The sequence below is a fragment of the Ictidomys tridecemlineatus genome, chromosome 1 (genome assembly GCF_052094955.1).
Source record: "Ictidomys tridecemlineatus isolate mIctTri1 chromosome 1, mIctTri1.hap1, whole genome shotgun sequence".
In the NCBI taxonomy this organism is placed as follows: Eukaryota; Metazoa; Chordata; class Mammalia; order Rodentia; family Sciuridae; genus Ictidomys; species Ictidomys tridecemlineatus.
In genome coordinates this window covers 127,723,630-127,867,808 of record NC_135477.1, presented here as the reverse complement: position 1 = coordinate 127,867,808, position 144,179 = coordinate 127,723,630, and the positions used below count along the sequence as shown (strand labels likewise).

Below are 144,179 nucleotides of genomic sequence, written 5' to 3'. Positions count from 1 at the left end.
GAAGAGGAGTTCTTAAAAGAGATATTTATACATCTATGCTCATGGCAACATTATTCACAGTAGCTAAAATATAGGAGCAAACCAAGTCTTTGAATAGGGAAGTGGATGAATAAAATATCACACACACACACACACACACACACACACACTTACACACAAATAAGTGTATATTATTCAGCTTTAAATAGAAGGAAATTCTGACATTTGCTACAACATGGATGAATTTTAAGGACATTCATACTAAGTGAAATAAGTCAGTCATAAAAAGACAAACACTGTATGATTCCAATTTTAAAGGTCCTTAAAACAATCAGAATCATATGGACAGAAAGCAGAATTGTGGTTTGAAGGGCCTGGAAGAAGGGATAATGCAGGATATTGTTTAATGGGCATAGAATTTCAATAGGGGAAGATGGAAGAGTTCTAGAGATGGATGTTAGCAATGGTTGCATGTAATATGAATGCACTCAGCACCACTGAACTGAGCTGTACACTTAAAAGTGGTTAAGGTGATGAATTTTGTGTTGCACCTATTTGACCATAACTTAAAAAAATACATCCACTCTGGAAAGTAGAGGAGTGTTCAAAAGAACATGGCACGGTGAGGCATGCCTGGTAAGTCCAGTGACTTGGAAGGTTGAAGAAAGAGAATCACAAGTTTGAAACCAGCCTCAACAACTTAGTGAGACCATGTCTCATATTAAAAAAAAAAAAATGGTGGCGGGTAGAGGGGAATTGGGGATAAGCCTCAATGGTAAAGCACTCCTGAGTCTAATCTCTAGACAAAAAAAGAAAGAAAGAAAGAAAGAAAGAAAGAAAGAAAGAAAGAAAGAAAGAAAGAAAGAAAGAAAGAAAGAAAGAAAGAAAGAAAGAAAGAAAGAAAGGTAAAAAGGAACATGGCTGAATTTCATTTCTGTGATCATTTATATCTCTTTTTTTAGAAGTTTCATAAATTTTGCAGAGACATTGATTCTGAATTGCTACCATATTATGTTCTGATTGATTTAGATTTAGTGCTTTGTCTACAATGATATTGTAATTATCTTGAAGGTAAAGCACGAGTTTATCTTATACATCTTTTAAATTCTTTTATGGATTTACATGGTCATGAACATTTTAAAAATAAAAATATCCAAATTTTTATATATATTCATCTGTTAATGTTATTGATTTTCTTATGTGAACTACCTTCTAATTTCATTTGCCTTTCTTTGTTGAATTTTTAAAGTGATTTCTATAGATTTCTTTGGCTTTCCTTCCCCTATGTTTTCAAAGCAATTTGAACAGGTTTGAACACATTTCTTATAACATTGTATTATCTATGCCTTCAAACATCTCTCCATTTAGCAAATCCGATACAAAAACACACACACAAAATATAGTTTAATACAATGTGATAACATTCTTGAAGATGTATTTTTTTCAAGAGGCTATAAGCACATAAATCTTTATTCAGTTAATGATTTTGCCAAGATGGTCTCATGAGAGAAGACCCCACTGGGGGAAAAGATACAATTGCATAAGTGAGTCTTGAAAGATATGTGAGTTCTGCTTCAAAATACGGTAGTTTGTAAGTAAGGGTGGTAATGAGTGACGTTGAAGAATAGGAGGACAAATGTGCAGAGATAAACTAAGCTCGAACCCACAAGAATAGAATAGATGGGTGAAGGATGTTCAGTATATGAACGTCGAATAGCTTAGTAGAGGGAGTATAAGATGCCTGGTAGAGATCATTGAAAAGAGGACTAAATGTAGGCCAGTACCAAATAGGTCCTGGAATACCATAAATATACAGTGTGGGCAGTGGTCCAAGGTGAAGTCAGAGCCAGCTCCAAATCAAAACAGTACTAAAACTTCTTGCCAGCATTCTGACTTTTTCTACCATCCTAAATGTGAACATTTATTCAGCCTTTGGAAAATGTGATGAAGATAGGCAGGGGTCAATTGCACATAGGTAACAATGGAAAAATGGGAAATAGTTTCAGGCCAACTAAATGTTTGGCTTTGCCTATTCCCTTTGAAGCATAATTATAACCATCAGAAGAAGCCTCTTAAATATTTGCTAAGACACTGCAATATGAGGAGGGGAAAGTCTTTCAAAATCACCATGAAGCAGCACTGCCCAGGTCAGGTGACTTTGTTCAAGCAAGTCATTCTTAGGTTTGCTTTAACCTTTGTAAGCAAGAGCACACACAAGAATTTTTGTTTCTAAGTTCAAAAATCCAATTATTTTTGCTATACAAATTATCTCTCAAGCCAATCAGCTCTGGAAGGGAAAAATCAGAGGAAGTACTGGTCTATTGCTTAAGAAGGGCTTTTTCGATAACAAAGGCAAAGAGCTTTTGTTTGGATTCGGAGTTCTCTGATCTGGTACCCTTCGGTAAAAACTTCATCTCCCAATTTCACTTCCAAAGAACAGAGGCTCAAATCAATAGAATCTTAAATAATGACAGTTTTTATCTTTCTGTAGTTCTGCCCATTAATAACTCCCTTGTTAAAAATATTTTGCTACTTTTACCTGTCAGAACCCGATTTACCTCTCCTAATCTAAAATGTGTAGTGTAGTTACCCAAGGGGTGAAAATCAATTTTTCTTCTGACTTAAAACTCATTTTACCTTTTATGGTATGTAGCATGAGGCATATTATAAGCATGTATCTTACTTATTGTAAGTTACTTACTATTTTAAAATACTCAGTAGCAGATTTCACATATGCCAGTATCCTTTACAATAGCTAAAATATGAGTAGTAGTTAAATCATAGTAACTGTGTAAGGTGGAATGATCAATGCTTGTTTATTTTTTTTTCCGAAGCTAGTTTTATTTATCTAGCTCTGTTGCACATAGGAGGCGATATGTATGGCTTGGTCTTGTTGTCTGAGAAATCCTGTTGAATCCTGAATTCAACAGCACAGTTTAGTAACTCCCTTATCTTCATAGCTAAATGCAATAAATTTTTGACTTTTTACAAATTACTTCTTTTAGAGTAATGTTCACTGATACAATAACCCCTTTTAAAAATAATGTGCAAAGAAGTCTACTTCTCAATTGTGTGAAGTTCAGATGGTCCTCCCTGATTCTTAGGTAGCTTTCCTCCAAGCAATAATGGAGACCCAGGACTCTTGGTTCTGGCTCTTATATCTTAAATACAGATTTGTCACACTCATTTACATTGAGGTATAGAAAGAGAAAAAAACATTGATATATTTATCAACTTGGCTTAAAAATGAAATACTTATCTACTCATAGTTGCTGAGAATTAGGCATAGTCACACCATATCAAAAAAAGCAGAGAACCGCATTCCCTTGTTAGGTTTCCATTTCTAGCACTAATTCTATTATAGTAGGCAGTGTGCCTTTTGTAGACAACTGGGCCCTTTGGCCACTGAAAAACTATTCACATCTACCTATGCACACTGAGTACAGACTTTGCTCCTCAACGCAGAAAATTAAAGTCTTATCCAGTCACTGTGATACCAAAAGTTTAGGATTTCCGAAAGTAGCTCTCTGTGGACCTATATCCCATACTCCTTGTATAATAGTGTACAAACAATATAATTGCAAGCTCCCATTCCAAAGAGAAGAGCAGTGAGATTATACATGGATGTCCAGAGTGCAGAGTACCTATAAGCCTGTTTCATAGGGACTAACAAAGGCCCTGACTTGATGGTGGGACATACTCTGTGATGTACCAATTCTACTATCTGAAACAGTGCTCTTATCAATTGTTTTTTGTAGCTTCTCCCTCTGTCTTTTGCTCTTACTTGTCTGTCTTCTATCATGGGTCAATTTGAAATGGAATCTGTGAGACATGTTTATTATTTTTGAGACTGTACTACTTTCTAAGCCTACTTCTTTGAAGTCAAACCAAGAAACTTTAAATTACTTAGGGCAATAGAATCTTTTAGCTGGGTTCAAGGTTTCTCTCACACTACAAATCTCTCAAAATTTAGAATGTTTCTGAACTATTTCCTCTTACTTATTTCCATCCACCAGTAATTATGTTCAAACCTTTTTTGAGTCACAATTCTGAAGCCTTCCTTATATTTCTTTTTCCATCTTCTTCCTCTATGTTCAAAATTATTTTTTTCTTTTAAATAAAATTAATTTCAACTAAAAAGCATGAAAATGTGATGATTAATGGAGTAATGTGATATTTCAATATATGTAATTTATGGTGCAAAATCAAGTTAAGCATGTCTGTCTCCTCAAACATTTGTTATTTCCTTATGGTGAAAACTTTCAATATACTTTCTTATAGCTTTTTAAAATGTGCAGTCATTAATGCTATATGTAGTCATCCCAGTGTATAATACAATGATGGAAATCCTTGCTTCTATCAAACTGTAATTTAGTACCCACTGGTCCACATTTCCGTTCCTTCCTCCCCCTCCTCTCCCCAGCTTATGGTAATCATGGTTCTATGCTAGGAAAACAGCACATTTTTAGATTCCACAACCCCAGTGAAACCTCAACAATAACATGGCTGTTGTTTTATGCCAGATTTAATATCGGTTTGTAAGGCAGCATTAATAAGCAGACCTAAACCTGACTCTGTTTCTGTTTGGTAATCACACAAATCTAGAACATGCAGCCTTGTCTTTGGGACTATGTACTAGTCAGAGCTGGAATTGCCTTGAAAAACCATTAGCAGAAGCCTGACTGTCCCAGGAGGCTGTTGGTGAGGGCTAGGGTAAAAACAAGGAAAATGTTACTGGAATCGGAGGAAATGAGATTTTTATTTATTTATTTATTTTAGGTATGAAAATTTTAACAAGACTGAGGTCCAAAAGAACATGGAAAGTAGAGAAGTTGTATCTAATGAACTGATGGATCTTAAGGAGGGGATTTCTAGCTTAAATGTTGAAAATAAGAATTGATTTCATTATAGTGTACAAAACAGAAAGGTAAAGAAGAAATTATTTAATTTTGAAGTAGAATCTAGTGGAAATATAAAGGATCTAGCATTTTCTGGGCTTGAAAACACATTGTGACTCATTCTCAGTCTCTTGCAGCAACTAGACTCAGGACAAAAATAAAAGGCTGGGTGCTGCCAGTCAATCACCTGGAGGGAGAGACAAAGCCAAAAGGAACCCTTTTAAGTCTAGACAGACATTGGATCAATTCTACAGGCCCTTTGCAGTAGACAGTAGTCTCACTTAAAATCATACAGTTTTGTCTCATAAAGTCCCTCTGTGAACAATACTTTTCAATGTCATTGTCACACAGAAACCATACAAAGACCAAAGGTCAAGAAGCTTTTATCTTGGAAGGATTTGAGTTATGCTTTTTGTCTAATAAATTGTGATATGAAATGATATGTAAAAACCCACAATAAGTTTGAAGAAGTAAAACATGCCAAGATTAAATAGGACAGATAATGAAAGATGAAAAGTACAAGCTTCGTGTGATTTGACACAGGACACACAAAACAACGCTATGTGGGGAGCAGGCTAAGAACACTACTCAGCTGTAAACACAGATCGCTCTTTATGGGAAAGATGACTCAGAGGGAAAAAACAAGAAATCAGAGGGCAGATTCAAAACATCAGAGAATCACTCCTGGGCAGCAGTACTGGCCTTCATGAAAGAACTGACAGTTTGTACCTGGTCTTTGAAGATTTACGATGAAGGAAGTGCTTGGTCAAATTTTATTTAGAAGGAATTATTGTGGCTGTAAATGTACTGTTGAATGCTAATGTTGAATGCTTAATGCATATGGAAAGAATAGACGCAAGGATGATAATTAAAAGTTGTAATAATTCCAGAGGGATAAGGCACTAAGGAATTAACAGTGGAGCTGATGGAAAGTGATTAGCTTTGGGGTATAGGTGTGAGAGAAAGAGTAGAGTCAAAAATGACTATAAGATTTTTAGTTTAGCAAGTAGAAAAATTGAAGTTTCCATTTCATGAGTTGGGAAGAAATTAGAAAATATTTTGTGGGAGAGAGAATGTTTGAAACAGAACAGGTTAGAGATTTTGATTAGACATTCAACAAAAAAATGCTGAATGGGCCACTAGATTAGATATGATTAGATATGAATCTAAATTTCAAGGAAGAGATAGAGATTGAAGATAAACAATTGAATAGAGGATGAGAAGACTAAGAGAATATGGATAGGTAAAATCTAGAATAAGTCCAAAGGCTGAAGAAATGCTGCAGCACTTCAACATCTAGAGGTCAGGATGATGAAGAGGAACACACAAAGAGACTGAGAAGAAACATGTGGGAGGAAGGTATCTTGGAAGTCAAGTATGAGGGAGCAGGTGATATTTTAGGAAGGAGAGAATAATTAGTTGTATTAAATGAAGTTGGTTGGTAAAATGAGTGGAGGATTAAGATTTGATCATTGGTGGGCTGGGGTTGTAGCTCAGTGGTTGAGCGCTTGGGTTTGATCCTCAGCACCACATAATATAAATAAATAAATAAAACAATGATATTGTTTCCATCTACAACTAAAAAATGTAAAAAAAAAAAAAAAAGAATTGATCATTGGCTTTAGCACCATAGAGTTATCTCTGTTCTTGATAGTAAGTTTTGATGTAGTCATGGGTTGGAAACTGATTTGAGTGGAACTTAGGCAAAAATAAGAAATAGAAGAAAATGCATTTGAGTGGAACTTAGGCAAAAATAAGAAATAGAAGAAAATGTATACATTACTGTTTAGAAGAGTTTTGGTCTAATGATAAAAAGCTAATAAAGAAAGAATTGAAAGGAGACAGAATGCCATGACCAGCACAGCTGTTAATTCAGAAACCAGATGAGGGATGATGGGGGATGAAGACAAGACAAACAGACACACATAGAGAGTAAAAGATGGGGCCAGGCAGGTAGCCAAGTCCTAGTGAGGCTTAACTGACCCAGAGGTAGCTCAGCACATTTATTATGTAGATTTCATCAAAAGATTATTTTTGGGAATTTCAGCAAAGCCGGCAATGTAAAGGACACAGGACTGGTGAGACATTATGGTCATCTTATTTTGCTCAGAATCATTTCTCTCTGGGTGCTGGTGTCCGAACTCAAGGCCTCGACTTTTAGACAGAGCCTTCTCAGGCTGGCATCACCAGAGCTGGCATCACCAGAGAAACTGGGCATCTTGACCTGCACCTTTGCGTGGACAGCTTCCAGAGCAAACATAACCACAAGAAAAGTCAGAGGCGGTGACACCTCGGATCCAAAACTGAATTTCTTTGATATCTGCTGAATTTGTGTCTAATATCCCCATCAGGGAATTAATTCACTGATTAGGTTAACTTCCTAACGCAACATTTTACCTTTAAACTTTATTACATTGTTTCACATATGAGTTTTGAAGGACACCTCTTATCTAAACCATAACAGGTAGTATGAAAAATTTAAAGATATCAATTCTTCTGATTCATGAACATATGATATATTTCCTTTTTTGGGGAGTTCAGGATTTTTTTTCATAGCAGAGATATTTCATTTTATTGGTGACAGATATTCCTAAGTATATTATTTTTTGATGTTTTAATAAACAGAATTTTTAAATTTCCTTTTTGGAGAGGTCATTATTTTGTGAAAAGAAATACAACTGGTTTTTTTTTTTTTGTATCTTGATTTTGTATCCTGTAATCTTATTGAATTCATTTGTTATTTCTAAGTTTTTGTGTGTGTGTGTTTGTGTAGTCTTTGGAACTCTCTACATATGAGATCATGCCAGTGCAAATGGATATGAATATAATTGCTGATTTGTACATCTTTGTATTTCTTTTTCTTCTCTGATTGCTTTTGCTAGTATGTCCAGGACAATGTTGAACAGCTAAGACAAGAATGGTCATCTTTGCCTTATACTAGATTTTAGAGAGTTGGCTTTTACTTTTTTCCATTTGATTATGATTTTATCTTTGTGTTTTTCATAAATAGCCTTTATTATGTTGAGAAATTTTCCTTCTATACTTAAACTGTTGAGAGCTTTTACCAAAAAAAGGGTATTGAAAATTGTCACATGCTTTTTCTGTATCAATTGATATGGTCATTGCTATGGTCTGAGTTTGATCAATATAGATTATAAATTATAGGTTATAAAATATTAATAAGTAGGATAATAGAATTATGTGATAAGTATTACAGAATAAATAAAGTTAAGCTAATCTAGCTATAAGTTAAAAGAAGTAAACATGGAACTGTAAGACATAAGATTTAAGTTGTTAGACATAAGATATAGAACAGTGTAAGGTGGTAAGTATAAGCCCATAGGATCATACAGTTACAGATAAATAATAAGTTAATGAAATAATAGTTAATTACAAGGTATAGCTATAGGAAAGTCTAAGTAAATATAGCCATAGTGACTCCATTTTTGTGACTCCTGTGTGAAACTGTTATATAAGCTGTTTCTAGGATGTTAAAAAATCATTTTTCTGTACTTCATATGCCCACAAATGTGCTCAAACCCAGGATGTGATTGTCTGTTTTTGCCCTGCTAACTGCTTTCTCAGCCCTTGTATCTGCTTGCTTTCCTGCACCTACGTTTTCAAGTATGTGGTTTTTCCCCTTATAAACCCCATAGAACTCAGACCTGGTGCTGTTCCTGGCAGAGACAGTTTGGGTCCTGCAGTCACCAATTGGCTAAATAAAGACTCTCCAATTTGAACAAAATTTGGACTGAGAGTGTTTTCCCAATGATCAGCCCACATCAGTCATGTGGTTTTTATTTTTATTTATATATATCACACAAATTGACTTGAGTATGTTAAAATTTCACATGCCACAGATAAAGACAACTTAGTCATGATGTATAGTCTTTTGGATATATTGTGTAATTCCGTTTGCTAATATCTACTGAGGGTTTTGGCATCAGTGTTCATCAGAGATACTGGCGTATCACTTTATTTTCTTGTGATGAATTTGTCTGGCTTTGATGTCAAGGTGTTGGTTGCCTTGTATAAATTGTTTGGAAGTATTCCCTTTAGTTCTATTGCGGGGGGTATTTTAGAAGGATTGGTACATATTCATTTTTAAATACCAGGTAGAATTCAACTGCGAAGCCATCTGGTCTGGGCCTTTTCCTTTTGGGAAGGTTTTTCATTAATACTTGTGTCTCTATATTTGTTATTGGTCTGTTGAAACTTTCTGCTTCTTCCTTACACAATCTTGATAGGTTGCATTTTTCTAGGAATTTGTATTTGAGATTTTTTTTAAATAAGTAGATTTTAGGTGTTCTGACACGAACAAAAAAATGAGTAACTATGAGGTTTAGTGGGTTTTTAATTTACTTGGCTTACTATTTTTGAACTTCTTGCTACCATATCACCCAGTAACCCTTCTTCAGAGGAAATGAAATCACCACCTCTTAATGTTCAGCACCATTGCCATAGTCATTGTAGTATTATTCACAATAGTTAATATATGGAAACAATCTATATGTTCATCAATGTATGAATGGATAAAGAAACTGTGGTATGCCTATACAATGGAATATTATTCAGCTCTAAAAAGAATGGGATCTTGACATTCACTTTAACATATGAGCCTGGAGGACATTTATGCTACATTTAATAAGCCAGACACAGAAAGAAAATATTACATGCTCTCACATATAGAATCTTAAAAAAAACATTCAAATATGAAGAGAGAGAGAGAACAAATAGTGGTTACCAGAGGAAGGGTTGAGGAAGGAAATAAGGAAATCCAAGTTTTATCATAAATGTTGAATTTGAACAAGATTTTTTGTAGCTACTGAAACATTAGTTTTTCTGTTTCATGGTGACTTATACAGACAGGTTATCAAAAACTAAAATGGCAAGAGGTTCAGGAAGCTGAAGCAGGAGGATCATGAGTTCAAAGCTACCTTCAGCAACTCAGCAAGGCCCTAAGCAACTCAGTGAGACTCTGTCTCTAAATAAAATACTTTAAAAAAGGGCAGGGGATGTGGCTTAGTGGTTAAGCACCCTTGGGTTCAATTATATATACACACTCACACACTGAAATGGTCTTGGATACTTGGGGTGAATTCAATTTGGATTGAATTCAATTTGGGACTGATGTATTATCCCTTCTCACATATTGTTAATTTAAATTGCTAATGTTTGTGGAAATATATGTATTTTCTTACAGTATCTTTGTGTTTTTTTCACTTTTTAAAAAATTTGTATTTAAAATTTTATTTTATTACATATGACAGCAGAATGAATTACAATTTATATTACACATATAGAGCACAATTTTTTTTTATCTCTGGTTGAAATTTAGGGCAAAGGGGAGGGAGGGGAAGAGGGGGGCATGGGGGTAAGAAAGTGGTGGAATGGGATGGACATCACTGCCCTAAGTAGATGTATGAAGACCCGAATGGAGTGACTCCACGTTGTGTACAACTGGAGTATCTTCGGTTTTGATACCTGCATAATTCTGTCTTCATAAAATGAGTTAGGAAGGGATCCTTTTGATTCTATTTTGTGGAAGGCAGGGTATAGATTTGTATTTTGTCTTCATTAAATGCTTAATAAATTTATCTTTGATCCATATACATTAGGAGTTTTCTTTGTTGGGAAGATTTTTGACTACAAATTCCATGTATTTAATATAGAAATACATGTTTACTTCTTCTTGAGTGAGTTTGATAATTCACTGGTGACTTTCAATGAATTGGCCTATTTCATCTAAATTCTCAAATTCATGTGCAGGAAATGAGTTTGTCATGTCTTTTTCTCTAATTGATGTCTATGGAGTTCCTATATCATTCCTAACATTAGTTATTTTTGCTTCTTGCACTTTTTCAGCAATAATTTTCAAAGAAATGTTTTTGGCTTCATTGACTAGTTTTTTTCTCTTTTCTATGCTATTGAATTACATGCTATCTTCCTTCTACTTCCTTCAGGTTGCATTAACATTTCTGCTTCTTTTTTATTATGGTAAAAGTTAGATTCTGGGTGTATATTCATTTTACCATGAAATGCCAAAAATTTCCCTCTAAGTGCTATTTCAGATGTAACACACCTATTTTATATGTTGCTTTTGCAACTCATTCTATTAAATGTCTTGAAGATTCCTCTATTAATACATAATAACCTATGTATTATTTAGAAGTATGTTGTTTAATTTCCAAATTGTTGGGGGATATTACGAATATTTTTCATCTTCTAGTTTAATTTTCTCTTAAGAAACATATATTGTGTGATTTCTATCTTTTAAAATTTTTCCCGAAATTTTGTTGAGGTTATGATTTAGAAATAAAGATTGCTCATGTGAGGTATCGATACATGGAGATGATGTGAAAAGATTACCACAATCAGCTTATACATCACTTCAGCTAGTTATAATTTCATGTGTGAATGTGTGTGGGGGTAAGAAGACTTGAAAATACTCTTGGAAAATTTCAAGTATGTAATACATTAGCATTAATGGTAGTCAACATACTTTTCATTTTGTGTTCACAATTTAACTTATAAATAAATAGTTGTATTTTTTGGCCATCTCCCTTTTCCCTCACCCCCAAGCCCTTGTAACTCCGATTTTACTTTGTTTCTGAGTTTAACATGTTTTAGATCCCATATGTAAGTGAGATCATGTGGTATATGTGTTTCTGTGCCTGTCTTATTTCACTTAGCATAATGTCCTCCAGCAGGTTCATTGATGTACTTGGAAATGGCAAGATTTCCTTCTTTTTTAATGCTGAGTAACATCTATTGCTGGGTGAAATATTCTATAAATGTCAATCATAATAATATGTTTGTGTTGTTCAGTTTTGTATTTACTTAGTGATTGCCTGTCTACTTTTTTCTGTAAATTTTTGACAGAGAAATGATGGAATATCCAACTATATTTGTGAATTTGTTTATACTTTCTTAGAGTCTATAAATTCTATAAATTTCTGCTTAATATATTTTGATCTATCATTATATGAATACACATTTAGGATTTTTATTGCGTTAAAAATGTTTATATTGGTTCCCTTGCTGTTATATAATTTCCTGTTTATACCTGGTAATACTTCTTCCTTCAACCTGTGCTTTGTCTATTTTACTGTCCATTTCATACTTATCTTAAATGTCAGTAATGTTAAGGAAGGAAGAAATTAACTAAAAAATAATTTTCCTCCTTTTTGTTGTTTTGTGTTTGTTTGTTTTCTGTGATGCTATGTATTGAACCCAGGGCTTCACATCTGCCAGGCAAGCGTTCTACCACTGAGCTATAACCCAGACCTACATTTCCAGTTTTTAAGCAGAAGGTAGATAAAATATGCAGGGTTCATGACAACCTGATTTAGCCAACAAACATATTTTAATTTAATATTAATGGCACAGAGAGTGCTTAGGGACCTGAGAGATGACGATCATGTCTAAGCCCCCAGTCTGCTGGCAGTACATACTAGTTAGGTGAATAAAACTATTTTGAAAATTCCAGCTTTCCCCACATGAATCAGAAATACATGAATCATGAAACACAACACATTCTTTCTTGAGTAAGCCACTGTGGGGTATGTGTTAGTCCACAACATTAATCAAACATATAACCAAAGCCAGGCGGCAAAGTCAAATTGAATCATAGAATTGCCTTCTTCAAAAACCAAAAATGAGCCAGTCGTTCCTATTAGTATCAAGAAAGTGCATAGGGACCAAGTTATGAAGTGAACTGAAAGTCTCCAGATAAGGAAATGAAAGGAACAATCTCACATGTCAAAATTTAGCTCCTAATCCATAGCTTACTTCAGAAGTATAACTGGAAAACTTAAGAATTTCTGCATTTTTTAAACCAATAAGACTGTAATTATTTTTAAGACTAGAAAGGGGCCATTATTTTTACTTTCTTTTTATGCTACCAGAAGAAGCATATGGATATGTGAATAAGATAATAACAAAACATGCCATGAAATGAAGGTTGGAAGAAGTGATTGAAAAATTAGAATTAGTCATCTCTGATGGAAACTTAGACTCTGACCATCTACATCAAAACAAGGTAGCAAATGATTTAAGAATGGGCTGGGGATGTGGCTCAAGCGGTAGCGCGCTCACCTGGCGTGCATGTGGCCTGGGTTCGATCCTCAGCACCACATACAAACAAAGATGTTATGTCTGCTGATAACTGAAAAATAAATATTAAAAAATCCCCCCTCTCTCACTCTTTCTTTAAAAAAATGAATTAAGAAATTTTTTTCCTATGTGTCTATTATATATGGCCACCCATGTCAATTTAAAAAGCAGAGAGCAAGGGGCTGGGGTTGTAGCGCAGCAGTAGGGCCCAGGCCTAGCATGTGCAATGCCCTGGGTTGGATACTCAGCACCACATAAAAATAAATAAATAAAATAAAGGCATTATATCCAACTGCACCTAAAATATAAAGATTTAAAAATAAAAAAAAAGAGAGCAAGCAAAGCTTCATTTTTCTGAACAAAGACCATACTGTTTAAACCTGAAATGACTTCATACCACTGAAAAAAAGGTAGAAAAAAAATAAGACCTTAATTTACAGTCAAGATAGGAAGGCAACAAATATATGCTAGTGTACAGATGATGAAGAAAAACTAATTCACACTATATCCAATCAAATAGAAGTTGTGGATAAAACAGCAAACATTAAGTATAAAATTAAATGGGAAGACTTGAAGGCAGGCTAGTCTATAATATTAATAATAATATAAAATTACATAATAATATTATATAAGAATTATATAATAGTGGCCAATCAACTATTGCGAGCAATACATCACACAAAGGAAACATGAAGAACACTATCTGACAGCAAATGTAATTCAACAAACAAAATATTTTTGTTTCACCCCAATATAAGAGGATCACATAAGACCAAACGCCAGATATTAAAATATGACTGAAATTCAAAGATTTCACATAACAAACTGAGTTCCCTCCCTCCCCAAAAGCACTATTGAATGAACAAATAATTTAGAAACATATTTTAAATTGCTGCTATGGCGAATAGCTTTACATTTTACAATCATTTAGGAAATGTCTAAGCTCCCAGTCTGCTGGCAGTACATACTACAGTTAGGTGAGTCAAGGATTTAATGGATATTTCTTTCTCTCCTTCCCTCCCTCTCTCCCTGTCTCCCTCTCTACCTGCCTCCCTCCCTTCATTCCTTCTCCACTTTCTTCCTCTTTCTCTCTTGCTTTTCATGGTTTGATGGTTTTCTGTGATGGTATATATTTAAAAATCCTTTTTTATATTTTTTAGAGAGTATAGATTTCTTATTGATCATCAGCTGTCAGAAAACACCTCATATTTATACCAGACTATTTTAAGCTGATTACAAATTAACTTCAATTGTTTACAAAATCTCTACACTTTTACACCATCTCAGTTTATAATTTCATTGCCAAATTTTACATCTTTTAAAAATTTACATTACTTGAAAATTATTACAGCCATAGTTGTTTTGAATATTTTTTCTTATAATCGCTATTCTTGAAATATAATTGATTTATATATCACTAGTACTCTATTAAAGTATTCTGAATTTAATGCATATTTACCTAGAACAGTGGGTCTCAGATTTTCAGATATTTTCATGTTACTCATTAATGTCCTCTTCTTTCAGCTTAAAGAACGGCCTTTAGCATTTCTTATATGCCAGATAGTGGGGATGAAATTCCTCAGCTTTTATTTTCTTGGGAAAGTTTTTATTTCTCCCTCATTTAGGAAGAACAGCTTTGTCAAATAAGGTTTTCTAGACTGGTAGTTTTTTGGTTTGTTTGTTTGTTTGTTTTTAGGACTTTGAACATATAATCCCAGCTCTCCAGGCCTACGGTGTTTCTGCTGAGATCCTCTGACAGACTTGAACTCCCTTTTAAATACTATTTTAAAAGCTCTTGCTGCTTTCACAACTTTATCTTTAATATTTGATAGCTTTATTATAAATTGTCTTGGTGAACTCTTTTGGGGTTGAATCTGAACTTATATGTGGATGTCCCATCTTTCTTCAGATAAAATATAAATATAATAAGGCATTTTCTATAGGAAGCAATCTATAGAAAAACCAGAAGACAGTTTACAGAATGACAGCAGCAATTCATAATCCATCAATAATTACTCTGAATGTAAATGGATGACATTCTTCAATCGAGAGATATAGAGTGGGTGAATGCATTAAAAAATGACAAACTATATTCTCTACACAAGAAACTAACTTTACTGGAAGGGACATACCTAGACTGAAAATGACGTGATGGAAAAATGTATTCCATTAAAATGAAAACTGAGAGCAGGGGAAGCTTTCCTTACATCAAACAAAGTAAACTTTAAGTCAAAAACTGTAAAGAGAGACAAGAAGGCCACTATATAATGACAAAAAGTTTCATTCACCAAAAGGGAAAAAAAAAAAAAATATATATATATATATATATATATATACACACACACACATGTGTGTGTGTGTGTGTGTGTGTGTGTGTGTATGCCGCAGTCTGGCTGGGCACAAAATAACCAAGCCACCACAAAAGCCTTGTAGATTCAAACAGCAACTCTTTATTCCGGAACTCTCACCAGCACTCTACACGCACGTTCTGGGAAAAATACACTCCCTCCACCAGGCTCTGTGTACCAATTCTCCCAGAACCCTGGAGAGAACTCCAAGGGAACTCAAGGAGCAAGGCCTGAGGCAGCAGGAACCGCCCTATTCCCAGCAGTATCCACCATAAACCTGGAGCCACTCTAATCCAGCAGGATCTACCCTAAACCTGGAGCCACCCTAATCCCTGAGCAGGGTCACCTTTCAACCAAAAATGCCATGCGTCATTCTTACTTGGCTATGGCTCTCAGCAGATATATCACTGACATAGAATCACCTAATATATAAAGTAGTTATTAACTGATATAAATGGAGAGATAGCTGCAATACAATGGGAATAGCGGGTTTTAATCCCTGCATTCAAGAATAAACAGATCACCTGGACATAAAATCAAAAAGGAAACCTTACATTTGAGGTATATTTTAGACTCAAAGGACCTTACACTCATATACAGAACATTCCATCTAACAGCAAAATTTTTTTCTCAAGTAAACAGATTTTTCACCATGACTGATCTTATATTAGGCTGCAAAACAAGTTTTAACAAAAATAAAAGGGTTGAAATCACATCTAGTATCTCTTCCAATCACAATGACATGAAACTAAAGCAATAGCAACTGAAGAAATCTTGGAAAAATTATGAATATGTGGAAGTTAACATCCTTCTGAATAACCAATAGGTCACTGAATAAATAAAAAAAAATTAAAAAGATATTCCAAGACTGAAATGGAAACACAACATATCAAAACTTATGTGATGCAACAAGAATAGTCTTCACAAAAGTTTAGCCTGGTGTGGTGGCATAGGCCTGTTGTCTCAATGATTCAGGAGCCTGAGGTAAGACTGCAAATTCAAGGCCAGGATCAGCAATTTAGTGAAACCCCGACTCAAAATAAAAAAGGCTAGGAATGTGACTCAGTGGTTAAGATTAAGTGCCCCTGGGATCAATCCCCAATAGCAAAGAAAAAAAAAGACAAGTTTATAGCAACAAATGTCTATATGAGAGAGAAAGAGAGAGACAGAGAGAGAGAGAGAGAGAGATCTCAAATAAATAAAAAAATCTACCATTGGGGCTGGGGATGTGGCTTAAGCGGTAGCACACTCATCTGGCATGCGCAGGGTGCTGGGTTCAATCCTCAGCACCACGTAAAAATAAAAAAAATAAAGATGTTGTGTCCACCAAAAACTAAAAAATAAATATTAAAAAAGTTCTCTCTCTCTCTCTCTCTCTCTCTCTCTCTCTCTCTCTCTCTCTCTCTCTTAAAAACAAAATCAACCATCAAACCTTGAGGAATTACACACATACACAAAAAGAACAAACTAAGCCCAAAGTTAGCAAAAGGAAAGAAACAAAAGAGATGTTTTAAAAATTAATAGGCAAAATTAACAAAACTAATTTGGTTTTTTAAAAATACGAACAAAATCAATAAACCCATAGATTGACTAATTAAGAAAAACTCAACTAGAAAAAAAAACAGAAATAAATGTGGAGACATTTTCACCATTACAAAATAAATACAAAAGATAAGAAGGTACTATAAACAATTATATTGGAACACATTTTGAATAACTATCTAATAGATAGATTCTTAGACATATGCAACTTATGAAAACTGAGTCATCAGGAAACAGAAAATCTTTTGGATGTGGTGGTGCAGACCCATAATCTCAGTTGCTCAGGAAGCTAAGGCAGGCGGATTGCAAGTTCAAAGCCAATCTCAGCAATTTAGCAAGGTCCTGGGCAACTTAGTGAGACCCTGTCTTTAAATACAAATTAAAAAAATGTTAAAAAAGGAGGCTGGGGATGCAGCTCAGGGGTTAAGTGCCCCTGGGTTTAATCTCAAGTACACACACACACACACACACACACACACACACACACACACACAGACACACACACACACACACACACACACACACAGACATAGAAAGCCTGAAAAGACAAATGATTTAGTCAGGGTCCTCCAAAGAAACAAATCAATGGGATGTATGTAGAGAGAGTGCTGAGAAATAATTTATTAGGGAAAGTGTCTGACTTTGTTTTCAAATCAGAGAAATCTCAAGATAGGCAGGTTGCCTGCAAGCTGAAGACCCAAAGCAGCCAGTAGCTGTCTAGTCTTAAGGTCCAAGTCTGAGGGTCCAAGTTCTAAAATCAGGGAAGCTGGTGGTGTAGTGCTTAGCTTGAGGTATAGGTTTGAGAGCTGCGAGACCAACAGTGTAAGTCCCAGAGTCCAAAAGCCAGAACTTGGAATTCTGATGTCTAACAGCAGGAGAAGTGTGCCTTGACTCTGGAAAACCGAGAGAGAGAGAGAGAGAGAGAGAGAGAGAGAGAGAGAGAGAGAGAGAGAGAGAGAGAGAGAGAGAGAGAGAGAGAGAGAGAGAGAGAGAAGAGAGAGAGAGAGAGAGAGAGATTGATTTATCCTCCCCTCTCTTATTCCATCAAAACCTCTAGTCAACTGGATGGTTCTTGCTCACATTAAAGATTTCGAATCTTCTCCATTCTTTTCACTGACCCACAGGCCCATCTCCTGTGGAAATATCCTTACAGTAACTCCTGGGGCAGCCCTATCATTTTATTCAAATCCCAAGTTGCCAGGAATTCCCTTTCAGCAAAGGCAGCATCAGTTCAGTACCTTCTGAATCACTGAAAATAATGAATTCCATGATTGAGAACATTACCAACTATCTGAGTATCTCTTAATTCAGTCAAGTTGACAACCCAATAAACACCACAACCAATAACTAGTAAGGAGATTGACTCAGTAAAAAAAGTAATCCTTCCAAGAATATCCCAGAACTGGACGACTTCATGGTTGAGGAGACATTATCACAGACATGATAGAAATTTAAGAGCTCATAAGAGGTTCTTATGAACACCTATATATCAACAGAGTGGAATGCTTAGAAGAAATGGATAAATATGTAGACAAAGGTAATCTACCAAATTGAATAATAAAAAATATAGGAAACCTGAATAGACTAATAATGAACAATAAGATTAAATCTGTAATAAAAAGGATCCTATCAAAGAAAAGTCCACAACCTGATGGGGTCATGGCTGAATTATAACAAAATTTTTAAAACTTCTACCATTCTTCTCGAACTATTCTGAAAAGTTGAAGAGAATGGAATTCTTCCAAACTCAGTACATCAGACTAGCATTACACAGATACTAAAACCAAACAAGGACACAAGAAGAGGGAGGAGAAGAAGGAAGAAAGAAGAAAGAAGAAAAGAAAATACAAGCCAGTATCTCTAATGAAGTTATATGCAAAAATCTTCAAAAATACTAGTAAACATATCCAAAAGCACATAAAAAAGTTTCAAGCTGTGATTGAATAGGGTCCCAGTGATGCAAGGATGGTTCACTATATGCAAATTAGTAAATGTGATTCCTCAAATTATCAGAATCAAGGACAAAACATAATTTTTTTTCAATAGATGCAGAAAAACATTTGATTAAAAATTCTCAGCAGATCAGGCCAGAAGGAATATACCTTAACACAATAAAGATCATATTTGGCCATCCCACAGCTAACATTGTAATCAATAGTGAAAAAATGGAAGATTCTCTTCTAAGATTGGGAACAAGGTAGAATTGAGTACCACTTCTATTCAACATAGTACTAGAAATTCAAACCAGAGGAATTGGACATAAAAAGGAAATAAAAGTCATTTTGATAGGAAAGGAAAAACTAAAATTGTTACTGTTTTCAAACAATGTGGTCTTATGTATAGAAAACCATAAAGACTACACCAAAAAAATTGTTGGAACTAATAAAATGAATTCAGTCATTTTTGGATATAAAATCAATTACAATTTTATACACTAATAGTGAACTATCTGAAAAACAAATCATGAGAAAAGTCTCATTTATGATAATTTCAAAAAATCAATAAAATAGGAATAAATTTAATGAAAATGTAAATGATTTCTACAAAACATTAAAGAAGGAAACTGATGAGGATATAGATATAAATGGGAAGATATCCTGTGTTCATGGATTGAAAGAATCAATATTAAAATGTACCTAGAACCAAAGCAATCTACAGATTCAATATAGTCATCATCAAAATATCAATGTCATTATTCAATGAAATAGAAAAAAAATCCTGAAATTTGTAAGGAACCACAGAATCCCGGAATAGGAAAAAAAAAATCCTACACAAGAAGAACAGAGTTGGAGGTACCACAGTTAAAAGATACACTACCAAACTGTAGTAACTGAAATTGCATGGTGTTTGCATTAAAACAGACACACAGACCAATGGAACAGAATAGAGAGTCTAGAAATAGCCCACATGGTAACAAGTGCATTTTTGACAAGTGAGCCAAGAACACAAAATGAGGAAATGTGGGGAGTCCTGGACTCTGGGAACATACAGAAGAATGAAATTAGACTCCTATTTCTCACCAATTTTAAAGAGTTACTTAGAGTTGATCCTCTGAATATATTCAACACTAATTATGAGATCCAAAAGTATGAGACTACTAGAAAAAAAAACAGGAGAAGTGATTCAGGACATCGGCATGGGCAAAGATCTGTTTAGAAACAATCTGAAAAATTCAAGTAATGAAAGAAAAAAACGAACAAACGGGATTACAGCAAACTAAAAAGTTTCTACACTACAAAGGTTATAATCAACAGAGTACAAACAAAACTACAGAAGAGAAGAAAATATTTGCAAATTATACATTATAACAAGGGGTTAAGACCCAGAATACCCAGAACATACAAAGTACTCAAGCAACTCAATAGCAAATAAAAAACAAAATTAAAACTCCACTTTACAATTTAACTTAAAGTCAGGTGTAGTGACTCAGGTCTGTGCTATCACCTATTCAGGAGGTGGCTTAGGGAGGAGTGTGAGTATGAATAATCTGAATATGAATAATCTCTTGAGCTTTCAAGCAACATAGTGAAAGCTTGTCTTTTTTTTTTTAAAAAAGTGTTAAATATCTGAATAGATATTTCTTAAAAGAAGACATACAAGTGGCCAAGATCTGTTGATCAGCATCATTAATCATAAGGGAATTCTTATACACTGCTGATGGGAATGTGAATTAGCATAGCCATATGGAAAGTAGTATGGAGTTACCTCACAAGGCTAAAGATAGAACTATCACACAATCCAAGAATCTCAATACTAGGTGTAAATCTAAAAGAAATGAAATCAACTTGTAAAAGAGGCACCTGAACTCCTATTTATTGCATCACTCTTCAAAATAGCCTAGTATGTGCTTAATCTAAGTATTCATCAGGAGTAGGGAGTAAGATGTCAGTTACCAAACACTGAAGTTTGGGGTGGGGTGTGGAGAGACATTAGTTGAAAATCACAAAACTTTAACTTAACAGGAATAATAAGTTTATGAGATCAATTGCATGGCAGTGTCATGATAGTTAATAATATTGTATTTAAGAATACATGAATTTCAAATGTTTCACTACAAAAAACTAAGCAAAATAATGAATATATCACCTGCTTGATTTAACCACTGATGTAACTATTCAACATTGTAAACAGATATTGGAACATCACCTTGTATCCCCAAGTGTATATATAATCCATGATTTGTCAAAAATAATATTAGTACAATAAGTAAATAAATTTAAAATGAAATAAAATTAACCATGTGTTGATTTGTCTTGTTGTTTGCTTATTATTTTTAATGACAAGAAAATTTTTGCCTGCTGACATAGGCCCATACCTAGGTCATTCCTAATTTTTATCTGAAAAATATGTGGAAAAAGTTTACTCTGTCTCTTCAAATTAACTTATTATCATTATCATTATTATTTGGTGGTAAAAAGGATCTAATTAGAAAACAAAAACCTTTATGGCATTAGAAGAGGAACGTTGAGTCTATTGGTTAGAAACATCCCGTTACTTAGAGGCAATTCCCAGCTCTCCCATCCAATGTCAGCCCCAAATAAGAGATAAACTTGTAGTATTTTAGGAGATTTTTACCTTCCTGGAAAGAAGGATGTCATCATGTTAAGGGAGGAGAAATCTGCAGCTCACAGAGTGTTAGCAGACTTCCCCAAACTACTTGGTTGGTGCAATGACAAGTTGGCAGAAGAGCTTGTCAGAGTGTTGTCTATTCCCCGGTGCTTTACTACCATCTTGTGGCGAAACGGGACTTGTTACAAGTACCACATGGGCTCTTTATGAGTGTCTGAAGCAGATCCAGAAAGTGTCTTATAAGTTATACTAAGATATTAATTTGTATTATAACTCATAAAGGATAAGGATTTTACTTCATTTTATTTTATTGGTTCTTTTTAGTTATACATGACAATAGAATATACCATAACATGATTATAAAAGCATGGAATATAATTTGTTCTACTCCAGTCCCCAATATTTTCCCTTCACCTTCCTTCCTCCCACCCTACTTACTTCCCTCTACTTTACTGTTCTTCTGACATTTACTTAAAGTTTTTTAAATTAGTATCTTGTGGATGCACATGATGGTGAGAGTCACTGTGGTATATTCAAATATGTATATAGGAAAGTTAGGTCAGATTCATTCCGCTGACTTTCCCTGTCTCTTCCCTCCTTCCTTACTTTCATTCCCTTTTGTGGACTCTTCTCATCTCACTTCTATCTATCTATCTATCTATCTATCTATCTATCTATCTATCTATCTATCTATTTGTATCAGGTTGGGGGAGAATAGTTACCACATTCAACCTTTGACTTATGGGACTGGCTTATTTCACTTACCACGATATTCTCCAGTTCCATCCATCTACCAGCAAATGCCTAAAGTCATTCTTCTTTATAGCTGAGTAATAATACTCCATTGTCCATTGTGTGCATACACGTGTGTATACTGCATTTTATTTATCCATTCATCTGTTGAAGGGCACCAAGTTTGGCTCCATAGCTTACTATTGTGAATTGAGCTTCTATAAACATTGATGTGGCTGTGTCCCTGTAGTATGATATACCGAGGAATGGGATAGTTGGGTCACATGGTGGTAGGAATGGTGGTTCCATTCCTAGTTTTTTGAGGAATCTCTATATTGCTTTCCAGAGTGATTGGACTAATTTGCAGTCCCACTAACAATATATGAGTGTACCTTTTCCCTCATATCCTTGCCAACATTAATTGTTACTGTATTCTTGATGATTGCCATCCTGACTGGAGTGAGATAAAATTTTGCAGTAGTTCTAATTTGCATTTCTCAATCAATAAAAGGGCTAAGGAACTAAACAGATACTTCTTAAGAATATAAGAATTTTTTTAACTCTTACTATCTTTTATTTGTTCTAATTAGTTATGCATGACAATGGAATGCATTTTGACACATAGTACATAAATGGAGTATAACCTCTCATTCTTCTGGTTGTACATAGAGTTGCATCAGTCATGTAATCATATATGCATATAGGTTAATAATGTCCAATTTGTTCTACTATAATTCCTACCCTAATACCCCCTTTCCCTCCCTTCACTCCCCTCTGTCTAATTCAGTGCTATACTGAGATTCTATCTCACTCCAGTCAGAATGCCAATTATCAAGAACACAAGCAGCAATAAATGTTGAGGAGGATGTGGGGGGAAAGATACACTCATACATTTCTAGTAGGACTGCAAATTGGTGCAACCACTCTGGAAATCAGTATAGAGATTCATCAGAAAACTTAGAATGGAACCACCGTTTGATCCAGTTATATCACTCCTTGTTATATATCCAAAGGATTTAAATAGCATACTACAGTGACACACCCACATTAATGTTTATAGCAGCACAATTCCAAATACCTAAGCTATGGAACCAACCTAGGTACCCATCAACAGATGAATGGATAAAGAAACTGTAGTATCTATACACAAGATAATATTACTCAGCCTTGAAGAAGAATCAACTCATGCATTTGCCAGTAAATGGATGGAACTAGAGAATATCATGCTAAGCGAAATAAGCCAATTCCCAAGAATCAAAAGCCAAATGTTCTCTCTGATATGCAGATGCTAACTCACAATGGGGACTGTGTAAGAATAGAGGATAAGGATTTTGACAGGCTATATTTAAATGATTATAGAATAGAGACAGGATTATGATTGGGAGTAGAGAATAGAGACAGAGATAATCATTAAGATGAATATCAAAATAACTTATTAAACATAATGACATGGGTTAAATAAATGTTATTTTAATTAACACTTAAGATGATGTAAGGCTAGGGTTATGGCTGGGTGGTAGAGCATTTGCTTAGCTTGGGTGAGGCACTGGGTTGGATCCTCAACACCACAAAGAAAAAAATAAACTAACTAACTAATTAATTAATTAATTAAAATTATTAAAAAAGATGATATAGATATGTAGAGGTTATATACTGAAATTGAATGTGAGTGAGAAAGGATTTAGACTAATAGCATTAACTTTTGTTACATCAAAGCACATGTAAGAGAACATTTAAAAGAAAATAAAAAGAAGTTATATCAGATTGATTTTAAATATTCCATGAGCCAATGACATCAAGAGGTCCAGAGTCAGAGGCTCTTAATGTGGCTGAGGTCTCAAGATGTGGATGCACGTGTTACCCAGGCAACAGGGTAATTAGTAACATGGGGTTACCAGCAGGGGATGTGGGATGGTACCAAGAAGACAGCAAGCAGAGAAACCTGTAAATGAGCAAAAACTAGAGGATCAAGAATACAGGGAATCAAAGAGAAGGATTTCAAATAAGGTCCTGAAGAGGAAAGCTACCATCTTCTTCCTGGACATCTGAAATGAGAGAGAAAGATGAAAAAACGAAGTGGTGACTATCAAAACTAACACAAAGGGAGAACTCCCTTTATGCATGCAGACATAGGAGATCTGTGGAGGTTATCTTAGTTGCACTAGAAGGAGGGAACCTTGCACTTGATACATGCTGATCCCCCTTTCCCTCTTCAGAAATGTCTACCACACAATGACAGAAAAATATTGTTATCAAAGACATTTTTTCCTCTTGTGTGTAGCATATTTAAATAAGTGCTTTATTATCCACCAAAAAGACTATGATTATTGCAAAAATATAGTCTTGTTCTTTGGAATTATTAGAAAAAAAATAGATTGTATTTTAGAGTAGAGTTTAGAAGATACCAGAGGAGAAGGAGAGTACAGTGTGGCATAATAAAATAAGGATGACTTCCCCTCTCAGACACTGTCGTGAAAGAGATACGTTTACCTAAAATAACAATAAAATATCACTAAATATGCGAAACAACAACATAAAACCATCAGACATTGAAGGACATTGATTCCTGAGCACTGAAATGACAATAAGTTCACTCTGTGGCTGGCCTTCACCTCTGCACTGTGGGAGACTCCAGGATAAGCCAAGAGGAACCTTGATGGAGCATCCGTGAGTTGATGATGCAAGGTTCAGAGGAGAGACCAGCGTGGCTAGTGTTTGCAAGACTTCAGCACAGGAGAACTGCACTGAAGGGTCAGATTACTATCAGTGCATGCATAAGAAAATTAACCAGAGTCAAGAAAGAATCACCAGAGAGGATTAGAGATAACAGAGCCCTACCTCATAAAAGGCTGGTGATAGTGCATCTTTGAGATGAAAACTTCGCTGGGTAACATTAATACAAAATTGTTTATTGCACAAAAAAATGACGTGTGAACATGCAAGTAGAGCAATAGCATTAGAAAACAAGCCTGCCTGGAGTTGTTGGTGTCCCTACACAGCCCAGGAGTTGGAGCTCTAGAAGTAGGTGAGCTATAGTCAGTAAATATCTCCTTTCCCCAGAGCTATTTCCTCCTCATATTTTCAAGAGAAAAGACCAAAAGTGATGAAAGGAAATTTTCTTTTCTCTGGAGCCTTGCATTGGTCATGTTTCCACAAAGGCTGACTGGAACCCTGTAGAGCATGGAGAAGCAGAATAGCTGCAGTTTCCCAGGCCTGAACAGAGAGCTGCTAAGAGGGAGAGTGCACATCAGTGCATAGTAGTCTGCTCAGAGGAAGCATAACCGAGAGAAAAATGTTTCTATCCTTCAGAGGTTAAAAGTGTCTAGAGAATTTAAGAAAAATGACCAACAAGACATTCATAAATTCCAACAACGTAGGCTTACTCCCGTGGAGGTGAGTGGCGCTGGTCAAGATGCTGTGTCTTATTGATCTGCATTGAACATGTATAAATGTCTCTGCATCCAGGCTGAATCTAAATGAGAGGAGACTTAATGAGGAATTTGCAGAAGCTGGACAACGGAATTGACCAAGCAGAGCACAGTGCTCCGTAAGTTTTATTGTGTCTTTTAAATGCCAAAGAAGTATAGAAGAACATTTTGTCACATTCCAGAGAAGACAACCCAGAGGCTTTACACAGATTACATCACTGTTCACAGGATTAGAGAGCTGATTAATCCCAATGGTTGTCTTTGACTTGTGGCTCAATTGTTCAATTTATTCTGCTTTTAAAATATGAGATGCAGATCTGAGATCCAAGTCAAATAAGACTTTCAGAAAAGTTTTATTTATTTATTTATTTGCAAATCTGGAGTTGGAACCCATGGCCTCCAGCATACAAGGAAAGCACTCCACCAAGGAACTAGAGAAAAGCTCAGAAAAGTTTATTAGGGAAAATATGGGAAACAGTTAATCAATGAGAGAAAAGGGCCCACAGATGGAACCTCGAGATACCCAAGATACCAGTTGCAAGCTCAGCAGGGGCAGCTGTCTGTCACCAAGAACAGAGATAACGCAGGGATAAGGTTGAAGAGGATTGTTGTGATGGACAGAGTGGTTACCATCTTCCTTATCAGACCCCATTCAGCACCTTCCATCATGGTAAACCTTTATTCTTCCATGAGATTTCCTAAGAGTTGCAATAAACATTCCATTAATAGACAGTCAAGGGGCTGGGGATGTGGCTCAAGCGGTAGCGCGCTCGCCTGGCATGCGTGCGGCCCGGGTTCGATCCTCAGCACCACATACCAATAAAGATGTTGTGTCCGCCGAGAACTAAAAAATAAATATTAAAAATTCTCTCTATCTCTCTCTCCTCTCTCACTCTCTCTCTTTAAAAAAAAAAATAGACGGTCAAAGCCACAAAAATACTTTAAAAAATTATCTAGCACCTTTATTTTGTATTCAAGAAATTAAAATCCCGAGTATAATTGGAATTGACTAAAGACAAAAGCCAAATTATTGGATTTCCTACCCAGTCATGTTTCCAGGATTCAAAGACGCCGCTGCTGTGAGTTAGTATGACATAAGCTATAGTATTTTTGAAAACAAGCTGTTAAATCAGGCCTGAGTTTTTGCTGTGTGAAGCATACCAGCCCTTACCTATTTGGTCAATATTCTCCTTCTTTGGTTGAATTATTCATGAGCAGAATGATCTGAGGTTTGCACATTCCTGTCATTGTCCCTGTATAAAATTACAAATCCATTGTTGGGATGAGGGCTCCTGTCTGTTGCCATAAGGAAAGTTTTTGCCCCTTCAAAATGCCCTGGCATCGAATCTGAAACCATTGTGATGTGAAATTTCAGAGTCTAGTCACAGACTTCATGTCATGTAAATGCAAAAGTCTAAATACTTGATCATACATGAAGGACCCAAATGTTGAAGTTGTCTCATCCTAGTTTAGAGTTTCAAACACATAGGAGGTGGAAGATATGGAAGAGAAGGTGAAACTATAATTTGTCTTAAAATCAAAGAATTTGGGAACTTGAAGGGATATTTCAGAATTTTAAGTAGAAATTGGTCAACTACCATATAGAAACAGAAACAGAAAGAACCCGAGGAACACTGCTCAATACAATGTGTGTGCTTTCTACTCCAGTAGGCTGTCTCGTAGCACATGTCCTTCTGAGTGGAGGCTGATGGCTATTTGCAGAAACCGGAGCAAACCGCTGGCTTCAACAGTGGAGTACTTGACAAGAAAGGTAGATGGCAATTGCTATGAATGAGCACAGCCATAGTTGTCTTTTTCCTGAGAAGTACTCACAAGCTCTCAAGACACAAGATGCAGGGATTTTCATAGGTTACGTACTTGTTGCCACAGATGGGTTGTTTTAAGTCAGGGCATGGATCAGGTCTTTGACTGAACCAACTCAAGTTCATTTTCTTATGAGGACATTTGATCTGAAATTGAGTTGAAAAGAATGATACATTGAGAGCCAAGCTCAGACAGGTGCACCACATTTGGACTTTCTTAGGAAAATCTAAGCGGTCTCATAACCGTATTCTGGTCTCAAAAAGAACTCTCACAGACTCCATTTACACAAGCAATAGAATGAGAACCTATGCATATCCGACTGAATAACCATGGGATACCCTTGTTAGGATCTCCTTGGTAACTGAGACCTGGTATGCTCTAATGGGTTGGCGAAGTGGATAAACATGAAGAAGGTATCTGGGACATTGATCTGCTCTCTCAGTGTCCCTTATACCCATACTACCAGACTAGGAAATATTCTTAGACATTTTCCTATGCCTCTCAGCCCAATGGTTAAAAAACACATTTCACTGGAAAAGTACATCTTAATTTAAAATATTTATTTTATCCAATTTTATCCACTGTCGGAACATTCAGTGCTATCTTCTATCACAAAGATTCTAAAATGTGACATCATTTAAAATAAGCTCCCTGATTTTGTAGGGAAACCTGAAAACAAAAGAAGAGGCATTCTCAATGGGGGATGGACCCCAGGTGTGGTGATTACTTGCAAGTTCTTCCCTGGACAGAGCCGGTGTCATTGAAAGCTTGGAGCTTGAAGATAGTGGTCTCAGGACTGTGGGTAACATGAGATTGGTATAGATAAAGCACCACATGTACAAGGTAGAGAGAGGATTGGACTGGGAATTCAGAGACAAAGGAGTAATGCTTGAGCTCAGAAGCTCCTCTTCCTCCTTTATCTAATACTATCATCATGGCGAGGCCACAACCATCACTAACTAATCCCTCTACTTCCTCTCTCTCCATTTTCTATAGTTTCAGTATCTAAATATTAGTTGAATATTTGTATTCCATCGGTTACAATTCTTTTATTATACTTCATTTTTCTTAAAAAAAAAACTAACTTTCTTATCAGAAGCTAAATCATCCCATAAGATCAAAATCCTCCCAACTCGTCCAACCTTCCTTATACCATCTTGCTTTTTGACATTTTAGGGTTTTTTTTTTTTCAGTTGTTCCTTGTCTTTTAGGTTGTTCTGACCACCTGACCAAGCATATTTTTGCTCTCAGACAAGTTGCAAACATAACTGGAGGCCAAGTTCAGAGGTCTTATTCTTTCACATGTTCCTCTATCCCTACTCCCACGTTGTTTTCTCTATTTACAACCTGCATAGCCATCATGTGAGCATCTAAAAGCACTTATTTAGGGACATTCACTCCAGATGCTCCCTCCACCAGACAGTGAGCTCCTTGAGAGCAGGAACCATGGTATTGCCCAAGTCTATGGGTCTTAAGAACCTGTCACCTGCCAATTGTCGACACTCCTAAACCTTCTCAGGCACTAGGGAGGATTTATTGGTGTACATATAAACAAACTCTGATTTTGTTCCCAGTTTGGATCACTCTACTTTGGGCACCTCTACCAGCAGTGTGCCTACCAGCCTCATATGAAGAGACCAAAAAAATAAAAAATAAAAAATAAATAAAAAAAAATAAAGTAGCTCAGCACAGAAAAAAAAAAAAGAATATCATTGATGATCTTGTTGCAGTAAAGTTTCAAATGACAATTCAAAAGAATAAAAAAAAAAACATCTCAGATTAGAATCTCAGTCCTGAGAAATCTAGTGGACAATTACCTTCATAATTCCATGTGGTGGCCACCATTGTCGAGGGCCTGAAACTAGAGAATACATGAAAATAGTTACAGAATCTAGTTCCTGGTAAATCACAGCTTACTCTGTTGGCAAAATAAAATAGTTCTGATGTATTAAAAAGGAAGCTTTCAATAATCAAAAACACTATGTCATTTATACATGTATTCATTCATTAAAATACTACTATCATAATCAGTGGTATTACATCAATGCATCCTTGCTCCCATAAAAGTTGCCAGCCCAAAACACCAAAGTTTTTTATTGTTTGTTTGTTTGTTTTTTAACTAACACTTATTAGCCTGTACTTGAGAGGATTCAGAGCAGGTAGCCAATAAAGTAAAGAAATAAGGTATGCTGGAATTCTGAGATCATTTGGCTGATTTTAGATATGTGAAAACCTGAGATCTTAGTTCTAGAGGCTAGATCTCTTTATGATTCCTCACCCTGACTTCATGATACCCTTGAAAATAACATTTTCAAAAGTTCTAGATTTTTGAGATGTGCTGTGGTCTAGGCATACTGCCAGTCACTTTTACATGGTACCTCACTAAATTACCCAAGCCTTCCTATCTCTGAGTTAGCCTTCAAAATTTGCATCTAATAGACAGGAAAACTAAGGTATCTAATCATTGATCTAGAGTCTTTTGGTGAACCCTTGCCCCTGTGTTTATGTGTGTGTGTGTGTGTATGTGTGTGTGTGTTTGTATATATGTGTATATGCATATGTTATACATATACATATTTCATATATAATACATATATTTATGTAAATGTCCAATTAAACAATTTTTTAATTTAAAATATTGTCTTTCAGATTACAATATCAAAGCACACAAATCAGCCTTACATTTCTGCCAGGATCAGCCAAATTACTCACTTAAAACTGATACAAAATATATCCAAATAAAGAACAAAAGAGACCAGAGTACTCAGAAAAATTTGGCCATTTTCCCTCTTGGCCTGTTCTTGGACAGATGCTCTGAGATATCTTTGTTACAATCACCTAAATGAAGATAATCAGAATATTACAGATATTGAAATAAACAGCCCTCTTCCGTTAGTCCATTATCTCTGCAGCACACTCCGTTTGGAAATCCTATTACCCCAAGAACAAATGCTTAGGAGAAGAGAAATCTTGAATAACCATCACAAGGACTAAAAAGTAGAGCTCAGAGACAGACCTGGGAATGTTCAGAAAACAGAAGGCACTCTGTGCACCATTGTATTATTTTAGTGTGGAAGTACTTCAGTACTTCATTACTTCCTTCAGTACTTTCCTTGAAAAGGAAACTCCTTTCCTGGAGTTTCACCCACATTCATTTTTTGAGAGAATACTAAAAATTGCGGCCACAACAGTCTTCAAGACAACAGTGCCTCCACAGAGGAAATAGGTCTGTATTTGTTCATGAAGCAGAGAATAGCTCTCTGGATCAAAACAAAGATCCCTGATATTGCAGGCCAGGTGGATTGTGCTGGGAATCTTCTCACTTGACCGCTAAACTTCTGGGACAGTCTAAGAAACTGTAGAGGAAGAGAAAACATTCGGTGCCATCTCACAGGGGCCCCATGTCTATTTTAATTTGGACACACAGAGGAAGAAGAAATTGAACAAATTTTCCCTCAGGAACAATCTCCTATAGCATTTTTGACTTGAGACAATTGGGATCCACAGGTTCTGGGGTCTGACCAAGACCACACTTAACTCTCTCTGTATTCCTAGTCCTGCAACATGACCTGGTTCTCCCTGTGTCCTTTCCACTTGTCCAAAATATTCTTTCCAAAACATTCTTTTCTTTGCATATGCTAAAATCTTCTACCACATCTGATTTTGCAGCTTTTTGTTTTTCTGGTACAAAAACTTTTACTTCTACACATTGCCCTGATTTAGCATCAATGGCCAATTATCTCTAAAATGTTTTATTCTCAGTTGACAATCATATTTCATTATTTCTAGGGTCCTGGGCCATGGGTTATTAATTGTAGAAACTTGATGATGGACACATTAATACATTTATTAATGTATTTTCTCTACTTCTGTATGCATTAAAGTTTTTCATAATAAATTTTTGTACTGCTTATGTAACAATGAGCAAAATCAAGTAAACGGTAGTAAAATTTCATTTATGAAGAGTGATTTTTCACCAAGCAAAAATTAAAACCTCTAAAACTGAAAACTGAAACTCTATAGAGTTGTCATTACTCTTGGAAGCAGCCACTGTGTTGGACTTTCTGTGGCTCCATTGGCCTGGAAGGCTTGAATCTCACATACAAATGCTATTCAATCTGACTTTACCAAACAGTTCTGAAGCTTAATCAAATGAAGCAATTGTACATAACAATTTATTATAAATAAGAGAAGGGGAAAGCCTGGTACACTGTACTATTTTAAGTAAAAGTTGCCCTATGTTTGGGGCATCTTGGTTTCCTAATGGCAAAACATGAGCTAAAGCCATGAGGAAGGTAGTTGAGGGGCAAGGAGAGGGCTGAATGGAACTCTCAGACCTGAACAGTACTTGCTATTGCACTTGGTGGTAATTTTTCCAAAGGGCTAAAAAATTGGAGAAAAGACAGAGGACACACATGAAGAAAGATCTTGTTTCTATGAATATTCACTCTACTGCTTAGCTGAGATTTGAGATTTTATCACAGTGAATTCTAAATACTGCTAAGTTCACTAGACACTGGAGACTTGTACCTCCTCAGGATGCTGCCAAACACAAATCTCTCTCTTTCAAATTGTGGCCAAAAAAAAAAAAAAAAAGAAGTGAGATTTTCCTTCTTAACACATTGTTCAGGGTACAGTACAGTACTATTAACTGTAAGTCCAACATTTTACACAAATCTGTAGAACTTTTTATTTTGAATGACTAAGACTCTCTACCCATCGAGCAACCCCTCCATCTTCCTGTCCTCATGGCTCCTGCCCCCATTCTCTATTCTGTTTCTATTAATTTGACTACTTTAGATTCCTCATACAGGTGGAAACATGCAGTGTTTGTCCATTTGTGTTTGGCATATTTCACTTAGTATAATGTCCTCAAGGAACATCCATGTTGTGATATGTGACATTTTCATAAGTGATATTCAATTACATGTATATATGTACCACATTTTCTTTATCATTCATCTGTGTACAGACAAATTAGGTAGTTTTCACTTTTTGACTATTGTGAATAATGATGAACTGAACATCACAGTGCAATTATCTCTTCAAGATCCTGATTCATTTCTTTTGAACACGTACCCAGGAGTGGGACTGCTGGATCATATCGTAGTTCCATTTTTAATTATTTCCTGTTTTATTTTTCTGTACTAGGGATTAAACCCAGGGGTACTTCATCTCTGAGCCACATCCCCAGATCTTTTTATTTTTTTATTTAGAGGCAGGGTCTTGTTAAGTTGCTTAGGGCCTCTCTAAGTTGCTGAGGCTAACTTTGAACTTGCAATCCTCCTGTCTCAGCCTCTCGAGTTGCTGGGATTACATGCATGCACCACTGTGTCTGATCTATTTTTAATTTTTTGAAGAATCTCTATTTTAGTTCCATTATGATTGCTTCATATTATATTCTCATGACCAGTACACAGGGTTCCAACTTCTACATGCTCTTGAAACTTGCCTTTTGTTTTTCAATAATATCTATATTATCAGGTTTGAAGTGATTCTTATGTCAGAAACCCAGCTAGCTGCTGTTACCTCTTTCTGAGTGCACAGAAATGACGTCTGGATGGAGAAGGAAGTGGAATTTTCTTTTGGACTCTTCAATATCTATGTAGGACCTAGCAATTATCCTTTGGAAACTCAAATTGTAAATAGTTCATTTTAAGGACCTTGACAACAGCACTTCTGACAACTTTGTCATTTAACACTCTTGGAGCAAAGTGGATGCAGAGATGAGAACTTCATAGTTGGAAACTTTATTATAGCCTTGCTAGATTTCTTTCATGTAATTCAAGGCATTAATTTTCTTTTCATCATTAATCCCATTGCTACATGCTGCAAGTGTATTTCCTTCTCCCACATATTCTGCATATATGGGATTGAACTATTCCACAAATGAACAGAAGTGCATATTTCTTTTTCTAATGAACAGTTTTCTAGAATTACTGAATATAATTTACATTCCTTCTTTTTTTCTGAAAACATAGACAATTCATTAAAAAAAAAAAACCATAAACCTGGGTCTGAGAGAGGCGCAAGGACAGGACTTCAAAATCCATTTACCTGTGTTTGTATTTCTTATTTAGACCCACTTGGATATGCAGAAAATTACATTCTCATCAGTGTCAATATCGTTGTGTATTATAAGATGTTGGAAATATCATCTCAGATTTTCTTCTATCTCTGTGAATCCAGTATTTTATTAACTGAAAATAAAGACATTTTTCCTGATCAAGATCTTTATCAAATATATATCATATATTTAGTTAACCAAAACCAATTAATTAGTTGAAAGTAAGGATAATATTAATTACAAAAGCACGCCTCACCACATATTTTTCTGGGCTTATGCTGCTTACTCTTTGCATTCTTCTTTAACTGCAATTTCCACTATTTTTTTTTATGAATGTAGGCTTCCTCAGCAGGGGAGGTGATTTTATTCTATAAATACATATTTCATGTAACTAGTTTGTTTCCAGAAATTCCAAATTTGTACCAGGAAGAGTATGTAGAATTGCTAAGTTCTTTGAAAAATAATACTCCTTCTTCTTCCTTGTAAGCTTTATGTTATTGACCAGAACCCAAACCATCAATCCTAAAACAACTCTTCTTTTAAAATCCTTACCTTAAATGTCTGAATGTACTCAACAACTTTTAAAGAGAAATTGATCTATACTTAATATTGTTCTATATCAGAGATATAGACAAGAACATTAAGCTCTCTCTTCTGGAGAAGTCTGATGAGAAAGATACTCATAAATAAGCAGCTACAAAATAGTGACAGCTGATAATTTGGGTATAAGAATAGGGTATTGTGGGAACCTAAAAATGCAGTAAATTATTCACATCCAAAAGGAGAAAAGATTATGGAAAGCTTCTAGAGTAAAAGCTTGTCTAGTAAAGAGGTAAAAAAAAAATAATTAGTCCAGAGTTTGGAGGGTGAACCTTGCAAGATGGAAGGAATAAAGGAAGGAAGAAGACCAGGGTGAATAGAGAAGATCTTCAGGCTGAGGATGTAGCTCAGCTGGAGAGCAATTGTGAAGCAAGGTGTTGGTTTTGGTCCACTGTGACAAACATACCCATACGCATGTGTGCACACACTTACGTGCACGTGTGTACACACACACCACACACACACACACACACAAATGGGTAGGAGATGATATATGGGAACATGTTCAAGAAAATTATTACACTGTGAAAGGGAGAAAGGCAACATAGGTTTGAAGTTTGAGGTGAACAGAGGCCTAGCGTGTCAGGAAGAGTTTGAAGTCCATCTTGGGAATTGCAGAAGCTACTTAAAGGTTTAAGCATATGGGGCACTTATCTATGAATCTTTCTCTGTTCATTCTTTATGACTGAAAAACATTTATAGTCATATATTATTTAGATAGCACTTTTCATTTCAATAGGGATCAATCAAAATGGATTTGTGTGCCAGGATGGTGTCCTGGAGGGAATAAAGCACTCTGTTTTGCTTCTTTTCTAGAAGTTTATGATATCATGCATCAACTAGTAAAGTCCACAGAGATGTTATTTGAGAACACATATAGAATCTAACTGGATAAGATATGAGAACTTCCTTGATCAGAGTCAAGAACATCACAAATCATAGTAGAAAAAGAATAGCATATTATTTGGCTTGGGCTACAATAACAGAATACTACATTTGGGTGGCTTAAACCACAGGAATTCACTTTCTTATACTTCAGGATGTTAAAAGTCCAAGATCAGGGAGACAGTAAATTCAGATTTTGGCAAGGGCTCTTCCTGACTTTTTTTTTTTTTAATCCACATGAGCTTTCCTCTGTGCACAAGCAGAGATTCCTGGTGTCTCTCACACTTTATTAGAAGGACAGTAATGCTGTCAGACTAGGGCCTCACTTTTTAAATTCATTTAGCCTGAATGTTATGGTTTAGATGTGAAGTGTCCCACAAAAGCTCATGTGTGAGACAATGTAAGGTCTGAAGGAGAACTGATTAGGTTGTGAAAGCCTTAAACTAATTAGTGAATTGATTTCTGATGGGATTAACCTAGTGGTAACTGGAGACAGGTGGTATGTGGCTGGAGGAGGTGGGGCGTTGGCGGAGTGGCTATGAGGTGTATATTTGTACCTGATTGTGGGGTCAGTCTCTGATTTCTGATCATCATGTGAGCTGCTTCCCTCTGCCACACTCTTCTACTATTATGCACTGTCTCACTTTGAGCCCGGAGGAATAGAGCCAGCCTTCTATAGATGCAGACCTCTGAAACCATCATGAGGCCTCAAGTAAACTGTTTCTCCTCTACAATTGTTCTGGTTGAGTTCTTAAGTCCCAAAAGATAAAAAGCTGACTAAAACACTGAATTACTTCCCTAATCTAATTACAGTCACATTGGGGGTTCCAGTTTCAACCTGTAAATTTTGAGGGAACACAGTTCAGTCCTTAATATAACACACCAGATTGGGGAACACAAACAAGACTTGCCCTGTGCTTCTCTCAGTTTTAACCATGTTAAGTATTTATAAATATCAAGTATTATTTTCTACTATCACTATCCTAGAATAAGAAAAGTTCTTAGTGTTTAAGGGAATGGAGAGGGGCAAAGAGAAGACAATTTACCAAAATAAAGGACAAGAAACAGATGTTTGTTCATTACTGAGTTGGTTTACACCCCAGAAACTAGAGCCCCACAGACCAAATTTAACTTGCCACTTTCTTTTGTAAATATAAGTTTTGCCAATATGCTTAGGAACAGGAGAGTTTAGGATTTGGGATATTTTTAGATTTAGGAATATTTTCATATATATATATATATATATACACACACACACACACATATGTATTGTGTATAATATATACACAAATATTCTCAAACATGTGAGATTTTTATGTCTATTATATATAAATGTATACATACATTTATATTCATATATATGCAAATATTCTCTATATATTATGTGTGTATATATATATATATATATATATATAGAGAGAGAGAGAGAGAGAGAGAGAGAGAGAGAAGGGAGAGCAGGGAAAGATAAATATCTTGGGGATAAGATTTAAGCCTAAATACTAAATTCATTTATGTTTCATATATAGCTTGTACACATAAGTCAAAGGCAATTTTATGTAATGTTTTGAATAATTTTGTACATAAAACAAAGTTTCATACTGTGGAATTTTCCACTTGTTGTATCATGTCAGTGCTTAAAACTTTTGGGATTTTGCAGCATTTAGGATTTCAGATTTTTGTATTAGCAATGCTCAATCTACATATTTTCATTAAAATAGAGTTGGATTTCTTTACATAATATAAATACACTTATTTGCATTTATGTATACAATATCAGCATTTGTTACTGCATCCTCTGGAGGGGAGGAATCTTCTGTTCTCACATGGTGAAAGACAGATGGTCAAGCAGGTCAAATGCTATAGAAAGACTCTTTCACAAGGGCTTTAATCCCATTCACAAATAAAGCCTTTATGAAGGCTCTATACTTGCTATGGTTGAGATATGGTGTCCCCCAAAAGCTGATCATCATGTGAGCAAGAAAGATTAGAGGAGAGATGATTAAGAGAACTTTAACCTAATGAATGCATTAATCCACTGATAGGGATCAACTGGGTGGTAACTGTAGGCAGGTAGGGAGGTGGGTCACTAGAAACATGCTTTGGAGGTTTATAATTTGTGCTTGGTGAGCAGAGCTCTTTTTGCTTCCTGATTGCCATATCCTGAACTGCGTTCCTCCACCATGCCCTTCTGCCATGATGTAACTCAAGAAGTAACTCCAAGCCCAGAGGAATGGAGTTGACTATCTATGGACTGACACCTTCTCTGAAACTGTTAGAAGTGAATAAACTTTTTCTCCTCTTAAAAATACAAAAGCATTGAATAGTTGTGACAGAGAATATATCTTCCATAAAAATCAAAATATTTTCTAACTGGCTCCTTACAGAAAAAGTTTGCCAGTCCATATTCTACATAGGTCCTCTCCTTGGGTGTTTCTGAAGCTTTGAGAGAGATAGGAAGACTCCAGGAGAGTTCATCATATGAGAAAATAAGGAGATTGAAAGAGATAGATCTCTGAAAAATCCATATTCTGAAAAAGAGTCTAAAGTATCAATTATCCTTTGTCATATACTAGAATTTAGAATTTTAGGGATGGTTTGTGAAGCTTTAGGGATATGGGTCTGCTTTTCATTTTCCTTCCAATCAGAATGTAACTCAAGAAGTAACTCCAAAAGTAGTTTCATTGACATTTCATGCAGCTAATTTTTGTTGTGATCATTTTGACATAGATGGCATTTTCATGTACCTCTAGTTTAGTGTATCTAAAAAGAAATCAACTTGAGGCCTCTTTCAAATCCAAAATAATGTGTTCAGCACATTCACACTCTTAACCTTGATCTTGAACCTCACCCTCCCTTCAATTTTATTTTCCTTTGTTCCCACCCTGTTCCTGATCTCTTCATCTCCACCTTGCTCCAGTCACCCTGTGGTCCCTGGAACTCTGCCCTCCCTGTGTCTCATTCTATTCCAGACCCCACTGACTCCACTCCATTCTGTCTCTCAGCCACATTCTTTTGTGGGGACCCAGGATGATTGCCCGGGGTTGGTTAATTCTTGAGGGCAGAATATTAACGTTTTGCACATATTACATAAGAAGAATGAGAGAAATGTAAAGGGTTTCTTGTTCAGATATCAATAACATATGAAATGACATGACAAAACATCAGCTCCTCATGAAGAGTTCCCAGATTTCCTAGATATGAACAGGAAGGGGATGCAGCCTCCTATGCCATAGAATCTTTAAACCAAATCTTGGAATTGTGAAAGAAAACAGTTCCAACATTGTGTTCTCATTTTTTCTGAAATAACCCCATATTTTTCATACTTGAAAAATGATTAATAGTCCATAGGGGAAAAAAAACCCAACACAGGGATTGATGGATTTTCATTCAGTTACAAAAGATAAAGATCACAAAATCCTGTTATAATTGGCCTAGTGGATGGAGGCTTCACTTTTTAAAAGAGCAAAGGAAAATACACAAAATTAACTCTTCAAATCCAAATAGGTTAGTAACACCAGGCACAGTTTGGAGGCTGAGAATGCCTTGGACCATGAAGGGTTCTCTCAAGTTTTCTTCCTCTGGAATGTGTTCAGCACCAGCCCAGAATCTTCAGGTGAACCAGACCCGGAGGTAGACCATGAAACAGATTCTGAGAATGAGTTTCAGCACAGAGGCAGGAGTCCACACATCATTTCATTCCACCAATACCTAATGCTTGGTTCCTCCTTTCCTCATTTCCCAGGCCTGTTAGCTTCAGCCCTTGGACTGTGGTTGGTCCAAATAGAGATGTACTTAACGTGTCAAATACACACCTATACCAAAGACTTTGCAAGTTAAAGAGTTTATGTTAGTTACATTAAGAGCTTTGGTATATGGGACTACATAAAATACATTATTTAAAATTAAATTTATTCATTTCTTTTGTAGTTCTAGAAAATTTGAAAGCATGGACATGGCTTTTACTGTTTTATTGGAGATTGCTACTCTGGGGACTTGCACATATGGGTAATCATTTCCTTAGTCTTTCCCAGATTATGGGTACAAAGCACCCATATATGGAATTGTCAAGAGGTAACATGGCTGGGTATGAGAAATTATTCATTAGTTCGCTAGTTCACTGGATGGCTTTACATAACTGAGAGATAGTTATGCTCTTCATGAAAATGCAGGAGCCAAATAGGAGAACTGGTTTTGTAGTAGGCAGCTTTATATACTGCTGGATGCATAGGGGTCCACACTATCTTCTCTCCTACCTAGGCACTCCTTCCCAACTATGACAGCAACTTGAACATAAAGAAAATGAGTAGTCTGTCTACCAGTGAGTTTATTAGCAAGACAAAAGGGTAGAGTTTATCCAGCTTCTGTAAAAAATAAAAAAAAAGGTTCCTTTTATCTTAGGCAGTGACAAAGGAATCCCCCAAAGGGTGTTCTGCGGAGTCTACTTTTATTAAACAGGCAGTTGGACAGACAACATTGTGATCAGGGCATTTTCAGAGCACAGACCAGGTGGGGATTTCTGTGTGCTCTAAGACCACAGTGTCTAGGAGGAAAGAGATGGAAAAAGACTGAAAATCAGTGGGTCCAGTCCCAACAGCTCTGCATTGTTTTCTATAGTAAATAAGAAGAACTCTGAAGCATTCTTTATATATACAGATGACGAAGGTAGGACGTTCAGAATTTAGGGCATATTTTTTCCCTCATTGCATCCACCAATCCTTGAATCATTTGTCCTGGAAGAGAAGATGGGAAGATCAGATGATAGAAGTCAAGTACAATGCAGAGAATTGAGGTGGACAATCAACTGTACTTTAATCAGAGATTCCTGTACTCTGCTAAGAATTAACAATTTACAGTTCTTTTCACATTTTATCCAGTGTTTTCCTGTGAATATTGTTTGAGCTCCTAGCATGTTTGAACTCCTGTTGAGGTAGATAATACAGAAATGAATATAGCTTAACTCTGCTCTTGATTACATGTGAACTTCGTGATGATAAAAAAGATAGGTGTCATTAACACCACTTCATAGATGAGGAAATTGGGCTTCAGATCTTAGTGGCTTACTAAATTCTCAGATTAGGTCACGTTGAATCCAATGCCTGTAATATTAATGCTCTTCTATTACAGTTTGTTTTGTACCTTTAGAATAGAATCAGCTATCCTCCTTTCCTGGCTTACCTGTTTTCAAACACTGTTGAACTCAAAATTAGTAGAGGATAGGCAACGCAGCAGAATACAACAGACACTAGTATGGCAATATGTAAATCAGCGGAAGTGTAACTGATGTGATTCTGCAATCTGTATACTGGGTAAAAATGGGAGTTCATAACCCACTTGAATCAAAGTGTGAAATATGATATATCAAGAACTATGTAATGTTTTGAACAATCAACAATAAAAATTAAAAAAATAAAAAATAAAACATTAATCAAAATTTAAAAAAAAATTTAAAAGGGGATGAAGGCCTAAGACTGTCCTTCTTGGTAACTGAAAGTCATCAGCTACTACCATCATGGCAAGAGCAGTTAAGTCATTCCAAACTTAACTATTTATTTCAGTACCTACACATCAGCTTAACAAGATTTCCTTTGGTTTGAAAGGGACAAGCTGTGGTCTTGTCAAATCTTTGATAATATGTTATAACATTGAGAATAGTTATTTATTCATCTCACAAAATTATATTTGTAATTTCCTTTATGTGGGAACTATTTGGGCCCAGCTGCCATAGATGGGTCATTGTCCAACATGATGACTACCATGGCTGTATATTCCCTGAGGTTGGAACCTATTGCCTGATATAGCAAATCTGCAATAAGATCTTCTTTACAGTGACTGTTTTTCAGAATCTCCTGATGACTAAGGAATCATGACAGGGAATGGATTATGAAATCAGAAGACACATACTTGACTCAAGATTTGCACTGAGTAACTTGGATAAATGGCAGAGTTTCTCCCAGGTTGGTTTTCTATAAGACGGGGAAGGTGACAATTCCTGCTCTAATCATAAGAATAGTATGAAGATGCAAAAGGGAAAATGTATTTGCAACTCTAAAGAGCTACATAAATCTTAGTAGTTTCTGTATAATAGAAAGCACAACTTAGATAGTAAGCAAATGTATGAGTTTCAGGATCCTCAACCTACTTTTTGAGACAGTTGCCACTGCCTGGCATCATTTCATTCTTGGGATGCCAGACTCTCTTGGAGGATCTTCCACCCAGCAGTAAAGCTCAGGCAATAGGTTCTAACCTATATCTAACCCAGAATATACCACCATAATAACCAGCAGTGCAATACTGAGTCATGCCCATCTGTACCACCTGTACCCAAGATCACTCTAAACCACACAGAGGGAGATGAAACTGCACTCACATCCAGGAAACCTTCTGGTACAGAAATTTGTTTCACCAAAGAAAAGTATAAAAATTTTCCTGTCATTAACAACACCAGCTGTGGAACTCTAGTGGAAAGGAAATACCCAGAAAGAAATTAAAGGAAACAACTCCCCTCCAAAGCCCTGGGTGCTGACCCCCTGGCAAGATTCTTCATTATTTGAAAAAATATATATATCTTATAAGTGTAACCTTAAGGCAAGTTCCTCCTGAAGTAGTTTTTGTCAAGTCACCCACACAGGATGCTTGTTACAGGGAGGTGTGGTCTATCTGGCTGGAATAAAGATTATTTCCACCTCTTCTTTCTAAGATATATGCAAAGAGGTATGTTTGTGAGGAAGGAGAACAGTATATTCTGTCAATAAAATATGATCAAGAATTTATATATGGAATAGATTAGAAAGTAACATAGGAACTAGCCTTGTCTTTTATGGATGTCTAAAGATCCAACATAGACAATTGCCTGTCAAGTTACATGAGAAAGAAATAGAGGTTTCCTGGTTCTTGGTCTACTCGACTCTGCCTTCCCACTGCTATTGTGAGACCAGAAATACCTGATCACACTCCTAGTATTCCCAATTTCCCACATCAAGGCAATAAGGACTCATTTAGTGTTGCTTTCAAATCTAGCAGAATATTTTTAATTCCATTATTGCTAAAGCTTTTTGTGGCAGTGGCATGAAGTCCATTGAAAAATAATAAAGTTGTTAAATAAAGTTTATTAAGATATTTTAATTTTGTTTGATGCAGATATTAAGTATAGTTACATTAAAATGTAATTAGTCAAGTTATTTATTTATTTACATTAACTAAGCACTATGCCAGGGTCTTTTTCTAAATTTATACTTGGGACTATCTCTAAATTTATACTCTGGTCCTAGGTATAATAATGACAGTGATCATCATAATAAAAGTTGTTATTTGTGTTTTAGATGCTGTTTCATGTGTTTTAAAGTCAGTGCTTAGTGATTATTTTCAATAGTTCATTGAGATCTTTGGCTTATCGTATTTATGTGATTCACCAAAGGTATCATGCATGAAAAACATTATAAACTTTCATTTGTGCCCATATTTATCTTCTAACTAAGTGTTTACTCTTATTTGAAATTTTTTTCCAGGTTATAAATCATTTTTCCTGGGGAAGAAACTTCTCAAATAAAATTACCAGGGAGACTATCAAAGACAGTTATATGTGTTAAAATATCCTTGCAGGGATTTAAATGAAATGGGTCAATGTTCAAGGCTTGGGAAAATTAAATGCAGTATAATATGAGAGGATATGAGCATTACATAGAAATGGCTGCAAACCAGCTCTGACCTTACTCCTATTCTCTGCTTCATCTTTTTCATGTGGATTATAGAGAATAAAAATTACCCTGCAAAATGTAATGTTAGATTGGAGACATTGATCATAAAAATCTATTAACAAGTCAAGTAATGAGTCTAAAATGTAAACTGGTATTATTATTCCTACATATTTCAATCATTACTTAACTATCTTCACAGTAAAAATATGACCAATTCTGGGGTCACCAGACCTAGTGTCACTTCTCTGGCCTGAGAAATTTCCATCACCCAGAGCAAGAGGACAGAGGCGGACCAGCTGCTTCTAACACCCTGAGCAGGAAGTCCTGGGTACTCACAGATGCCTGTGCGTCCACAGGGGTTTCTGGGATGCTGCTTTCCTCACACTTCCCTTCACTACGTATGTGTATATTCATTTGACGCATCCTAAAACAGAACAGAGGTAGATTCAAGAATCCTACATGATATATAAATAAAGATCAACGTTAAATAAAACTGAACATTAAAAGCTGGAGTTAGAAGGGCCTGGGATCAAAATGCAACCATTCTCCAGGGTTTATCCTCTAGGTTCAGTCTCTCTTGCTCCAGATATCCTCTAGCCCTGAACCTATACTGTCACATTTCATCCACTAATACTCATAGAATTTCAGAATGTTGGACATCATCTACTCCACAGGTCATGATTTTATAGATGGGAATATCAGATCCCAGAGAGAAGGCTGACTATATTAAATTTATGTAATATGACTTGGGGCCACGGAAAATATAACAAGACACCATCAAACAGTCTGTACCTCATCATTTGAAATAATCTTAAAGAGTAGGAATTACAGTGCCTATCACTCAAGAAATATTATGAATCAAACATGGACTTGTTTGCCTCTAGTGTTGGAAACTGGTTGTCTAACAAGAAAGGGCACTTTGTCTTTGAATAGAATTTATGTTAAAATTTCTCCCCTACAACTTCTCTAACATCATTGAAAAAAATTGGCCCCTCTTGTCTGGGATAACCTGAGTTTCTCTTCTCTATAATACATATTCCCAGATTCTTTTGCCAAACAATACATCCTGAGGCATGCTTTATTAATATTTTCATCATGTAAGTTTCTGACTCTAATCTCCCTTGAATAGAGGATCAATTTTTATGGGCCTATACAGTTAATACAAAGTTTGATAAAATTACATAGATGATTTAATTCCTGATACTTGTAATGAAAAGGAATTGGAGGATTTCTGGACTGGGTGTACAGTATACACAACAACTTATCTCCTAGATGATAATATTCACTGCTTAAACAAGGCTTATTAACTTTAAATTCTGTAAGGTTCATAAATGGTTTATAAGTCACCCATAAGTCCATAGATGTTATGCATACAAGTCTCTCATGTTACATCATTATTTTTCTATTCTTAAAAGCAGTAACTTTTTTATATTACCAAAGGAATCCTTGCTTCCACAAAGTTTTATTGAGCTACTGCTTTGGATATAACTGGAGTACAGTGAATAAATAATTAAAAAAAAACTATTTAGATCCAAATCAACAAGGCTAAGATGTTGTCTAATGTATTTCCTGGCTTTGTGACTTTTAATGAATTACCTGCACTCTCTAAACATCTCTGAACAAAGATGCCAATACCCCTCCATAGCAGGTTATAGGGACTCCTTGACTGAATGTGAAGGTATTCTATCTACCATACCTTACATACTTACATATAGTTCCTAGAACACATAAGCACTTATGTGCATAATTTATGTTTTTAAGTATGTGACCTGGGGATGTTTTTTTTTCTTTTATGAGTTATTTTATTCAAAATAGAATAAATGCCAATTCAGATATTTTCTAGGTTTGAAAATGAGGATATCAAGGAGTTTCTTCCTTATATCCTGGACCTTGTTTGCAGTGTTGAAAGAAGGCCTGAGTAGTAATTGAACTGCAGTGTAAGTCTAGGGTGGCGTGGGATGGAAAAGCCAAACTCCATCACCATAATTTCATTGAAAACTGGTCTACTGGAGCAAAGTTAAAACCAATAGTAAAAGCAATAAAATAGATTCCTTAAAATAAAAATATTTTCATATCTAATAGTTATTCTAAATAACCTGTGGAGTCAGCTGCTTAGAGAACTGTCTCCACTTTTTTAATGAAGATATCAAAGGAATGATGAGGCAATTTGGATTACATGGACAGTAATAAATTAGAATTAACCTAGACATCAGTATGCCATTTGCTCTGGGATTCTTTTTTTTTGGGGGGGGGGGTCTGGTAATTGAACCCAGGGGCATTTAACCACATTCCAGCCCTTTTATTTATTTATTTATATTTTGAGACAGGATCTCACTAAGCTTCTTTGGTCCTCCCTAAGTTGTTGAAGCTGGCCTTGAATTTGAGATCCTCCTGCCTCAGCCTCCTGAGCCACTGGGATTACAGGTGAGCATGACACCTGGCATGTTTTGTACTGTCTTTTGTATGGAACCACTTCCTTCAATAAGAAGATTCACAGAAGGTGGGAAGTCAGTGACTCTCTTACAGCCATAGGACTTGTTTAGACATCATAGGTGAGGCTGACTCTATACAGCAGTGGTTCTCCACATTTTCCTTAGCCATGTGCAGGACGAATGATGTCCATGCTCCCATGAGTATATGTGAGCTTATAGAGAAGCTCTGTAATGGCTGTAGCCAAACCCCTGTTTATGTTCTCTTCTACTCAGGAAAGAATATAACAATATACGTAAGCAGTTTTATCAAAGAAATAGCAGTGAATCCTTTCTATTACATATAAGAAAAATGTGGAATTTTGAATTTTTTAACTGTTATGACTAAAATATTCCCCAACAGGGCTGGAGATATAGCTCAGTTGCTTGCACAAGGCCCTGAGTTCTATTCCTCAGCACCACACACAAACACACACACACACACACACCAACATGATATGATATCAGTACACTAGGGTAGGTCAACACTATTGCTGGGCTGCTCTGGGAGTTTTGAGGTGCATCCTGCTTACTTACAGGTTTTCATGACAGAGCATACAAGGGTTGTTATATGTTTGTCCATCATCACCACAGACAGGCTGTAAATCCTTTGGGCAAAGAAAACCCATCCTTGGCAGCACTCGGTACTGTTTGCACATCTCGGAATCCTGAACAAACAAAGCATAAAGAAGACTTACTTAACAGCATTCAAAGAAAAGGACGGGTTTGGGAGCACATCCTAGTTTCCTTAATCACATCTGGGTAAATGATTAGGAACAGGACAGTGATACAAACTACATATTTATTTCACACCATATTAGACAGACTTAACCTCCTGGATTTGGCTTCTTTTAAGTATAAAAGATGACTTTCTAAACAAAGGAACCAAGGAGAATAAAACAATAAGAGCATAAATCCCATGAAGTACCAGGCATGGTAAGCTGTGCATGCCTAGGAAGAAAATTAAGATGTTAATCACACAAGAAATAACATCCACTTTTTAAAGGAAGGTGCTGTTAATGTACATCCTAGAAGGAAAAAAATTCATAGCTAAACACTAGTTAATTGCATGGGTTTTGAGACCTAGCTCTGCCACTAAGTAGAGAAGCAATTTATCTAGATTTTTTGAGCCTTAATTTACTCATCTGAATAACAATAATAGTAGCTCTTACATTATTGATTTTGGAATTATATCAAGTAATGTATTTGAATGCATGCGTAATACAGAGTCTATTGCATTCCAAAAGCTCAGTAAATGTTAGTTATCAGTACATTTTCCATGGTAATCATTGTATTTTCAACATAGAAGAAACATGTTTTTATAGTCTTTTGGAAGTATGAGTTGAACAATACTTAATGTGATAGCAAAAACAACAAAAATAATTTGATTATTCAGAAAAAAAATAAGACCAAAAAAAAAGAATTAAAGGAGGGTGAACAGATTTAAAAACAAATAGGATGACAGAAGACAAATTTGATGGTGATTATAAATGTTACAAGACAGAAATGTTAAGCAGGAAGAACATGAAGGTCCTACTATCATTTATAAGAAATATACTTTTTTATGAGGGAATTGGCAGGTTTAAAGTAGAAGAATGAGTCTTAAATCACTCATGACTGAAAGTCATGATACAATTTAGAAATGATTTAGAGTAAAGGACAGCAAAAATATAAACTATCCAGGGGCTGGGATTGTGGCTCAGCAATAGAGCGCTCCCCTAGCATGGGTGGGACCTGGGTTCGATCCTCAGCACCACATAAAAATAAAGGCATTGTGTTGTATCCATCTACACCTAAAAATAATAAATATTTAATATATATGTATATATATGTATATATATATATACTATCCAATCTTAGTAATTTAAGCAGTGGTTTGAGAGAAATTTAAAATTTATACAGATTGAAAAATAAGAAAGTTTTAAAATCAATTATGAAAATTACTATCTCAAGAATTCAGCAGATGATGGGCAAATTAAGTTCAAAGAAACCAGAAGGAAAAAAAAGGAGAAAGTTATGAAATAAAGAGAACAAAGCCAAAATCTAGCTTCTAGAAGAGATTAATAGATTGATTAATAGAGTGATATCTACCTGTGAAGTCAATGAAAAAAAGCAGAAAAATACACATCACCATTCTTAAAAATAAAAAGAGATATCAACTATAGATATTAAAAGGATAACATGGAAATATTGTGAATAACTATATGCCAATGAAATTGACAACTTAGAACAAATTAATAAATTTATTGGAAACTACACTCTGAAACAAACACAAAGAAGAAATTAAAAATGCAATGGTATTATAACAGTTGATACTCTAAGGGATTTGGGCAGCAACTACTTGTTCTTTTGTTTTGATAAATAATTCAAATATCTAAATAAGCTGCTTTAGACTGTAATGAGTTCCATATTAATATAAATATTCAGGGAGATTTCAGACAGGAACTTCTAGGAATCTTGGCAAATCTGGATTGAACTAGTTAAGTCCGTTGTATTTTCAGGTTACTGTAGCTGCAATGATTGGTATCAGGATAAGCCCCACAAAAGAAGCAAAAGACAGAAGCGACAAAGGCAGGATGCTTCTTTTCTTAGTACATTGACTCTGAACAAATTCTCTTGACTCCACTTTTAAAGTGGAGCCAGAATCCTCCACCTCTGAGGAGCTCTACCCTCCATGGTGGTAAAAGCCAGCATAACTTTTTCATGAATTACTGCAGTCTCTCATGGATTATCTGGCTTCTGCCCTTGCCTCCCTGTAATGTCTTTCCAGAATGATTTGCTGTGTGTTCTTGGCTATTAGGAAGGGACTGGGCTGTAGGAGGCAAATGAGTGTAAGCTGAGTGATATTAGAAAATTAAGGCATCTGACTACATATTTAACCACACATTGAGTTAGTCTCACCCACTTCTTAAAATTTCAGAATGTTCCCAATGCAATCAGGGCTAATAATCTCAAAGAGCAGAAAGATGCACTGATGAGTAATCCCAGAGATGTCACCAAGCATGAACTGCATCTAGTCCTCTAAGCAAAGCTCTCGGGGTACACCCAATCAGCCTCCCCAGACCCTGCTAGCAAATGGGAATTGTGCAAAAGGAGTAGCTGTAGTGAAAATGCAAGTGAATTAAATTCATGAATAGGTTTTCAAAATAGTCATTCTTACCAGAGAAGAATTGGGCGAACCTGGGCTGTTTTCCTCTTCGGAAGCTCTAATGTGGAATGACATTTTACGAAGTTTTACCCTTTCAAACATTTCTTCTTGACTGAGCAAGGGAACAAAATATTATTATTATTATTATTATTATTATTATTATTATTATTATTATTATTATTATCAGGGAGTTGGTGTAGAGCTCTTATCACTTCATAGATGTGTGACCTTAGACAAGTGGCCTAGAGTCTTTGAGTCTCAATTTCCTAGAATATAGAGAGTACAGTGTTGGTAGTTCCTACTTCAAAAAACATACTCTGTGAAAGTTAAATAAATATTGTTATTCTTATCTTAGTGTTTTTCATAACTATTTATTGTCACCATCATCAACTTGTACATTGGTCTCAAAATTTGTTTGATCATTAAAACAATTTTGAAACCCTTTCTAAAACACAAATTCTTTAGCTCTAGAAATTTTGATTTAATAAATTTTAAGTATAAAAATCTGCTTTTAAAAAGACTTCTCTGCTGAATCCAATAGAGTTGTAGAACAAAGATTTGGAATGATCACTTTTAACTATTATGCTGAAAGCAGGAGGAAAAAATGTAAGTGGCACAGCAAGTATCATAGTAAGAACTTACACCTGGGTTTCCTGTCAGCAAGTTCAACCACTCCTTCTACTCTTTCTACCAGGCTGGGTATTCTCACGTTAAGGGCAAGGATTCTAAAGACTTATTTTAAGGACTCCGTGGCTCCATGAGCACACACAGTTATTCAATGAACTGTTTCTAAAAATGCAGCTCCCCTGCTTCTACAGCCAAAGCAGAATCTTCTTACTCACAAGACAGCTCTGCACTTGTGGCACTTGTTTCTGTAGAACTTTCCATCATCGCCACGGACGGGGTCATGCTCTCGGGTACAGATGAGCTCTCCATTCCTCAAGTGTTTCCGAAACTCACTGCACTCATCCTGGAAGATGAGAGAGGGGGAGGTGAACAGGGCCTTTTCCTTTTTTTGCTAGGTGGTTTTAGGAAGCAAAGGTGGCTTTAGATAGTCCTCTGCTGGCTCTGGGCTCAGACTCACTGCTCTGATCCTGGCAACAGAAGCCAAGGTACTCCCAGACTGTCTAAACTTTGCATCCTCTGCTTCATTCTGAACCTCTCTGCACTGGTCCTGGAAATGTAGAGAAACATAAAACAATACTTGATACGCCCTCCTTCTTGTCCTTTCCCTTTCATCCACTGTTCCCCATTTCCACATTAGGTGTGCTGTTAGCTCCAGGAGAATCCCACCAGAATGCAACTCTATAAATGTGATTATCACTGTTAAAGGACTGAATGGAAGTTCTTCTTTGCAGTCTTGAAAAGCAAAATAGAAAAGGCAGCATGGTGTATGCACTATTGATTCGTTGATGCTGAGAAAATCATCTGGAGAAAACAGAAAAAAAGACATCAAGGAGAGAAACTAACCAGAAGACTTAAGATTAGTTTAACTTGCCTGTATTATTAAAACCAATGACTACAAACTACTGGAATCTTCATTTCTCCTAAAGCAGAAAGACTAAAGCAATAATTGGCACATGCTCTAGGAAAATTATCCACAAAATCAAGAAAAGCATCAGACCCCCAAAATCTCATTATTACCCAGAGTGATAACAGTGGCAAAATCAATGAACCTTTACACAAAATATTAGTATCTTTGTTATCCCAAGACTGCAAAAGAAGGCAAGATTTTAAAGGTGAAAGGTGGAAGAGTTATTTTGTTATCTTTTAAGAAACAACCTTTGCATCATTTGAAGGCTTGTTTGAAGGCTTGGAACTTGACTCTTTATCATTTTTTCTTTCACTGGCTTCTCGCTCACTGCAGAAGGAAAAAGAAAAATAGGATATATGTGTGTGTGTGTGTGTGTGTGTGTGTGTGTGTGTGTGTGTGTATTTTAAGGCTTGTTAATGAATTGTCGTTAGGCAATTCTTTTTGGGGGGGTACTGAAAATTGAATCTAAGGGCACTCAACCACTGAGCCATGTCACCCATTGTTTTTAATTTTTATTTTGAGACAGGGTCTCATTAAGTTGCTTAGTGTCTCACTGAGTTTCACAAACTGATCTCGAACTTGTGATCGTCCTGTCTCAGCCTCCCGAGTCACTAGGATTATAGGCATGCACCACCAGGATGGCTAATCTTGCCAATTCTAAACATTAGCAAATCTAACACTATTTTCTCAAACTGAAAAAAATGCCTAGTCTGTTCTGGGGGTTGGAGTTTTCATATCATATCTATGGCAATCAATGCTCTCAAGTTTCATTGTTTCTCTTATGATACTGTCATCAAGAATGACAGGATCCTAAAAGGCCATTACTTTATTTTCTCTTAATAGAATACATTTATCTACAGAGGTGTTTCCTTTCCCACTCTCATCTTTCCAGGTGTATTATATCTAAACTCTGCATTGAGATTGTTCTTTACATAGTGATAGTGATTTGAAGTTTAGAAACATTTTTTAAAAATGTTCTCACTTTGAATCCCCACAACAACTGTATTGGGTATTCGTTGTATTTCACTCACAGAGAGAAGAGACTGAGGCTCTGCAAAGTGAGCTGGCTTGTCCCAGATTACTTACTAAACCCCCTCTTGAAAGGCCATGGATTTTGTCATTAGACTGTAGCTATTTTCCTACCACAGGGACTTCACATAGGATTATGCTTCTTATCATTGAAATTAAAAAAAGAAAATCTTAGTGTTTTGGAAACTAACTGTTCTCTTCAGAATTGAATATCTATTTATCTTTAATGTGTTAAGCCAAGGGCTCTTAGGTTTTAAAGTAATAGGCATAATATAACAAATGCACAGAAAAATAAGCCTCTTCACTTACAAGACGCTCAGACACATGGCACACTTGTTGACATGCATCTTGCCATCTGGGCCTCGAACAGGGTTATTTTCTCTGGTGCAGACAAGCTTTCCATCTTTCTGCTTGCTCCGGAATTCATAACACAGATCCTGTCAACAGGAGGGGTGGAGGAGGAAAGATGATGTTACTGTAATAGGCTAATCTTTGAAGCCTGAAAACATGATTGGTTGGTTAGATATGAATTCGTAACACTTGAAGGGGGAAAAATAGAAAAAATGAGATTTCTGAGATGAAATGTGTTTTAAAGGTATTCTATCCAATCTCTGTCTAAATAGTTTGAATCCTGTCCACAGAATCTCTCCCAATAACTGTCTTACCCTAGTGGAATTTCACTACTGCTTGGAGAAAACATTCTATTTTTACATAGTCTCTTGAGATGCTGACCACTAAATCTGTTTCTGCAACTGTAGTCATTACTATATACATTAAAAAGTCTTATTCAACAGCCCTGGAATGAATGGAAAACACTCTTATGGCAAGATATACAAACATGTAAATGTTCAGCTTTGTTCCTCAATACAATTTTTAACCCCCCCCCCACATACACACTTTTGGGGTTTTTTTTAATCAAATTCGGACTGCATGTCAGGCATTTGTTACATGCTCTAATAGGTTTCCTGTTGTGGTCATAGAAATCCATAAGATAAATATTCATTATCCCCATTTTCAGATGAGAAAAATATGAATAAGCAATATTAAGTGGTTAACATCAAAGTTAGAGTTTTGAACAGGAATCTTATGACAACTAGGCTTTTCTTTTTACTGCTTTGCTTTTACATGCAAAATAAAAATCCTGTATACTTCTTAAAAAAATAAAAAATAGAGCTGAGTTTTTTTCCCTCCCAGTTTTAGAACCTAAGACCTGACACATAGTAGGCAAGTGCTCTACCACTGAACCACATCCAAGCTGATTTTTTTGTTGATTGAAAACAAGGACATCAAAAAGAAATCAATATAACCGAGTCCACAGAACCTGGCATTTTTTTAAAGCTTTGGAGATGTGTAGAAGTCACTTGAACTTCCTTTAACTTCAAAGAGGCAAAGTAGATATACGAAAACATCTTTAAAAATACTAAATGCCTAGAGATCATAGTGTTTCTTTTTTCTTTAAATTGTGATATTCATAAACAATTCCAGGACTTCTTTTGTTGTAGTTGTTGATGTTTTAATGTGCAGGGATCAAACCCAGCTTCACATATGCCATGCAAGCCCTCTACCACTGAGCCATGTCTCCCACCTTCCAGGCCTGCTGTAATCTGCTGCATGAAGGAAGGAAGGAAGGAAGGAAGGAAGGAAGGAAGGAACGAACGAACGAACGAACGAACGAACGAACGAACGAACGAAGAAACGAAGGAACGAAGGAACGAAGGAAGGAAACAGGCAGGAAAGATTTCTGGAATTTGAAATTGAATACCTGATAAATATATTAAATGTCTTACAACCATCATTTTTAGAAGTAACTAGAATCATATTCTTTTCTAGGTACCCAGAGTACCACAAACATTCTTCTTAGTACCCATCTGCCTGTAGTGCAACTCTTTCTTTAAGGGTTTAGTCCCTTCTGTTTAATATTTATGTGTAGTCACTGTCTCTTGAATTTTTTTCTGTTGTAAAATTTAAACAACCCACATCATACATATTAGGGATTTCTAAATATGGTAATTTTTACTTACAGTTGAACCAGAATTGCCTTTTGACACATACATGAAATCTCAATACTTTAAATACACACACACACACACACACACACACACACACACACACACACACACATAGTTATTTTTCGGTGTGAAATTTCCAAAATATTACAAACATGAATTGTTGACCAAAATTGACCAAAATTTTACATGAAATCCAGTTCAGATCATCTGAAGTTGTACAATAAATTGTATTCTCAAAGCCTTTCATCACTGAAATGCACAATAGATATTGCCCAGATATTTTAGAGGAACTATGATTACTATTAATGTTTCATTTTGTTTAGTCCAGTACAGTGAACTGATGAAAAGTTGCCTCACTACTTGGAAAACCTGCTTAGGAACATTTTACTATTTTGTTTTTCTATTTGGAATCTCTGGACAGATTAGAAGGATGGCCCTATGTAAAGTTCTATAGGGTGAACACTATTTATAAAGCCAAAATCAACTCTAGGAGGCACTGAAATGCCAGCTAAAGAATTTTATCTTCTCAAACTCTAAATTTTGATACTGGCTTTCTTATTCGTAATTTTTGGTACCTGTTTATTGGTTTGTTTTAAGACTTTAGAAGTGAAATTCACTGAATGTATGATCACAATAATTTGAGAACTGTCACTTGCCCTACAAATGTGTGCATCAGAGCTGATCCTGGGGCTCTGGAGAGCAGGCTGTTTCTTTGTAAGAAGGAGCCTCGTCTTTCACGCTTACTGGAATGACGGGGAAATTCTGCCCTCCACAAACACTCTTCAGATGAATTCATGAACAGCAAAGCAACCTAGTGTAGGCATTAGTGTGTCTAGCATGCATCACCTCCTTGTTGTTGTTCTTTTCCCCTGTATTTTTCTTTTCTTCATCTTCTTTCTTTTTTTTCTCAGCTGCTTCCTTTTCCCTGAAGGAAAGGAGGAAAAGAAACATTTCAACCAAAGTGAATAAACCCCTCATCAATGACAAGATCTGCTTCTAAAACAATTTCTCCTTTCTCATATTGTTGAGAAATTGCACTTTCCTGACTTGCAGACAAGACCCCTTTTTTGGTAGGTACTCACAGCCTCTCCTTACACATGGCACATTTATTGCCATGTGTCTTGCCATCAGGACCCCGGACGGGGTCGCTCTCTCGAGTGCAAATGAGTTGTCCATTTTTTAGTTGGCTTCTAAACTCATCACATACATCCTGAAAAGAAGGAAACATTATGTCAGAAGTGCTGTTTTCACATAGTATTGATCCGATTTGAAAATCAGATTGCATCCAAGAGCAAGGCAGTCAGTTAATCTTGCTTTGCTTGACACAATTATGGCCCATAAAAATGTCTGTGTCCCAATTTCTGGAACCTGCAAAAATACTGCTTTATATGTCAAGTGTGGGGGATTGTATTGAATATAGAATTAGATCTGGCATTTATGTTTGAAATGGGGAGGTTATCAGACTGGATCAAGTGAAAATACAAAGGTTTTTATCCATGAAAGAGGGAAGCAAGAAAGTCAGTGTCACAATGATAGAGCATAATAAAGACTTGACAGGCCCTGGCTCGCTTTGAAGACAAGCAGGTTCCCTCCAAAAGTTAATGAAGGCAAAGAATCAGAACTTTCTATGGAGTTTCCGCAAAGGAACACAACTTTACTGATGTGCTGGTTTCAGTGAGACCATTTAGAATTTCTAAAATCCAGAAATTTAAGATAATAAGTTTGTATTGTTATATGCTACTGTTTATAGTGATTTGTTATAATAGCAATTAAAAAAGAACTATACTTATTAAAACTCATTTTCTCTAAAATAAAGTTTAAAGGTTTTACAAGCTGCTGAGACAATTGAATACACTATGATTTATTAATTGTAATGATGAATAAATCATTAGACTGGAAGGTTCCCATTTGACATTAAATTGCCAAATTTGCAAATTGCCAATAATATTCTTGTTTTGACATTGGTTCCTGACCTTCAAAGGACAAGATGTTGGTTGACCATATTCACAACCCCTTTCTATGTCTATGAGGACTTAGAGAAAGACAGTTCTGTCAAAACCTAGTTAATGACTCACCTTTCCTGACTCTGATCCAGTCTCATTTGATCTGACGCCAGAATTCTTTTCTTTTTCCTCTACTTCTTTTTGCCTGAGAGAGAAAAGTGTCAAAAAGTGTCACCTTAGCAGCACGTACTCAGGGGTGGTGGTTTACATAGCCTGAACCTCCTCTAGAGCAACTCCCTCTGCCCCTCATAGAGGAGGACAGTCCACTGAGTTACTGACCTTAGAGCAATTGACCTTCATCACAAGGTACATCAACTTCCAATTACACAGTCTCCTATGTTTGTGTCCAGATTTATCTTCCTTTAAATTTCATTCTGTTGATCGTATTCTCAGAACAATACAGAGCTTGACACTCAATCTATTACTCCTTGGTGTTAGCCCTTTCCTCAGGTCCTTGGTCTTTCAGTATAAGCAATGGTTTCTACTGCTGCATCAACTCCCCATTCCACTTCCTTAACTTTGAAGTCAACCCATTAAATCATCAGTTCTCAAAGTGTGGAACCCAAAATAGAAACAAGAGTAATATGAAAAGCATCTGAGGATCACATTCTGTTTTATATCTTATCTTTCTCATTGTTATGGGTTAGATGTGAGGTGTCCCCCAAATGCTCATGTGTGAGACAATGCAAGAAGGCTTAGGGGTGAAATGATTGGGTTATAATCAGTGAGTTAACCCTCCCTCCGATAGGGATTAAGTGGGTGGTAACTGAAGGCAGGTAGGGTGTGGCTGGAGGGGTGGGTCCTCAGGGGCATGTCTTTGGGGTATATATTTTGTATCTGGTGAGTGGAGTCTCTCTGCTTCACAGCGGCCATGTCTGAAGCTACTTCTTTGAGTCACACTGTTGTACCCTGATGTTGAGCCTCACTTTGAGCCCCAAGGAGTGGAGTTGGCCCTCTATTGTTGAGCCCCCACAAAAGCCTCTTCTTCCTCTAATTGTTCTTGTCAGTTTTTCAGTCACAGCAGTGAAATAATTGACTAAAATACTCACAAATGATTTATGCCAGTGGTCTATAAGTTTTTACATGCATTAAGAATTACCTGAGAGATTGTTCAAATTTCTTTTCTTATTCAAAATTTTTTAATTTGTTTTAATTAGTTAGTTATATATAACAGTAGAATGCGTTTATGCACTTTGATATATCCCATACATAGATGGGATATAATTTCTCATTTTTCTGAGTGTACATGTTGCAGAATCATATTGGTCATGTAATCACTTATTATACACACAGTAATAATGTCTGTTTCATTCTACTATCTTTACTATCCCCACATCCCCTCAAGAAGGTTTAGAGGTGAAATTGGTGTTAGCCCTTTCCTCAGGTCTCCTCCCCTCCCCTCCCATTACTTCCCTGTACCTAATCTAAGATAATGCTATTCTCCCTAGTGCCCCCTGCCTTATTGTGAATTAGCATCTGTATATAAGAGAAAATATTTTGGCTTTGGTTTTCTGGGATTGGCATATTCACTTAGCATGATATTCTCCAACTCCAACCATTTACTGGCAAATTCCATAATTTTACTCTTCTTTAAAGCTGACTACTATTCCATTGAGTTTACATACCACATTTTCTTTATGTGTTCATCTATTGGGTGAGATGAAATCTTAGTTTAGTTTCGATTTCCATTTCTCTGATTGCTAGAGATGTTGAACACTTTTTCATATATTTGTTGCTCAGTTGTATTTCTCTTCTGTTGGTTCTATAGTCTAGCTATTGTGAATTGAGCTTCTAGAAACATTGATGTGGCTGCATTACTGTAGTGTGCTGATTTTAAGTCCTTTTGGTATAAACCAAGGAGTAGTATAGCTGGGTCAAATGGTGGTTCCATTCCCAATTTTCTGAGGAATCTCCATACTGTTTTCCATAGTGGTTGCTCCAATTTGCAGTCCCACTAGCAATTTATGAGTGTACCTTTTTCACCACATCCTTGCCAACATTTATTGTTGCCTGTAGTCTTGATGATTGCCATTCTTTTTGACAGGAGTGAGATAAAATCTTAAGAGTAGGTTGATTTGCATTTCTCTAATTGCTAGAAATGTTGAACACTTTTTCATATATTTGTTGATCAATTGTGAAGTGTCTGTTCAGTTTCTTAGCCCATTTATTGATTGAGTTATTTGGTTTTTTTGGTGTTAAGTTTTCTGAGTTCTTTATATATCCAAGAGATTAATGCTTTATCAGAGGTGCATGTGATAAAGATTTTCTCTCAATCAGTAGGCTTTCTCATCACATCATTAATTGTTTCCTTTGCTGAGAAGAAGCTTTTTAATTTGAATCCATTCCATTTATCGATTCTTGATTTTACTTCTTGTGCTTTAGGATAAGGAATTCAGATCCTTAGGCTGATGGGGTAAAGACTTGGGCCTATTTTTTTCTTCTATTAGGTGCAGGGTCTCTGTTCTAGTGCCTATGTCTTTGATCTACTTTGAGTTGATTTTTGTGCATGGTGAGAAATAGAGGTTTAATTTCATTTTGCTACATATGGAATTTCAGTTTTACCAGAACCATTTGTTGAATAGATTATCTTTTCTCCAGTGAATATTTTTAGTACCTGTTTCTAATATAAGATAACTATATTTATGTTGGTTTGTCTCTGTATCCTCTATTCTGTACCACTGGTCTACAACTCTATTTTGGTACCAATTCCATGCCATTTTTGTTACTATAGCTCTGCAGTATAGTATAAGATCTGGGATTGTGATGTCTCCTGTTTACTTTTCTTGCTTTGTATTGCTATAGCTATTCAGGGTCTCTTATTTTTCCAAATAAATATCATGATTCCTTTTTCTATTTCTATGAAGAATGTCATTGAGATTTTAATAGGAATTGCACTAAACCTTTTGGTATTATGACCATTTTGACAATATTAATTCTGCCAATCCAAGAGCATGGGAGATCTTCCAATTTTCTGAGGTTTTCTTCCATTTCTTTCTTGAATGTTCTGTAGTTTTCATTGTAGAAGTCTTTCACCTCCTTTATTAGATTGATTCCCAATTTTATTTATTTTTTTGAAGCTATTGTGAATGAAGTGTTTTCCTAATTTCTCTTTCAGTGGATTCATCACTGATATATAGGAATGCATTTGATTTATGGGTGTTGATTTTATGTCCTGTTACATTGATGAATTCATTTATTATTTCTAGAAGTTTTCTCATGGAATTTTTTTTGATCTTCTTGGTATTAAATCATGTCATCAGCAAATAGTGATAGTTTGAGTTCTTCTATTCCTGTTTGTATCCTTTTAATTTCTTTCTTTTGTCTAATTGCTCTAGGGAGAGTTTCAAGGACAGTGTTGAATAGAAGTGATAAAAGAGGACATCCTTGTCTTGTTCCATTTTTTAGAGAGAATGCTTTCAATTTTTCTCCATTTAGAATGATGCTGGCTTTAATTGGCATACATAGATTTTACAATGTTGATCATGTTCCTACTATCCCTAGTTTGTCTAGTGTTTTGAACACAAAGGTTTGCTGTATATTGTCAAATGCTTTTTCTGCATCTATTGAGATAATCATGTGATTCTTGTTTTTAAGTCTATTAATTACATTTATTGATTTCCCTATGCTGAACCAACCCTGCATCGTGGTGTACTACCTTTTAAATATGTGTTTGTATATGACTTGCTAAAATTTTATTGAGAATTTTTGTATCTTTGTTCATCATGGATATTAGTTTAAAGTTTCTTCCCTCGATGTGTCTTTGTCTGGGTTTGATATCAGGGTGATATTAACCTCATAGAAAGGGTTTGGAAATATTCTATATAATTCACAAATAAATTATGAATGGATAGTAGAAGAAATAAGGATGAAATAAAGAAATTCTTAGAGTGCATTCATTAAAAGAATAAAAAGTCAATAAATAAATTCCCTAACACTACATCTCAAAGCACTAGAAAAAGAAGAACAGGTCAACACCAAAAAACAGTAGAAGGCAGGAAATAATTAAAATCAGAGTTGAAATCAATGAAATAAAATACTCATGGACAGGTAGTCTTCAAGTAAACTAGACAAACTTCTTGCAATTATGAAACTATAATATAATATAGAAAATATAATGTAAAATAATATAGATAATAGACAAATAAACAAATAACTAAATAAGACAAGATGATAAAGATAATAAAGTAACAGAAAGGGAACACAGCTGCTGTTTTAATTATGGTATTCAGAAAGGCCTGAGAGTTTAGGGAGACCTGTAAAGTATGGACAAAGTAAACCATTTGGAAATCAGGAAGAAGAAACAATTGAAAAAATTGACAAAACAAAAAGCTGGTTCTTTGAAAAAAATAATTAAAATAAATAAACCCCTGGCCATGCTAACAACAAAAAAAATGAGAGAGAAAACTCAAATTATTAAAATATAAGATGGAGAAGGAAATATCACAACAGACATGTCTGAGATACAGAAGATAATTAGAAACTATTTTGAAAATTTATACTCTAATAGAAAATATCAAAGACACTGACAAATTTATAGATACATATGATCTACCAAAACCGAATGAGGAAATCATACATGATTTTAAAAGATCAATTTTAAGTAATGAAATAGAAAATGCCATCAAAAGCCTACCAATGAAGAAAAGCCCAGGACCAGATGGATTCTTAGCTGAGTTCTACAAGACTTTCAAGGAAGAATTAACACCAGTACTCCTCAAAGTATTCCATGAAATAGAAAAGGAGGGAACCTTCCAAACTCACTCTATGAGTTTGGAATATCACCCTATGCAAAATTTGATTCACTGACCATCTCAACAGTTTAATAAAACTGAATTGGAGTTCAGTAACTTAATTTTTAAAAAGCAAGTCTGGTGATTCTGGTGCAGTTAATCCAGGATCCAAACAATATAAAACTTTAATTTGTGTTATTTCTTGATCAGAATTTCACTTGGGTTTTCACACTAAACAAAGGATTTGTATAAATATAATTATATACCTATATATACACATAAATGATTTTAATAAATACATATTTATTTTAGGGAGTTACCTTTAAGTATACAGGAAATAGAGATGTGGCAATAAAATACACATTTAAGACTCACATTTAAAGTCATGAAATTTTAATCAAGTAAATTATTGGAAAAATTAGTGTTCCTATAATTGTTTGGCTTTAGTGGAATTTGAATTATAGTCATAGCTCTGCTCAAAAAAACCTCTAGTATCCTCTGAACACATATAGAATAAAATTCAACATCTTTCTCATGGCTCTAAATCACCTTCTATAATCTTTCAAAACTCATTTCCTGTATTTGTCTCCCTTCCTCAATAATCTTTGATGATAATCTTCATAACCTCCTTTTTGATCACATGGGCTTGCTAATTCTCACACACATGTATTCAGACCTTGCATTGTCTCTTGCTCTGTCAGAAACTTTCTTCTTCCTGATTTTCAAATGGTTTACTTTGTCCAAACCTCACAGGTCTCCCTGAACTCTCAGGCTTTTCTGAATACCATAATTAAAACAGCAACTATGTTCCCGTCTGTTGCTTTATTATCTTTATCATTTTGTCTTATATAGTTATTTGCTTATTTGTCTATTATCTATATTATTTTACATTATAGTTTCTATATTATATTATAGTTTCATAATTGCAAGAACTTTGTCTAATTCACTTGTAGAAAACCTGTCCATGTAGAGTGCCTGTCAAATGGTAGGCATTTAAAAGCCAATCATTGTAGGATGAGTGTCTTTAAAAGATTGTCAAAATAATTAATTTAAGTTTTCTCCTGTTAACTATTCCAGGTAAAGATCTTATAATAGCAGATTTTTATCTTAATAACCTTATTATTCATTTGACGATCTGTGGTTTTATACAAAATGTTCTTTTACAAAATATTTTGCTATTAAAGAATGAATGATACAGAAAGAAAGTAAAAAATGAAAAGAGCTATATCATTTAAATTTATCATATCTACAAAGTATGAGTCTTGGAAAAAGAGAACATGGTATTTATGTAAGAGACCATAATATTAGTGATTATTTATTACTGTAAATATTGTACCAAATATTTACTGAACATTAGGACAATACTACTCGTGACAATTCACATTAAATGGATGTCTATTTTGTGTCTGTTGTTGTGCTAAGAGGTTTACATGGCTCATCTCATTGAACTACAAAAATAAACACTACACAGCTACTGTGATTATTGTTGCCTCTTTGGACTTAAATTGTGAGTCATTGAAGCCTTTGGAAGTGATGTGACCTGTTCAAGAACATGGAACTAAAATACTCATCTAATGCTAACCCCTAACATCACCCCACTCTTGCTCCTACTGAAGATTTTAATAATGTAGAATAGATAGTAGGCTGTTATTCAGAAGAACTGGATTCTAGCTTGAGCCCTGATATTCACTCCTCATGAAACCCTGAATAAATCAATCTGTTTTTCTTAATAGTAGAGTGTAATATTTAAATAAGGTTTTCTCACATAGCCAATTGAACAATTTTTTTCAAGTAGAAAGGTGAAGAACATGTGTGTGTGTGTGTGTGTGTGTGTGTGTGTGTGTGTGTGTGTGTGTGTTAAGGGGGTACTAAATAATTGTTAAACACTTATCAATTAAATGCCATGATTAAGAATACTGTGGTAAGTTTGGGAACTGAAAACACTCTTCAAGGTCACCTACAAATACTTCTACTTACAGATGGGATTGATAGTAATTGTGTTACTTGCCCTAACTACGCAAAACAAGGGCCAAACTGGGTCATAAAGCATGCTAATTCAGTACCATGAACCAAGGTAAAAGAAAGAGCAATAAGTGTGCCATAAATACAACAGGAAATAAGCTCTCTTGAGTTATATGAATTGGCTATTCCAAGTGACCATCATGAAGTCCTCCTAGGGTTCAGGCATAATTGAAGAACAGCTCTATCAATAACAGCATTTGGAAGTCACACAGAATTATAATAAAAAACAATGTGGGCACCAGCCACTTGATTAGCTGCCCCCTAGGGTCCATATTTCTTAGGAAATGCAAGAGAAAGAGCTAATATTTTGGAAATGACAAAAATAATGATTTTCATGAAGGAAGCCAAAGAAAATTAGAAATAGTTATTAATTCAGGGAGAATACATGCCTATCATTTAGAAATGATTGTTGTAATAAGCACTCACAGTAGCTCTTTACACATGGCACATTTGTTGTTGTATGATTTCCCGTCAGCACCACGTACAGGATCACTCTCCCGAGTACAGCTGAGTTTTCCATTTTGCATATGATCCCGATACTCAGCACATGGATCCTAATAAGGGAAAAGAAAGCAGGCCTCCTGAATTGGTTAGACTATTGAATTATCATTAAATTTGTTATACAACCTGAGAAAAGTTCTTGCATATTTAAATTGCGTATGCAATTTAAAAGCATAGATCGAAGATGGGCAAACTATAGTCCATAGACAAAATATGTCCTGCTGCCTGCTCCTACATGTATAGTTTCATCAAAGCACATCATTGATCCTTTTTTAAGCCTTTATTTGTGGTTCCTTTCTAACAATAATGACAGAGTTGCAGAGTTACAACAGACACCATATCACCCACATGCCTAAAATATTTACTAACTGGCCTTTTACAGAAAATGCTGGGGGTAAGTGTAAAGTTACATAAATTATCAGAAAAGCTAGCTTGTTCAAATTACAGAGAAGGCAGATAAAACATATGTACAGGTGTACTTGAGAGTGAGAATTTAGCCTCCTCAAGCAGAAGAGATTGAAAAAGAAGAAAGGACAGATTTCATTAAAGGTAAAAATATGGACATGTTTTAGATTTAGAAACAAAGAAACGATCTTGAGATTCCAAGGTCATAAGAAGATAAATAAGGTGGCCGTAGTCTTAGCAGGTTGTATTGACAGGCCCAAGGAGTTGCTTTATATGCAATATTGTCATGCTGACACTTAAAAATGTTTCAGAAGATGTGCTAAATGCATGCCTAAATTATTTTATCTCTATAAGAGTACTGCTAGACAAGGGAGACAAATGATGCATTCAGTGTTTCACAGGTCCAAGTGGTAGTGAGCAGGTCTGTATCCCAAACTCTTAGACTCCAAAGCCTGTGCTCTTTCACCATGTGATGCTGCCTTGGGCCAGTAGAAAAGATGCCTCAGGACTTGGATCCATCCAGGGTAAGAAAAAATAATTAAAGAAGATGCAGAGCATGTGAAAGAAGATACAGAGCGTGTGAAAGATATGCTGACAGAAGCACTAGGTCACTAGAACATGGGGGAGAAAACTGGGATAAGGTCTTCATGTGGCTAATTACTTCCATGTTTAGAGAATCCAAAAGGAGCCCTAGAGAAGCTGTGATGGCTGACATCTTACCCTGCATCCTTTAGGAGACATACTCTGTTCCTCCAAGCACCCTTTCTGACTCATTACTCCCTATATTCTCCTTTGCTTCAGGACCTATCATTGTCCCACTGCCCACAGTCCATCCCCTGGTTATGTCATTAGAGATGTCGCTCTTACTTGAGCTTTCCCTCCTCCACTATTAGAATCTTGTCCTGCAGAATTTCTCTGATCATCCTCTTCTTTCTTCTTTCTTTCTTCGTTTTCCTTCTTGCTGGAAATTAGAAAATGGAAGATAGCAAGAAACAGTTTTCAGAACACAGAGCATATTTCTATGAGCTTCTCATCACATGACCAAGTTAGATTTGTATAGTGTCTACCTGCACTTACTTCATATATACTATGTTACAGACCCTCTTGTCCAAAAATAAAAGGGAAGAATTGGGTGGAGTCCTCTGCCTGAAAGCTTTCATACAGTACAGAAAACCAGCATACACATAATCACAAACCAGGCAAGGTGAGCCATTAATTAGCATTTCCTAAGTGTTAACTAGGGATTTCCAGCTGTATTTCTTATAAATACCTCATGTTTAAGAGGCCTTCCCCCCCCCCCCCCGGACAAAATAATTATCTTCTCTACCAAGCATTACCATCCTCTTGGATTCTCTGCTTTTCTGGAAGAACAAAGTATTGGAATCTCCTCTGAGGGCTCTTCTCTCAGCTGGTATAGCTGTGGCCACATAACCTTGAATTCACCTTCACATTCTTCCCCCTTGATCCACTAACCTTCTACCCTGCTCCTGCACTCTAGTTGTCTCTCACTGGATTACTGCAACCCTTTCCCCTCACTCTCCTCCAGTAGCATTCTGAATTTTGGGCCCTTCCTTTTCTTTCTCAATTTTACTGCGAGCAAATGGATCTTCCTAAAGGGACCACATTTTGGCCACCTCCTCTCCTACCTGAAACCATTTCAGCAGCTTCCTAGATGTAGAATTGACCCCAGAATCCTTGATTTGTCATTCAAATGTGGTAAATTGGTAAATTCTAATTAAACTAAATGCCTTGCTCTTGACATAATATAGATTTCTTAACTGAGGTCCTCACCTCTGCTATTTCACTCTTTTTTCATTCCTTCCTGTCATGTCTACACCTGATCCAAACTGCAAGGTTCAGTTCTAATTTCACTTAGAACTTTATATTAGTTGTGCTTTTTCTGAAGTACCATACCAACATTTTTCATTTAACAATTCCTTTAATGTTATATTAGCTCATGTCTATATCTAATACCTAGGGGCCTATATGATTTCTGAGAGTTTGTTTCATTCATCTGTGTGTAATCATTAGATATGCTATATGTTAGACATGTTCAGAAAATTGCTATGGAATGAATTAAATATTTTAGATGTACTTCTAAATGTTTTATTTCCCAAAATGTGATATTTCCAAAATTGTAAATTGAAAACTCAAATTTACAGTAAAATCTGCATGTCTTATTCCTAGTGGGAATTCTAAAATAATCGAGAAAATGGATAGACTTGTCAAAGGACTTAAATATTATCAAGAAAAATATTCTGATCTAGTGGTGATCGAGGCTCTACCCTAGAACTAGAAAATGACCTAATAATGTATTGTCTATTTCTAGAACTATGAATCTTGGTGTGTGTTTGTGTGTGTGTGTGTGTGTGTGTATGTGTGTATATATAAATTTACTTAAAAATTCTTTACAGATCAAGATAGATAATCATTTGTTTCTTCTATATGTAAGGAAGGAAAAAGCCACACACACACACACACACACACACACACACACACACACACATCTCCTACCTAGCTTTGCCTCCCAACTACTTTCTCAACCCACTACAGGATCTCTATCTGTGCACTCACAAGACTGCCTTGCACATGGCACACTTATTGCCATGGGTCTTGCCATCTGGGCCACGCACAGGATCGTTTTCTCGTGTACAAAATAGAGTTCCATTTTGTAAAAGGCTCCGAAATTCACTACAGTTATCCTAAAAGAAAGAGAAAAGGCAAGACCTTGGTTATGTTCTTGGAAATTATTTTGTTGGTTCCTATTAAGTACTTCCTGAAAGGTGCTGGGATGAGGGAAAGAAATACCCTAGAGATTTCTTTCTCTGACAATTCTATCACCCAATTCCTACTAAGAACATAGAACTCAAAAAGAGATCTGTGTTTCTTTTTCCTTGAAAGTTATCCCCCAAATCCAGACTGAACCAGTAATTACACATAAGTAAGACTCTCTTAACAAACTGGGTTCTCTGAGGACTGGTTGCAGTCCTTATTCAGGGGCTTGCTATCTATCTCCATTACATCATAATGCAAAAAAACAAAATTAAAAACGCTGCACATGTCATAGAATTAAAAGATTAGAGTTGGATAAATCCTCAAATTTCATCTGGTCTGACCATCCATACTGTCTCTCAATCCCTAACTTGCCAAGAAGTCATTTAATTTCTGCTGGAAGACATGCGGTGATAAGGACCCCATTACCTACCAGATGGTTTATTCCAAAAATTTTACTGGATAATTCTAGCCATAATACTACTTTTGGGAAATCTTTGAAAACAGGTTTATTTTCCTAAGTTAATAAAGTAGGATATGTTCCTTCAGGCCTGCAAGCAAAGATGAAGCCTTTTACATCCTTCTGAAAAATCAATGGTATTTTTCCTCTTTCACGCATGTTCTTTAGATATTTGAAGAGAGCTTTCTTGACCTTCTCTCATGCTTCTGAATATTCTCTTCAAAGAGCTAAACATATCCAGATACTTCAGTTGTTCTGTTTATGATGTGGTTTCAGTACCATTTTCTACTCCAGATTCTTCCCCTTTCCTAACAAATTTAGCATAATATCCTAAGTGTGGCCTGGTAACCATGCTATGCTGATAACTGCATTGCCAGTTAGAATTCCAAATTTTCCATCAAGAGAACCTTGGGTAAAGGTTTTTGCCTCTCTATACTTCAGTTATCTCATCTACAAAAGGAAGTAATAGCACCTATTGTACATGGATAAAATAATAGTGGCCAATATGTTTTAAGTACTCAATAAATATCCCAGATTATTATTAGAATATGTGATAAATGTATAAATATGGACAGTTACTAACATGTAGACACTACTGGATAGACGTAAACTCTAGAGTTATCTGAGAAACTAATAGAGAATAAATGAATCACTTAAGATCATGGAAGTAACTACCAGCAGTAATTAGGATTGATTTTGTATTTTTCCAGGACAATTACCTTTTCAGTTTCTCTTTTAATTTTTTCTCTGGATTCATTATCTTTTTCTTTTGCTTCTTGCAGGCTGTTAGAGAGGGGTAGGGGAGAATCATTCATAGCACTCAATATAGAGTATATTAAAAGGAAAATATCTCTAGGTAAGAATATTCCATTACATCTATACCTCTGTTTATTTACCTCAGGACTTGAAAAAAAGTAAATGCATATACCTCCATATCATTGTTCTGGGGTTTTTTGGGGGTGAGGGGGTACAAGTGTCACTTGACCACTGAGCCACATCCCCAGCCCTGTTTTGTATTTTATTTAGAGACAAAGTCTCACTGAGTTGCTTAGTGCCTCAATTTTGTTGAGGCTGGCTATGAATTCACAATCCTCCTGCCTCAGCCTCCTGAGCCACTGGAATTACAGCTGGGATTACTGGCATGTGCCACCATGCCCAGCTATGGTTCTGGTTTTTAATAGTTCTTAAAAAATAAGACACACATGTAATAGCAAACCAGTAAACAAATTTTCACTATGACATTTCTTTTGTAAAATACAGATATTGTCCTTCTCTCAAAAAGAAATTAGGATATTGATGAGAGGTCTTTTCTACTTGTTAGTACCCAAAGATTACACCTTTGGATTATTCACAACTGTGCCCTGTGTGCAGAAAAGAGAAGGCCTAACCCTTTTATGCCATTAACTCCAGGGAAATGTGCCCTTAGCACATGGGCCTTCCTTGATGGTAATTCAAGTACCTTTCAGGACACTAGGAGAAAAGCGTGCTAAGTATGTAACCTTAAAATAGTAAATCTCCAAACTCAATGCCTATACAGCCTTCATTATCTACCTCCTGAAGAGACCAGCAGGGTCACCCTCTCACCCACCGGAGCTTTCCTCCTACAGTCAGCAGCAGCAGTGACTGCGACCTACTCACAAGAAGGCCTCACACATGGAGCAAGTGTTGCCGTGGATTTTCCCATCCAGGCCCTCAATGGGGTCATTCTCTCTGGTGCAGGGGAGCCGCCCATCCTTCACATACTGACGGTATTCACTGCACAGCTTCTGCCAAAAGGAGGATGGTTTCAGAATCAGACGACAAAGCACTGGAAACCTTCCTCCACTTACCCTTTTGAAAACTAAAACACAATGCCCTAGAGCATAATGAATGCATAGAAAACATGATGCAGAAGGAGAATATTAGCCAAGATTTTTTTCTCAGTGGCCTAAGCCATACATTAATTGGAATATAAAGCAGTTGTATTCATCTCTTTAGAAACTCTTCAATTCAAACATTATTCTGAAGCAAGTACTGTGGCAGATACAAAGCACAATTTATTGTCTCTTAAATTTGCAAAGGAATTTGCGGTATGCAGAATAATAACTCTCACTCTCACCAATATGTCCAAGTCCTACTACCTGGGACCAGTGAATAGATTACCTTACATGACAAAGATAAGGTTAAAGGCCTTTAGATGAACAGAGTATCTTGGGTTACCCTAATGGGCTTCATCTCAAGAACCAACCCCTAAAATTGAAAGGATGAGACAGAATAGAGAGTGAGATATGATCACAGAGGAATAGTCAGAGAGATGCAGTGTTGCTGGCTGTGAGATGGAGGAAGGAGTCCAAGCATGTGCAACACAAATGGCCTCCAGAAGCTGCAGAGCAGGACATGGATTCTTCCCTAGAGATTCCAGAGAGGCAAGCTGCCCTGCTAACATTGGATGTTAGCCCAACTGGTATGTTTGTCTAACTTCTATCCTACAAAATCATAGATAAGAAATTTACATTGCTTTAAGCCACCAAGTTGTGGTATTTTGTTGTAGCAAACATAGAAAACTAATACAAAGTGTTTACTTTTTTAGAAAAAAAAAAGAAATTATAAGAAGCAAATTTTGTAAAAATAAAGGCATTTTCTTGCATAATAAATGATAGAGTTATTAAATATATTATTCAAGTGGGGGAAATCTTTAGGGAGAAACTAATGTATATTCTGAGCCTGAATTTTTATTTAGTCAAGGAAATTTCCTAAGAGCAAAGCCATATAGAAGGCAAAGTTGTTGAATAATTAGTGAATAGTGCAATGTGACACATCCTATTGGGTAATGAGATTACACAGATAAATACAATAAATACAGCAACAACAGATATTACATATTGAGTGCTTAAGTTATGGCTGAGGTTGTGGCTCAGTGGTAGAGCACTTGCCTAGTATGTGTGGGTTCAATTCTCAGCACCGCATATAAATATATGAATAAAATAAAGGTGCATCAAGATCTAAAAACATGTTAAAAAAAGATATGGGAGACACTGTGCTATTATACATACGTAAGTTTCTTATAAATAATTATAACATTATCATTTTATAAATGAGGAAATTAAGACATATAGATTTTAGCTATCTGAACTTAACTTGTAAGAAGACAGAGCAAGGATTTGAACCCTGAGAGCACAAGTCTGAATTCAGATTTTTAAGCATGATATCATGAATTCTACAAGACAGAAAGACATGAATTGATTCTTGGCATGTTCAAAAAGCAACAAGATGGTCAGTGTAAACCAGCAGAAGAACGGTATGTAGAACAATAGGAAATAAGGTCTGAGATGTGACAGGGATCAGACCAAGCCTAGCCTGTAAGCTACTAGAAGGACCTCAGTTCTTACTTTGAGCTGAGAGGCCTTTGGGTGACATGGCTTGCCTAATGTTTTTAAATGATTACTTTTCTCTCAGAATCAAAGATAGACACTAGGGAGTACAGGTAAGAGGTAAGAGAAAAGTAGAGATGAGGTCTTGTAAACTGGAAAAGGATAAAGGAAAGAAGGGACAAAGACCTAGGCACAGCCCTTCAGGCATATTAGCCCTGTTGGGCTTAATATATAAGAAGAAAAGGAGTCTTCTAATCCATTGGGATCCAATATATTTCCTCATCTTGCAGACACTAAGACCCTGGGACTGGTGGGGTAGGAGACAGGTTGAGGAAGAATGACATTGAATATGTATGTGACTCTGATGATTTAAAACAACTACCTCCACGGCTTCTCTCTTAACTTTTTCAGCCTCAACTTTCTCTGTTTCTTCTTCGTTATGTTTTTTCTTCTCCTCTTCTTCAAGCATGCTGCAATAGAAGATCACAGGCTGAGTACGATTCTCCACTGACTTTGGTAGCATGTTTCAAGAAGGAATGAGGAGCTTTCAGAATGAAAGTCAAACAGTCTTTATGACACTTATACCCACCCCAACAAGTGCTATTGTTTTAGCCAATGTACAGATAAATTAAATAGTCTATATCCCCTCTCTAAAAAATAGCAATATAAAAAAGCACGAATTTAATCAGCTAATGCCTCTCTGTTGATCTTATAGTCTATAGATTTTATGACTTCAATCAGTGATCTATAAGAAGCCACGATTGTTTTGACTTTCTTTTTAATTGTGAAACTTTTCCTGTACAAATAACTACCACATCAAGGACAAGAGCAAAGGGTAATGCCAAGTTCGATGATAAACCCATCATCATATAAAACATGTTTTATGGGCTAGGGTTGTAGCTCAATAGTAGAACACTTGCCAAGCACACGTGAGGCACTGGGTTTGACCCCCAGCATCACATAAAAATAAATAATGAACAAAATAAAAGTATTAAAAAAGATACCATGTTTAAAAAACATGTTTTACCATAAAATACAAATTTTAAATATCATTTTAGAGGATCTAATGTTCATAGAGAAATTTTAGTTTGAGATCATAACAGTGATCCTAGTTCAGTAAGATTAAGCAGCTACTTTTTTTTTGTACCAAAGATAAGCCACATCACCAGTGCTTTTTATTATTTAGTTAGAGACAGGTTCTCACTAAGTTGCTTAGGGTCTAGCTAAGTTGCTGAGCCTGGATTTGAACTCATGATCCTCCGGCCTCAGCCTTTGGAGCCACTGAGATTATAGGTGTGTGCCACCAAGCTCAGTAGCAGCTCCTTTTTTGAGGTTTGATCACAAGCTTAATGCTTTCATTCTCTTGTCATTTCCCTCTGACATGTGTCATGTCATGCTGGACATTGTGAGTATTTACCACCTCTGGTTATTACCATAGCACCAGCAAATGGAAAAGATGAGAGAAAAATCCTGATTTCTTGTCTGCCCAGTCACTATTTAATCTAATGTGTCACTCTGTTAATCTTTCTTTTTAAGAAATTACCTGCATACACTTAAGATAAGACCTGTGTAATTGGAGACTATTTTGTTGTTGTTGTTTCTTTAAACAGACATTTAAATATTTTTCTCCACATTTATTTTAGAGTGATGTTCAAGAGGGAATTGGCAGTCTAACAAGGAAGGAATTAGAATTGATAAAACTCAGCTTCTCTAATGCCCCACACAGTAGAGCTCCAGCCCTCAGGTTTATCCATAGCACGAACAAACAGAAAGGTCTAGCAAGCTCTGACCTGACTTAACATTTCAGTACAAATGTGGCACATGAACCTGACTCTCAGGGGTTTCCCGCCACACTAATACACTTTTCAAAGTGTGCATTTCATCTGTGTCTAGCACTTTCCCTGAAAGGGTAAGACACAATCCTCTCTATTCCACTTCTCTGTCTTCTTCAGGTTATTATAACAATCTTTATGCCTCAGCCCCACACACTTCTGTTCAACTGGATTACCTTAACCCACATCTGAATATACTCACAGAGTGGTAATATACCAGAGGAGGTAGAGGGACCAAAAGGAGCATGCAATCCAGACCATGAAACTTCTGCCCCCTTTTTGTCATAAATAAAGAGTGTCAAGTGTTAAAAACATATCAACACTAAAGGGAGACTTTTCCTTTGACTTAATTAGAAGATAGAAGGAAGACTGCCTTGAGAATAACACTGTCACTGTGTACTTCAGTGGTACTTAATGTCTTTTCCATGTGTTTGTAAGATTTTCTAGTTGACAGTCCATGGTAGATATACTACAGATGTAGGAGGAATCTGAGGCTCAAGATGAACAGTGATGAAGAGAGTCAGAGGGAGAGCTGGGGTGGATACCTACAACACACTAGAACACATGGAACACTTGTTTCCGTGAATTTTGCCATCTGGGCCAAAAACGGGGTTATGCTCCCTGGTGCATATGAGCAGTCCATTTCTCACGTAGTTCCGGAATTCCCTGCAGATTTCCTGGAAAATGAAGAAAATATTTTCTCAGGTCAGTTTTCTATCCTTTCTACTTGTGAGGAACAAGTCATTCATAGCAGTACAGACAAAGTGAGGAAAAGTTATAACATATAGCAATAAATCAGTAAAGAAGTACAAAGCTCCAGTCATACACTCAAAATTGTCCTGGTGTTACATCAGATCTGTAACCATCATCATCATCCTCCTGAGGATGCCTGTAATTATGGTGCAAAATCAGGCTGACGAGTTGGGCAGAGTTCAACAGAAAACATGCATGTTTGTGTCGTGACATATATTTTAATCTATCTGTAAGAGTTATGAAAAACCATGGTGAGGAGAGTCAATGGGCCTATAGGGAAGCCTTCCTAGAGGTGAGAGAGAATTGCTGAGTCAAGGTTTGTCTTTAGCAAGCCAAGAAGAGGAAAAACAAGCATGCTCATCTTTATAGATGTGAGCAGAAAAAGTATGATCCCGGGAGAAAGCAACATTTTTCCTAGAGTGAAACCCTGTCCAGGGATGGGGAATGAGGATTTAAATCAGGAGGGTACAATAGGAGAGGAGAGAAGGAGAAAAAGGGTGAGGAACATTGGGAATATCAAAGAGGCCTTGGAAAATCATCAAATATAATAGATGAAACAGATTTTTAGTTTTAAATTACTGATAAGATATGGCATTATGTAAAAATGTGTATGTGTAACCGATGTGATTCTGCAATCTGTATTTGGGGTAAAAATGGGAGTTCATAACTCACTTGAAACTAATGTTTGAAATATGATATGTCAAGAGCCTTGTAATGATTTGAACAACCAATAAAAAAAATATATATAAATAAATAAATAAATAAATAAAAAATAAAATAAATAAATAAAAAATAAATTACTGATAAGAAACCCTTGCAGCTAACAAAAACATTTATTATAAAAGAGTTGAATGAACCTTTCCCAACTAATCATTAGGTCCAGACTTTTGTAGTTGTTCTTTAAAAATAGAATTGAATGCAAATTGTGTATAAGGTTACTGTGTGAAACCAGCAAGCTTGTTTATTGTGGGTTCTAAGTGCTTCTCATACATAGATGTCTGTCTCATTCCCAAGATTCAGAAAAGTTTTCTGCCATTATTTCACTGGAAAGGTTATTAATGTCATTAGTCTGAATTTCCTCTCCTTCCTGAATGTCAATTATTCTTAGGTTCAGTTTCTTAATATTGTCCCAGATTTATGTACCTAATCATAGTTTCTTATCTGTTGTTTTAATTTTATGTGTATATTCAAAGTCAGCCAACTTGTCTTCAAACTGAAATTTTGTCTTCTACCTGATCTAATCTGTTGAAGAGACTTTCAACTGAATTTTTTATTTCATTGATTGTGCCTTTCATTTCTAAGATATCTGTCTGGGTCTTCCTCAATATTTCTATTTCTTAATTGAGTTTCTCATTCATATCCTATACTTGTTTCCTTATTTTTTTTCACAAAATTTTCTGTGTTCTCTGGTTCGTTGGTCACTTTTATAATCATTCTTTAAATTCTTTATCTTATGTTTCATCCACTCAATCTTTGGAATAAATTGCTGGTAAATTATGAGCCTTATGGTGACACATTCTCTTGTTTCATTTTCATAATTCTTGTGTTCCTATATTGGTATTTGTTCATCTGTTGGGATGGATTTCTCTTCCACTGTTATGTGAAGACCCCCTTAGGGCATAGCTCTCTCTTGATGAAATGTTCCAGAGCATCAGGTTATTATGAATAATAATATTCATAATATTATGAATATTATAATTCATAATTATAATATTCATAATATTATAATTATTATGGAATATTACTTCCAAGGGGGTTTTGTAGATTCCTATGGTTTCTGTGGTGATAGTGTATCTTGACACTTGTTGTGTTAGTGCTTGAGGATCCCACTTTCTCTGTAGATCTCACAATAGTGGGGTCCATCCAGTGGGTCAGATGTTGTATGCAGCAGTATATATAGAGTACATTCTCTGTTATTGCTCTTCTAGGCTTCACAATTCTGTTGTAACAGGGTACAGACATGATCTATATTAAGGTTCCTTATAGGTGTTGTGTCTGCAGGCTCTGTGTTACTTCTCTCTACTGGTGCTGTAGGAGTGAATGTCTGTGAGTGGTTCTAAGGCCACCTCACCATTCTTAGTTGGGACATAGTTATCAGTTTGGGGTTTAGGTCTCTTCCTATCCTATTCAATATTTTTTATAAAAATGAACCTCAAAATTTGAATAATCATAAAGCAAAATTGGTATTAGAAAAATTTCATAAAGACTCCCCTTTCTTTTTTTAAAGGATAAGAGTTTTCTTAGTTTATTTCAGACATGAAACAAACAAAAAATTTATGCTAATGAGATAACTAGAATTCTATTATATAGAAAAATTGCCAAGAAACAAAGTCGGCATTTCTGAGAAAATTACCTTTGCAGCTTCCCTTTTTTCTTTTGCTGTTGATTTTTCTTCTTGTTTACTACAAGGGACAGGAAAATAGAGAGAGAGAAGAAATGGATCTTATTCCAGGAGAGCAGATCTTTCACATTTATAGATTTATCAGTCACTGCTTTGATTATTCTCAAGATCCACCAATAGTACTTTGTCATTGTATTTATAATCAACTATAAAGGTTCACCACACCTGAAGACAATAGTGTTTAAGAGGAACTCCCTTTATCAATGAGTAATCCATTTAACTTCCCAGCATGTGCACTGCAGTAATATTCTCTGATTTGCTTCTGTGGACACTTATATAAAGTGGTAATATTTGGTTTGGGCAGCAATACTGCAGAGTGGTTAAGGGGAAATACTCTGGACTGAGATCATCCTAGGAAAATGAGACATACCTTAGTCTCCCTATGCCTTCCTTGTTTTTAAATGAAGAGCAATAGAGATATAGGACAGGTAGTAAGAATACCTTTCTCATAAGAATGTATGGAGTATTAAATGAGTTGGTACATTTAAGGTCACTAGAACAGTACCTCTTACATCATCAAGTGATTAGCATAAATCATATAAGGGACTGATATCATCAGCATTATCATCATTGTAAGTAAACATTCCAAAAATAAGCATATGATAAGATGAAGTGAGAGCAATAGATCTTTCTATGTTGAACAATTACTAGTGTTGTAAACTGAATTTAGTGGTTGGACCTATAGCATAGCTGGTATATGACACAAATAAATCCTGCTGTATCGAGAAAAAAATTGCATAATTTGTTAAAATGTTTTAATGATTTCTAATCAATACAAGATTTGACTACCCATCAAATTAAAACATTTTTAAAATATGAAAAGATTATTTTCACATGGTATGAAAAAGTGCAAAAAATGAAATGGAGGAAAAAAGATCATCAAGAAACTCAGTAACCTTTGTTAGCATATCCACAAAATATGAGTAATAAAAGTGTTTTTGAATAGAGATTTTGTATTTATTGGAGAATTTTTGTATTTATTGTATTTATTAAAATAGGTTTAAAATGTGTTTTTCATACTTCTTTATGTGAAAACTGATCTAAACAAATTCAAGTTGAATAAATATTTTAATGAGGAATGATCAGAAAAAGCAGCAGAACTGACCACTAGGTGGCAGAATTATTTCCTTGTCTTTAAAAAATGTAGAGAAAAAGAAAAACAGATTGAAAGAAGCCTATGTATAGGCAAATATATCACCAGTAGTTGGTAAAGCCTTGATAAGAGATTATATCCTGAGTATACTAAAGTGAGAAGCATTTTATAATTTTTTACCAACATAAAACATAAACTCAGCTGATTTTCTGCCACTCTTAATTTCACTGGGCCTTCGTTTTTTCATTTGTAACTTGTGATAATATAGAACCTATTTCATATGATTATGATGAAAATTAAATGAGATAATGTGGCAAATCTTATCATATGCCAGACAATTACATCTATTCAATAAATGCTTATTATGATACCTAAGTCATCATCATATTGACTTTCCAAATAGAAAAGATTTTTGGAGTTCAATTGCTCTAACATTATGGGAGAAATCTGATGAATTAGACTGCCCCTACCCCTCATCCAACAGAGAAGACTTTTTGAGATCTTTTGCACAATATGTAGACTGTAATTAATAATATATCATGTATTTCAAAAGAGCTAAAAGAGTATATTTTAAATATTCTAATCACAGAGAGATAAATATATGAGGTGATTATGTTTCTTAGGCTGAATAAATCATTCCACATGTATATCTGTATAAAAATATCACATTATCCTCATAAACTTTAATGTTGAGAAAGTAAATTGGGAAATAATTTTAGTCAAAACATGAGTTAGGGGTAATTGTAGATTCTTGTTTAAGGGTCCATATCATTTAACTTTTTTCACAAACTTCAGGTTCCCTAAAATAGGTAACCAACTTCTACACATGGAAATCATTATCCTTAAGTTATTATCTTTATGTTACTATTCATGTTAAACCCAAATCTTCCTCTCTATACTTCTTATCCATTTTATTTCTATTCCCTAAATTCACACAGAATTGGTGGGAAGAAAAATAGTGAGTAAAAGAAAAAAATCTCATAAAATTTCCATGTAGTACAATGATACTTTACTTGTAATATCATGTATTTTCTTAATTTGACTAATAATATTTCATAGAGTTGAAAATAATTAGTATGATTATCATAGACTAATCTCCAATCAGGATGGAAAATTATAAATTACTTCTGAAATGCCTTATAAGATACAACTCTGCATCTCTTTTGTGAAAAATTGTTTTGACAAATAACTTCTATTCATGAGGATAATGTGATATTTTTATACAGATATACATGTGGAATGATTAATTTATCTCTCTGTGATTAGAATATTTAGATTGTACTCTTTTAGCTCTTCTGAAATACATGATATATTATTAACTACAGTCTCCATATTGTGCAAAAGATCTCAAAAAGCATGCTTCTTAATTGAAATCAGATTCTCTAGTTGAGATTTCCTCATTTCCAACACCCACCCCTTCCCAACCCTGGTCTCTGTCTATTTCTATATGTTAAGTATTTGAGATATCATAAATATATCAGATCACACACTAGTTCACTTTTACATCTTGCTAATGCTGTATCTCTTATGCACTTATAGTCTGAAAGTTCTCCATTTGCTTTTATGATTTGTTGGTACTTTTAAATATGACATTCAAACTAAATTCTACATTGAAGAAGAAAATGCATTATTTCCATAAAAAAGAATTTCCCAGAGCATTTCCCAAGCTCCCTGGTGATGCTCTACTCACAAGAAGGCCTGACACATGGAGCAGGTGTTGCCATGCATTTTCCCATCTGGGCCCCGAATGGGGTCATTCTCTCTGGTGCAAATAAGTTGTCCACTCTTCCAGGATTTGCGGTATTCACTACATAACTTCTAAAAAAATCAAGGAGGAAAGTTGGAGGTGTTAAACAAAGTTTAGATCTGATTTGCAAGAATGAGTGAAATTTAGCTTTTTATTTTTTTAAACTGGAGGTCAACTGTTGGCCTATTTTAGGATACTTCTCAACTTTGAAGGCATGGATATTTTTGAGCGATACTATCAATGGATCCTCAAGCAAGAAAATCACATCTGTACATGCACAGATGCAAACACACAAAAACAACAGCTGTACAAAGGTTTCATAGGGTTTCAGGGAATTCACGTGTTCCCGAATGCCACCTCCTCATCCCCAGATCCATATGCCTCTGACTTATTAGAAAGGGTAGCTCACCTCAAAGGAAGCAGATTGTCTTTTATTTCTTGACGTACTTTCACTCTTTTTCTTTTCCTCTTCTTCTGCTTGGCTAAATGAGAGTGGTTGAAGAAAAGATATGGGAAAGAATCAGAGAATTTTCAGATTGGAAGTAATCTCAGACAAAATCTGAAGTTAATGAACATGTATTAAATTCTTACTGTGTGCCTAAGCCGATGCTCAAACTATGAAATAGGCATGACTTTATGTAGCATGTCATGCTAGACATTGAAAGTATTTACCACCTCTGGTTATTACCACAGTACAAGCAACTGGAATAGATGAGAGGAAAAATCCTATTTCTTTTCCTCCCTGTCACTAGTTAATCTAATGCTTCACTCTGTCAATCTCTCCTTTTAAGAAATTACCTGCATAAACTTAAGGCAAGACCTCTGTAATTGGAAACTATTATTTTGTTGTTGTTGTTTCTTTAAACAGACATTTAAATATTTTTCTCCACATTTATTTTAGAGTGATGTTCAAGAGGGAATTGGCAGTCTAACAAGGAAGGAATTAGAATTGATAAAACTCAGCTTCTCTAATGCCCCACACAGTAGAGCTCCAGCCCTCAGGTTTATCCATAGCACGAACAAACAGAAAGGTCTAGCAAGCTCTGACCTGACTTAACATTTCAGTACAAATGTGGCACATGAACCTGACTCTCAGGGGTTTCCCGCCACACTAATACACTTTTCAAAGTGTGCATTTCATCTGTGTCTAGCACTTTCCCTGAAAGGGTAGACACAATCCTCTCTATTCCACTTCTCTGTCTTCTTCAGGTTATTATAACAATCTTTATGTCTCAGCCCCACACACGTCTGTTCAACTGGATTACCTTAACCCACATCTGAATATACTCACAGAGTGGTAATATACCAGAGGAGGTAGAGGGACCAAAAGGAGCATGCAATCCAGACCATGAAACTTCTGCCCCCTTTTTGTCATAAATAAAGAGTGTCAAGTGTTAAAAACATATCAACACTAAAGGGAGACTTTTCCTTTGACTTAATTAGAAGATAGAAGGAAGACTGCCTTGAGAATAACACTGTCACTGTGTACTTCAGTGGTACTTAATGTCTTTTCCATGTGTTTGTAAGATTTTCTAGTTGACAGTCCATGGTAGATATACTACAGATGTAGGAGGAATCTGAGGCTCAAGATGAACAGTGATGAAAAGAGTCAGAGGGAGAGCTGGGGTGGATACCTACAACACACTAGAACACATGGAACACTTGTTTCCGTGAATTTTGCCATCTGGGCCAAAAACGGGGTTATGCTCCCTGGTGCATATGAGCAGTCCATTTCTCACGTAGTTCCGGAATTCCCTGCAGATTTCCTGGAAAATGAAGAAAATATTTTCTCAGGTCAATTTTCTATCCTTTCTACTTGTGAGGAACAAGTCACTCATAGCAGTACAGACAAAGTGAGGAAAAGTTATAACATATAGCAATAAATCAGTAAAGAAGTTCAAAGCTCCAGTCACACACTCAAAATTGCCCTGGTGTTACATCAGATCTGTAACCATCACCATCATCCTCCTGAGGATGCCTGTAATTATGATGCAGAATCAGGCTGACGAGTTGGGCAGAGTTCAACAGAAAACATGCATGTTTGTGTCGTGACGTATATTTTAATTTATCTGTAAGAGTTATGAAAAACCATGGTGAGGAGAGTCAATGGGCCTATAGGGAAGCCTTCCTAGAGGTGAGAGAGAATTGCTGAGACAAGGTTTGTCTTTAGCAAGCCAAGAAGAGGAAAAACAAGCATGCTCATCTTTATAGATGTGAGCAGAAAAATATGATCCCTGGAGAAAGTGACATCTTTCCTAGAGATGTCCAGGGATGGGGAATGAGGATTTAAATCAGGAGGGTACAATAGGAGAGGAGAGAAGGAGAAAAAGGGTGAGGAACATTGGGAATATCAAAGAGGCCTTGGAAAATCATCAAATATAATAGATGAAACAGATTTTTAGTTTTAAATTACTGATAAGAAACCCTTGTAGCTAACAAAAACATAGTTATTAAAAAAGAGTTGATATCAACTTTTCCCAACTAATGGTTAGGTTCAGACTTTTGTAGTAGTTCTTTAAAAATAGAATTAAAGGCAAATTGTGTATAAGATTACTGTGTGAAACCAGCAAGCTTGTTTATTGTGGGTTCTAAGTGCTTCCCGTATATAGATGTCCTTCTCATTCCCAAGATTCAGAAAAGTTTTCTGCTATTATTTCAGTGGAAAGGTAATTAATGCCATTAGTCTGAATTTCCACTCCTTCTTGAATGCCAATTATTCTTAAGTTTGGTTTCTTAATATTGTCCCAGAGTTATGTACCTAATCATAGTTTCTTATCTATTGTTTTAATTTTTCTTTCTTAATTGATTTTTTTTAAATACAGGACAGTGGAATGCATCACAATTCTTATTACACATATAGAGCACAACTTTTCATATCTTTGTATATCAAGTATGTTCACTGCAATTCATGTCTTTATACATGCACTTTTTTGCATTATAATTCTTATTACACATATATACAATTTTCATATCTCTGTTTGTAAGTTGACACCCACTTCATGTTTTCATACATGTAGTTTGGATAATGCTGTCCATCACATTCCATAGCCCTTGCTAATCCCTTGCCTCCTCCTTTTCCCTCCCACCCCTCTTCCCTATCTAAAATCCATCTATTCCTCCCATGCTCCGCCTTACTACCCCACTATGAGTTAGCCTCCTTATATCAGAGAAAACATTCAGCATTTGTTTTTTGGGGCCTGGCTAATTTCACTTAGCATTATCTTCTCCAATATCTTCCATTTACCTGAAAATGCCATGATTTTATTGTCTTTTATTGCTGAGTAAAATTCCATTGTGTATATATGCCACATTTTTTTATCCATTCATCCACTGAAGGGCATCTAGGTTGGCTCCACAGTTTAGCTATTGTGAATTGTGCTGCTATAAACATTGATGTGGCTATGTCCCTATAGTATGCTGTTTTTTAAGTCCTGAGGAGAGGAATAGCTGGGGTCGTATGGTGGTTCCATTCCCAGATTTCCAAGGAATCTTCATACTGCTTTCTATATTGGCTGCACCAATCTGCAGTCCCACCAGAAATGTATGACCCATATCCTTGCCAACACTTATTGTTGTTTGTCTTCATAATAGCTGCCATTCTGACTGGAGTGAGATATCTTAGACTAGTTTTGATTTGCATTTCTCTGATTCCTAGAGATGATGAACATTTTTTCACATATTTGTTGATTGATTGTATATCCACTTCTGAGAAGTGTCTATTCTGGTCCTTGGCCCATTTGTTGATTGGGTTATTTATTTTTCAGTACTTAACTTTTTGAGTTCTTTATATACCCTAGAGATTAGTGCTCTATCTGATGTGTGAGGGGTAAAAATTTGCTCCCAGGATGTAGGCTCTCTATTCACCTCACAGATTGTTTCTTTTGCTGAGAAGAAACTTTTTAGTTTGATTCCATCTTATTTATTGATTCTTGGTTTAAATTCTTGTGCTATAGGAGTCTTATTAACAAAGTTGGGGCCTAATCCCACATGATGAGAGATTAGGGCCCACTTTTTCTTCTATTAGAAGCAGAGTCTATGGTTTAATTTCTAGGCCCTTGATCCATTTTGAGTTCAATTTTGTGCATAGTAGGAGATATGGGTTTAATTTCATGTTGTTTCATATGGATTTCTAGTTTTCCCAGCACCATTTGTCGAAGATGCTATCTTTTCTTCAGCGCATGCTTTTGGCACCTTTGTGTAATATAAGATAGTTGTAATTTTGTGGGTTAGTCTCTGTGTCCTCTATACTGTAATATTGGTCTACCAACCTGTTTTGGTGCCAGTACCATGCTATTTTTGTTAGTATTGCTGTGTAGTATAGTTTAAGGTCTGGTGTGGCAATGCCACCTGCTTTGTTCTTCCTAAAAAAGGATTGCTTTAGCTATTTTGGGTCTCTTATTTTTCCAGATGAATTCCAAGATTGCCTTTTCTATTTCTATGAGGAATGTCATTGGTATTTTGATCAGAATTGCATTAAATCTGTACAGTGCTTTTGGTCATATGGTTATTTTGATAATATCAATTCTGCTTATTCAAGAGTAAGGTAGATCTTTCCATCTTCTAAAGTCTTCTTTGATTTCTCTCTTTAGGATTCTGTAGTTTTCATTGTATAGCTCTTTCTCCTCTTTCATTAAGTTGATTCCCAAGTATCTTTTTTTTAAGGTTATTGTGAATGGGGCAGTTTTCCTCATTTCCTTCTCATAGGATTTGTCACTGATATAGAAATGACTTTGATTTATAGTTGTTGATTTTATATCCTGCTACTTTGCTGAATTCATTTATTAGTTCTAGAAGTTTTCTGGTGAAAAATTTTTTGGGTCTTCTAGGTATAGAATCATATCATCAGAAAATAGTACTAATTTAAGTTCTTCTTTTCCTATACATATCCCTTTTATTTCTTTAGTCTGTCTAATTGCTCTGGCCAGTGTTTCAAGAACTATGTTGAATAGAAGTGGTGAAAGACAGCATCCCTGTCTTGTTCCAGTTTTTAGAGGGAATGCTTTCAATTTTTCTCTGTTTAGAATGATGCTGGCCTGAGGCTTAGCGGAGATAGCCTTTATGATGTTGAGATATGTTCATGTTATCCCTAGTTTTTTCTAGTGTTTTGAACATAAAGCCGTGCTTTATTTTGTCAAATGCTTTTTCTGCATCTATTAAGATGATCATATGATTCTTATCTTTAAGTCTATTGACATGATGAATTACATATATTGATTTCCGTATGTTGAACCAACCTTGAATCCCTGGGATGAATCCCACTTGATCATAATGCACAATCTTTTGATATGCTTTTTAATTCGATTTGCCAGAATTTTATTGAGAAATTTGCATCTATGTTAATTAGTGATATTGGTCTGAAGTTTTCTTTCTTTGATGTGTCTTTGCCTGGTTTTAGGATCAGGTGATATTGGCCTCATAGAATGAGTTTGGAATTACTGCCTCTTTTTCTATTTCCTGAAATAAATTGAAAAGTATTGGTTCTTCTTTAAAGGTCTTGTAGAACTCAGCTGTGTATCCATCCAGTCCCAGGGCTTTTCTTGGTTGGTAAGCTTCTGATGGCTTCTTCTATTTCCTCACTTGAAATTGCTCTGTTTAAATTGTGTATATCTTCCTGACTCAATGTGGACAAATCATATGATTTAAGAATTTTGTCGATGCCTTCAATATCTTCTATTTTATTGGAGAATAAGATTTCAAAATAATTTCTAATTATCTTCTGTATTTCTGTAGTGTCTGTTGTGATATTACCTTTTTCATCACATATGCTGGTAATTTGAGGTCTCTCGATCCTTCTCTTCATTTGCATGGCTAAGGGTATGTCAATTTCATTTATTTTTTCAATAAATAAATTGTTTTATCAATTTTTAAAATTATTTATTGTTTCATTTTTATTGATTTTGGCTCTAATTTTAATTATTTCTTGCTTTCTACTGCTTTTGCTGTTTTTTCTTCTTTTTCTCGGGCTTTAAGATGTAGTGTAAGGTCATTTATTGTTGACTTTTTCTTCTTTTAAGGAATAAACTCCATGCAATGAATTTTCCTCTTAGTACTGCTTTCATAGTGTCTCAGAGATTTTGATATGTTGTGTCTATGTTCTCATTTACTGCTAAGAATTTTTAAATCTCCTCCTTAATGTCTTCTGTGACCCATTGTTGATTCAGTAGCATATTGTTTAGTCTCAAGGTAATGGAGAAATTTTTATTTTTTATTTTGTCGTTGATTTCCAATTTCATTCCATTATGATCTGATAAAATGCATGGTAGTATTTCTACTTTTGTGTACTTGCTAAGAGTTGCTTTGTGGCATAGTATATGGTCTTCTAAGTGGTCTACTCTGTTGGAAATGCTTTAATTTGAGTTTTTTATTTGGTTTATTATTTCTTTCATTTCAAGTATTTCTGTTTTTTTAACCTCTCCCTTTTGAGGTGATCTTTTGCTTCTTGCAATTGTTTATGTAGCTTTAACTGCCTGTATTTGTTTTCTTATGTCTTCTTTGAAATCCCAAATCATTTTTACCATGTATATCCTGAAATCTTTCTCTGTCAATTTTTATGCTGTAGTTGCCAATGCTTCTAATGATGATATGTTGTTTTGATTTGTTTGTGGTACTTTCTTCCCTTTTTATGTTGCTCATGCTCTAGACTTTAGCCCCCTCCCCTCTCTTATCAGATCCCAACTGTGGACCTCTCACCCCCAAGCTCACACCAGGTGGCTGGCGCCCTGGTCACACCGCACTCCTGTCCAACTGAGAGCTGTGTTTGTGAAAGGTGGCCACTGTCCAGAGTTATCGGCACTGGGGAGGGGGATGGATTGGATATCAGGTACCTGTTCAAATAGGGAACCAATCTGATACCCACACCTATTACAAAATGCTGAGGAAGGTTTTCCAACATGGAGTTGGACTGCTTCCAGTGCAAGGGTGTCTGGTGATGTGGGGGGAGGTGGGCGATGGCCTTGTGCTGTGGATAGGTAGCAGCAGAGTGACCTGCGTGGGAGCAGAGTGCAGTCTGGAGTTCTGCAGAGGTGGTGATAGTTGGTTCTGCTAAGCTGCTGGTGAGTCATGCTGCTAGAACTGCAGGCTTTGGGTCCAGAGTCCAGAGACTTACTCGAGCGCAGAGGCTCTGATTTCTGCACTGGTGGTCCCAGCACTGGTGATTTCTGTGAGAATCTGCTGTATAGGGGTCTTCTTATACTCTCTGAGATGTTGTATTCCGTCTAGGAGAGACCTTGTGGAGAAGCTGCCTGTCTGCTTTCTTCATTTCTTGCCACAGAACAGCCAGAAACAGGACTTCATCTATTCTGCCATCTTCCCACCATCCTGTTGTTGTAATTTTATCTGTATATTCAAAGTCAGCCAACTTGTCTTCAAACTGAGATTCTGTCTTCAACCTGGTCTAATCTGTTGAAGAGACTTTCAACTGGATTTTTTATTTCATTGATTGTGCCTTTCATTTCTAAGATATCTGTTCAGGTCTTGGTCAATATTTCTATTTCTTAACTGAATTTCTCATTTATATCCTATATTTATTTCCTTATTTTTTTTTCACACAATTTTCTGCGTTCTCTGTTTCATTGGTCACTTTTATAATCATTCTTTAAATTATTTATCTTCTGTTTCATCCACTCAATCTTTGGAATAAGTTACTGGTGAATTGTGAGCCTTATGGTGACACATTCTCTTGTTTTGTTTCATTTCCATAATTCTTATATTCCTAAGTTGGTATTTGTGCATCTGTTGGGATGGATTTCTCTTCCACTATTATGTGAAGGCCCTTTTAGGGCATAGCTCTCTCTTGATGAAATGTTCCAGAGCATCATGTTATTATGAATATATTTCCAAGGGGGTTTGTAGCATAGATTCCTTATTGTTTCTGTGTTGATAGTGTATCTTGACACTTTATTGTGTTACTGCTTGAGGATCCCACTTTCTCTGTAGATCTCACAATAGTGGGGTCCATCCAGTGGGTCAGATATATTGTATGCAGCAGTGTATATGGAGTACATTCTCTGTTATTGCTCTTCTAGGCTTCACAATTCTGTGAAGGTATGAACATGATCTATATTGAGGTCCCTGGTAGGTGTGCTGTCTACAGTCTCTGTGTTATTCTCTCTGTTGCTGCTGTAGGAGTGAATGTCTGTGAATGGTTCTAAGGTCACTTCACCATTCTTACTTAGGACATTGTTATCAGTTTGGGGTTTAGGTCTCCCTCTAACCTTTGAATACTCATTTTTTTTAATAAAAATGAACCTCAAAATTTGAATAATTATGAAGTAAAATTTGTATTAGAAAAATTTCATAAAAACTTCTCTTTCTTTTTTTAAAGGATAAGAAGTTTTCTTAGTTTATTTCAGACATGAAACAAACAGAAACAATTTACGATAATGAGATAACTAGAATGTTACTGTAAAGAAAAATTGCCAATGCACAGAATCAACATTTCTGAGAAAATTACCTTTGCAGCTTCCCTTTTATCTTTTGCTTTTCCTTTTTCTTCTTGTTTACTACAAGGGATGGGAAAAAAAGAGAGAGAGAAGAAATGGATCTTATTCCAGGAGAGCAGACCTTTCACATTCATAACTAATTCATAGATTGATAATCCATTGCTTTGTCTATTCTCAAGATCCATCCATAGTACTTTGTCCTTTTATTTATAATGAACTAGAAATGTTCACCACACCTCAAGATAAAAGTGTGCAAGAGGAAGTCCCTCTATCAATGAGTAATCCATTTAACTTCCCAGCATGTGCACTGCAATAATACTCTCTGATTTGCTTCTGTGGTCACTTTTATAAAGTGGTAATATTTGGTTTGGGTGGCAGTAGAGCAGAGTGGCTACAGGGGAAATACTCTGGAATGAGATCATCCAAGGAGAATGAGATGCACCTTAGTCTCCCTATGCCTTCCTTGTTTATAAACGAAGAGGCAATAGAGGTATAGGACAGGTAATAAGAATACCTTTCTCATAGGAATGTTTGGAGTATTAAATGAGTTGGTACATATAAAGTCACTAGAATAGTAATTCTTACATCATATGTAGTGATTTATGCAGTGATTAGCATAAATGATATAAGGGACTGATATCATCAGCATTATCATCATTGTAAGTAAACATTCCAAAAATAAGCATATGATAAAATGAAGTGAGAGCAATAGATCTTTCTATGTTAGACAATTACTAGTGTTGCAAACTGAATTTAGTGGTTGGACCTATAGCATGGCTGGTATATGACACAAACAAATTCTGCTGTATACAGAAAAAAAATTGCATAATTTGTTAAAATGTTTTAATGATTTCTAATCAATACAAGATTTGACTATCCATCAAATTAAAACATTTTTAAAAGATGAAAAGATTATTTTCACATGGTATGAAAAACTGCAAAAAGTGACAATGGAGGAAAAAAGATCATCAAGAAACTCAGTAACCTTTGTTAGCATATCCACAAAATATGGGTAATAAAAGTGTTTTTGAATAGAGATTTTGTATTTATTGGAGAATTTTTGTATTTATTGTATTTATTAAAATAGGTTTAAAATGTGAGATTTTCATACTTCTTTATGTGAAAACTGACCTAAACATATCCAAGTTGTCTAAATATTTTAATGAAGAATGATCAGAAAAGGCAGAACTGACCACTAGGTGGCAGAATTATTTCCTTGTCTTTGAAAAGTGATTGCAGAGGAAAAGAAAAACAGATTGAAACAAGCCTATGAATAGGTAAATATATCACCAGTAGTTGGTAAAGCCTTGATAAGAGATTACGTCCTGTCTACACTACAGTGAGAAGCATGTTATAATTTTCTTTACCAACATGGAACATAACCTCAGCTGATTTTCTGCCATTCTCAACTTCACTGGACCTTTGTCTTTTCATCTGTAACTTGTGACAATATAGTACCTATTTCATATGATTATGATGAATATATTATGAGATTATGTGGCAACTATTATCACATACCAGCCAATTACATCTATTCAATAAATGCTTATTATGATACCGAAGTCATCATCGTATTGACTTTCCAAATAGAAAAGATTTTTAGAGTTCAATTGCTCTAACATTATGGGAGAAATCTGATGAATTATACTGGCCCCAACAGAGAAAACTGAGTAACCAAATACCTGCCAAGAAATTAAATTGTTAAATACTTTTTGTCAAAAAATGAGTTTGGGAAATTGTAGATTCTTGCTTAAGGGTTCATATCATTTCACTTATTTCACAGTCAAACTTCAGGTTCCCTAAAATAGGTAACTGACTTCTACACATGGAAATAATAATCCTTAAGTCATTATCTTTATGTTATTATTCATGTTAAACTCAAATCTTTACTCTATACCTCTTATCCATTTTAGTTCTAGTCCCTAAATTCACACAGAATGAGTGGGAAGAAAAATAGTGAGCAAAAGAAAAAAAAACTCATAAAATTTCTATATATTACAATGATACTTTACCTGTAATATCATGTATTTTCTTAGTTTGACTAATAATATTTCAGAGACTGAAAATAATTAGTATGATTGTCATAGATACTCTCTAATCTGGATAGGAAATTTTAGATAACTTCTGAAATGCCTTATCAGATACCACTCTGCATCTCTTTTTTGAAAAATTGTTTTAATTGACAAATAATTTATATTTATGAAGATAATGTGATATTTTTATATGGATATACATGTACAATCATTAAATCAGTCTAAGAAACATAATCACCTCATATATTTATTTCTCTGTGATTAGAATATTTAAAATGTACTCTTTTAGCTCTTTTGAAATACATATTAACTACACTCTCCATATTGTGCAAAAGTTCTCAAAAAGTATGCCTGTTAATTGAAATCGGGTCTTTTAGTTGAGATTTCCTCATTCCCAACACCCATTCTTCCCCACCCCGGTCTTCTCTACTTCTGTAAGTTTGATATTTGAGATGACTTATATAAATAAGATCACACACTAGTTCACTTTTACATCTTGCTTATGCTGTATCTCTTATGCACTTATAGTCTGAAAGTTCTCCATTTGCTGTTACAATTTGCTAGTACTTTTAAATATGGCATTCAAACTGAATTCTACATTGAAGAAGAAAGTGCATTTTTTCCATTAAAACAGTTTTCCCAAAGCATTTCCCAAGCTCCCTGGCGATGCTCTACTCACAAGAAGGCCTGACACATGGAGCAGGTGTTGCCATGCATTTTCCCATCTGGGCCCCGAATGGGGTCATTCTCTCTGGTGCAAATAAGTTGTCCATTCTTCCAGGATTTGCGGTATTCACTACATATCTTCTATAGAAATCAAGGAGGAAAGTTGGAGGTGTTAAACACAATTTATATCTGATTTCAAGAGTGAGTGAAATTTAGTCTTTATTTTTTAAACTGGAGGTCAAATGTTGGCCTATTTTAGGATACTTCTCAACTTTGAAGGCATGGATATTTTTGAGCGATACTATCAATGGATCCTCAAGCAAGAAAATCACATCTGTACATGCACAGATGCAAACACACAAAACAGCTGTACAAAGGTTTCATAGGGTTTCAGGGAATTCACGTTTTCCCAAGGCCACCTCCTCATCCCCAGGTTCATATGCCTCTGACTTATTCAAAAGGGTAGCTCACCTCAAAGGAATCAGATTGTCTTTTATTTCTTGACAAACTTTCCCTCTTTTTCTTTTCCTCTTCTTCTGCTTGGCTAAATGAGAGTGGTTGAAGAAAAGATATGAGAAAGAATCAGAGAATTTTCAGATTGAAAGTAATCTGAGACAAAATCTGACAGTTAATTAGCATGTATTAAATTCTTACTGTGTGCCTAAGTCTGTGCTCATACTATGAAATAGGCATGACTTTATGTAGTAAAACTGTTACTTTAACCCATTTTTTTCTAATAAGAAAGCAGACAGAATTCCTAACTTATCCAAGGACAGAACTGTAAGTGCAAGTGAAGAATTTAGACCCTGGGTCAGAGAGGGTTTTCTAAACTTCCAGTGCTCAGTACTGTATCTATGATGACTATCCAGCCTTTGCTTTAATCTGTCATTTAATGCCTTTACCTATATCATCCTTGACACTCAATGGTAAGTCATTCCATTTTTGGAATCATCAAACTGTTGGGAAGTTCTTCCTGGCATTGAGCTGGAGCCTGTCTTCCAGAGCTTTTACTCACTGGTCTCAATTGCACCCATGGAGACAACCTAGAAAAGTCCCATTCAACTTCTTGGATCTTTCAAAACTGTGACTCTTCCCTGGTCTAAGTGTAAGGACATGGTTTTTATATGTTTCTCCAATGAGGCAGTTTCTTCAACTATGTTTTAATTCTTGTAGTTCCCTAGAGAAGTAGTTCCTCTCCAAGTTGAACATCAAAGGAAGCAGAGAGGACAGCTAGGCTGTGACTCTACTTACAAGAAGGCCTGACACATGGAGCAGGTGTTGCCATGCATTTTCCCATCTGGGCCCAGAATGGGTTCTTCCTCTCTGGTGCAAAAAAGTTGTCCATTCTTCCAGGATTTGCGGTATTCACTACATATCTTCTAAAGAAACCAAGGAGGAAAGTTGGAGGTGTTAAACAAAGTTTAGATCTGATTCCAAGATTGAATGAAATTTAGCCTTTTATTTTTTAAACTGGAGGTCAACTGTTGGCCTATTTTAGGATACTTCTCAACTTTTAAGGGATACTATCAATGGATCCTCAAGCAAGAAAATCACATTTGTACACACACAGATGCAAACACAGGAAAACAACAGCTATACAAAGGTTTCATAGGGTTTCAGGGAATTCACGTTTTCCCAATGCCACCTCCTCATCCCCAGGTTCATATGCCTCTGACTTATTCAAAAGGGTAGCTCACCTCAAAGGAATCAGATTGTCTTTTATTTCTTGACAAACTTTCCCTCTTTTTCTTTTCCTCTTCTTCTGCTTGGCTAAATGAGAGTGGTTGAAGAAAAGATATGAGAAAGAATCAGAGAATTTTCAGATTGAAAGTAATCTCAGACAAAATCTGACAGTTAATTAGCATGTATTAAATTCTTACTGTGTGCCTAAGTCTGTGCTCATACTATGAAATAGGCATGACTTTATGTAGTAAAACTGTTACTTTAACCCATTTTTTTCTAATAAGAAAGCAGACAGAATTCCTAACTTATCCAAGGACAGAACTGTAAGTGCAAGTGAAGAATTTAGACCCTGGGTCAGAGAGGGTTTTCTAAACTTCCAGTGCTCAGTACTGTATCTATGATGACTATGCAGCCTTTGCTTTAATCTGTCATTTAATGCCTTTACCTATATCATCCTTGACACTCAATGGTAAGTCATTCCATTTTTGGAATCATCAAACTGTTGGGAAGTTCTTCCTGGCATTGAGCTGGAGCCTGTCTTCCAGAGCTTTCACCCACTGGTCTCAATTGCACCCATGAAGACAACCTAGAAAAGTCTCCTTTAACTTCTTGGATCTTTCAAAACTGTGACTCTTCCCTGGTCTAAGTGTAAGGACATGGTTTTTATATGTTTCTCCAATGAGGCAGTTTCTTCAACTATGTTTTAATTCTTGTAGTTCCCTAGAGAAGTAGTTCCTCTCCAAGTTGAACATAAAAGGAAGCAGAGAGGACAGCTGGGCTGTGACTCTACTTACAAGAAGACCTGACACATGGAGCAGGTGTTGCCATGCATTTTCCCATCTGGGCCCAGAATGGGTTCTTCCTCTCTGGTGCAAAAAAGTTGTCCATTCTTCCAGGATTTGCGGTATTCACTACATATCTTCTAAAGAAACCAAGGAGGAAAGTTGGAGGTGTTAAACAAAGTTTAGATCTGATTCCAAGATTGAATGAAATTTAGCCTTTTATTTTTTAAACTGGAGGTCAAATGTTGGCCTATTTTAGGATACTTCTCAACTTTTAAGCGATACTATCAATGGATCCTCAAGCAAGAAAATCACATTTGTACACACACAGATGCAAACACAGGAAAACAACAGCTATACAAAGGTTTCATAGGGTTTCAGGGAATTCACGTTTTCCCAATGCCACCTCCTCATCCCCAGGTTCATATGCCTCTGACTTATTCAAAAGGGTAGCTCACCTCAAAGGATTCAGATTGTCTTTTATTTCTTGACAAACTTTCCCTCTTTTTCTTTTCCTCTTCTTCTGCTTGGCTAAATGAGAGTGGTTGAAGAAAAGATATGAGAAAGAATCAGAGAATTTTCAGATTGAAAGTAATCTCAGACAAAATCTGACAGTTAATTAGCATGTATTAAATTCTTACTGTGTGCCTAAGTCTGTGCTCATACTATGAAATAGGCATGACTTTATGTAGTAAAACTGTTACTTTAACCCATTTTTCTCTAATAAGAAAGCAGACAGAATTCCTAACTTATCCAAGGACAGAACTGTAAGTGCAAGTGAAGAATTTAGACCCTGGGTCAGAGAGGGTTTTCTAAACTTCCAGTGCTCAGTACTGTATCTATGATGACTATCCAGCCTTTGCTTTAATCTGTCATTTAATGCCTTTACCTATATCATCCTTGACACTCAATGGTAAGTCATTCCATTTTTGGAATCATCAAACTGTTGGGAAGTTCTTCCTGGCATTGAGCTGGAGCCTGTCTTCCAGAGCTTTTACTCACTGGTCTCAATTGCACCCATGGAGACAACCTAGAAAAGTCCCATTCAACTTCTTGGATCTTTCAAAACTGTGACTCTTCCCTGGTCTAAGTGTAAGGACATGGTTTTTATATGTTTCTCCAATGAGGCAGTTTCTTCAACTATGTTTTAATTCTTGTAGTTCCCTAGAGAAGTAGTTCCTCTCCAAGTTGAACATCAAAGGAAGCAGAGAGGACAGCTAGGCTGTGACTCTACTTACAAGAAGGCCTGACACATGGAGCAGGTGTTGCCATGCATTTTCCCATCTGGGCCCAGAATGGGTTCTTCCTCTCTGGTGCAAAAAAGTTGTCCATTCTTCCAGGATTTGCGGTATTCACTACATATCTTCTAAAGAAACCAAGGAGGAAAGTTGGAGGTGTTAAACAAAGTTTAGATCTGATTCCAAGATTGAATGAAATTTAGCCTTTTATTTTTTAAACTGGAGGTCAACTGTTGGCCTATTTTAGGATACTTCTCAACTTTTAAGGGATACTATCAATGGATCCTCAAGCAAGAAAATCACATTTGTACACACACAGATGCAAACACAGGAAAACAACAGCTATACAAAGGTTTCATAGGGTTTCAGGGAATTCACGTTTTCCCAATGCCACCTCCTCATCCCCAGGTTCATATGCCTCTGACTTATTCAAAAGGGTAGCTCACCTCAAAGGAATCAGATTGTCTTTTATTTCTTGACAAACTTTCCCTCTTTTTCTTTTCCTCTTCTTCTGCTTGGCTAAATGAGAGTGGTTGAAGAAAAGATATGAGAAAGAATCAGAGAATTTTCAGATTGAAAGTAATCTCAGACAAAATCTGACAGTTAATTAGCATGTATTAAATTCTTACTGTGTGCCTAAGTCTGTGCTCATACTATGAAATAGGCATGACTTTATGTAGTAAAACTGTTACTTTAACCCATTTTTTTCTAATAAGAAAGCAGACAGAATTCCTAACTTATCCAAGGACAGAACTGTAAGTGCAAGTGAAGAATTTAGACCCTGGGTCAGAGAGGGTTTTCTAAACTTCCAGTGCTCAGTACTGTATCTATGATGACTATCCAGCCTTTGCTTTAATCTGTCATTTAATGCCTTTACCTATATCATCCTTGACACTCAATGGTAAGTCATTCCATTTTTGGAATCATCAAACTGTTGGGAAGTTCTTCCTGGCATTGAGCTGGAGCCTGTCTTCCAGAGCTTTTACTCACTGGTCTCAATTGCACCCATGAAGACAACCTAGAAAAGTCTCCTTTAACTTCTTGGATCTTTCAAAACTGTGACTCTTCCCTGGTCTAAGTGTAAGGACATGGTTTTTATATGTTTCTCCAATGAGGCAGTTTCTTCAACTATGTTTTAATTCTTGTAGTTCCCTAGAGAAGTAGTTCCTCTCCAAGTTGAACATCAAAGGAAGCAGAGAGGACAGCTAGGCTGTGACTCTACTTACAAGAAGACCTGACACATGGAGCAGGTGTTGCCATGCATTTTCCCATCTGGGCCCAGAATGGGTTCTTCCTCTCTGGTGCAAAAAAGTTGTCCATTCTTCCAGGATTTGCGGTATTCACTACATATCTTCTAAAGAAACCAAGGAGGAAAGTTGGAGGTGTTAAACAAAGTTTAGATCTGATTCCAAGACTGAATGAAATTTAGCCTTTTATTTTTTAAACTGGAGGTCAACTGTTGGCCTATTTTAGGATACTTCTCAACTTTTAAGGGATACTATCAATGGATCCTCAAGCAAGAAAATCACATTTGTACACACACAGATGCAAACACAGGAAAACAACAGCTATACAAAGGTTTCATAGGGTTTCAGGGAATTCACGTTTTCCCAATGCCACCTCCTCATCCCCAGGTTCATATGCCTCTGACTTATTCAAAAGGGTAGCTCACCTCAAAGGAATCAGATTGTCTTTTATTTCTTGACAAACTTTCCCTCTTTTTCTTTTCCTCTTCTTCTGCTTGGCTAAATGAGAGTGGTTGAAGAAAAGATATGAGAAAGAATCAGAGAATTTTCAGATTGAAAGTAATCTGAGACAAAATCTGACAGTTAATTAGCATGTATTAAATTCTTACTGTGTGCCTAAGTCTGTGCTCATACTATGAAATAGGCATGACTTTATGTAGTAAAACTGTTACTTTAACCCATTTTTTTCTAATAAGAAAGCAGACAGAATTCCTAACTTATCCAAGGACAGAACTGTAAGTGCAAGTGAAGAATTTAGACCCTGGGTCAGAGAGGGTTTTCTAAACTTCCAGTGCTCAGTACTGTATCTATGATGACTATCCAGCCTTTGCTTTAATCTGTCATTTAATGCCTTTACCTATATCATCCTTGACACTCAATGGTAAGTCATTCCATTTTTGGAATCATCAAACTGTTGGGAAGTTCTTCCTGGCATTGAGCTGGAGCCTGTCTTCCAGAGCTTTCACTCACTGGTCTCAATTGCACCCATGAAGACAACCTAGAAAAGTCTCCTTTAACTTCTTGGATCTTTCAAAACTGTGACTCTTCCCTGGTCTAAGTGTAAGGACATGGTTTTTATATGTTTCTCCAATGAGGCAGTTTCTTCAACTATGTTTTAATTCTTGTAGTTCCCTAGAGAAGTAGTTCCTCTCCAAGTTGAACATCAAAGGAAGCAGAGAGGACAGCTAGGCTGTGACTCTACTTACAAGAAGACCTGACACATGGAGCAGGTGTTGCCATGCATTTTCCCATCTGGGCCCAGAATGGGTTCTTCCTCTCTGGTGCAAAAAAGTTGTCCATTCTTCCAGGATTTGCGGTATTCACTACATATCTTCTAAAGAAACCAAGGAGGAAAGTTGGAGGTGTTAAACAAAGTTTAGATCTGATTCCAACATTGAATGAAATTTAGCCTTTTATTTTTTAAACTGGAGGTCAACTGTTGGCCTATTTTAGGATACTTCTCAACTTTTAAGCGATACTATCAATGGATCCTCAAGCAAGAAAATCACATCTGTACATGCACAGATGCAAACACACAAAAACAGCTGTACAAAGGTTTCATAGGGTTTCAGGGAATTCACGTTTTCCCAATGCCACCTCCTCATCCCCAGGTTCATATGCCTCTGACTTATTCAAAAGGGTAGCTCACCTCAAAGGAATCAGATTGTCTTTTATTTCTTGACAAACTTTCCCTCTTTTTCTTTTCCTCTTCTTCTGCTTGGCTAAATGAGAGTGGTTGAAGAAAAGATATGAGAAAGAATCAGAGAATTTTCAGATTGAAAGTAATCTCAGACAAAATCTGACAGTTAATTAGCATGTATTAAATTCTTACTGTGTGCCTAAGTCTGTGCTCATACTATGAAATAGGCATGACTTTATGTAGTAAAACTGTTACTTTAACCCATTTTTCTCTAATAAGAAAGCAGACAGAATTCCTAACTTATCCAAGGACAGAACTGTAAGTGCAAGTGAAGAATTTAGACCCTGGGTCAGAGAGGGTTTTCTAAACTTCCAGTGCTCAGTACTGTATCTATGATGACTATCCAGCCTTTGCTTTAATCTGTCATTTAATGCCTTTACCTATATCATCCTTGACACTCAATGGTAAGTCATTCCATTTTTGGAATCATCAAACTGTTGGGAAGTTCTTCCTGGCATTGAGCTGGAGCCTGTCTTCCAGAGCTTTTACTCACTGGTCTCAATTGCACCCATGGAGACAACCTAGAAAAGTCCCATTCAACTTCTTGGATCTTTCAAAACTGTGACTCTTCCCTGGTCTAAGTGTAAGGACATGGTTTTTATATGTTTCTCCAATGAGGCAGTTTCTTCAACTATGTTTTAATTCTTGTAGTTCCCTAGAGAAGTAGTTCCTCTCCAAGTTGAACATCAAAGGAAGCAGAGAGGACAGCTAGGCTGTGACTCTACTTACAAGAAGGCCTGACACATGGAGCAGGTGTTGCCATGCATTTTCCCATCTGGGCCCAGAATGGGTTCTTCCTCTCTGGTGCAAAAAAGTTGTCCATTCTTCCAGGATTTGCGGTATTCACTACATATCTTCTAAAGAAACCAAGGAGGAAAGTTGGAGGTGTTAAACAAAGTTTAGATCTGATTCCAAGATTGAATGAAATTTAGCCTTTTATTTTTTAAACTGGAGGTCAACTGTTGGCCTATTTTAGGATACTTCTCAACTTTTAAGCGATACTATCAATGGATCCTCAAGCAAGAAAATCACATTTGTACACACACAGATGCAAACACAGGAAAACAACAGCTATACAAAGGTTTCATAGGGTTTCAGGGAATTCACGTTTTCCCAATGCTACCTCCTCATCCCCAGGTTCATATGCCTCTGACTTATTCAAAAGGGTAGCTCACCTCAAAGGAATCAGATTGTCTTTTATTTCTTGACAAACTTTCCCTCTTTTTCTTTTCCTCTTCTTCTGCTTGGCTAAATGAGAGTGGTTGAAGAAAAGATATGAGAAAGAATCAGAGAATTTTCAGATTGAAAGTAATCTCAGACAAAATCTGACAGTCAATTAGCATGTATTAAATTCTTACTGTGTGCCTAAGTCTGTGCTCATACTATGAAATAGGCATGACTTTATGTAGTAAAACTATTACTTTAACCCATTTTTTTCTAATAAGAAAGCAGACAGAATTCCTAACTTATCCAAGGACAGAACTGTAAGTGCAAGTGAAGAATTTAGACCCTGGGTCAGAGAGGGTTTTCTAAACTTCCAGTGCTCAGTACTGTATCTATGATGACTATCGAGTTTTTGCTTTAATCTGTCATTTAATGCCTTTACCTATATCATTCTTGACACTCAATGGTAAGTCATTCCATTTTTGGAATCATCAAACTGTTGGGAAGTTCTTCCTGGCATTGAGCTGGAGCCTGTCTTCCAGAGCTTTCACCCACTGGCTCACTGACCTCAATTTTTTCCATGGAGGCAACCTAGAAAAGTCTGTTTCACTTCTTAGATCTTTCAAAACTGTGACTCTTCCCTGGCCTAAGTGTAAGGACATGGTTTTTATATGTTTCTCCAATGAGGCAGTTTCTTCAAATATTTTTTAATTCTTGTAGTTCCCTACTGAAGTAGTTCCTCTCCAAGTTGAACATAAAAGGAAGCAGAGAGTAATGCCCTCCCTTGTTTCTCTGACTGTGACTCTACTTACAAGAAGGCCTGACACATGGAGCAGGTGTTGCCATGCATTTTCCCATCTGGGCCCTGAATGGGGTCATTCTCTCTGGTGCAGGGGAGTCTCCCATCCCTCACCAACTGTCGATATTCACTGCAAAGTTCCTGCCATGGTATGGGAAGGAAGTTAATTCAAACATCTACATTGGCCTACATTAGTGTTATAGTTTGATAAGCCCAGGAGTTTACTTATATTTCTCTTAAATGTAAAATTTAAGTCAACAACAATAACAAAATATCATTTTCTAAGAAATGGCCACACATAAGAAATAATAGAACACCTCAAGATGATATAAGAGGTAGATAAGCAAACCCTACCATAAACTGAACAGAATAAAATAAATGAAAATATACAGGTATAATATATCTGACAACTAAATGTCTGTGATCATGGAATTTGATGGTGGAAACCAGGAAAGATGTCAAGAATAATTTAAGTAAGTCTGTCAAAAGTAGCATTTTCCTAGATTAAAAAAAAATGAACTTTAGAATATGTGCACTATATTGTGAAAATAAAACAAGCCAAGAGACACAGATGCAAAATTATATAGCATATAGTAGAAAGTGGATTTCTGAATGGAGGTAAAGAAGCAAATTAAGAGAGAGGGATGAGACTAAACTGTATCCTGTAGCTGAAAAGGAGTGACTGTGGGTTTAAGTAGAGTCGTATTATGACCTGATTTACATTTTGCAATATTACTTTTACTGTATTAGGTTAATGTTTGGATAAGAGGAGGATAAGAGAAAGGACAGAATCTAGAGAGAGAATTAAGCAACACTCATTACAACAGGTTGTGCTAATCATTCATCTAATGAATACTGTAATATTTCAGAGGTAAAATCCATGTCTTTTATAGAATCAGGGCATTTTTATTTAGACTCAGATATGAAATTTCAGGTATTCTTCTGGAGAAATTGCACATGTACTGTTTTTCTGGACAGTACTTAGCAATAGCTAAAAGCCTCTATCTGGAAAGGTTGAAACTAGAACTGGAACTCAATTATTGACTCCAAGAAGTTCTTTATAGTTGACAAGTTAGTTTCTGAAGATCCAAGTAGAGCACAATATCCCACTGCATTCAACTCAATGCTATATGGGATTGAAGGGTTGGGTTTTTCTGATAGTTTCTTTGAGGTGTTCAGTTAGAGGAGGATTTGTTAGATGGATCCCACTCACTTCATATGAAGGTGATTTTTCGGATCCTCTTTTGTTTCTTGCTTGGGCTTCAGCCTTTTTCTTTTCTTCAGCTTCTTGTTGGCTGAATGAAAAAGAAAATAGAAGAGATCCATTAAGAGCAAACATGTGCTGATTTTTTTTTTTTTGCATGCCTGCACCACTGATCTTTCCTCCCTCTTAAGGAGGAGCATCCCTTTCCCTCTATCATGATATATCAAAAAGAAGCAACAAAGTAGCCTCAGGTTTGGTATAATACCTCCAGTTTGGTATAATGACTTCTTTATAGTTGCTACTTAACATTTAAAAAAAAGATGGCAATAGTGTATCTGGAAAACTTGTTTTCTGTAAATTATCCTTCTTGCATATGGTGAGAAAAAGATCATCAAGGTTCACAAAGAAGATAGATATCAGAATTAGAATAATGGTGATATAACATCTGGAGGTGGAAAGCAGCTTTAACCAAGTTCACTGATTCATTCTCTTGTTTCTTGTTTCTCAGAAAGGATGAGAGGCAGAAAGGCCTTGGCTATCTCTGTTTTCAGGATGTGACTGCAACCAAAGTATCCTCCCTCAAGACCACGGTCCATCTACACATCATGTAGACAGTGGGTTTCAGTTAAACTTAAATGCAGTGTTTATTCATAGCTACTTACTGTAAAAGCCAAAAGATGATACCAACAGGCAAAAAAAAATCATGATTTCCATACATTGATAAACCAAATGACCTTAAATTTGTTTTGTACAATCCAATTGTATGGTATGCAGAGTTACCTGATGGTATTTCAGCTGTACATGGCTATTAACCAGAACAAAATTTAAATATAGCTTTTTTAATAATCTAGATATAGTCTAATACTTAGTCTGAGCATAACCAAATAAAGTAAGAACTATTCTAAATAGTTAGAGGAAACTATTAGTTCTCACTTACTAGAAATGTCAGAGTATATAAAGTAATGTTTAAGATAATTTTAGAGAAATTTGGCAATTCCATTCAATTTCTATCAGTGCTAACTTTTGACTCCAACCCCCATGGAAAATGAGGTGCCTATTTTGTCAAATAGGTTCACCTATGAAGCTTCAGCAACAAAGCAGCAACTACGATTTTTATAAGTTTATGTTTGTCAGGAGGTTCCAGTGCTAAGAGAGTGAACATCAAGAGAAAACAAGGCAACTTAAATGACTCTGAGCATTTACTTACTTTTAGCTCTACTGCAGCATTGTGCTTGTGACCCTTTCAACTCTCCAATCTTGCACCATGGTTTCCCTATCTATGGAACAAACTGGCTGTACTAGGGCACCATGTGACATTCTAAAACTCGATACTCACAAGAAGGCTTGGCACATGGAGCACAGGTTGCCATGCATTTTTCCATCTAGACCACGAACAGGGTCATTTTCTCTGGTACAGAAAAGTATCCCCTTCTTTGCATGATCTCGATATTCACTGCATTGTTTCTGAATAATGAAAATGAGATACTTTAGACATAGGTCTCTATTTGTAAACTTTGTATGCTGTTTATTCAAAGAAATTGGAAAAGAGAAATTTCAGATGAAAAAAATAAATAAAACTTAGGATTTAGGACTACCAAAAATTTTGTTAACACTTCCCTTCTTGCAATATTCATCAATTTAAGGATTCAACAAATACATGAAGAGCATACAAATATGAATGTGATTTAGGTCCTCTATTAGCCAAATAGAATAAGTAATTTCAATATACATGGCTAAGAAATATAACTCAGGCCTAGATTAATTGTGTAATGGAAGTTCTAAGAACTTTTGACTAAGTTCTGTCTTGAGGATGTACACAGGATCACCATGGAACAAAAGTCCTTCAAGAGGAATTATGATATGCAAAATCCTGGCAGTATTATATTACATGTTCTTTAGAGATAATTTAACATTTCCTTGAGTATAGTGGCTAAACAATTAGTTGTGTAAAAAAAGAAAGGTTTGGGAAGTGGTCAAAAAGGAGACCTTGAATATGATCAAAATCAGACCTCTAAACTTCCAAAGGAATTTGGATTTTATCCATAGGCAATGAAAACATGATAAATACATAGAGCAGAGAATGACAGAATCATATTTGTTACAGAAAGATTGTCAAAGAAATTTGTGAAGGAATTGAGTGAATAGAGATTGAAATTAAAGAAACTAACCAGATTCTAGAAACAGAAAGAAAGGAGGATGGGAAGGAACGAACCAAGGTGGGGAGAGATGGGGAAGGGAGGAATTGGAAGTGAGAGATAATTGAATAGTCGAGGCATATTTGAGCACTAAAATTAGAAGAAAGTGGTAAACTAATATTAAGAGGAAGAAAGAATGGGCTGAAGATGTGGCTCAGTGGCAGAGTGTTTGCCTAGCACATGTGAGGCACTGGGTTCAATTCCCAGCACCACATATAAATAAATGAATAAAATAAAGGTCCATACATCTAAAAAATATTTTTAAAAAAAGAGGAAGAAAGAAGTTAAAATTAAAGCCTAGGCAACAAGATGGAGTTACACAGAGGCAGCTTAAATGGGGCAGGTCACTCTGCCAAACTAAGCTATGTATCTGAGAAGGCTGGTAACAGTAAGAATAAATCTAAATAGGATTTCTGCACAATAGATTTCTAGCATTTCAATAAATGACTCAAATATACTCTAGGATATTTTTAAACATTGGAATTTCATAATGCCAAGGACTCATGAAACATCTCCTGTTCTATGAAGACAACAGGGAGGGTGAATGGATCATGAGGACTGAGGAAGATGGAGACTAAGTGTATTTCAAGTTTATAGACGAGACAATGCACCTGTGCAAAGGGAAACTATGAGGTGTCTGAGCTAAGATAACAGCAATAGAAAAACAGGCAGATGGTAAGTTAAGAGACGTTTAGAAAATGAATGCAGCATGATTTTAAAGGAAGCATACTGAATTTGTACATGGTTATTGCTTTTAAAATGAATATCTTCACAGCAGCTACCACACTATGGAAGAGATACAACACACTTTGAGTTCAGACAATGTTTGAATATACCACTTTCATTTGGAATGTGGAATTATTTTTACTAATGAGCCTTGATTATTTTCCTCCACATGGATCAAGAAATGGTAATGATATAATCATTTTTATAAGTTTAAAACAATAAATATAAATTAATTTCCAGAAAACTTGTTAGTAGTAGGGAAAATATTAAACAAAATTGAAAGTGCATATTAGAGTAATATGCCCACACATCCAAACCTCTCACACAAAAGGTCATGACCAGATGGATCAGACTCTTCCTCACCTCAATTTCTCTTTTAACTTTAACATTTTCTTCATTCTCAATCAGATTTTGATCTGATTTATTTTTTTCTTCAGAAAAGTTCCTCAAGCTGGAAAAATAAATAAAAAATGAGTAGAGGTGCTTTAAAACTTCATGCTGAAAAATAGTCTTAGGTATAGATAGAAAAGCAGCCAAGTTTTCCTGGATTCTGGCACAAGCACATCTAAATCATCTTAAGCTCCACTAAAAAGATCTTCTTTCTCATCTCTCCTTTTAAATATTCCCAGCTTAAATTTGTGAAGAGGTCATTCCAGACCCTATAGAGACATGAGCTCTCTGTAAATCACTGTGTTGTTATACCTCAAAATTCTTCTGTTATAGAATAATTTTCATTCTGTCTTACAACACGTAAACATGTATGTGCATGTGCGTTCATGTCCATGGCTTATTTCTGCTATTAACCATAAGCTTCTTCACAGCAGAGATCATCATTTATATATCTACTTATTCATTCCTTCACCCATCATTTAGTTAGCAACTATTTTTTGGTAATTCTTGGCCTTGGCCTGGGTATACGATCATGTATATATGAATCTGTCCCCTATTCTCTTGACACATATAGTCCACTAGGGTGATAATCAACAAAGAGTCACAGAAACAGTTATACAATTACAAACTGTGATGATTGTTATTAAAAAACATTACCAAGGATCTGAGGATTGATTTTTGATTAAGGACTTCAAGAGTTCTTATCCAAGTAAGAGAATCTTAAAATGCCAAGATTGAGAGACACTGGCAACACACAGCAAGCGGGTAAGAGCTTATAGAACTCAGGGATCTGAAGGAAAGTGTAATGACACTTGTCTGGGACATCTTCATAAATGTCATAATTGATACATAGTGGTATTTGTCCTTTTCCCAAGGCCACACATTCCAGATAAAAAGGTAATTGAAATACAATTAAAATATGTGTAAACAATTTTTTTTGAGGCTGTTCTATCAACTTTGTCACAATGATGTAATTACTAAAGAAAAACAAATCTTGGAATCTGCTTTTAACCCATTCTGTGCTACGACTGGGTACTGAAGCGGCTCACAAAGGTCCCCGGGGGAAATGTGAAGAAGTGTTTTCGAAATCAGCCCTCTAACTGGAAAAGGGAGTCAGTTTGCACTCAGAAAAAGAAACAAAACTTTAGGGCTGAGGTTGTGACTCAGTGGTAGAGCACTTGCCTAACATGTGTAAGGCACTGGTTTCGATTCTCAGCACTGCATATAAATAAATAAAATGAAGTCCATTGACAACTAAAAAAATATTTTAAAAAATTAGTGCTAACTTACTGATGGTATTGTGATTTGCGGAGGACATAAACTGCTCACACAATTCTCACGGACAAAAACTTCCACTCGATATTATTCTGAATAACATCAAATGGATGTTTGATCAGTCCTGGTGAGCCTTCACTCCTCCTTTCCAGAGATTGGAAAGTGTTCCTGTTCTGTACTCACAAAACTTCAGCACACAGCGCACATTTGTTGCCATGCATCCTGCCGTCAGGGCCACGGATGGGGTCACTCTCTCGTGTACAAAAGAGTCTCCCATTCCTCACTTGGTTCTCAAATTCCTTGCAGAGGTCCTTAAAAAGACAAGGCATTATAGTCACCATTTTTTACTCTTTAATCTTGACATTTTATATGATATAATCACAGGATGTCAGGTCTGGAAGTATTGGTAAACACAAACAACATACTAAGGAGAATTAATGAGGAATAATAATCAATTTGTAAAGTTATTTGGCACTTTTATCTGTTATTAAAAGGCAAAAACAGCCTAAGAAAAAAGAAAGAGTATTTCCTAAAACTAAAACTAGATCTTGCTAATTCCTAATCCATAGGAACAACAATAACAAAAAAGCCAAGATTTTTCCCACATGAACCTAACAAAATACTAACTAGCCAAGACAAAAAAAAAAAAAAAAAATTCCAATGGACAAAAGATTGAATTCAAGAAATTAGATGTTTAAATTTTACTTAATAAGGATCAAGTCAAAAATAATCCAGTCCTCATTTGCAAGGGAAAGAGAATAAGATTGTGTCCAGCATTATGTGTACTCTGCTTTCTTTATCCTTGTTTATTGAGTTTCTGACATGATAGGTTAAAAACCTCTGAAAGAGTGAATCTATTTTTTTCTCCTCTACCTTCAAGAGATTGACAGACCATCAAGACTAATATCTACTTAGATAACCTAAAAAGATTGTGAATTATCGAAGTAACCAGAGAGAGATTCCTTCTCAGATTTCCTGAAGCTTTGGAAAGAACTTTCAGGTTTCCCCCCTGTGTTTTGAAAGCTCTATTTGGTGAGGGCTATACTTAACAAAAAAAACATACCCCAAATTCCTCTGGGTTTGAGATCTCCACATCATATGCTGTGATGGCATATATTACTATAATATGTAAACTATTTAAAAAATTTACTATATAAACTTTTCAACTGTGTGACCCTCATCCTTCCATTTCAACCAAGGAAACATGAGCATAAAGAGGATGACTGGGAGTCAGAGAACCTGGGCAGTCAGACTGCGGCTCGACTCACTGGGAGACCGTAACAAAGTCCCATCACCTTTGGGAACTCAACATTGCCACCCACACAGTGAGGTTTTGGGAATAGAAGATTTCAAGGATCTGTTTTAGATCAAGCATTTTCTGATTTTTCTTTATGATTCAAATTTCAATAGGGTGCTTTAAAGGAGAATCCTAATTGCCTCCTTATAATAAGGTACTTGTTTATGGAGGAGTAAAGGGTATGTGCCAAACTTCCTGGTTGTAACAATCTAGGAAAACAGATGCTGATAATCATGACACGGTAATAAAATCAATGCCTAATGATTCCCATAAGGGAAACAATGATAATTTCGGTTTATAAGTTGTGATTCATCCAAGGAGATTCTGAAGAAACACTTTTGTGAGCAACCCACTGACAGGTTAATTATAGAGCCATATTGAGCCATCAGTATTAGGCAGTCCTATTCAATGCAGTTACTCCTAATGACCCCAGCCACATAAAGAAGAAGCCAGAGTAGCCCAGACACGGAGAAAACCAGGGGAGAACAACTTCCTGTATTCGGGAGTAATAAATGCTACCTATCACAGGACCCTTAGACCAAAATTTACCAACCACCATGGAAGGACTACTTTCAATCCTTGGAGAGTGTCCAGAACATTGTGGAGGGTTCTCCATAGCCTTTTCTTCAAATTTTAACTCAGAATACCCCACTGAATTTGGAATTTTGTTTCATTATCTAACACTGTGACGTGGAAGGAAGGTCTGCTCTTGATTTCCAAACACTGTGTCTGTATTTTCCATAGGAAAACACAAACCCTACAATCCACAAAAATAATGTTTGTGTTAGTACAAAGAATGCAGGATGTAGAATCACAGTCCAACAGGAAGAAGAGAAGAAATCGAGGTCATTCATCCAACCTCCTTATTTTGCTGACAAGAAAATTGAGACCCAGAGAGGAGAAGATTTGCTTTGTCTCACACACCCACAGCATGACAAAACAAAGCTAAAACCCAGGTGTCCTAACTTCACAAAGGCCAGTAACTTAGCAAAGCAATTGCTGTACTTCTTATTTAAAGTTGGTTTGATGTGACTTAAAATCCAAACTGCATTAGCTACAGTGACTCTTTAGTTAACAAAAGGAATAACTTTTTGTATTAGATTGAAAAATAATTAAATTATCAAATAATTTTTTTGGGGCGAAAACCCCTTCATTTTAAGAGTTTTTTTTTTTGAACCACCATCTCAATTTTAGAGAGATTCATTTAAGCAAAGGCAATACCTTTATAAATGCAGATCTCAATAAGGTAATAACCATATGGAAAAGTGAATAACTTTAAACTCTGTCAGAGGAATTTGTTATAAAATACATCAGGGAGTACATTGTTTGAAGAATTTAAAGTCATTCCTCATTTATATTATGTTGCAATTGTTTAAAATATTATTCAAGGTAAAATGGTTTAAGCCATGCCAGGGAGAAGGATGATAAAAATTAGTAAGATTTAGTATACTCAAACTTGATCCTTTTGGGGGGACTAGGAAACAAAGGTGGAGATTCATGTTTTGAGGTTTGAATGGGAAACGCTGGTTTAAATCTGAACCTAATGATAATAAAGTAGGAATAATCAATTAGTGGATTTTTTAACATTAAATCTAAGCAATGTAATAGTCAATGTGAGGAATTTCAGCCAGGTGCAGTGGCTCACACCTGTAATTCCAGTGGCTCTGGAGGCTGAGACTAGAGGATCTCTAGTTCAAAGCCAGCCTCAGCAATGGCAAAATGCTAAGCAATTCAGTGAGACCCTGTCTCTAAATAAAATACAAAATAGAGCTGGGGATGTGGCTCAGTGGTCAAGTGCCCCGAGTTAAAAAATAAATAAATAAATTTGAGGAATTTTAACATTCAGAAGAAGCCACATGGTAATAAAAGACAATGACATTATTGCATTATTTTAAACTTTCAAGCATAATTTGGTTAATGTTCATGACCACATGAGCCAAATTATATTGGTGAATCATTTACCTTTTCAGCATTTCTTCGAATTCTATTTTCACCTTCTCGCTTGGCATTTTCTGCAGCTTCTTTCAAACTGTTACAGAAAGTAAACAGCTGGTTAGTTTATGGCTGGATCCTATTTTCAGAATCCAGCCTTACTCTAAGCACTTTTGTGTCCTCTGCCATAACCTGTTGAAACTGATCCATTTACAGGAGACAAGCATTTCCCTGTCTTGAATGTTTGAGCCAGAGAAATTACCAAAGATAAGGAAGGGTGTGAAACTGACTCACTGCCAGTCAATTAGAAGCTTTGTTCTGTGAGTGGATGGGTGTGCCACCTTGATTGACAAACAGGAGGCTGTCAGGAAAATTCCCTCTAATAGGCAGAACCAAGGTCTTTAGAACAATGCTGTGACAGGTGAAACCAAACTGCACATCTGAGGCATTGCTATCCACGCCCTTGTGTTTAGCTTCTTAAACCTTAAAGCATTTGTTTGCCTTCATGTAAAGGAATGGTTGTTAATAAAAGCTAAATTTGAATTGAGCTCCTAAACTCTTTCACATCTATTACCTAATTATAGTCTCATCCTGGAGACAGGCATTGCAATATCACTTCTACAGTGGAAGAACCAGCTTAGAAAGCTCAAATACTCTTTTCAGCTGGTGCTTGAAAAAAAACAGAAAACTACAGAATTTAGGGCAGGTTTGAACACCAAAAGCACATGCCTCCCAGGTAAGAAAGTGGAAATCCACTTTCCTGTCTGGAAACCAATAATAATCACTGTCTCCTGAACCTGATGGAACATGCCCTTGGAATTTACAACTGCTGACGGTCATTTTCAAAAGCAAGTGTGAAGTTTATTAATCTGTTAAATCTTCTTTTGCCCTGATTTTAAAGATTCAGTAATGTAAATATAGCACTTCAAGGCTTGCTGCTGCAAGGATTAGAGTCTACACCTAGTTTAACAGACAGAATATAAAAGACTAATTGCCTCATATTCATATCTGAGTCTCCAGTATCTAAAACAGTGCCAGGCACTCAGATAAAGGTTCACCCAATTGTTCTTTTTCTTTTATTACATTCACTTAAACTAACAATGAATTCAGACACATGGCACTATTATTATTATCATCATCATTATTTTTATCAAAGTTAAACTGTCATTATTCAACAAGGATCTCTCCACATGCCCAAATGAAGCAATGCATGCAAAATTACTGACCTAGATCATTCTATATAAAATTGTTTCTGAATTTTAAAACATTATGCCTTATAAAACACTGGGTATTTCCAAAAATGCAGGGTCTCAAATTTAATAATGAGCATAACCACTTTATTCTCTCCTTTTTAGAAACTACAATTGATTATATGAAGAAAAAGGAAAAACAAGCCATTCTGAAAGCAAAGCCTGTTTTACATTATAAAGACAAAGGGTTGCATGCTTCCTAAAAAGAATGTTTGCTCCATGGAGGGATTCCTGGGAAGAAACCCTGTGCATGCTCAGAGGACCACCTGGGTATGAGGATACTTACAAGAGCTCAGCACACATTGCACACTTATTGCCATGTGTTCGCCCATCAGGACCAAGAACTGGATCGTTTTCTCTTGTGCATCCAAGTCTTCCATCTTTCACATAGGCCCGAAAAGCACTGCATACATCCTGAAGAACAGGGAAAGGAACTTGGCACTTGTTAGAATGACTGCAGTACTTACAACACTGCTTTCATAAATTTTACAGAAGCCAGCACCTCTTGCATCATGATGGCCCTAGCCATCTAAAGCAGTGCCAACTGTGTAGAGGCAGCTCAATGAGTAGTTGTAATTCATATACTTAAGTATATTTACTTATTTACTTATTCATTCATTAATGCAGTAAGCATGATGATTGTGCTAGAATTCAGGTAGCTCACTATCTCCTAGGAGATTCAGATAAAGAAACATTTAAAATAGGATGTGCTAAAATCCTTCAGGGAGGTAAATCTTAAGTACCTCAGAGACCTAAAGCAAGGGAACTGAACTCTGAAGAGCAGGAATGTTCTTCAGCTAGAAAATGTCAAGCCCCACTGTGACACTTTCTTTTTTCCCCTACCATTGCAGACTCACAGAATCAGCATTGAAAGTAGCTATTTATACTAAATATCATTTTAGTGAAGTAATTTACAAGGCCTTCTGTCAGCAAATGACAACTCTGGAGTTTCAAATCAGGTTAAATGACTGAACTTTAGGGCCCTTTCACCACACATGCAGTTTCCTTTAGATTGATTGATTGATTTTTTTAAAAAATAAAAGCAGAAATAGAGTTGGAAGGTCTAACCACCGAAGTAAAGTGATTCTTTTCAGGAACTATCAACTACTTTTCCATATTAGCTGGTGTATTCACTATTCCATTTCAAGCAAAACAAGAACTACTTCCTTGCAGGCATGCACCAAAGAGGAAGAGGACAGCACTCACTTTCTCTATGAGGTCACCCCCCACCCACCCATGGCTTTCCCCCACCCTGACTCCTGTCCTCACCTGTTCTGGATTACTGCTTTCACATTTTCCCTCGCTTTTTATGCCAACTTGGGAGCTGGTCTTCCTGAAATCACAAGTTAGCAGATTTACCAGTTAATATCACAGAACTAACTCCCCACCATTCCCACTTTGCTTCTCTGCATTGTATTTTGATTCTTTTTTCCTCCTGAGAACAGTGCTACATCCCATTCTTTACTTCAGTTGTCTAATGACAGCCTATTCAGTTAGAACCTGAAGTCAAAGAAATGGCATGTTGGAAGGCTGATAACATTCAGAGTTGTGCATGTAATTTCCAGAGACCTTTTGTTTCCTGTGTCTGGGGTGGGAATTCACATCAGAAGATGGCCAAAGGAAGACTTGTAATTAGATGTAAGATGCTCTCAAGAACTTTGCTGTAGTTGCTCTTGTTATTTTTAGTAAACAAATTCAAGCTTTTATTATCCAGCATCCCACTATAGTTCTCTTCATTTGGGTTACACTGAATACTAATCTATTTTTTTCAAGAAAAGTACTTAAAATTCTGATAATTTACTCTGTTTAGTCTAGTAGACCTTTAAAAACTATCTGTTAATATAGAACCATAAAGGCAAGACACTTCCTAATTTCTAAAAAGGCAGCTTGCAATTTAAGATCTGTATAACAAAAAAATAACACAAATAAAAATAAAATATGTAAGACTGATAAGAAAAGAAGTTTGTTTTCCAATGATATTGGCTGAGAAAAACTATTAAAATTAAATTCTTAAAATATTGTGAAAGAAATAAATTTCTTTCTTAATATTTTAAATTCTTAAAATTTAAATTTTAAATTCTTAAAATATTAAAAAAGAAACCTAACGGGCAGTATGTTTCTCAGTGTATAATAACAAGGAGTATTCTAGAAATCTAAGGAGAGGAATTTTCATCTGGATTAGAGATTTGAAGATGTTAGACAGGATTCCTCACTCAAGACAGTAAAAAACAAGTTTTTCTTTTGTTTACAATTGTGTTACAAAATAAATATATCTCATAACAACCTGCATGTTCTTCACATGTCTATTTTCCTTTCTGTTTCTTTATATTGGCCCTTGGTGGGAGTTCAGAGTCTAGAATGTTTTCTGAAATTTTGAACATGTGAAGGATCAGAGTTTTATTTTGGTGGGAGATTCTTATTGTAAGAAAAGATAAAACTTAAAGAATATCAAAGAATGAGTATGGCCCGACTACTCTTTTCATACATTTGTTATTATATTTGCAAAAACTCAAGAGCAGACAACTCAAGATTGAGGTCACAATTCAGAACCTGCACAGCAGGTCTGCATCTTGTTGATGGAAAACAATCAATAACCAAGCCTAGCCTCCAGGGTGGAGAAGGAATAAAACGGGGGCAAAATATAGGGCAGTGAGATGCTTTATCTATTGGGCAAAGATTAAATAGATGAGAAGAAATTCATTATTTAAAGGTCCAATTTCTTACTCTAATTAATTAATGAATACTACTTTAATTAATGAACACATATATCATTTGAGATGGAATCAATCTCTGTATAAAATGGCATGTTAGATAAATAGATTGATAGAAGTGTTTAAGGACACACATGTATACATATAACATCCATATTGCATACAGATATATGTCTATATATGTACATACACACATGTGTATAGATATTATACATATTCACACACATATATAAAATCTCCCTATCCTGTTTACTTAATAAAGACAGTGATGACAGTGCACACAAAAGTAAAATATAAGATTATGCTACACACATAACTCTACATACTCCTTTCTTAAAAGTGGTAAAAAAAAAGTGGTACTAATGGCTTATGGGTGGTTAACTTCCACAAAATGAATTATCTTAAAGATGGGGGGAAGACGTCCTATGACTATGCAGAGAACAGGCAGACCACTCACTGATTCTCAGCACACAGTTCACATCTGTTGCGGTATGTTTTCCCATCTGTGCCACAAACTGCAGCATCATCAGCAGTACAGATAAAATCCCCATCTTTTTCTCCTTTCTGGAAATCACTGCAATTCAGCTGAAAGAGACATTATCAAGGAGCATTAAAATACAAGAAATAAAATATTCATTAGATACAAATAGGTTAAAAGTTTAAGCCCAGAATCACATAACTCGCCATCAGAAAGAAAAAAAAAAACATATCAAGATCAGTAAGCTAATAAAATCATGGGTAATGGAACATATCTAAGAATAGAGATATAATTACCTTTCAAAAGAAAGGATCTCAGTATGATTTCAACCACATGCTATCTGGGTGGAGTTGGTCAAATCACTTCTCTGAAACTTAGTACACCGTCAAATCCTGCCCTCCTTCTCCATAGAGTGTTAGTGAGACTCCACAGGTAATGTATATGAAAAGTCTGTAAGCTATAAACTACTATAAAGTTTCTGCTATCATAGACTGGAATGATTATTAAAAGCCACATTTCTGTGTTCATAGTTCTAACTCTACCACTTGCTAGCTTTGTGGGTTGGGCAAGTAGCTTAACCTCATGGCACTTAATCGTCCACATTTGCTAACAGAACATAATTTCACCAACCTCTCAGGACTACAAGGATATGTAAGCATGTTACTACATGTACAGCAGTTGAAATAGTCCTAACACATTCTAATCATCTGTTGTTATTTTAAATGTTTTCTCCACTGACAATCAAGCCAAGAAAGCTAAAACATCTTTTAGTGATAATCAGAGAAATCCCCAAACTCTGCTCTAATAATATGGCATAGACTTAGGGACACCTGTATAGTGAGAAAACAATTGCACCTGGCAATAACTGAAGGCTGTGTTTATATCTCAGACATGCCACCCACTTACCTCACCTCTCTGAACCTCATTCTTCTCACCTGAAAAATGAGAAATCACACCCTACCCACATTCCAGGTCTGTGGTAAAGATCATTCAAATATTCACAAAATATTATTTGGCAACAATTATTGTGACATATGCTAACTAAAGAAGAATGTTATCTTAAATTTAACTTCTATCTAAAATCAGTTGCATAAAATGGAAATACCCCAAGCTTTGGATCTCACATTGAAAAATATTTTTTGATGTCATCACTGTCAAAATATTTTAATGGTATATATGGAACACTTAGAACATATTCCTTTTATGATCTAGTTTGCCACAAATATAGCAATTAAGGGTATAGATAGATAGATAGATAGATAGATAGTAACTTTATCAACCAGAATATATGCTTGCAGAACTCTCCTAGAAGGTAATAAAACAAGAAGATTTTAAATTAGAGAGGAAAACATATAACACTATTCCACTATCCACTTCCTATATTCAGGAAGAAGTCACTAGTAGAGTGAAAATAAGATAAATAATTTTATTTCATTCATTCATTTGCTCATTTATTTTATAAAGTTTATTACATTTATATAAGACTTCAAGTTCTCTACTAGACTGTGAATCTGCCCCAGCATATATATATATATATATATATATATATATATATATATAAATGTGTGTATATGTATATGTATGTATGAGTATATATATATATATATATATATATATATATATATATATACTGTTATAAGGAGCTTACCTTCTGATAGAAAAAAAATACAACAATTTTATATGATAGTGCTATAAAAACCAAACTAAACAATATGATAGTGCCTAGAATAGTGATGTTCAACATGCAAGAAAGGTCTTTCTTCAAAGGTGACATTTGAGGGAAGATGAAATTAATGAGAAGTCAACCGTCAGAGGACTAAGGGAAGAACATTCTAGGTACAGAAAATGTGGACAAGAATTCATAGCGATGACTGGATTGTTTTGCTTAAGGGGCAGAAATAACTGTGGGTAGAGCATAAAAGAACAATACAGAGAGAGAGAATGCATATGAGCTTCTGGCCTTCTCTCAAAAGTCATTTCTGGGAACTAACAGAGAATAAAGAAATTACAGATCAAAGTAATTAACTTAGGACAATCAGTGCTCTTTCCCTTCACCAGAAAATTAATGGCAATACTAGATCACAAGTGTTGCCAGGGAGGCAAATCAAAAGTCCAGCTGGGTGGCCATGAGAACAGGTGCAAGCATTTAATACTCCACCTCCTTCCTCTCCATACTCCATGGGTACGTGAATCACAGACTACAGAAAACACCACTTCCTAATGCTGACAACTCCTGGGAGCTCGCAGATGCATCTTGACCCACAGGAGCAAACTGGAGTGGGAGGCAGTGGTTCCAGAATCTTCAGTCTAGGCCTTATCCCTTGTCTTATGCTTACATGCACCAGAATCTTGACCTTGAACATTGTCTAACTCACTTTAGCAGGAAAAGGTAGCTAAACTCATTATGAAAACTTAACAGTAAAAATGTATGTACAATAATGAATTGGACTTTATTACCCAATACATATATGATTGCACAACTGGTGTAATTCTACATCATGTACAACCAGAAAAATGAGAAATTATACTCCCTTTATGTATGATGTGTCAAAATGCATTCTTTTGTCATGTATAACTAATAAGAACAAATTTTTAAAATGTATGTATATCTCAGTAAAACAACATAAAAGAAATTCAGTACATTAAACAGCATGTATCAAGTAAAGCAAAATTGTTGGAATGGATAGAAAAATAATATATCAAAAGCATTACTATGATTTAGAGAGATAAAAAATATAACAGCAATATGAAACAAGAGAATAGAAGTTATAAAGGAAGAAAAAAGTGGCATATTTTCAATTAGAAAATATTTTAAATAATATATAAGGAATAAAAATTATATAGCTAAAATAGATGAATTTGCAAACCAGAGGAATGGATCAAGGTACTCTACTAAAAGGCAATGGAAGTAGAAAACTCATTTAAAATAGAAGAGAAAATCTAAAGAACATAAGGAATTAAATTAGAAGTCCTGAAGGTAAAAGCATCTCAACAAATAGAAAAAAAAAATTTAGAGGTAATGACAAAAATGAAAGATCAACTGAACTAAATAGCCATAGCAACTAACCACTAAACTCTTGGTAAAAACAAAATTGTGGAGGTTTACAGGGTGTTTTCAGAAACTAAACTGAGAAAAGCTAACATATTATGAGAAAGTAAAGATAGCAGTAACAACAGACACAGATATAAGCAATAGTAAATAACTGAAAGTATGGATTTTGGTTCAAGGTAGTTATAACAAGAATAAAACTAAATAGTTACATTCAAATCAGAACCAAAGAAAACTAAGAAAGAGTAATCCACTTTAAAACTTAGAAATTAGTGCAGTAACTGGGGGTGGGATGTAGTTCAGTGGCAAAGTGACTTGCTGGCACTTGAGAAGCCCTGGGTTGGAATCCCAGTACCAATAAAATTTTAAAAAATAATAACAAGAAGAAGAAGAATTAGTGCAGTAACTGAAAATATGAAAAACTGAGGGACACGAGACCTACTATAACAGAGTGACAATAAATGTAAATGGGTTAAGCCCACAAAATAAAAGACAATTTAGAGCTTTGGGGATGTGGCTCAGCAGTAGAGTGTTTGTCTCACACGCATGAGGCCCTGGATTTGATCCTAAGCACCACAAAAGTAAATAACTAAATAATATAAAATTAAATAAAAGGCAATTCAAAGTGGATTTTTAAAAATAGAATCAAATCCATGTTTGATCATAAGAGACAAAGTTTAAAAGCTCACAAATATTTTTAAAAAATTAAGAAAAATAATGACAGATACAGCAATATCAAAACTTAAATATAGACTTCAGTCAAAATGTATCATAAGTGACAAAGAACAGTACATGAAGTAAAAGAGAACAAGAAGGTATATCACAATAATGACTCTAATCTATCTAGATTAAAGGAATCAGACAATAAATACAAGCAAGTAATAGCAGTGGAGAAGCAATCAATTAGAGATATTAAAATATACTTCTCAGATGCTGAGAATTTTTACATTTTTAAAAAAAAAATTTTTAAAGTTTATTCCATTTTTATAGAAAAATAATACTCAAGAAGCAGAAAATAATTTTTTTTCTAGAATAACATATTTTCTGAAACATTTATAAAATAATAGTTGTTAGGCAACAAAGAAAATCTTAAGAAATCCCAAGTGATCAATATCAGAGTCTCTATTCTCTTACCAAATTTTCCTAATATTAAAAGCTGGTGAAAAATTTAAAAAGTGCTACATATGTTAAAATTAAATAATGTATTAATATAAATTTGAGGGAGAGAGGATTAAGAAATGTTTGTTAAATAATGATGAATGGAAACATTCTATGTAAAAATCCTGAGATTGATGAAAATATCTTTAAATACTCTTGTCATAAAATAGAAAAAAAATAAAGCACTAAGTATTTCTCAACCCATTCTAAATGAGCAAAGTAAACGTAATTTGGAAAATAAATATAACAGTAAAGATTGTTTTAAAAGGCTGACAGAACAGGTTTCTAGTAGGATGGATAAAAGAGAAAAAGAAGCCAGGCGTGGTGGCTCAAAATTGTAATCTCAGCTGCTAGGGATGCTGTGGCAGGATGCTCCCAAGTTTGAGGCCAGCCTCAGACAACAGCAAGACCATCTCACAAAAGAAAAACTAAAAAGCGCTAAGGATGTAGCTCAGGGGTAGAGGGCCCTAGATTCCGTACCTGTATGCATGCATTCACATGCACGCATTTGTGCACACACGCACACACAGACACACACACAAAAAAAAAACATGAAATAACTAAGACTAACCATATAAAAAATGAGATATAAATACAAGGAGAGCATATTACAGCTATATGCTAATATATTTGAAAATCAAAATGAATACATGACTACAAAAAAGTATAAAATTCTGAGTGGTTCAATGAAAAGAAAATTTGAATAGATCAATAAGAATTAATCCAATTGATATACTGATATGAGATATTTCCTTTGTAATATAACCAAGTCTGGAATACTCCCCAATGTATTTTTTTTTTGAAGTTAGGAAAATTTGTATCTACTAATAATAATTTTCAAGTTACTACAAAATCAAAGTGTGTGAACTGAATAAGATTTTAAACTGCTTTATCCATACCTCTAAGTTCACACATTTTAAGTTATACAATTTGATAATTTTTAAGTTGAATAACCAGTTTTAGAATATTTCCATCACCTCAAGAAATTCCCCTGTGCCATTTACAGATAACTCCCAGTTCCCAGCTCCTGCTTTAGATAACCATAGAACTTCTCTCTGACTATGTAAATGTGCCTTTTCTAGACATTTTATATAAATCAAATTGGAAAATGTAATTGTTTAATTTCAGATTCTTTCACTTTGCAAAATGTTTCTAAGATTCAACCATATTATAACAGGGTCAGGAGCACATTCCTTTTTATTGCAGAATAATATTACATTGCAAAAGTATGGTTCATTTTATTTTTCCATTCTCTAGTCGACATTTGGACATTTGAATTGATTTCAGTTTTCCACTATACTTGAGAGCATTATGTTGAGCTAAATAAGCCAAACTCAGAATTTCAAGGGTTGTATATTTTCTCTCATATGTGAAAGCTAAAGAGAAAAAAATAACGGTGTGGGAGAATCTAACCAAAATAGAAGGAAGATCAATAGAGTAGAGGAAGGAGAGGTATTAGAGAATGAAACTGACCAAAATGTATTTATACATTGTGTACTTCTACAAATATGTGATAAAGAATCCCATGGTTATATATAGTGATAATTTATCAATTTTTTTAAAAAAAACTTGTTACTTAGTAGTCACATGTCTGACTGGGTAGACACACATTCTCAGAAACTTTACTGGGTTCATAGGACTGAATTTGATGGGTAATATGGTAAATCCATGTTTAAAATGAAACATAAGGTAGGGATCTAACTTTTTTATCATGTACATTCAATTTTCCTAGCATTTAGTTATGTTGACATGTTGCACACATATTAATTGATCTTAATTAATTGATCTTAATTAAAGTTAAGGAATATCAATTCTGTTCCATTGATCTTTATGCCTCTTCTTTTAATAATAACACATCACTGGGCACATCTGCTTTATAGTAAGTTTTGAATTCATTTACTTAGTGTCCTAACATTTTCATATAAGTACTAGGAGTAATCTGTCAGTTTCTATTTTTTAACAACCTACTTGGATTTTGATAAATACATATTGAATTTTTAGGTTTTGGAAGAATAGAAATCCCAATAATAGTAACTTTTTCATCTCTGAAAATATAGTGCCTCATCATTTACAGTCATGTATCACTTAATGACAGGATATTCTGAAAAATGCACCATTGTGCATTTCATCATTGTGAGCACACTAGAGTATAATTACACAAACCTAGATAGTACAACCTATTACACACCTAAGCTGTATTATTTATGTTATATATCATAGCCTATTGCTCCTGGGACCACAATGAACAAAACAACAGAAGGATAAATCAGCACAAAAGAAAATGAGGCAATCAGGAGTCATGGTTCAAAAAGGACTTTGAGTTTTCTGCCTTTGAAACATGGCATACTGTTTTATACTAGCATCTTTTTATGAGTAGAAGGACTACCCTCTAAAATAATGATTAAAAAATATGGTATATTAAGTTCATAAACCAGTAACATACTTGTCGATCAAGTATGCACATAATTATTTATGCATAATTTATGTGACTTTTCTAGGACAGGCAGCACAGTAGGTTTGTTTACACCTTACCACCACAAATGTGAATGATGCTTTGGATTATGGTGTTATAATCACTATAATGAGGCTAGTGATATGATATTATTAAAGACAAAAGTGATAGAAACTTTTGAGCTTCGTTATGATCTTATGAGATCACTGTTATATATATCATCATTGACCCAAACATTGTAATGTGGTGCATGAGTGTACTGAAACATTTCATATTTCACATAATATAATCCTTGCACTTACTTTGTTAAATTTATTTCTATATATTTTAGTCTCTTATGAGTAGAATTATTAATAATTTGATCTTGGAATTTTTCCTTGATAGTATATAGAAACACAATCAACTTTGTAATTTTTATTTTATTCACAGAAGCCTTGCTAAACTCATTTATTAGTTCTAGTGACTTTTCTTTGGGGGGATCCTTAGGACTCTGTATATACTATCACTTTTCTGCAATTAAAAAGTTATTTCCAATCACTATTTAATTAAGTAATTTTGTCTTATACTGGCTAAAATCTCAGCTCAATGTTGAATAGAAGTGTTAAAAGTAAACTACTCTTTCTTCTCCATCTTAAGGGCAAAAGCATTCAGTCTCAGACCATTAAGTATGACGTTAGTTGTAGATTTTCACAGGTACTCTTCATTAGAGAAAATTAACTTCTACAAGTAGTTTACTGTGTGAGTTTTTAATCTTGTATGAGTGTTAGGTTTTGCCAAAATCATGTCTCAACATTTATTGACATGATCATATGATTTTCCCCTTAGTTTATCAATATGGTGTATTAGACTAACATTTTGAAGATAATTTTCACTTGATTGTGGTTTTATTCTTCTCATGTTGTGGATTTAATTTGCTAAATTTCCCTGTTTAAGAGGAATATTTTCAGGAGATTTCAGATGATGTCTTCATATGTATTTTGTATCAGAATAAAGTTGACCTCACGGAATGAGCTATTTAGTGTCTCCTCCCTCTCTTTTTCCTGAATGCATCTCTGAAGAACTGGTATTGTTTCTTCTGTCAGTATTTGATGGAAATCACCAGTGAAATCATCTGGGCCTGGGTTGTCCTTTGATTTATTACCAATGCAATTTCTTTACTTGCTTTGGTCTATTCTGATTTTCTATTCATTCTTGGTCAGTTTTTAAGAACATATTTCTTAAAAATTTTTCCATTTTATACAAGCAACTAATTTGATGGCATTTATTGATGCCTACTATTTAATTATTGATTTTGGCAATTTTTATTGTCTCTTTTACTTTTACCAATTTAGCTAACGAGTTTTTTCTTTTTTATGACTTTGTTCATCTTTTCAAAGAAACAAGTTTTTTTTTAACCAATACTTTCTATTATTTTTTTTTATTTTATTAAGTTCTTCCTTAATTTTTATATGCTCTTCTTTCTGCTAACTTTGACTTTAGTCCACTCTCTTTTTCTTAGTTTTTCAAAGTGTATATTTAAATATGACTTTGATTCCTTCCTTCTTTACTGGTTTAGACATTTAAAGTTCTAGATACTGCTTCAGATAAATTCTTTGTTCTGAATTGTTCTTGGTTGTTTTTTTTCCATTCAGTTCAAATTATTTTCTAATTTTTATCATTCCTTTTTTTTGGTTCATTAGTTATTTAGAAAAACATTGCACAATTTCCAAATATTTGGGGTATTTCTCTAATTCATTTTTCTTGCTGGTTTTAAATTCAATTTTGTTGTCATAAAACAACATATTTGTATGAATTTAAGCCTTTCAAATTTGAGAAGTTTGTATCATAGATATGTATATATGATAGTTAACAAGAATATTCTTGAAGAATACTCTTGCAAATTGAAAGGAATGCCCATTTTTTCAATCATTAGAGAAGTATTTTCTCAATTTCAGTTCAGGTTGACTTAGTTGACACTACTGTTAAAATACTTTAAATATTTGGCCATATTTTGTCTAGTAGTTCCAGCAATTTTTGAGAGTAGAGAATTGAAATTTTCAACTACTTTTGTTAAATTGTCAGTTTCTTCTTTGAGAAATGGCATTTTTTTCTTTTAAATTGTGAACTACTCTTATTAGATGTATACATATTTATAATGTATATCTCCTGGGGTATTGACACTTTTAAATTTTGAAATGTCCCTATTTGTCTCTAATAACATATGTGTTTTAATGTCTTTTGTCTAATATTAATATAGCATATCCTGCCTTCTGATGCCTGCACTTGGCATATTATTCTTTTATCCTTTCAAAGTTTTGTGTCTTTGAATCTAAGATGAGTCTATTGGAATAATAAAAGGAAATAATAATAATAAAAGGCAATAATAATAATAAAAGGCAAAGATTGGCAATTGATATAAAATACATATTTTTATATATTTTTATATAAATTGCCAATCTTTGCCTTTTAATCGGTAGGTTCAAACCATTAACATTTAATATATTTATTTATACGGATGCGTTTACAGTTTCTATTTGCCTTAAAACTTGTTCTTTTTGCTTTTCTATCTACTACCTCTTTTTTTTAGTTTAAATATTTTTAGTGTGCCTTGTTATTGTTTCTGCTGATTGTAAGTACTTATTAGATATCTTTTCTTCTTGGTAGTTACTCTAGTAATTGCAATATAAATACTAATTTATTGTAATCTATTTCAGATTGATATTTAATTCTGGTAAAATATACAATTTTCCCCAATGCAGCTCTATTTTCTCCATTCCCATTTGTATATTGTTGTGTATATCTACAACCCAACAGAAAAGAATTAGAGTTGTTACTTTTAACAATATAAAATATTTAAAATAAATTAGGAAAAATAAGAAAAAAATGTATTCATAGAGTAATTCCTATTAGCCCATATTTTAAACATTTTTGGTGCTTTTCATTTCCTTCTGTAGGCCCAGGATGCCATCTGGTAGAGGTTTACTATAAGCTAAATAATCTCATTTATTATCATTTGTTGAGGAAGTTCTGTTAGAAACATAATATCTCATTTCACTGATATAAAAATATCTATTTTGTCTTAATTTTTGTAGTATAGTTTTGAAAGGTATGAAATATTTTAATTTTCTTTCCTTTCAGCATTATGAACACATCATTACCTTGCCTTGTTGTCCTTGTTATTTCTGATGAGAATTCAGCTTTTATTTGAAATCTGTTTTTAGAATGTGTTATTTTTATTTTCTCATTAAAATTTTTCTCTTTGACTTTGTAATTAAAACATTTTTAATCAGTGGGACTACTGGGTCTCTATTGACTGACTCTTGGGCTTGCTGAGCTTCTTGAATGTTCAGATTAATTTTTTCAACAACTTGAGATAATTTAGGTCACTCTTTTTTCAAATAATATTCCTATCCCTTTTTATTTCTTTCCTGTTTCTGGTATTGCTATCACACAACTGTCTCTGCGTGTGGGTCACATAGTCTTACTATTTGTATTATTCATAAGTTTTACTGAAACTGAACATATTAGATAATGTACAATAGAAACTCAAGATTATGATTTATCCTTCTAAAATTTATTTTGAATAATTTATTTAGTTGTTAGTTTTTAGTTTCTTTCACTACACTAAATCTTTTGAAACCTTGTTTTCTTATAATCTGTAGTTGCTGATGTGTCTGCTAAGAAAATACTCAGTTTTTATTTTGTAAGCCTAGCTTCTATGTTTTTCACCCTAGTCTTTGTAGTTTAGGAATCAGTCAATGATATGACCTAATTTTGTGCTCAAATAACTTAGCCTAAAAAGACTTCCATCTTCTGTAGGTCGACCTTTGTGTATGAGGAGGATGTGTGAAGTTTAGACCATTTGTATACCTACTCCAGCATTTGCTCTCTACTGGGATGTGTTGTGTCTTTTAAGGGCATGCATAGCCTTTTTATTCTCTGATATCCACATGTGACAACTCCATTCCAAACATACCTGCAAACTTAGGCCACCCTCCTTACTCTTGGTGAAGATCATCACTTCTACCTGCCAATCTCTGGGGATGGTAGCTGCCCATTACTCTAAATTGGGTAAGCTCTCTCCAGTAGCTTCCCTGCACTTGCTGATGCTCATGGCTTGCCCTGAACAGAACCTCAAATCCAACTGAAGCAGGGAGAGATGGAGATATTCCTAAGCAAGAACATCATAGACTCTCACTCTTCTTATCCAAAGTTAGGCAGTATTTCAAACATAAATGCTTCTAAGATTGGCATACCTGCTTGTTAATTCTCAGAGTGCTAACATGATTGTTTGCTTAACTTCATGGCTGCATTTGCTGCCCTCCTCACTCAGCCACCACTTGCAGCACTGCACCTCAATGGTATTTCATATATATTTACAAACTAATAAGAATAATTACAATAGAAAGTTATAGAGTCACTTTAATTATAAACATAAATGTCAAACTCTATAATATTATCCAAACCCAATGGCATATCAAAATATTATGACTAATTATGATTTCCCCTAAGCAAACAATTGTAGTTTAATTAATCAGAAAATCTATCCAGAAATTTATTATATTGATAGGAGAAATATCAGATTATTTTAATAGTTGCAGACAAGGCATTTTGTGTGGTAATGACCAATACAGATTTAGCAAACTAAGAACAGAAAGAGTTTCTGAAACTTTCTAAAATATATATAAAATATCCCTACTATAAATATTATAACTAATGGAGAAATTTTAGAGATGCTCTTCCCTTCAATATGAGGAGAGAGAGGTTAGTTTGATATTTATTATCATCGCTACTGTTTAACATTTCAAATCTAGATCCTTGCCAATTATATAAGGAAAAAGAGAAAATAAAGGAGCACTAATACTGAAAGAGAATGATAAACACCTGTTTTATGCTGATGTTGTTATCAACACTATATTCAATAAACCACCCAAATTAACAAGATACCACATAGTTGTCTAATATAAGATGAACCTCCTTAATCAATAGAATTTGTCTATATAAGTAGTATCCATATAGAAATATCATGAAAAAAAAATACTACTCAAAATATCAATGAAGTTGTAAATTTTGTAAATATTAACAAAAATATAAGAATTTTTGTGGAGACTATTTTGTAGATTTCCTAAAATACATAGAAATAATATGAATTAATGACAAACTATTCTATATTCTTGAGTTTGACAAGTTAGTATTATAAAAAGCCAATTTTACCTAAATTAATTTTTAATTTTTTGTATTGCTGAACATATTAATTTCCCAAATTCAAATTGAAGTTTTATGAACTCAGTAATTTTTCATTTCTTATATACATGGAAACTCTCTCTATATATGTATATGTTAGTCAAGTTTTAATTACAAGAACAAAGAAACAGGACTTTCCTTACTAGTTATTAAAGCAGTGAACCAACTTGAAAAAGAACGGAGAAGCTAAAAATACTCCTATACTCACACAAATTTAATGTCTTGTAACATTGGCAACCAGAATCATGAGAAATATTAAATGAACAAATTCATCAATTAAAAACTGAAAATCTCCACATAGACCAAACACACTGGAGATCAGAAATGCTGGATTCTGAATTGGTGTGGCAGAAATAGAAATTGTGAAAAGGAGTTCAGTTTGAGATATACTTTGAAGGCAGCACACCATTGTTGATGGAGTGGATATTAGAATTGGGAGGTGAGTATATTACATACTAGATGAAGAAGAAGAGATCAAGAATAAGGTGGAGAGAGAATGTCTATAGGTGGAACATTCTCGAACAAGTAGAGTGCTTCATTCTCAGAGATAGGGTCAGGGTTGATTTTTGGTGGGAGAAACCTAAGCAGAGAAAGTGAGTAGATTGTTCTCTTTTATAGTGGAGAGAAAAACACCAACAAAAACATAGTATAATTGCAAAAAATCATTTAATATCTAGACAAATTATTTGAAAGGCACACAGCCAAATATTAACCACCTTAGCTTATAAATAAGTGGTTTCTTTAAGTAGAAAACCAAATATTTACATGTTATTTATCTAGAGTTAAAAATTAAAACTCAGGAAAAATAATCATCAGAATTTTGTAATTTTATTTCTTAAAAAAACTTCTGTTTGATTGAAACTCAAAAATCATTTCTAGAGATATAAACATCTTACTAGTAATATTTTTAAAATAGATTTTTAAATAGATTTGTTAAGATTTGGAGTGGTGTGTGTGTGTGTGTGTGTGTGTGTGTGTGTGTGTGTGTGTGTGTTTGATTTTTGTCCTTTTCTTTTGTTTTATGATTTTTAAACACCCTGTGTTGATCATATATATAAATATGCAGATATATGTCAGGAAGAAGAGACTGGATCTTACATAGTGAACTCCCTCATATGACAAAGGCAGATTTAAATGTTGTTACTAACCATTTCTGGCTCCTACATATTTTTGTGCCATAAAACATATATAAACAGATAAAAAATTAATTAAAAAGACACATATCTCTTTTGTCACAGATAAAGGATTTACAGAGATTGACCAGTTGTGTGTTGGCTGTGTTATTGTTTTAAAAGTGAGACTAACTGAACCCAGGACAAGAAATTAATTGACCATGTTTACCATGGAGGTTGAGATTCTCAGACATCTCTGAGTAATACAGCCATGGAGGGAGGTAAGTTGGCTAGACTATGAATGTTTTAAGTAATTAGGTTGTACCTGCTCAGATTGCTTGTTTTAATTATGTGTCAGGGCCAAGAGAAGAGAAAGAAAAAAATTGAAGAAGCCACATAGGATATCTGGAGGTGATGTGAGTAGTTAGGATAGTTGGTGACAGGCCCCAGTTTTGCCAACTAATTGTGAGATGTCATAGTTCAAAAATTCCCACTGATATATGGTCCCACATCTTTTATTTTTAAATTTTATTTTATATTCTAAAACTAAAATGTTTGTATAAATAAAAATATAGACTTATCAACATGAAATGACAAGGTAGTAACCTAAATCTGTCTTTTCTTATTATTACTTAATCTTTTTTATCAGTGAATGCTTTATTAAAGCAAAATATTAACCTGAGTCTCAGTCTACAAAATAGATACAAATAATCAACCTTAGCTGATTAGGAGAATCTTGAAGGTATTCAAAAAGATATATAATAGAATCCAAAAGAAGAAAAAAGACAGGAAATAGAATGAGCCAAGTGCCTGCCAATACATGTTAAACACCGTGCAACTTTTTATATTCAATTTTTCATTTTAAATATGACTCATTTCACAGATTAAAAAAATAACAATAGTAACCAAAGATAAAGTGCCTAGGTTACATAGTAAGAATTTTGGAATTTGATCTTAGTTCCACAGCACCAGAAAGCTTCTCTCTGGAGGTAGTCAGGACAGGAGGTATGTGAAATGGTCCCGGAAGACACACACCACCTTGGCTTACTTCAACTCAGAGCACCTGTCAGTACCCAAAATGTTTTCAGGGAGTTGGGTCATGGGTTGGGCCTGGAGACAAGATGTACCAGATATTTAGCCCACCCCTGGACTAAGCCAGGGTCCCTCCCTTCCAAGTATTTGGCTTCACGACAGGTATAACCTGGTAATTAGGAAGTAAACAGATAGCTCTAATTAGGGTCAAACAGCACCCAAAAGCACATATAACAGGTTGACTCCTGATAGTCTCACCTCTGTTGGGGCAGTGGCTTTCACTAAATGCCCAGTTCTTTTCTGAGATTTTGCTTCTTTTTCCCTAGAAGAAAACAAGGAATAGCATCATTTAGACATTGCTTACCCAAATTTGAAGAATAAAAACTTACATGGTACACTTAAATCAAAATTACACTTAATTTTGATTGCTCTTCTCAGTTCAATCTTACATGTCAGAAGTGGAGATGTGTCCAGAAATAATTACAAAAGCACAAATGTGCCCTGAATGTTGAAAAAAATGTCTCAAATAGGGAATATTATATGCAAGAATCTCTGCCTTTGAATACATTGCTGATTGCCTCCCTAGAATACTTAAAACAGCCAGAAGTTCACCAACCATAAAAACCTATCTGTGTCATTATTTGAATGAAATCTTTGAAAGTCAATATTTACATTGAATCAAAAATCTAATTTTCTGTATTGATCCCAATTCTATTCCCTAGACCCTACAGAGCAAATCAACCTGGTCTGGGAATAATCGGAAGATAGTTTGAATACATTGCACCATCTCCTTTCCAGTTAAGATAACAAATTTATTCCAATACAATTTACATAAGTAATAAAAATAGTAATTGGAAAAGTTACTCCAAAGTGATCAACTTTCTTGCAAGTCTTAAGATATTTTATCTTTGTTTTACATTATTTTTAAGTTTATTATATTCAAAATTTTGGTCTCCTATTAAAATTCATAGTTTTAGTCTCCTATCTTGAATAAAAAAACAACTAAAAATATGTTTAAAAAATTAGAGGGCTGTGGGTCTAGCACAGAAGTAATGCAATGCCTTGGGATCAACTCCCAGACTGAAAAAATAATTCCAAAGTAAATCTTAAAAAAACAAAAATTAAAACACTTTGGTCAGAGGGTTTATAATTGATAAGTTGCTTCTACCTTTAGGGAATCACTGGAGAGAAGGGAATCAATTTCAGAAATACTGGACAGACACTGAAACATTGCATAATATCCTGGTCAGCTTCCAGGATACTAGTTCTTTCTGATATGTAGGGAGCTGTAAACTACAAGTAGCTCTTTGGTCCAACTCATTCCAGCATAATCCAAGAGGTCTGAAGACACTGGTAGCTCAGAGAATCTGGATGTATTCTGCTTATATCCTTCTGCTGCTTGATCCCCACAAGGAAAGCCTAGCATTCTATTCAAGGGAAACTTTAAGACCCCCACCCCAGTTCCACTACAACAGAATTAGGTCCAAGGAAACTGACTTCATTTCCTAAATTCTTTTTTCCCCAAATCAAAACCCAACTACTTTATCAGAAGGCTGTAGTTTGCTACATAAGATATCAATCAATATTGGGTCCTCTGAAATGCCTTTGGGATCCCATTTGAGTGATTATTAAAATCATTCTAGGTAGGTTGTAATTATCCAAGAGTTTTCTAAGCATTTTTATTTAGCCATTCAAGTTTAGAAAAATAATTTCCTCTAGTTCAGAGAATAGCATGTACCTCAAAAACTTGAAAGAAAGAGGAACTTTACTCACAGTATCATTTTGCATGTGACACATTTGTTGAAGAGCAATTTTCCTTGAGGGCTTTGAAAAAGTTTTTTATCCTTAGAACAGAACAATTTTCCATTTTTCATCAAGTCTTGAAATCCACTGCATGTTTCCTACAAAGAGGAAGCGGGGGTTGCATTGGCTGAAAATTTGTCAAAACAAAACTTTAAGAAAAACCTCCTTAGACAGTATAACTTAACAATTACTATCATTAAAACATTCAGTCAATTGCTTCAAATAACACAAACAAAAATCACAACTTGGGCTTTCCTGTTGAAGATAGAAAATTCATCTAAGAAGCATTTATCTGATACAGTTAGTGAAATAGGCAGAATAAGGGTCTGGGAGTTAAAAGAAAACTGAGCTAATATTTCATGGTTGTCATTTATTCAGTTATGCTATCTAAAATGAGGATGTTGGGTACAGTAGCACACGCCTGTAATTCCAGCAGCTTGGGAGGCTGAGGCAGGAAGATCATGAGTTCAAAGCCAACCTCAGCAACTCAGCAACACCCTCAGCAACTTAGTGAGATCTTGTCTCAAAATAAAAATAAAACAGGGGATACAAATATAAACATTTCATAGGTTGTAGGAAGATTAGATTTTGTGAATTTATGTAGTCTTTGAAGAATATCTGATACACAGAAAATATTCAATAAGTAAATTTTCTTTCATTATTATTAGTAATATTATTATGGTTCTGGTCATTATGATTATTGGAATATGCAAAGATTACTGTAAAGTTAACAAAGTTGGGCTGGGATTGTGGCTCAGTGGTAGACCACTTGCCTAGCATGTATGAGGTACTAGGTTTGATACTCAGCAATATATATATATATATATATATATATATATATTTGATTCTCAGCACTATATATATACATATATATGTGTGTGTGTGTGTGTATATATATATATGTATATATATATATATATATATATATATATATATATATAGAGAGAGAGAGAGAGAGAGAGAAAGTTAACAAAGTTTATGGCTAGGTGAGGTGGTGCATGCCTGTAATCCCAGCTGCTCGGGAGGCTGAGGCAGAAGGATCACAAGTTCTAAGCCAGCCTCAGCAATTTAGCAAAGCCCTAAGAAACTCAGGGAGACCCTATCTATCTCTAAATAAAATATAATAAAGGGCTGGGGATGGGGCTCAGTGTTTAAGTGCCCCTAGGTTCAATCCCTGGTGCCATTAAAAAAAAATTTAATAAAATTGAAGGTGCATGGCCCTTCTCCCAAGGTTGTGAGAGAGTCCTAGCCATTCTTTATTTTCAACTTTGTATTCTTTTCTTAAAATTGCCTCCACTCCTACCCTAATAACAACGTCTTCAATATCAACTCTGTCACTACAACCAGAATAAAAGCTTGTGAGTCCATGGAAGTATTGTGCCATTGTCTCAAAACCTACCCCTCGGTCTAGGGCTGTGGCTTAATGGTAGAGTGCTTGCCTAGCATGTGTGAGGCACTGGGTTCGATCCTCAGCACCACATAAAAAAATAAATAAATAAGTTATTGAGCAATTCTTTTCAAAAAGTGAAAATTTTCTTAAAAAAAAAAAAAAACCTACCCCTCTCTGTCTGTCCATTTGTCTCTCTCAGATCATTCTCCTGTACCACTGTTTGACTATTCTGTGCAACATCCTTGAAGACATATTTTGCTATGTGCTATGAGCTTTGGTAAATACCAATGATTGCACTATACCGAGGTTAGAGAGGAAAGTGGAAATCATTATGCATGTTAGAGAGGATAGGGGAATGACAGTAGAATCATCTTTGAAAGTGATGGTTCTTTCTTCTCATTTATTGGTTCAAAATGTCTTATTAAAGGCCTGCTGAATATGTCACCTTTTAAGGAGTTTAAAAATCATTGGTGCCCCAGCGGCTCTGGAGGCTGAGGCAGCAGGATGGAGAGTTCAAAGACAGCCTCAGTAGTTTAGCAAGGCCCTTAGTAACTCAGTGAGACCCTGTTTCTAAATAAGATATGAAAAAGGGCTGGGGATGTGGCTCAGTGAGTAAGTGCCCCTGGGTTCAATACCTGGTACAAAAAAAAAAAAAAAAAAAATCAGTGGTGCATTGGTGCCATCTAGCAAAGTACTGACTTAAAGTGTTAATATTCCCTTTTAGCTTAGAAAGTTCACTAGGTCTTTGGATCAAGCCTTTGGGATATAAGATTTTATTATATTTTGATCTTTTCAAAAGAATAATTCTTCATAATGCTTGCTTCAGAAAATAAGTAAAATCTTTGTTCCAACTCTGACAACCTTCTCAAAAGTGCTGATTATAAAATTCTATTGAGCCCCCTATATCTTTGTAATACTTCGATCAATAACAATCACTTATTATGAGATTATTGTATTTTGTCAGGTGTCAGATACAGTCGCAAATTAGACAGAAGTATCCTTTCCATAAAAGTGCTTTTGGTCTAATGGACAATCTAGCCTCATATGCATGATGGGCAGTTGGAAGCACTAACAAAATGATTAATGGTAAAGAACAATAAAAAATATCAGAGTCCAGACCTTGGAAATTTTACTAAGGGTGACCTGTTAAAATAATTCTTAAGATTATCATCTCCACCCAGTGATACTGTCAGAGTATCACAGTGTTAATTTCTGACTATAGATTCATGGTTAGGCATCTTGATATCTGTGTCTGGTCTCTGATTCTATAGTATTTTATGCCAACTTTGTAAGTTACTGCCTCAATTGTCAGATATAATTGGTTCTGAAACATCCTAAAATCATGTCAATGGAATGAGAGAAGAGTTTGTGTCTTCATAATAGAACTAAATCCCTTATGAAGTTATCTTAGAGAAAATATATAGAGCAAAGACATAATAATATTGGAATTAAGCTCTAAATAATTAGTGGTTGATCATAAAAGTTTAGCATCTATCCAGATAAATTCTGAATTGAACATCTACAATGTCACAATTGGATGAGAGCTAAGTTCCTAGATTCACATCTATTTATTTATTTGTTTGTTTGTTTGTTTATTGTTTTACAAAGGTTTAGCGAGAAGATTAAGAAACTTGCTCAAAGTATCAATTACTTAAGATGAGGCTCAGTATTATTTTTTCTGAGTCATAAAATTAACTAGTGATTCTACTGGGACACAGGAAAAGGCCATATAAATTGAAAGCATAAGTTGTATTTCTCTCTGGGGTAAATGGACTCTCTCTCAATTGCCATGATACAGCTTGTTGAAGCAGGAGAAGATCTAGACCAATAAGTCATGTTGAGGTGGGGTGATGATTTTCTAGTCACTATTAGCCGGCAGTGTGACTGCCTATCCTCAGCTCACTCTTCTTTTGATATTGTTGCTGTCCTTATTTTCTGCATGTCTGGAGCCCTCTTGGGTCAACTGCTCTTTGTTTACCTCTTTTGTTGTGATCTTGCATTATCCATCATAACTGTCCAAGAACTGGCATCACCCTATCTGGCTATCACAGCAATAACACATTTGCTTTGGCTTCACAAGGACCCTTCTGTGTTGACAAATTTAAAAAGTGCTAGAGTGCTTTGCCATGCTGTTCTGGCTCATGTTTTTAACACTCAGCATGCTTGTTTGATCCTGGAAAGATCTCTAGCAACTGAACATGGAAAAGAACAACATTACCATCAATAGTTTTCCTTTCTATCTGCCTTTTATGCTAATATGATGTAGCTAAACCTATATTTTTTAGACAATGTTTGGTGAAATAGAATGTAGCCATATAAAAAAAATCAGTGCAAAATTATCAATCATCACCTATTCTCATGGATTCTGAAAAATAAAATGTTGGCTTGGTGCTGTGAGATCTGTACTACACTCTTTTTTTTCCAACTGAGCATGCTCTCTGGTTCCCCCAAATCAAGCCTTTTCCTCTACTCTACTACAGTTTCTAGAGCTCTCCTTAATCAGCAAACTTAGATGAAAAAGACTATGATGGCATTCCCTGGGTTATTACTGTGAGAATTATCTTTTTAAAATCTTTTTTCAATAAAATAGAGCAAAAAATAATTTAATTATGGTTCAAAGAATTTCAAAAGGCAGAAGAATCATTTCAGTTTTTATTATTTTAATGTTTATAGTCTTTGAGCAATTCAGTAAATTTTGTTACGTACATAACACCATTTTTAATGTTCAATTAATGGCATGAATAGCAGTGTGTGTGCATGGAGGGATATTGGCCCTTTTGTCTTTCTAAGAGTTAAAAAAAATTATTTCCATAGAAAATGAGTATTCTGTTTCTCAAAGAAAAGACCCTTTCTGGTTGGTTCAGCACCCTCTCCCTGTATCAGGGCCTCTGGGTGCTTCTGCCTATTCTGTTAGAAGTTGCAAAAATCTTCACAGCTCACTTTCTAATGAACCTTCAGATTCTTGTTCCAATCTTTCTCTTCAGGGAGAAGGTTCCTGACTATTCCAGTGAGAAGTGATACCACCTCCATTTCCTGGAATTACTATCCTGAATCCCACTTTATTTTTCTCCTAGCAAAAATCATTACTTAATGTACTATATATTTTACTAATTTAGTTATTAACTCATCTCTTTACTAAAATACAAGTCAGAAAGGCAGAGTTTTCAACTATTTTGTTTACTTTAGAATATCCCCAGCATTACAAACAGGGTCTGACACATAATAGATGCTCAATATATGTTTATTGGATGGAATATTTACACTGACTATAAACAAGTTATGAACAACCTCTTTTGCACAATGATTATGAAAACATTTAGCTCTTTAAATGATGTACCATGGCTTGTTCAGCTGCTAAGTAGAACAACAGTATGGTTTTTGGTTGATTTATTTTGTGTTTGTTTATGGGATTTTAAAGCACTTCTTTAGCACAATAGATTGTCTCTTATAGACATTAATCATCATCAAAACATTGGTTGTGTGCGTATGGGAAAGAGAATGAGAAAGACAGAGGGATTCATGTCTTGAGTCCTAAAAACCTGTTCACTGCGTATTTAACAAAAGCTCTTACAACCCATCTGTATAATGTTGGCGTTATTAACATGAAGGTTTTGGCCACAAACCATTTTTCTTTAGGCATCTTGGAATGGATTCAATGAGAAAAAGCAAGACTAACCTGATTTGCATCTTCACTGGCAGCATCTGGGATGAAAATGCAAAAACCAAAGTTAAGGGAATGTAAACCAGTAAATGAAAAAAGTGATTCACTCAATGCAGTGTTTTGATTGCTTTAATAATAATACGTTGTAAAACCACAAATTATTTTTGAACACATTAAGATTTATCACTGCAAATATAATAAGGGTAGTGGCACCAGGAATTCAGCATGTACACTCACGAAGGTCTACTCACTCAGAAAGCTGAAATTCTTTGGGAACTCATACTCAAATGCTTTCTGACACACTCAAAATATCTAATTTCCAAAATATCCTTTCAGAGTAAAGTATGGCAGTCTCCATTTATAAATTGTAATGTAACATACTACCAAAGATGTCATATCCCTTTAAATTTAATTTAAAAGCATAATAGAGCACAAAGTTTATCACATATATACACAAAATTCCATTTTCTAAATTCTGGCAACTCTGCCTACTTACTGTAGATTAAATATTAAAGATATGATAAAAGAAAGATTAATTAAAATCAGACTATGATATATCCTCATTAACTGTCTTGTTAATACATTTATTTTAGGAAAGTGGGTATCATTTGTGAATAATGATCTCACTTTATTTATGTAGTTCTTTTTTAAAAAGTGATTCAGAACAAGATAAATCTAGGCAATCTGTATTCCCTTCACAATAAAATATAAAATGCTAAAACTCATCTTTTAGCTCATACAAAAATCCTTCTCATTTTAGGAGCAATACTTTCAATCCATTTAGCACTTGAAAACACAGAAATAAAATAAGGTAGAAGGCACATTTGCTTTAAAATAAGGATAGATAATAAAATTTTGCTTTTGAAATATTTTATTTATACATATAGAATTAAGCTATCTATATTACTTGCAAAAGTTTTTTTTAATGTTTAACATACATATGTAGAGTGAATTGATAAGTTTGGTGAGGGGAAGGTAAAGAAGAATCTATTCTCCTTTCAGAACTAGTAGAGAATTAGTAGAAGAATTGCTCATGGATAAAAATTAAGATGTTTTTAAACTACTTGCTAATTCTAAAGTTGACATAATAATTACAAACCCATGTATCTAAATCTTCAAAACCTATATCGGCAAGACATTTCAAAATTATAGATAAGCATTTTCTTGGCAATTTGGGGAAAAAGGCCCTTCCCCAGGGCTTTGAGATGTGTGGCAAGAGGCTTAGATAGCATGCAAATTACTCACCTTGAATGAGGCAAAGAGCCAGGGTCAGAAGTATTGACACTGTGACTGACTTCATGTTGAAGATGATGTAAGGTGGCTACAGGTCTGCTCCATGCATCGCTCACTGGTTCTCTAAGACGGAACTTGTGAGACACAGCTCATTTATATACTGGCAGGTTGGTGACACATAAAACCAGTTGTTCAGGCTCATGCTAGACTTCATACACCACACCAATCTATCTTCCATCCTTTAGGATCCTGTCAAGGTGGCAGATTTGAGCAGATAATATCTATTTCTAAAGTAGTAAAGTGTTTTCATGATACCTCCCCCAGAAAAGCGAGGGACTGAATCCAAGGACCTACCCACAGTTGAGCACTCTATAATCCTGGGTAAGAGCTGAGTTCCTTATTAGAGCAAGACATATGACCTGGTAGGCAACATGTTTCCAACTGAGTTCCCTTCATAAGTGGAAAGGGAGGAGAAAAGAAGACAGGTTAGTTGTCCTACCAGTCAGGTACAAAGGTAAAGATTTCTGTATTTGGAGAAAACTGCTTATAGTGTAAGAATCTAGGGGCCTTGTTAACTCTATCCACATATGTTCTGAATTATCTAAATTAATTGTCATAAGGGATAAATTACCCTAAGGGAGAATCTAGCCAAATTCTAACATTGAATACTCAGGTAACCAAACTCAGAGAAGGATCAATCATTTTCCCAAGAGCACAAGGTTGAGGTAGAAGGGACAGGTGACACCCACAGCAGACCACACACAATTCAATGTTCCTTCCACTGAACATACTGCTTCACCCCTATTCATTACCAAAGGCAGACACTTAGGTAAAACAAAGCTTGTATATAAATTACTAACATTTTTTTCAGTCTCAATGAGATTTTCTTTTTCTTTTTTTTTTTTAAAGAGAGAGTGAGAGAGGAGAGAGAGAGAGAGAGAGTATTTTTAATATTTATTTTTTAGTTGGCGGACACAACATCTTTGTTGGTATGTGGTGCTGAGGATCGAACCCAGGCTGCATGCATGCCAGGCGAGCACGCTACCGCCTGAGCCACATCCCCAGCCCCCTCAATGAGATTTTCTATCCTCAGCCTAATTTTATAATCAAACATGTTCATAAATATCAGAGATTCAAAGTTAACTTCCCATAACACATAAATATCCAAATTATTGTTCAAAAATGGGTCTTAATTAGTTTTTACCAAAAGTAAACTTATTCTTGTATTTTCCTATTATTTATATTTTCAGAAGAAAACAAGAAAAAAAGCTCTTAAAGGTTATAAATATGTGTGACATTTTTCTATTGAAAATTTCTTCTTGGATCTTTCCTCCATCTTGCCTTTGTACTCCTAGCTTATTTTACTCTACCAGTTCAACACTACCACTCCAAGAACATGCAAAAACTATATGGTTTGATTTCAGGCATTTTCATGAGCTTCACATCCAATGGAAGCAAAGTTCTGGACTTCATGCAGTCAAAGACCTTTTTTATAACTGTTCCAAGAAACTCATCAAGGCTGGCCAACTCTGAGGACATGACAGTCTTCTGAGAACCATAGAAGTAAGAGCATGTCCTTTCTTCTGGTGTCCCATGAAATAATTTGTTTCCTACAAAAATATAATTATTGGTTTCAAGGGCTGCACTTTTGAGGTAGCTTGTTTCATTCTAATGGTTCAATAAAAGAAGTGAGCATAGGAAGCAAATTGCATACTGTTACAAGTTAGTAAATCTCAGTCCATCTTGGCTTTCTGGAAAGGGAATGGGAGAGGGAGTCAGAAAGTCTGTTTCTATTCCTGTCTTTGTAACTACACAGTGTAATGGAAACTAAGCAGGCTTTGGAGCAAGGTTATTTCTGAGTGCAAAACTTGACTCACCATTCCTATTCTGCCTTGGGCAAGTCACTTATTTTCTCTGAGCCTCAGTTTCCTAATATGTAAACCAAAGATAATAATACCTACATTGTTCAACTGTTATAAGGCTTACAGGTAATTCATATATTGTGGTTATGTGTGTTTATATATGTTTACTGTTCAGAACAATACCAAGTATATATTACAAGCTTTGTAGTTAATGATAGCTGGTCTTCGCATTATAATGACATGGTTGTACTAGATAATTTCTGAGATTTCAAGAAAAAGTCAACATCTCTTGCATATGGATCTCAATGGATTTCAGTTTAGTCAGTGTAGAATAACTTCCTGAACACATTTCAAGATGAAATTAAGACAAAAAATATTCATGTTCTCTTTTTCATTTCTTAATTTAATCATAATTCCATGTTTCTATAAAAGCCTCTTCTAGTTATTGACACACCAAACTAATTTTTGTCTTTCATCTGCCCTGTCAGACCTCATGAAATGTGTCCTAACTGTACTCTGCATTGGGGGTAGAAAAGTTGAATGTCTTACAAGAGAATCAGTGACTGTACAGCATCCTCCAGTGGCCCCAAATCTAGCCCAGATGGGTAGAATTCCCAGGAATGGAAGTGGCACTAGGGAGGAACACAAGAACCAACAAGTGATTTCCTTCCTGAAGAATCTCTGCTATGAGGAAACATGGAAGGAGTTGGTGTCCTTCCTACTGACAAAACACCCATTGACAGCCATAGCCTTCTCGAAGTATGAATAAAAGCTTTGGAATCAATAATCATTTATTATAAGAGGAGAAGGTGGCCAAAGGAGCATCCAAAGACCACCCACAATACTGGAAGTACTCAGTTATCTAAGCTTTTTCTGTGGTTCATTTCAGGAATGTTGTAAACTGGAAGTGATTCACCATACACTATGTCAATCACTACTTGTTGCTGTAAACCGCCAGTGTTTCAGTTCAAATGAATGGGGCTGAAGTTTTGAATAACTGGGGCTTGGATCAGAGTTAGGTTATCAGAGTACTTCTTTTCAAACTCAAAAATCTGCTTTGTTTTCAGTTTGTTTAGTTATTCATCAAAGATGTGGGACCCTTTTTCCTCTCATTAGAAAGGACAGTAGTGAGACTTTACAATTTTACATGTTTTTCAAATGACTCAGAATCTGAAATCACAGGAAGAACATTGACATGGAAAGAAAAAGCATAAAGTAAGCAAGATTTTTGGAGAACAGTAATGTTACCAAAAACAAAGGTTATTTCCAAAATCCAGTTAGTCTTCTCTCTTTTTATTATGTAGAGAAATTTTTGATGATGATAATAATTAATAAATGACTATAGTCCCTAATGATTAAATGAACTTCTAACTTTCAAAGCAATGTGCCCTTTATTAGCTTTCTTGATTACTTTATGTAATGTTGTGAGGTAGATAAAACAGGTATTATTATCCTTTCCTCACCTACCCAAAAGAGTACCATTATAGAACCCTAGGCTTGGAGGCCCATCATAGCCTTGATTCTTTCTTGTCTTTTATACTTTTAACTTCCCTGAGTTCCTATGGACTCACAGACTTTACAGTTCAGAGGATCCAGACATCACAGTGTTTTAAACCAGCTACAGAGTTACCACTGTGCTTCTTTCCTCTGACCCTCAGTTCACACACACACACACACACACACACACACACACACACACACACACACACCTCTATGTACTCATAATGAAGCAGGCAAAAAAAAAAAAAAAAAGAAAGGTGTATAGTGACCATGAATTCAGAAATGTGTTCAGACAGCCCTCAACTTAAGAGGTTCAACTTATAACTTTCCAACTTTACAGTGGTGGGAAAATACACCCATACAACCATTCTGTTTTTCAATCAGTACATTACATGAAAGAGTCAACACTTAGGTTTGGGATTAGATAATTTTGCCTAACAGTTGGTTGATGTAAATATACTCAGATCACTGAAGACAGGCTAGGCTAAGCTATGGTGTTTGGCAGCTCAGGTACATTAAGCATATTTTCAACTTCACTGTCAACTTATGATGGGTTTATCAGGACACAACCCTATCATCTGTTGAGGAGCATTGGTATTACCTGTATTTCCTAATAGATCCTAGAAGATAAAATAATTATTTTATTTTCTTAATTTTAATTCCCTTTCTTATAATCCTAATATTTTCCCCAGGGATGCAATGTCTGTGTTCTCCTTTGTGGAAAACAAGCTTTACTGACCTTCTTATCTCGAAATGATTCATTAGCAACTAACTTCACTTCCTCTGTGAGAATTCCTTTTTGTTTATCTGGAAAGACTAACAATATTTAGAGATAAGAATCTCATTTTATCTAAGAATAGAATGGGATGGGCATCATTTGTTTACTGAGCATAAAGACTCTGCTATTTATAGATATAATTATTGCTTTTAATAGATTAGGATTAAGGAAACAGGAAATTTTCAATGTTAATTTTTAACTTTAATAAGTTACAGTTATAGCATTTGGTTCTCAAATACAATATTCAATTTGTCCCTTAAGTTTTTATTACTTGAACAGTTCTGTTTTAGGGTCCCACCCTGTCCATAAATTGAAAATTAAGTACATTGTAAAGTCTCCTGGGATTCAGCTTTACAAGTAGAAAACAAAGAGGCACAGTTTTTCCTCTCATTAGAAAGGACAGTAGTGAGTCTTTAAAATCTAACATGTTTATCAAATGGCTCAGAATCTGAATTCACATAAAGGATATTGACACCAAAGAAAAAAATATAAAGTGAGGCTATAGTCCTTTACAAAGCAATAGATTAATTCTGAAATAGCTAAGAGTATACTGAATTTTGGCAAAAGAGCATTTTGTATTTTATACATGTAATATATGTGTTTATGGTAAGCAAGAACAAAACTGCTATTTATAAACAATATTGAAAATAGATGATCACTCCATCATATAAAAGTATTTTCAAAGAAGCATAAAATTATTAATACTGTGTATTTAGTGACAGATATGACAAAAATATAAAGGTTAAGTATACTTTCATTATTTTCTTACAGGTAAAGAAATTAAGGGGCTGGAGTTATAGCTCAGTGGTAGAGCACTTGCCTCGCAAGCGTGAGGCACTGGGTTCGATCCTAGCATCGCATAAAAACAAATGAAGGCATTGAGCCCATATACAACTTTAAAAATTTAATAAAAGGGAAAAGAAATTAAGGTTTGGTGAGATTCTCTAACTTTCTCAAGGTCATATAGCTTGAAAGTAGTGACCTTTGCAAATGACAACAGCCAACGCAATTAAAGGCAGTTAATCTACAGATTCCAAGCTCTTAGACATTGCATGATGCAATAAATGCATTTTTTTACACTTATCTTGAAAGACCCCCGTCCAATGAAAGACCCCCATATCCCTGTCCAAGGAGAATCACACAAAACACTGGCTGCAAAAGCAAGAGGTTGGTTTATTGGGACACAGGCGCCTGCGGGTGCCTAGCAGAACCTCAGCCGGAGCTTTGGTGAACTGGCACACCGGACTTGGGGATACAGAGATTTTTATAGGGTTTGGGACAGGTTTCGAGCGCGGGAAGCAACAGGTTTCTTATTGGTTTGTTTAAATCTAGCATATAGGCCACCTAGGGGGTACAGGTCTGCATTCCAAAAACCACAGGTCTGCATTCTATTCTTTCTGTTCCTGCTTATTTGTTCCAGTTTATTCATTCATGCCTCAGGATGCGGGTGCTCTGTTCTTCAACCTGTTGTCCAGAGAGCATGCCTGGCGCCTGAACCTGTTTATGGCGTGCCTGGTATCTTGGTTTCATATCTTGGCCTTAGGTAACTGGGCTGACTGGGCTAGGGTCTTTCAATCTCAGGCATGTATAGAACAGAGCCAAGCAGATTCCCAGACTTCCCCTCATGTAACTCCAAATATTATCCATGTGCACATTTTCCTCAGCAAGCTTCCTCACACCTAAAGTGAATGAGCTAAATATTATTTTTAAATAATTGTTTTAAATGAGTAGATGTATAAGATATATTACCTGAAAATTGAGCTGAGCAATACAATTCATAATAAACTCCCACAATTATTACTTTATTTGATCTCTACTAAGTTAAGAAAGAGGGTTATCCTAGGAAAAATGTAACCAAGGGAAGCTCAGCAACTCACACCAGGCCACATTGCTTCTAAGTGATTGAGCTAAGACTCATATCTAGGGCTTAAGACTTAAAAATTAAGAAGATACCAAATTAAATAACACTAACCATTGTGTCATATGACAATCATGACTCATTAGGAAGGTAAAATAAGAAGAAGGAATGAGTAATAAGTATGAAAGCAGAGAATCCTCAGGCATGGAAACAAATTACTAAAATGTGATTTAAAAAGTTAAAGGTACAAGCCTAAAGTGAGGATATTGTTATGGTATTCCAGAGGAGTTCTTAAGTTCCGTAACTATCTTCACATGAACATCACAAATATTTACCAAAGCCTGTATTTGCTTGGCACTGTACTAGAGTTCAATGTCAAACTTGTGAACAAAACAGAATCTCTGACCTCTAAGAAAAAAATAGTCTAGTAGAGGAAATGGAGGAATAATCAAACAAATCATTGTTCAACTGAATCTGCAAAAGGGTTTTTAAGATGATATCAGTAGAGAAAAAAAATTGCACATAATAGGAAGATTTTACTTATTGAAAAGGAGTTGCCCAGATTAAATTATGTTCAATTATTTAAACATGAACTATTGAAGCTGGGTGCAGAGGCATACATTTGTAATCCCAATGACTCTGGAGGCTAAGGAAGGGGGATCACAAATTTGAAGTCAGCCTCAGCAATTTTGCGAGGTCCTAAGCAACTTAGCATGACCCTATGTGTCAAAATAAAAAATAAAATGAAGAACTGGGGATATAGTTCAATAGTAAAGTGTTCTTGGGTTCAATCCCCAGTACCAAATAAATAAATAAATGAAATATGAATTGTTATTATTTGGTGAAAACTAGTTAAAAGAAATAATAACCCCCAAGCATGTACAAGAAGAAAGTGCTATCCCACCAGAAGCTGAAGTAAGTCTAATACAGCTGAAAAAATAAATGACAGAGGGTAGGATGAATTATTATAGGTCAAGTAGGTAGGGGGATGTACGACCTAGGATAAATACACTTTTGTGTTCATCTGCAAAACAATTTGGAATCACAAATAGACAATTCTTTTAATTATGAGGTAGAATATAAATACTACTGCTGGCAACTTCCCAGGAACATTGTGTATGCCCTTCTGTAACTTTATCATCTAAAAACAGATCTTCTTTTCTTGCTGACACATAAGTGTCCTTCAATCCAATCACATATGTAGGGGGATGGGCAATGGATGGCACATGTAAAAAGTCAGTTGAGAGGCTTAAAACATACCTCATTTACCTGAAAACTCAGCTAATGAAATTGAATCATTCCTTAAATAATTAAGAGAACCAAAGTTTTGCTTTGGTAATTTCTTCTGACATTTTTAGTTTACCCACTATATTATATACTATATACACAATTTAACCTGCTATACCACTGGTTAGTTACCTAAAATAACAGTAATTGTTATGGGCCAGGCTAACTGGGCAATGACCAAACAGACTCCATTTTACTCTTAGATTCCATATCATGTAAGATATTCTTCTCCATGGGAAAACTCTGTCTTTGTACCCATTAATAATTACCTAGCATAGCATACTTGACAACTGAAAATAGCAATTCTTTTTTTAAATTTTTTTTTTATTTTTTAATTTGTTATTTGTTTTAATTAGTTATACATGACAGTAAAATACACTCATATACTTTGATATATCATACATAGATGGGATATAATTTCTCATTTTTCTGAGTGTACATGTTGTAGGAATCACATTGGTGATACAGTCACATATATACATAAAGTAATAATGTCTGTTTCATTCTACTCTCTTTCTTATCCCCACATCCCCTGCTTTCCCCTCCTTTCACTTCCCTCTACCTAAAGAAAATAGCAATTCTTATACAATGTAAAATTTTCTCTTTGGTTTCCATTTTTTGGGGGCAAGGTACCTTGTCAGAGATTGATTGTCTAGATGTTAGTGTCCATTCTCTAACTTGTACTGAACTAGGGTCCCTTCTGCTTGCTTGCTGCTATGCCAGCCTAGAGAGACCCCTGGGAAATACCAATGTGCCCATTGAGTTGTCTCGCTAACTGCCCAATTCATCTTCTGTTCCTGTTTGCTTGTAACTACGTCAATTCAGATGTGGTTTTTGTCTTTAAATATCCTAAAATGCTCAGGATCTGGGCTGTTCCTTGTAGAGACAGTTATGGATATTGTGAGCAGGGGGAGGAGGGAAGCAGTCACCAGCTGGATAGCTAAATAAAGACTTTTCAATTTGGATAAAACTTGAACTTAATGTGTTTTCTGAGCCACTCACCCCACAACATTTGGAGACCCCAGGAGATCTACTTTGCTCGAATTCCAGAGATCACTAAGGACCGCCAAGGGAGGTAAGATCGCTTAGGGGAAGGCCTCTGAGAAGATGTTTCTCAGCCCCAGGCCATCCCTCGCTGGACCCCTGCCCACCTGAAACTGCCAAGAGTCTTCTGTGTTTCCTGGGAGAAGGTAAGTCTGGCCCCTGTGGATCTGCCTCTGGAGAGGCTCGAGGGAAAGCTGGACGCAGCATTATTTCCCTGAGTCCAGGGCTATAGTAAGATGTCCCTTGGTCCTCTGATTTGGCTTTTCCTTGGTCTGCTTTGTACTCAGCCCTCTGGTCTAAGTCTGGTTTTCTATTGGTTAAATTTGTCTTTGGAGCCTTATGGGTTGTGTGTTTTATTGTCTGTCTTGTGTTTGTGACTTGTCTTTTTTGTTGTTTGTTATTATTTGTGTTTGTTATTTGTGTTTGTTATTATTTGTTGTTTGTTATTATTTTTGTTTGGTGTTAATTTCTATGTCAGTTTGTTTCTAATGTTAAAACAATGGTTAAGAAGGTTTTAACTGTGCTCACTAAAGCTTGCATTAAAATATAAATAGCTGCCAACAGGACTAAAAAAAAATGTCAAAAGTAAAAGCTAAAGGTAAAAAAAGAAAAACATTCTAGAGATTGCCTTCATTTAGGAACTTGGCCAGGTGGCCAAGAGGGTAGACAATGTCAGTTCCTACAGAGGGCAGATTAGTTCTAAAGGGTTTTATAATATTATTATTTCTAAATTGTGTTAAAAAGCATAATTTTGTCTAGGAAATTTGGCTTTTGTCTCTCAGTATTTGCAAGCATGAGTAACTCCCAACTATTAAAAATCATCCAAAGATTTTCCAATGTTAGTCTAAAATTTTGTGGCTGCTATCCAAGAAACCAGGAAAAACAGTTTAGAATAGAACCTCAAACTTAGAGAACTCTCCTGAGAAGATAAAAGTAAATGCCTCTTTGGGAAGTTCTCTCAGGGAGGAATAAGGCCCCTTTGCTTGTCTATGTTCCCTTAATTCTTTTCACCTTTGATGAGCAGAATTATCTCAGGACAAAGGCCAGGAAGGCTTTTAAAATTCTTTATTTGTTAAATTCATGATTTTGATCCCACATGTCTAGTTTAATATGTTTTTCTGATTACACTTTGCTTTATTCTAAGACCGATTTACAATGGTTAACTTTCAGTCTAATGGGTTTTTTTAAAGAAATAAATAAAGGGTGACACAGAGTCAAGGTGCAGAGGCACAGAAGGTGGCAGAGTGGCTAAGAAACCAAGAGGCCAAACTTGATTTATACCAATAGGTTACAATAGGTCATTAGTACCATAACTACATTATTGTTTAGAGTATCAGTCAGGTTGCTTATTCTGCAGTTGCAGTTACATTTCACAGTTACAATATGCAATGTCAGAAGCTTTGTACAGCTTTCAAAAAAGTCCATTGGCTAAAGTTACTGTTAAGCAGGCAGATTCAGGAGCACCAGAGCTTGTCGAAACATTGTGGTTATCTAACAAGCAAGTTCCTTTCCCAGGAGTTATGTGCCCAAGATTAAGGTTGAAGCTGATAAGATTCTAGCATGGAGGGCATTGCCATAGCAATGGGTATCCTATGCCTTTGCACAGAAACTTTCCCAGGCACCAAGCATGCCATAGCAATGAAGTCATCAGGGACTCCAATCCCAACACAGAACCCTCACATTTCCCCTTTCTTGTTTTTAAGGCCTTTTGGATGAATAATGTCTGTTTTCTTTTTAATACTGGTAGAGTCAAAAATATAGGGTAGGCATTGACAACAGCAAGGACAACATAACAATCCCAGTGTTAGTAAACTTCCATCTATGAATAATTGTTTGACCCAAGTAAAGTTGGGTAACCACAAAGTTAGCCAATCCAATAGGTCTAAACCTCCATCATGTGGCTGGATCTTTTGAACAATATCTTTAAGGTAATTTATCTCCTTTGAAACAGAATTATTATTATCACTTAAATTAAAGCAACATATATTATTTAGCTCCTGACACCCTTCATGATGTAATAATAGCAAATAATTAATTGCCGCCTGATTGTCAAGTATGGCTTGATGATGTTGTTTTTGTTCTTCATTAAGTATATTACTTGCCATAGAGATTTGATTAATATTTTTTACCATAGCATAGGCCAGTTTTATAGTGATTTTGTAAGCCCTGACAGCTAGTCCAGGGATACCCACTAAGGGAAACATCAAAACGTCAAATTTTGCCTTAGAGAGAATGCTCACTGAATCTGCACAGCTTTTATCAAGGGGAATAGACCTTTTAAAGATGCTTTGTGCAGGATGGTGGCCTATTAAATCCTGAAGATGGTAAAAACAGTCTGCTAAGACAACAATGGGTACCATGAGACATTTTTGCAGGTATATAACGATTTCAGCCAAGCAAACCTAGATATTATAACGGGTTTTAAAAGTCAAGGAGTTTGTACTGAATTTTCACAGCTGGGGTACAACAGAAAAACATTATTGTTAAGACCAAAGCATTTACAGAATTTTGTGTGAGTTTAGCAATCAAAGTAGTGACTAAGTCTTCTGGAGTACATTTTAATCCCATTTAAGCCAAAAGCTGCTGAGCTGATGCTGGTAATAATTTTGTATTTCCCCAAGTCACTGGATGTCTAGTAGCTTGGAATTCTCTTTTAATGTTTCTTCTCTTTCAAGGATAGTAATCATTGTCCTCTTGTTTGGTGGGACTCTCCTCATCCAGCATGAAATGCAACTTAGGGATCAGGTTGTAAAGTCCCTGACTTGTTCATTTATAATTGATAGGTCTCACACACTGAGCCGGAATCCAAACTGGACCTGTTGGTGAAAGCATAGCAGTCTTTACGTTTCCCATGTGGTCAAAGGCATATGGTCTTGTCATCCTGGGTTTGGTGGAACCCTGTATTTTACATAAATTTTTGGTAATGGCTGTTTGGGAATAAAATATCTATCCAAAGCAGATGACCAATTGTGAGTATTACTTTGTATTGCATGTTGAGTGCATTAACTGTAAATAATACAATATTTAAAGCATATATTAACATGAGAGAGGCTATATCCCCTTTTTTGTTTTTGTTTTAAAAGGTAAATTTTAAGAGTATGATGCACTCTCTTAACCAAAGCCTATCCAGTAGGATTATGAGGAATTTCATGGTTTAAAATTATACTTCATTGATTATAAAAAGCACAAGATGTATATGCAGGGGCATATCTGTTTTTAAATAAGCAGGCTTGCCTATGTTGGCAAAGCAGAGTAATAAATAAGAAATGCAATGGGGCTGGGGTTGTGGCTCAGAGCGTTTCCCTAGCATAGGTGAGGCCTTGGATTTGATCCTCCACACCACATAAAAATAAATAAATAATATCAAGGTATTGTGTCCAACTACAACTAAAAAATAAATATTAAATAAAAATTAATAAAAAATAAATGCAAGCAGATACCTTATCAGACCTATGGTCACTAGCCCAAATGAACACAGAATGAGTATCAATTAAAAAAATGAAGAAAGGAGTAAGGACGAAAAGGAGGTAATGGGTAACATCTATTTGTTCAAATGTATTAGAATGCCAGCCTTGTGGGTTTGTAGATT

General features: G+C 35.3%; 3 protein-coding genes across 3 annotated transcripts; all 3 read right to left on the bottom strand.

Annotated features, from left to right (window-relative positions):
* Positions 1–26,263: 26,263 nt before the first annotated feature.
* Spink14 (serine peptidase inhibitor Kazal type 14 (putative)) lies at positions 26,264–30,217 on the bottom strand. The gene is given in 4 exon segments (XM_005324284.3): positions 26,264–26,309; positions 27,445–27,581; positions 29,253–29,296; positions 30,148–30,217. Coding segments are annotated over 4 exon segments (297 nt in total).
* Positions 30,218–39,224: 9,007 nt separating this feature from the next.
* Positions 39,225–132,475, bottom strand: Spink5 (serine peptidase inhibitor Kazal type 5). The gene is made up of 33 exons (XM_078047399.1): positions 132,274–132,475; positions 131,044–131,069; positions 125,948–126,075; positions 124,433–124,496; positions 110,128–110,255; positions 108,229–108,292; positions 107,246–107,373; positions 105,740–105,806; positions 102,664–102,791; positions 101,179–101,266; positions 99,231–99,358; positions 97,904–97,985; positions 96,704–96,831; positions 91,002–91,074; positions 88,092–88,219; positions 85,391–85,439; positions 78,577–78,704; positions 69,495–69,582; positions 67,401–67,528; positions 66,482–66,545; positions 65,105–65,232; positions 63,398–63,491; positions 62,051–62,178; positions 54,945–55,017; positions 53,952–54,079; positions 53,716–53,794; positions 51,170–51,297; positions 50,080–50,158; positions 49,140–49,267; positions 48,310–48,409; positions 45,687–45,817; positions 43,018–43,105; positions 39,225–39,717 (listed from the first exon to the last, which is right to left on the bottom strand). Exons 1-33 carry the CDS (start codon positions 132,326–132,328, stop codon positions 39,709–39,711), a joined length of 3,165 nt encoding a protein of 1,054 aa, XP_077903525.1. The 5' UTR covers positions 132,329–132,475; the 3' UTR covers positions 39,225–39,708.
* On the bottom strand, positions 91,774–95,976 carry LOC144366026 (uncharacterized). The gene is made up of 8 exons (XM_078019087.1): positions 95,903–95,976; positions 95,457–95,584; positions 94,677–94,749; positions 94,234–94,361; positions 93,454–93,526; positions 93,008–93,135; positions 92,228–92,300; positions 91,774–91,909 (listed from the first exon to the last, which is right to left on the bottom strand). The coding sequence occupies exons 2-8, from the start codon at positions 95,548–95,550 to the stop codon at positions 91,774–91,776; spliced, it is 705 nt and encodes a 234-aa protein (XP_077875213.1). The 5' UTR covers positions 95,551–95,584; positions 95,903–95,976.
* Positions 132,476–144,179: the final 11,704 nt, after the last annotated feature.

What these genes read in the sequence shown, in the direction of transcription:
- LOC144366026 (XM_078019087.1), bottom strand. Translation starts at nt 95,550, where the DNA reads ATGGACAACTTTTTTGCACCAGAGAGGAAGAACCCATTCTGGGCCCAG. An exon ending in TCCATGTGTCAGGCCTTCTT is followed by an intron (nt 94,750 to 95,456) that starts GTAAGTAGAGTC and finishes ACTCTCATTTAG; the next exon opens with CCAAGCAGAAGAAGAGGAAA. An exon ending in GACAATCTGATTCCTTTGAG is followed by an intron (nt 91,910 to 92,227) that starts GTGAGCTACCCT and finishes TGGTTTCTTTAG; the next exon opens with AAGATATGTAGTGAATACCG.
- Spink5 (XM_078047399.1), bottom strand. Translation starts at nt 132,328, where the DNA reads ATGAAGTCAGTCACAGTGTCAATACTTCTGACCCTGGCTCTTTGCCTC. An exon ending in AAGTTAAAAGAGAAATTGAG is followed by an intron (nt 99,359 to 101,178) that starts GTGAGGAAGAGT and finishes TTCATTATTCAG; the next exon opens with AAACAATGCAGTGAATATCG. An exon ending in GTTCGCCCAATTCTTCTCTG is followed by an intron (nt 45,818 to 48,309) that starts GTAAGAATGACT and finishes TTGTTTGTTCAG; the next exon opens with GATTCCGAGATGTGCAAACA.